Consider the following 144179-nt stretch of genomic DNA (forward strand, 5'->3'; position numbering starts at 1 on the left):
TTACAGGTCCCAAGTTTATTGACTCTGATGGTAATCCTCACCTGACATAACCACAGCATGCCAGGAAATGCCTTTCAGAGGCAGACGTCCCAGAGTCGTCCACTGATTGGTGAGGGGATAAAAGCTCTCGACTGTGTGAATGAACCCGGCGCCCATCGTCTCAGCGCCCATCATCACGATCACTTCAGCAAGCAGAGGTGATGGAGCAGCCAGTGAGACAAGAGTAGAGAAGTAGAGGAAACCACATTTATTTAAAAAAAACAGAGAGCATCTCACAGGCATGCTGGATAGTTGGTCACGTTTTAACCACATTTTCCAAGTAGCCGATCCACAAGCTCACAACAAGTCACAATGCACAATTAATTCGCTATTCGTCGTACGATGAGGTATGTAGGGCTTAAGTGGATCCAGCCGTACACGCATCGATGTAGTCACATCATTATTGCTAAAATGAAATTCCGATTCATGTTTGCATATTGTGGGAATGTGTCTCGGCAAAAAAAAGAAAAAGCTTGATGTATTTTTTTGCACCATCATCAGCTGTAACATGCATCATGTGTGTGTTCAGCAGGGTACCTGTGGTCCTGCGTGGGCGTGCTGTGTTACGGTAGGGCCGCTCCTTGGCCTCAGAGATGAACCTCTGGCAGCCCTGGTGTTCTTTCACCACCTCCAGAGACTCAATCACAGTATCGATGTAAGAGGGGCTGATGAGAGGCAGACGGATTTGCTCCAGCACCTTGAAGAACACATATAACACTCATTATTTTACAGTCCAACTGGATGTTGGGCGAACAACATTATATAACAATCATGCATAGTACTAGCTAGTACCATATCGTCTCTGTCGGGTGGAAACCTCATTATGTCCAACACTGTTAGTTTTCAGGATTAAAATTCAAAAACGGTAAAAGTAGCATATCGACAAGCTCAAAACGAGCTTGTGGATCTGCTACTTTTGATGCTTTTGTGTGATGCTGTAGTATGATCAAGTAGGGCGTTAATATAGGTACGATATATAGATACCAAGCATGTACTGGACAGAAGGCGACGTTCTAGCGACTACCTTGCATTTAGATGTCCCCAGACCTATTGATAGTCAGAGAGACCATCAATCTTCTGGCAAGGTGACTGACCTTTTCAAAGTTCTGCTTGCGGGTAGGACACTTGGCCAACCACAACATGGCAGCCTCAAACGCCATGTCCTCCTTGGGCACATTGAGGTGGTCACTGGCAAGAATGTCTGCCAGTCTTTCCACAGAGAGCGAGAGGAACTCTTCCTAGAAGGTAGAGAAATAAAGAGTACAGTAGATTAGCTGATATAAGCCCTGAAGTAACCTTTTCTCCTTTCAAAGTGCTCACTGGTGATGGTTGGTTTGTTTAATGAAATGATTCAAAATAATAAAAGTTCAGACAACATCATTGCTCCTAAATGTTGTACCACCTGTACCATTTCTCTGTGTTTTAAAGTACAAAAAACACTTTTAGGAGCAATGATGTTGTGCAGACTTTTATTCTTTTGAACGGTTACTCGGTGTCCAGCACCAGCAATGAACTGGATGTGCACATCAGAACACCTACTTCTGTTCTGAACGTGTTTAATGAAATGGACGTGTGACTGTAGTGTAGATTATTAAAATATGCAATCACTGAACAATGTCTAATTGAAAGTTTCTACCAAAGTTTGTGTCAGTTGTGGTGGTGAAAGGTTGAGTAATACCAAATACAACTAAGTTATAGGCAGGTGAGGTGGGTAGATAGATAGATATATGGTACAGGGCAGGCATTCCTAAGGAGCAGTGATTGTGTGTTCAAGTTCAATATGTCCCAAACTGGGCAATTTATGTTACAGCAGATAATAATGAGAAACTCCAAAACACAGTAAACATGCATACACAAGACATAAACATAGACATGTGTTCTTTGTGACCTGGGAGTTGTGGAGGATGAGTTGCATTTTGTTTTTCACTGTCCCCTGTACAATGATGTAATTAATTCTTTATTTGAAAAAAATCCAGGAAATCAAGAATCCAGATTAGTTTTGGATGTCTGAATGTTGCGTGTGAAGTTGGCCGTTCACTAAGGCAGTTTTTGTTTTAACACTAGCATGACTGAGGTTTCATTACCCCCTACACAGCCTGAAATACGATCATTTTGATCCCCAAATAAGGCTATCCTATTGGCTACTGTCTCACCTCTGTGCTCCAGACTAGCTCACAGCTTCTCCCCCAAACCGTGGGGGGTTCCATTGTCTTCTAAATAGCCATTAACATCTCAATTGCACTCTGCTCAGTCAGTGAACCCACATAATGTTGTTGTTGTAGGCAGACACAAACATTATAAAATAGTAATGTAGTGTATATATATATAAAATAGTATTATAAAATGTAATGGTAACTGCAGATTCTGTATGTAAAATCTTTATTTTAAAAAAGCGTATAAAACAGTGCAATCTGTAGCGTCACATTAAACTCTTCAGTGAAACATGGAGCCTATATGAACGCTGAAGCCACTGTCTAATTACGTGACTATCTCCATTGTCCAAAACACATGGATATCTCTTGACAAACCAATATTATATTATATAATATTCACATTATTGTCTGAGCGTAAAGCTCTCATTCTATCAGCTGTCCACGCTGACAGAAACGTCTCCTCTCCTCCTGCCTGTCAGCGTAACAAGTGAACACATCGCTATGTTCCACAAATGTGCTCATTCCTGCTACTCCTGCGCTAAATATCTGATCTACAAACATAAAACAGTCGCTGGCTGACGAGCCCTCTGCTTGTAGATCGGATCTGTTGGCGCAGCATTGGGTTGCCAAATTTTGCGAGAGAAATAAGCAGTCAGGTCTATGAAAATGTTACTGCATGCGTTGTGCCCTGACAAAACAGTGAGACATGAAACCATTGTGGGGTTTATAGCCGAGGCTAATTTGCAACCCCAGTCCCTGGTTAGACCTTTCTATATAAATATTCACCTAATAAAAAAAAAATTACGAAAGGACATGGAGCTCTAATCTAAACAAGTATGAAAATATATTTATATCTGCAAAGTAACTAAAGTTTTCAAATAATTGTAGTGGAGTAAAAGTACAAGATTTGCCTCTGAGCTGTAGTGGAGCAGAAAATTATTACCATTATAATGTAATTATATATATCATTATAATAATAATAGAAAGACGTGGAAAAACAAGCCCAAAGTCGCTTAGAATAAGCAGACATGGCAACATGGCAACTTGCAGCCACAGCAGAGTCTGCTCTCTACGGCCACTCGGCGGGCTTCTCTGTGGGGGGTCTCAAGGTGTAAAGTGCTCTAGGGAGGGGGAGAGAGGGGGAGAGCGATCAATTTAGCCGAAATAAAACGGCTGGGATGGGATACATGGTATGTATTTCATATTTATAATGAGTTAAAAAAAACAAAAAAAAACGGAGATGGTTTGAAACATATATTTAGGAAATGTCATGAAAGGGGAACTTTCTCAGAGCTTCCTGAGAGAAGTTAAGCCACTTTCAATTCTCAAAATCGGTCCCATTGATTGCTTAGTCACGGAAGTGTTAAGAGGTGGTGCCATGGTTTTGCACTTTTTCTGTTTTTCATGTGTCTATGAGGTTGATAGAACTTCATTAAGCCCCCTGGTGGTGTTTTTATGGTGTTTTATGTCTTCTCTGACTATTTTGAGTTTCTACCTGGAGGCTGAAACCTTGAGGGTCAAACGTGCCAATAGAGAAACAGCGCTTTAGTGACATAGTAAAAACATACCCTCCCCCTCATTATCATAACACAACAGGTGTGGGCATGAGGAGGAGGGACTAGGACAGGTGGGTGGTGCTAAGGTGGTGGAGGAGGTGCTAAGGTGAGAACCAGGTATACTTAATGAACTGGAGGCGTGTCCACATAAAAACATAATTTTAACAGTTTCTGTACACTTTTTTGAAAAAAATCTTCCTCCTAGTATAACCATAATACCTGATGATTATGTTTTAGGGGGGGGGATCACTGAAAATCACGGCACCCCGTCTTTTAGGAAATATCATAGAGAAGGCTTCGAATTGTGTTGGAGAACGATGTATCCGTAACTCACAGCCTGGACAATCAATATGTTCATATATTCTATTTGTGGACATCTTGGTGTATGTTAATTTTGTGAGTGTCTTGTAAGTCTGTGCGGGCTGAGCATCTTGTGGTACAGGACACTATAATAAAACATTCTGTCTATCTATCTATCTATCTATCTATCTATCTATCTATCTATAGGAGAAAACAGGCCAACAACGGAACAAACAACTTGGTATATGTATGACCCCGCAACGACTGACTGACCTGCTGGTAGATGACACAGAAGTGTTGCAGAATGTGATCCATGCTGCGTTTCTCCATCGTTTTGCAGGAGTGAGCCTCGGCAAAGCAGTAAACCCCTATACAGTTATTCATGTCCATGTGACGCAGCATGTAGTCACAGCAGGCCTGACGAACAGCCGTGACGTCCATCAAGTTGCATGCTGCTAGCAGGGCCTACACCAAATGAACAAAATATCTTTACTTAGCACCGATAGGACAAACATGACAATGAATAATGTTTATGATAATTAGGATGGCATTGGGTATTGTTTGGGTTTGATCCAATACCGGTGCTAAACTGGTATTTTTAAAACAGTGCCAGAACAGATACATTTCAATACAAAAAGTTTTTCTTTTTTTTTTTGCCAAGGCCAATTTGAAACAATGTTGCACTAAACCGCTGCTGTTATTTGTTGTAAAAAAGGTGCCTAAACGGTGCCGGAACTGATACTTTCCCATACAAAAAAAACAAAAAAACAGTCAATGACATTAATAGTATTGTTTCTTTTCTTACACTTTTTTTGTTGTACTACAGGGGGACACTTTGTTTCATTCTGAGAGCATGCTGCAACATTGCTGCATTACTTTGTACTGACTCTAAATCATCACACAAGTTACACAGCACTACAAAATGCTACCTATTATGTACAATACTGCTATACGGTAGTATAGGATGTGATGGTACTGGTTCTCAGTACTCAATCTTAATGATAACACATTACCTGCACATTTGCAGAGCAGATGGACACCTTAGATGTGTAGGCATAGTTCACCAACAAAGCAATCGTCTGAGGTTCCACTCCGCTAATGGTCACCCTTTCCTGTGTGGACTCCCTCATGCCTGATGTAAACATTGCCTGTGCAGGTTGAAATAAGGTGAAGGTTGGCTTGGAGTGTTCATGGTTTTTAGGCCCTTCTTATTTACATTGTGTCAACCAATGAATTGATTGGATATAGCATGATGTTCGGTTCACAAGTGAGCCAAGACTATAGTGTCATTCCTTTAACCCCAGAGTTTAGCTCTATATATATCTATATCTATATATATATAGCACATTGGTTGGCGATTCAAAAATAGCAGATATACAAGCTCATAGAGTGTCACTTCGTGCCGCACTATGAGCTTTTAGATCTGCTAATTTTGAAAGATTGTGAAAATTTGTGGCACAAAGCTTTGAATATATATATATTTATTTTTTTAAAGCAAACATTTTAACTAAAATCTTTGCTTCTGGAGGTTCCTGCCTGGCACAAAATATTTTGCGATTGGGGGTCCTTGACACTGATCAGCAACACTGATATAGCAACATACGTTTTTCAGAAAACTGTTTTAGAAGACATTTTTTCAATCGACCTCAGGTCTTAATGGGTTTAACTGCAGGTCAATAAAAGTGTGGTATTTTACCTCAAAGTAAGGGCTGAAGGAGGCCAGTACGTAACGATGGCAGGGGAACTCCTGTCCCTCACTGCACAGAATCACATCACACAAGGTAGTGTTGAGCCGCAGCCTGTTGAGGCCCTCTAACACCTTGTTAGGATGGCTGGAATCCACAAACATCCATTCTCTATCATCCACTGAGGATAGAGATACGCTGGTGCCGTCCTCCTGAAGTGCAACAGACAACATCCAGAAGGAGATTTATATAAATCAGACAAATAAACAACTATACATCTGTGTGAGTAATGTTGCTGATCTTATGTCCTTGTGTACATTGTGAAATGTCATACCGTATTCGTCCTTGTATATCAGTCCCTCAGTGACAGTTTAATGAGTCAACACAACACATTATATATCCCGGCCGATCCGAGGGTGGCGCTATAGCCCCATTTCAGTGTGCAAATTGTCTGTCATTTCCGGCCTAGGAGAAGTCTCAGCAGCAGTGTTGCCAAGTCTACTTATTTACCTTGTTTTTTTGCGGTGAGATTTGGCTTATTTCTCTCGCAAGAGTTGGCTTGTTTTTACCATAGAGCGCTGCAGTCTGACATCACTGCCGCTAGAGGGCGCTATCCCCCTGGGTCACAGTTATTGTTTTACATCGGAGATCCCTTAAATCTTAGGTCGCATCATATAAGAACTGTGTTCCAAAAATAAACAAATCAGTCCGCCAAATGTATTCATATGGATATGAAGCATCAACTGACAATGAAAAATGACACATTTATCCAAATAATTCTCCAGACCTTATAAAATGTAACTCAATATTATAAACACCACATACCTGACAGAACCACCGGGCTGATCTGTTGATTTTTGAAAAGCAGTTCTATTACCGTATGGGAATTTCAATAGACAAAACACTTCTGTGACCCAGTGGTAGTGGGAGTGACATCAGGACTTCTCATCTACCCCTGTCCATCTTCCCCTTACCCTCCCATCAGCACCAATCTGCCCTAATCCCCCTCAATAAGCCCCTTACAATCTTCTGCATCAACCTTTACCAAAAAGCCCCAAACCCTCCTAATATGCAGTGAAAGAAGGTGACCACACCGACATGTGTCACTACAGGCGCAGACACTTCATAAATGCCTTGAAAAGCAGCCAGCCAGACAGACAGACAGTCAGACAGACAGACAGACAGACAGACAGACAACTCTCTCTCACATGGTCAGTGTCCAGTCTCAGTCTCTTGGCAGCCTGTGGTGATTCACTCTGGCAGGCAGCAGCCATGGCTGAGGTGAGGTGAGAGTCGCGTCTGCAGAGAGAACACACATTACTGTTACATCTGGTTACACAGTAAAAAAATATAATAATTATAATCAGCTGTTGATTATTACAGCGATTTAATTCAATTTAGGCCAGGCCTAGTGAAATGAAGTTGTATTGTGTTAAGATGTGATGGTGTTTAGTTAGTTACTCTCACCACATTTAAAATGCAAAGAAACAGCTTATTGACTTGTCAGCTAATTATGTTGTCAAACGATATACCTCAGCTTTATTAAATCAGGGGAGATTTGTTGAGCATATCAACTCCCTATGTTTCAGTAATTTTCTGCCTACACACGGTTCAGTTAGCAGGCATTTGTAACTGGGAGCTGCCCAGTACAACCAGTCTTCTATGGCTGGCAACTGGAGCAGTTTTAGTATTATTATATGATTCTTTCTCTTCCTTGAAATCTTTTTTTGGTTGTGTTGAAATTACCTTTATATTGTGTTGTTTTTTTTTAGTCCTACCTATATAGTTGTTTCCTATTAAACATGTAAGAGTTCAACTTTTACTGAATTCAAAAGTCCTGTTGATGTTTTTATTTTAGTAAAGCACATTGTATTGACTTGTTGAAATGAGCAACACATACATGTACTTGCCTGCTGTCTTTTTTGCAGTGGTGGAAAAAGAACTCAAATTCTTTACTTAAGTAAAAGCATCAATACTGCAATATAAAAATACTCCTTACAAGTAAAAGTCCAGAATTAAAAATGTACTTGAGTAAAAGTACAAAAGTATTGGCATCAAAATGTACTTAAAGTACCAAAAGTAAAAGTACAAAATATTTGAAAATAGCAGATCTACAAGCTCACAACACGTCGCGATGCGACGCGTTGTGAGCTTGTAGATCTGCTATTTTCAAATAGCCTAGGTATACAATAGGGTTAAAGTGCTTAATGTATGTTTCATTATATCATAATTTACATGTGAATAGTAACTAGTAACTAAAGTTTTCAAATAATTGTAGTGGAGTAAAAGTACAATATTTGCCTCTGAGATGTAGTGGAGTAGAAGTAAAAGTATTGGAAATTGGAAATACTCAAGTAAAGTACAAATACCTCAAAATTGTACTTAAGAACAGTAATTAAGTAAATGTACTTAGTTACTTTACACCACTGCTTTTTGTGAGTCTCTTCCGTTATATTATACCTCTATGGTCTCTTCAGAAGCAATCTGGGAACCCATAGTCAAAGAAAAGGAAAAACAGCGCCCTCTGCTGTTTTGTTTTTTTTACTTCAGAAGTAATAGTTTGAGTACAGCGTGGAAAAACCTAAATGTCATTTACAACTAAAACAGCTCAAATAAACATACCTCGTCGTCACAAGTGTGAATCACCACAGCAGCTCCAAACAAACTGCAATGAAATGCTGTTAATAGAAATGCTGTTAATTAAATAGACAACGCATTAGAGACGTTTACATTTCCAACAAAACAAACCAGCCGCTTGTCAACTTCAAAGGCAGGGGGTGCAACCACTAACTCCTCCTGACGACAACACACATAAAGCAGTGCCATGGTTCCAGGACACAAACCACCACGTGAATCAGTGGTTCTCAACCTGTGGGTCGGGACCCTCAGGGGGGTCCGGTCCTCACATGATTTTTTTGGGGGGTCCCCAGATGACAGTGAAGTGACAATTTAAGGACTTTTAAGACCTTTTTAATACCTTAAAAAAGAAAGAAAATTAATAAAAAACAAACAAACAAAGTGATCAACAAATGACTATAAAAACTAGTCAAACATTGGCCAAATTGTAAAATAATATAAGAAAGAGCCAAAATTGAGAAAATAGCCAATCTACAAGCTCACGACGCCTCGTAGATCGGCTATTTTCACAATATCTGTGGAACCGAGTCAAACTAAATGTAATGCCTCAAGTCCTACAATTCCAAGTGCTTGTCAGGGTGGGGGGCCCCCAGTTCAAATATGATTATTTTGGGGGGTCACGGCCTGTAAAGTTGCACTATAGATGACAAGTACTACAGGATACAAGATGGAAAATGAATAGCATCACCTGTAGGTAGGCTAGTCTTACATTGACAATCATTAAAATAATAATTCTGGGGAACTGAACAACTAGAAGCTAAGGCTGGTTACACTAGGGGGCGGTAGAGGTTAAGGAGTCGATGGGCAGAGGGTGAGTGACCACATTTGTGTCCACATCAACACAGGTGCTTTCAATGGTCAGTCATTTACTTGCTTGCTGTTTCAAGTGGAAGTAGGACTGAGATGCTGTGGAAAATGTTTATTGTGAACATTTTAGACCCTAGGTGGCTCGGGTGTAGACCATCTTCTATAAGATATGGAGAACGGTCCCAAAAATATGAAAAACATCAACATAAAAGAGTCTTATCTGTGTGTGGAGCAGTGTCGATGAAGCCAGTGTGTGTGTGTGTGTGTGTGTGTGTGTGTGTGTGTGTGTGTGTGTGTGTGTGTGTGTGTGTGTGTGTGTGTGTGTCCGACTTTTGCCCCCCTCCACTGTCTCCCCAGGCCTGTTTGTTACAGGATTCAGTTTAAGATTGTAAATTAATTTGTAAGTCTTTAAATGGGTTGGCACCAATGTACATATCAGAGCTTCTACTTCCCAATAATCCTACAAGGGTCTTGAGGTCTACTGACCAGTCATTTCTTCTGGTCCCACAAACAAGCCTGAAGACCTGGGGGACAGATCATTTTGAATGAATGACTAGGTTACTAGCCTATAGGGCAGGGCCGATCAAAATAAACTAGTGTTTATAGCACTACCTGAGGAAAAATCCACCAGCAGCCACTGCTGTTAACATCAGGGACAGGGATCACAATATGGGCATAAAAGGGACATGGACAGACATACAGATCTAGCCACAAAAAGGACACAGGCTGACAGACAGACAGATGGTTTCAACGGGTACTTGGACAACGGGTATAATGGGTATTGCATAACAGGGTGGGGCATGAATTCCCTATATATGCATCCTTTATTCCTTCCCAACTTGTACATACAATACAATACAAAACATATTGGAATAAAGTTCAGTAGAATCATATGGTATATTTACAGAGAAAGGAGGGGTGTGGGCGGGGGTCATCAAGTCTATCAAGATGTTCAAGGAGTTAAGCTAGGCCATGTTCACTTGTATTTTGAATACAAGTGAACAAGTGGAATACAAGTGCACATCCACAATGTGACGCATATTGAGCTTGCAGATCGTCTATTTTCACTATTTCAAAATGTTTTTAAAATAATAATTAAAAAAGACAGCAACGGCTTACTTCATAGTACACACACACACACACACACACACACACACACACACACACACACACACACACACACACACACACACACACACACACAGTACATAAGTATTAGGCTATTTATGAACTTTTAAAATAGTCAACATTAGACAAAAAAATAAAAATAATAGTAATAATAATAATTGTGAAATTTAGGCCATATCACCCAGCACTAGTGTCAAACCCAGCATTGTATATACAATAATGACTATGATGTTCCTGATGATTTGTGGTGTCATATACATTTTTAAAAAAAATCATAAAATATCAAATATATAATATAGCCAAAAATAAAATGAAATTACAAACATATTGCGATATTAAATTTAGGCCATACTAACACGAGAGATGATCAGAGGAGCAGAGTTGTACCAGAGTGTAGTACCAGGATAGAAGAATAGAAAGAGTTTCTCAGTGAAGGTGCAGCCAGTGAAAGAGTAGAGATGAACTCTGGTCTCCACATCATAAAAGGAGACCAGACCCTCCTCATAATCTACAAACACTCCCACTTTCTGGAGCTCCCCTCTTACAGGGAGGAGGACAGAAGGGTCAGCAAGAGCCTTGTACTCATTTCCATTCTCCAACCCTATAGTCCAGTAACCATTGCCAGGGCTCAGTGAGATAAACACGTTCCTGTCGATGGACTCTCTGACCACTCCTAAAAACCAGCTAGTCTTCCCTTTAACCTGAACCTCATAGTAAAACTTTCCTGAGGAGAAGCTTTGTTTTCCTAAGACACAGGCACATAGAGAGAATCTCCCTATGTTGTACGGGAGATTATTCTTTATGTTTCCTAAACTCACTTGTTTTCCATCCTCAGACAGGATGAGCAAGAGATGTGCTGTATCAGGGTCCAAAGTTACATCCACTGCATATTGCTGGATCCTCCTCAGCTCAGAATGACGCAGCTTCTCCATCTCTTGACTGAGTGACTTCTCCAGCGTCTTCCCCAGCTGAGTCACAGCTGTCCTCGCTGTCCCCACATATGAAGACTGATGGACATTGATGTTTGTCCAGTTCTTGGTGGGTGGAAGGGTGTAGATGGATGGGACGCTCTGGAGAAGGATGACTAGTTGGAGGTGGTCTTCAGTGTGTGAGAGCTGCTTCAGATCAGAAATGACCTCCTCTAACTGAGTGATTTCCTTTTGCAACTCTTTGATGAAGCCTTCAGCCTGTTTCTCTGTTGTGTTCTGCTTCTCTTCAATCACATCAATGAGCTCAGCCTGGCTTCTCTCAATACAGCTCATCAGAGCAGTGAAGACCTGCACACTGTCTGCTATCACTGTGTCTGCATCTTTCTTGCTGAGCTGTACTGAGTGTTTGACCTCCTGAATCTTCAGTTGTCTCTCCTGGATCATCTGCTGAAGCTCTGCCTTCTTTCCTTCATATTCCTTCATCAGAGATCTAAATTGATGTAACTTGTGATCCGACTGAGTGCTGAACGGATAGAGGGTTGAGGCTAGGATTATGGCTAGGATTACAGCTAGTACAGTTAGGATTTGGGTTAGGGTTAGGAAAGGTTTAGCAGGCTCTTGGTTTGTGTTAGCAGTTATTTCTTCATCTGGTTCAGCAGGTTCTTGGTTTGAAGTTGTTTTCTGCTGATTTGATTCTTTAACCTTGATGCAGGTGTTACAGTGTCCACATGGAGTGGTGGACATACCCAGACCACACGGACACAGGGACGTGAGACTGCTGGGGGGAGAGTCCATTTGTACACCCTGAGAATACAAGTAAAACAAATGTAGTTATTCAATGATACTTCACTTACACCAAAAACTTTCATTGCAACCCGTTCTCACTCCCAAAATGGCACATTTTGGCACATGACGGGTCGCCAGCGCGAAGTCACATGGTGACGAAATTATGCCTATCCCTAACCCTAACCATAACCTCACAAAAAATGATGCCTAAACCTAACGGTAATCAAAAACAGGCACTGGGTGAAAAAAAATGGGGTTACAAAATCGTGGGATAAAAATGTAACAGTAATCAAAAACAGCCATTTGTTGCAACGTGCTTTGGAGTGGGGAAGAAAAGGCACACCCACAGCAAGATTAAAACCCCATGAGGTTGGGGTTGCAGACCAAGCACTCTAACTGACTACGCCACAGAGCTTGCTGTACATCCCTATGTTCCCTGGGTTCTATGTTCCCCTAAGGTTAGGGTTAGGGTTAGGTTTAGGGTTATGCTAGCAGGGAACATAGTTTCACTCCCGTTCCAGCCATTGTTTTGGGTGTTATTTGAAGCTCTAGCCCATTCCCAATCATAGACTGTATAAATGAATGGACAATGCCACTCCCCTGCTTTCTACAGAACGAAAATGAAGCCGATAGTTCAGGAACATGCATTCCTCCATCGTTAATATATACAGTTGGCCACGCCGGAACTCAAACGCTATTGGTTGAGACCAGACACGTGACCAGCGAACCGGAAAACACCCCCAAAAATGCTATTGGTTGGGTAGCTTGTCAATCAAGAGCGGGGGCGGGGAATGAATGCTATTGGTTGTGTAGGTTGTCAATCAAATCATCCCGCCCCTCCTGGAGCATAGCCTACTTTATCGTCAATTTTAGAATAAATGGGACCATAATTTAGCAAAACGCAAATCATGATGATTGAAAGGAGACTTTAAACTAGCGACTGGAAGCATATAGAATTTATGACAATTTTTATTACGGTAAGAAAATCTAGTCTAAAGTTTGTCAAAAACCCATTCACTTGCGCTAAAATAAATTCTTTCTGACACTTCAGGTCGGCGCAGGGTAAAACAGTGCCTCACTCTGGCCATTCATAAGCTTCCGTGTTGGCCTCATCGTAAATATCCAAGCCTTGCCCCTTGTTCCCAATGCATCACTTTTGAAACCCAAATCAACAAATATTGCAGCTCTGTCATTTTCCCCCCCCCAATTCGTCGCTATAGGAGTGTGTGTTTTGTTTTCTGATTGGTTCATTGAACAAGTATTTTCTACAGAATCATACACATGCATTTTATTCTACCTGCTTGTCGTTCATGTCCATCTGAGCAGCGGTGGCTCCACCAGCCTCCTCCAGCCTCTCACTGATCTCCTCCTGCTCCCTGGAGAGGTCAGCTCTCTGCATCTCAACCTTGGCCTCCGTCTCTTCCTCCAGTTCTTCAATATGAGCCTTTAAAATCAATGATATTAGGTGTGATAATCATAATTTACTATTACTTATCACTCTTACTCAGTAATTCTCAACGTTGTGCATTTCAAGGACCCCCAGTTGGATATGCATTACACCAATGACCCCGATTTGATATGATTTCTTTAAATCTCTGGGACTTCAATCTACAATGTAAAATGCTCAGTGTTAATTTAACTGTACAAATGGACCCATAAGGGTCTATTTGGTTCCTTTTGGACACTCTCAGAGTTACAGAGCAGTAAGGATCCAATTGTAACCCAGGTGGTCCCCAGACCCAACGTTGGGAACCAGTGAATTACATAAACATATAAAAACATTTATTTACTCATACTTTTTGTCTCCACCAGGCCGAAGGCTTGGCCGAGACTATGTTTTCGCCCCTGTCCGTCCGTGTGTTAGTGTGTGTGTCCGTCCGTGTGTTAGTGTGTTTGGGTGTTAGTGTGTGTGTGTGTGTGCTGTGGAGTCTCGCTAGGCCGTCAGACAGGTGAGCACACCAGCAGGCCAGTGGAACAAGGGAAGAGTTCAGCACCAAGGACAGTGCCTCTGCCTAGAACTCCACTGTTCCTCCACATTAATCGTGTTTGGTGAAACACTTTACTGACATTGTGCCTTTCTTTTTGTTGTAGGCAACATGCTGTAGGACTTTAAACTGAAGCTTGAACGTTTGCGTATGGACATACCCTGGACCGGGAAGAATTTAAGTTGTTACTTACCTTTGTTTTGAATCCCCCCTCCCTCAACTCTGTGCATTAATCCCTTGAATAAATGCCACATTGGCTTTTCAAAAAGCTTGTGTGTTGGCTTGGTCAGTCGTCATTGTGCGTTTGTGTGTGTGTGACTGTGTGTCCGTCTGTGTACAGCTAATCTCCGGCACCTTTGGACCGATTGGCATGACACTTTTGCATGCACACTCCTTGGAGGCCTGTTATAGCACCACCAGGAGGCCAATTTTTTTCTAAACATTTTTTTTAATATTACTCCTACACATTTTGCCCAAACATCACATACATCGGTACACATCACCTCTATAGTCATGTGATCAAGACGGATCGGTCCGATTTTCCATATTCCATCCTAATTAGCTAAAATTGTCTGCAAAGTTGGAGTGGCCTGTTTTGAACAAAATGCCTCAAATCATGAACGCAGCGTCCGTTTGCCGTGAAACTTTGCTGGCTCACAACAACACACTGGCGGAGACCTGTGCTCCGAGGGGCACATTCGTCTAGTTATTCATTCATTTAGGGAAAATAAAAATACCTGCTGCTCTTTTATTTTCTTCTGTAGAAAGACAGATGACTGCTCATCCTCAATCTTATTCAGAAGCTGGATTATTTCAAAGTCCTTCCTGTGGAATACAGTGCATCATATGTTAGTGTCATTCTGCAGGAAGGTTTTTCTGCATGCCATTTATACTGTGGTCCACATTACTTCTTGATCTCATTCTCCAGATCCATGATGCATTCCTGGGCCCGTTTCAGATCCCCCTCCAGCGTTCTGTTGACACTCTCCAGGTCCATGCGGAGCTTCTTCTCTTGCTCCAGAAAACCCTTCAAATGCACATTACATTTATACGTAATTATTCAGTAGAACAATACACATGGGTGTTCAAAACATCAGATTTACTTCATATTTAGAATGACAATTTAGGCATTTAGCGGACATTCATCCAGAGCGACTTACAATAACCGTGTGTATGTCTGTTTGATGATCCTCATCAGACTGATCATTGAGGTCCTTCTTCTGGTGGTCTCTGTGGAGGGGACACACACACACACACACACACACACACACACACACACACACACACACACACACACACACACACACACACACACACACACACACACACACACACACACAGACAGACAGACAGACAGACAGACAGACAGACAGACAGACAGACAGACAGACAGACAGACAGACACACACACACACACACACACACACACACACACACACACACAGTAAGCCTACTGTATGTATGCTTTCTTTTGCAATTTGATTTGACACTGCTGCTATATGATAAGATATTGTACCTGCACATTTTTTACATGGCTGTAAATAGATAAGCCATTGTACCTATCTAAGACAAGACCCTAACTCTTATTTCTATTACATCCAGTATTTTGGTAATGTTTGTAAATGATAATTATTATTATTATTTTTTAATGGCATTATATTGCCACAGTTCTGCAGAACAAGTCCCACCAAAATGTTCGCTGCTTGTACTTATAAGTTAGTGACATATAAAATCTGTCTGTTTTACCCTCTGACCTCTGGTCAGTAGAGTGGTGTCCATCTTTGAAGACAATAGGTGCTTCCTTGGAGTGGTCACTCTTCATGGAGTTACAGCTGGGTTCAGGAGACAGGAGACTATCTATTAGTAGTCTATTATTTATTAGACTATATAGTTTATCAGGGTTAGGGTTACCATTTATAAATCCATTTGGTTTATCAGGGTTAGGGTTACCATTTATAAATCCATTTAGTTTATCAGGGTTAGGGTTACCATTTATAAATCCATTTAGTTTATCAGGGTTAGAGTTATCAATTATAAATCTCATGACCTCTGCTCTAGGGCTGGGCAATTAAACCAATATTTAGAACCAATTATAACCGAATAATCGAGAAGCACGGTTTAAATAATACATTTTTCTCACATATCACACAATCGACACCAAAACATTTAATAGATTTTTTATATCAACACAATTAGATTTAGTCTGATTAACCACTTATAGGTAGGGTAAGTGATATTCAGTTAAATGGCTCAATATTCTGTCATTCTACTCATTGATATAGAGCGTTTGCTCAGTAACAAGAGTCTCCATGTGTCTCCAGCTCTTTAGTAAATACAAAATGCATTTTCAGGTCAGGATACCAATTGTATCCAATCAGGAGAGAGAACTTGCACAGGATACAGATTGAACAAGTGGAATTGTAAGTGATGACACAAAGAAATGAGCAGACAACATTGGAACTGGAACACTATAAAATGTAATCTGATGAATGGGACTAATGGGTACCCGCCAGAAAATGTATTTTCTGTTGATTAAAGAGCTGGAGAGACTCCTGTTACTGAACAAACACTCCATAACAATGATTACTATCGCAATATAATGCTTTAACCTTTTGACAAAAACGTTTAGTTTTAACCAAAACATGATATCACTTACCCTACCTTTACGTATTATACTGTACAAATAGTGAAAATAACTGATCTACAAAGCTCACAAAAAACATTTATTTTCTTTTATTAATTCATTGATGGTAATCGAGACAAAAGTTTGAAATAATCGTGATGTTGAATTGTCCTCTTGCCCAGTCCTACTCTGATCAGTAGAGTTTAACAACTAAATAATGTGTTGTTTTCTGTTTTTTCATTCTGACCTCCGATCAGTAGTGTTGTCCAGCGTTGCACAGCCTCTCACCCTCAAGCACTTATTAGCTGACGTCATTTAAGTCAGTGAGGGTGCAGTGCTTGAGCTTTTAGGGCAGACATTGGAACTGGGCCGATCTTACCTCTCATGTTGTCCAGACAGGCTGGTTTCACAGGCCACGGCCTCCTCTCTCTCCACAGATTCACTCATAGCAGAGCAGAGACCTTTACACGCACACACACACACGCACAGACACAATGAAAGGGCTTATCTTCTACTAGGCAGGCTATCAAAACAAAATTCAGTGCAATGCAATAAACACACCTTGAACTGTAGCTCAACTAATAAAATGAACATGGCATGTAACATTAAGATACACCTGATCAACAGCAGAACAATATCTGGGCCAGACAATCTGGGGCTAAACTGAATTATAAGTTAATTGTACAACCAAAATGTCACATGGATTCTCACTCAGTGGTTGACAAGATATAGCCTATCCCCAAGAAGAAAACCTTAGATTGGCTAATAAATGCGGGAAGCTGAATTAGACAACCACCCTACCCAGCTGACACGCGACGTCAGTACAACGTTGTCCCAACGTTGTACTCCAACGTTGGATGACCGTTGGATTTTGGTTGTTAATGAAAGTTTGTCTGACGTCATAACCCAACGTTGGTTAGACGTCATAACCCAACGTTGTTTAGACGTCATAACCTGACGTTGGTTTGACATCCTAAACTAACATTGATGTAACGTCAATCTCTGATGTTATGTAGACGTTGATTAAAGGTTGGACTCCCAACGTTGGATACCAGTTGTATTTTTGTTGTAAATGAAAGTTTGTCTGACGTCATAACCTGACGTTGGTTTAACGTCAATCTCTGATGTTATGTAGACGTTGATTAAAGGTTAGACTCCCAACGTTGGATACAAGTTGTATTTTAGTTGTAAATGAAAGTTTGTCTGACGTCATAACCTAACGTTTGTCTGACGTCATAAACTGACGTTGGTTTGACATCTTAAACTAACGTTGATTTAACGTCAATCTCTGATGTTATGTAGACGTTGATTAAAGGTTAGACTCCCAACGTTGGATACAAGTTGTATTTTAGTTGCAAATGAAAGTTTGTCTGACGTCATAACCTAACGTTTGTCTGACGTCATAAACTGACGTTGGTTTGACATCTTAAACTAACGTTGATTTAACGTCAATCTCTGATGTTATGTAGACGTTGATTAAAGGTTAGACTCCCAACGTTGGATACAAGTTGTATTTTAGTTGTAAATGAAAGTTTGTCTGACGTCATAACCTAACGTTTGTCTGACGTCATGAACTGACAAGTTGTATTTTAGCTGAAAATTTATATCGGGTTGACGTCATAGTACAACATTGGCTCAACGTTAGAGTACAATCAAAATATGACATATTTCTAACGTTGTAATCACGTTGTATTTTAGTTGAGAATAAAATGTCAATCCAACATTAGCAGGACGTCAACCTCCAGAGTTACCTTGTCACGTAGATATCTTGTCACAACAAGATATCAACGTTAAAATAACGTCTCCTGTGCCCACTGAGTGGGCGGTGGGAACAGGACATCTTCCAGACGTCATTTTGACGTCGATATCTCATCATCACGACGTCAGACAAACAACAACAAATTACATCTTGTTTCAGTGTCAAGTTTTACCAAGGTGAAAATACAATATCAGACAATCACTGCAAGAAAAGAGGCATTAATGGGCATTTTTGGGCATTTACAGTTGCTCAGTAAACCTGCAGTTTGCTGGTGTTTTTGTACGTAATTGGAAATTTACAGTTGAAAATGTTTACTGTGAAATACGTCTATATACTTTGGAAATCAGTGATTTACCGTTCCTCTGCCAGACAAAGACCCAGCAGGAGACTGGCCATTTCCTTTGACATCCAAATTCACTCTTTGTTTAAAGAGGGGGTCTCTCTCTCCCTCTCCCCATTACCAAAGCAAAAATGGAACAAAACAAAACTATACTTTTCAATGTTTTTAAGGGCTTAAAAAAGGGCTTCATTTGTTAATCTTTTTTTTATATATAATCTAAGTGAATAAGAATATTTCCCATATCTGTTCACCGAATAGGTGACTGACTTAATGGTGTGTGTGTGTGTGTGTGTGTGTGTGTGTGTGTGTGTGTGTGTGTGTGTGTGTGTGTGTGTGCGTGCGTGCGTGCGTGCGTGCGTGCGTGTGTCCACCTTTGCCTGTGTGTCACGCTTGGGCCCTGGGCCAGACTTTGGACATGTCTGCTTTATGTGCTGCTGCGGGTATCTTACCTACTGTACACTGTTACGACCTGGCTCGTAGGCCATAACAAAAAGGAGGAAGACACACGGCTGGTTTAAAAGTGTATACAATAATATCATATATTTAACTTAAATATAACAAAGAATGGCATGGAGTGTGTTAGTCTGTAGAATCAGTAAGTGAGTGGATGTGTGCAAACCAAAGACTAAACTGAAGAAGACCAAATTAGTTGCTGCTATATCGCTGTTGTCGAAAAGAAACCTCTTATCTCCATATTCAAACTTATGTTTTTTATTAGATAAACGCCCTACTTCTTCATACTACAGCGTCACACAAAAGCATCAAATGCTTTTTTAAATGGAATCCTGAAAAGTAACTGTTTTGGACACAAGTTTTTCAGAAAACCCAATGCCCAGCCTGCAGGACCTGTGGGAAGACACTCAAAGACAGACAGGGGAGTAGCCTAAGCAAGCGAGCTTGCTTGAGGTGTGAAGGGGGATGGTGTGTGTGTGTGTGTGTGTGTGTGTGTGTGTGTGTGTGTGTGTGTGTGTGTGTGTGTGTGTGTGTGTGTGTGTGTGTGTGTGTGTGTGAGACAGAGAGAGAGAGAGAGAGAGAGAGAGAGAGAGACGGGTGTTCATTTACAGCAGCACATGTTATGTTGATAAAGGCTGGTGATGTTTGCTTTTATGCATTATTACACATTTACCTTAAGACAGGCAAGCCCATTGTATTTAGTATTCAGTTAGTATTTTATTGTTATTTATTTATTGTTTATTTGGTCAGGCATTTCTCAGGACAGCTAAAGGTCCTTATTTGGGCCCTTCCAGGACCCCATTGAGTCCCTTTGTTCACCAAATTCAAATCAGAAAAGGAGCCAAGCAGAGAGGAGTGAAAACTAAGAAAGTAAGTGGATTTACATGCTGTACAGATCTCTTTAAGTTATAGATTATTGTGTATTCCTTTGTTTGATTTTGATTGAATACTTTATTAGCAGTTTGCTAAAAAAAAAGAGCAAGTAACCTACAGTTCAATACAAGGTCTGCTAAGAGGATTTTAAACCCCAAAAAGCCTATGGCTTGTTTACATCAAGCTAAACACAAGCTAAACTTTATTTTCATGCTGTTTTATGCTGCTCAGTTTGGGTATTCTTCCTGCTTGTCTTGGTTGAATTATTATAGTATGCTAGCTAAGCTATTAGCTGAAACTTTTACATGTGCTACAACATATTTATTGATTTGTTTTATTTTATCTAAGTAGGTAATTGTGTTAGCCTTTCACATACAGTTCAAAAGCTTAAATGCTAGGTTTTGATGGAGGCTTTGAACAGGTCGGGGGTGGGGTGGAGGTGTCTACAGTCTGCAGTCTGCACTCTGAAACTGGCTTCTCTGGAATCAAGTCAACTAACATATACTGCTTTTTAGACTTTTACTGGGGCCAGTTAAACATTGCAGTCACATGTAGGTTCTCTTTTAGAGCAGTGTAGATGTGGAATTGTGTTGTTTGTGTAGATAAACAACTAAATAGATCCTAATTGTGTTTTCCTTGTATTTCAGCGGCTTGCAGGACTCTCTTTGAGTCTCTGAGAAGAAGCCATCGCCTGGACCAACCAGAGAATGCTGACCAGAAGAAAAAGATGAATGCCTCAATGAAGAGCCGACAGAGAAGATTGAGGGTAAGTTATATGGAACTGTTTGTAAGATGTTTTTTTGTTTTACATTCTGTGTTCCTGTAATAATGGTAATGTAATACATAATTTAATTGCTATTCTATGTTTTACAGTTGATGACCACCAGGACTGCATGTCTGGAGTCTGATGGAGAAAGGGCCGTGTGGGCGCAGAGGACGGCATCGTAGATGGACGGGCGGTGTGGATTGTTTCATCTCCACCCGAGAGAGATGAGGAGCTTTCTGCTTTATGCCAGGTGCTTCAGGAGAGGAAAGACAACCGAAGAGACCCGCGTTCCCTTCATCACCACCGCGTGCGGCGAGACACACTGGCACAGAACAGCTCATTTTTAGCTCTCTTACACAGTAACTAAGTTGTCCAGTTTGGTGGAGGGACTCCAAAGACAAGAGAGGCCGTTCAGCGAGACACTGCCTGAGAGACAGAACTACAATTTCTTTTTGTTATTATTGTCCCCTTTGTGGGAGTTTTGTACAACTTCTGGGGGTCCCTGGAAAAAAACATTTGGAGATGGGGATTTTTTTTTTTACTGTTTTAGAAGATATTTGTAGAATCCCCAGAAACAAAGATTTGAGTAACAAATGTTCGCTTTAAGAAAATATATATATTCAAAGATTTGCACAAATTTTCCACGATTTTGGAGCAGATTTGGTTCCATTTGTACACTCTCAGAGTTACAGACCCGTAAGGGTCCATTTGGTTCCATTTGTACACTCTCAGAGTTACAGACCCATAAGGGTCCATTTGGTTCCTATCCATCATTTAGCTGGGGACCCCCTGGAACCCCCTCAAGGACCCCTGGGGATTTTTTGTTTTTACTGTTTTAGAAGATATTTGTAGAATCCCCAGAAACAAAGATTTGAGTAACAAATGTTCGCTTTAAGAAAATATATATATTCAAAGATTTGCACACATTTTCCACGATTTTGGAGCAGATTTGGTTCCATTTGTACACTCTCAGAGTTACAGACCCGTAAGGGTCCATTTGGTTCCTATCCATCATTTAGCTGGGGACCCCCTGGAACCCCCTCAAGGACCCCTGGGGATTTTTTTTTACTGTTTTAGAAGATATTTGTAGAATCCCCAGAAACAAAGATTTGAGTAACAAATGTTCGCTTTAAGAAAATAAATATATATTCATATGTTTCTTTTTTTATCAATAAACACAATTTACCTGACTGAGATTGTTGCCTATTTGTTTTCAGAATCATGTGTGTGTGTGTGTGTGTGTGTGTGTGTGTATATAACTAAATAAATGCATACATAACATATAAATAAATATATATATATATATATATAAATATATATATATATATATATATAAATAAATAAAATAAGGGGGGGGGGCACCCCCCCCCCCCCCCAAGATCCCTAGGAGGGGGGGTCACCTTGTGAGCCCCCCCCCACCCCCACACACAATGTGACCCCCAAAATGAGGGCGGGATGCCCACCTACGTCACAGCCAATCATACGTGGCTTATTGCACATGCTCAGTAGCATTACTCGAGATAGGGAGGGGGGATCTCCCCCCTACCAAATTGTGGAAATCTAGGTCAGGGCTGAAGGTGTGATTTTCTGGCAGCAACCCCAGCAGGGGGTCACGCATACTTAATTTGGTACCATACAGGAGTTTACCGACCTACAAAACTTTGAGTTTTCCGAGTGGAAAACTCTTGTAAATTCTTGTAAATTCTCTGAGTTTACATCTCATATTCATCGGTTTTCATAGCCGGAAACCTTGTTTTTTTTGCAGTGAATATTATTTGACAAAGTTTAATAAAACAACATTATTATATATTTTTTAAACTTGTAATTGGCACATTTGAATAGGTAGTATAAACAAACAGAAATTACAAGTCATATTGTTGTCCAAACAGTTACAGGTTTGGTGAATAGGTTCAGAGCCCAAAGTGCCTTTGTAGGAAAATGATTCCATTTGTGAAACTTTAAAATAACTAAACAGTACAAATCAATAAAAACAATTAAGTGCATTCTTTGAGGCATGTCTATAACATATGCACCAAGGGAAAAAACGTTAAAAAGAGAGAGAAATAACACTGAGCTCCCGTAAATCACTTGGAGAGTCTTCTCTGCATCATTCTGTTTAATTTGTTGAGGGTTGCATTCTTCTTTAGTTCCCCTAAAGATAAATGACAGGAATAAGCTATTTTAATAACTCTAACTTGATTTTTACATTATGAAACATCTTTATTGACTGACAGATATCTGTTCAAAAGTTTGGAATCAGTGAGAAATTATGATTTTGAAATTAACTGAGTTTGCAGATATGAGTACTGTCTCTGATGGAAGGGCCATCACAATTGCTTGATCTAAATCCTATGTTGGGAACAGCTATACCGTAAGGTTCATGAGAAGTTTTATACAAACCAGTCTCAAAGTACGGCAAATTCTACTGAAAATATGGGGTGAAATTTGACCTGGATATCTAGAGAATATGACATCTAGAATGCCTAAGGTCTTTAAAGATATTGCTGCACTTGGTGGATTATTTAATGAACAGAAATGTTGAAGAATATAAGTTATTATTATTATTATTATTACCCTTATTATTATTACTATTACCATTATTATTATTATTATTATTATTATTATTATTATTATTATTACCCTTATTATTATTATTATTATTATTATTACATTTATCATTATCATCAGTGTCTTGGCTGTACTTACTTAATTTTCACAGTGATTCCAAACTCTTGAACTTAGGCATAACTGCCAACGTATATAAAAATAATCAACATTTTGTAGCACTCCTTTTTGAATTTGAAAGATAACGGAAAGGTCAAGTTACATCGGGCAATTAAAATGTTTAACTTACCATATGCAACGTCAAAAAGACACAGGCCCCGGGGACTTATTCTTGCCATGATGTCAACAAAGGTTGTACTGGAGTGTCAATTCATGTGACATGAGGAACGGCATCATTCTTCTGGGTGCATCATCCAATGAATTACCTCCTGTGTCTCCAACCATGACAACCTGAGAGTATGGTAAAAGTCACAGGAAGGAAAATGCCATATTAAGTGGACAGCTAAGATATTATTCTATCGTTACACCTCTTAAGGTCTTTAAACACCAGGGACATGACGAATAAATTATACAAATACTTCTTTAGAATATATTGATGCTATCGCATCAAAACTATTCATATACTGTATATGATGCCTCATTTTTATAGCCGTTAACCTGATGCCTTTAATAGCGGTGAAAAATCAAACTTGTTTTAAATCAAAATTATGTTGCTTTATTGTCAAATAATAGTGAAGTTCAGTGTGGAGGTACTTACCCGATGTATTCTACTTGAGAGGACCTTCCACCTCTTGATGTACCACATCTAGCATGAAAATAAGAAATACACAACACATTATGAATGAAAAATATACTTGACGCAAGATAGAGACTTCTCACAATGGCCTCATGCCGTGGCACAACTACTTCAGAGAAAACCCAAGAAGAAATTGTATTGTGAACCCAGTATGGTGAATTATATCGAATCGTTGGTTGAGTGAAACTTCACATCCCTACCCTTTCAATATTAACGCTATAAGACTGCTTTTACATTACACTGCTGACTGTAGACTAATGTTTACTAGTTTATCTGTGCCTGTTATGTTTAACTGTGTCAAAAAACTATCATCAGGGTGCCCAAAGCCCTGTGGGAATTTATAACTCAATTCAAAATGTTCCAGGAAAGTCACTACCGTGGGAAACCTGAATCATCTAATTCAATATATATTTTTAAATTACAACCAATTTAAAGCATATTACCCCTCAAATTAACGCCCTGATATTATACTTACTTCGGACTTGGTGGAGGCTCACCAAGTCTTGATCACAGGTGTTTGGAAGCTGAAGTAGCACACGCACACGCACACGCACACGCACACACACACACACACACACACACACGCACACGCACACGCACACGCACACGCACACGCACACGCACACGCACACACACACACACAAAAACAGATTAGATAGGCTACCTCTGCCTTCCGAAACATCTGTGGACATTTAAATTCAATATGGGCTGGAACAGCGTCGAAAACGACAGCTATCAAACCTACAGTACACCTACTTCATTATCAGCTACTGTATATCAAGTATCGGTTATGGCAAAATACTAACTGTTCTTCACTCTGTTTGGGCCATTCAACTGTACAGGACTTACTTCAATATTTCAACTTAAGATGGCTTACCAATAGATCTTCAATATAGTGTTTACATTCCTCAGAAATGAAAAAAACTTTGAGAAAACGTTGTATTATAGTTGCTTAACAGCACAAATTAAAACCAACAAAATATCAACGTCTAATGGCGTTAGAATTTAACGTTGTGTAGACGTTAACGTCATAACGTTAAGAAGACATTGGGCTTTGGTCTCAATACCCGACAACAGAATGTCGGTATTCTTTGTCAATTTGACGTTAGCATGATACGTTGAACAGATGTTGGGCATTGGTTACTTACCAACACAACTTAAAACCAACAAAAATCAACATTTAATGATGTTAGAACTTAACATTGTGTGGACGTTAGCATAACGACGTTAAGCAGATGTTGGGTTTTGGTTACAATACCCGACAACAGCATGTCAGTATTCTATGTTAATATGACGTTAGCATGATATGTTGAACAGACGTTGGGTATTGGTTACTTACCAACACAACTTAAATCCAACAAAAAAACAACGCTTAATGATGTTAGAATTTGACATTGTGTGAACGTCAGCATAATGACGTTAAGCAGACGTTGGTTTTTGGTTACAATACCTGACAACAGCATGTCAGTATTCTATGTCAATATGACGTCAGCATGATACATTGAACAGACGTTGGGGATTGGTTACTTACCAATCAATCTTCAACATAGTGTTTACATTCCTCTATTATGTTTATTTTTTTTAGGTGGGCTTTACTGTTAGGCTTGGCCAATATTAGACTGAAAATAATGTCTTACAAGCTAATATAATCAAAACTATGATAAAGGCTACACAAGGCTATTCAAATGCAACCAACCCTTATGCCTGATTTTTAGTTACACAGCACTGTCTCACACAAAAATCAGGCTGTGAGGCATGTGAGCTTTTACCCTTCAATAACACACATTCCCAACTGAAAACATGAATCATGCATGAACAACAGAACTTCACCTAAAATAAGACATTAGCTTTAAAAGCTGCAATTCAAATGTTTAACTCAGCAGCACCAAGCCACCAACACAAAGCAATGGGGATCAGTCCATCTAGTTAATGCAGTATAGCCTCTTTCTAGTTCCCACTGTTTTGCCACAAAAGGCAGGTACTGTAACCATTTTGCGCAAAGGATTTACTCAAACAATGCTGCCAGTTTCAAAAACATGCAAAGAAAAGGAAAAGAAAAAGAAAACAACAAAGCATGACTGATTTGCAATATGAAGAAATCACCTCACTCGGTCATAAACAGAATGTAGAACTTTATTTTAAAAACAAACAGTCAAATATTTCATTTCAAGTTAGAAGGAAATTAATTATGAACTCACCTGTGCAAAAGATTGTGATTCTAGAAGTCCTGGGATGGTCAAAAAAAACATCTCCATGCACAAACAAGTATCTCTTCCTGTCTTCTCTCCCTCCAAATTCAAACTGCAGGCTCCTGCAGCAGTTACTGTTGCCCCGCCCAGTCTGGTGTTATACAACTGTGGTCCCACCCACAAGTCCAATGATTCGTCCAATGAAAGAGCAGAACGTTGCTATACTGCTCAGTGATTTGAGGAGACATTTGACAATCCAGTTTGAAATGTATTATTATGACAACATCCATACAACGTTGCAGTCTAACATCATTAGACGTAGATATTTGGTTGGTTTTAGGTTGTGTTGGTAACTAATCAATAACCAACGTCTGTTCAACGTATTATCCCAACGTCAGGTTGACGTCAAATACTGACATGCTGTTGTCGGATATTTGACCAAACCTCAATGTCTGCCCAATGTTATTATGTTAAATGTCAGTTTACATTGTATGTGTCATATGGCATTATGCTGTAGGCCTAATGCAAAAAGTGAAATATTTCCCTCAATCATTTATTTGATTAGCAATTAATATAATGCAAAAATAAAGAACTGCAACAGCTATGAAACATGAACAATGGTGAAAATCAGTACATTTACTCAAGTACTGTACTTAGCATTGTATTTTTTAAATTCACTTGTGTGTTTCTATCTTTTGATACTTTATTATTTTACTCCACTACATATCAGGGCAAACAATTATTTTACTTTTTGTGATTGATTGATTACTTTATTAGTCAGAAATGTAAACAGCATGAGGTACAGTCATGCATTTAGGCTGAAAGGGTAACAAAAAAAGTGTCTGTCTGTCTGTCTGTCTGTCTGTCTGTCTGTCTGTCTGTCTGTCTGTCTGTCCATCTGTCCGCCCTTCCGTCCACCCAGTAGTACATACATAGTGGTGTGGATGATAAACGGTGTCACAGTCACACACTCTTGCTCCATATGTCACAACTAAGGAAGACCCTGGTTTTGAGGTAGGCCGGTGTCTATGCATTGTAATGTATTGATGCATTTCTTTTCATATGGGTTTATTATTTAGGGCAGCATAGGTTACTGGTTAGATAATCAGAAGGTCCCCGGTTTGCCTCAAAGGCCCTGGACGGGGCGAAGTGTCCTGAGCAAGACACTGTAGGGGTGGACCCTACAGTCCACCCACCCCAAGCGCTCAACATAAAACATTTGAGCAGCCATAAGCTGAAACTGAATTTGCCCTCTGGAACTAAGGAAGGTCTCCTGAAGCAAACTAAGGGCAAATTATTGACGATAAAGAGTTGACATGGCTGTCTACCTACCTCACTGTCGGTCGCATTCCTTTAAGATGCAGCTGGCTGATCACCGACAACTAACATCTGCTAAAGCGGAAGGGAAAAGGTATAACTGGCCTTAACCATGTTGCCTTGGCTCTAAATCCACACTGGCAAAGAAACCTGTAGCTAATCAGTCTCATATACAGCCACAGGTTCACTATAGGTGGGATGCTGGCATGTGCCCCAGGAGCAACTTGATGGTATTTGTCTGAAAGTCAAATTCAGTTATCTGGAAAAGGCTGAGGGTTATAGAACTGCACAAACACCTTTCTGGGCCATGGGGTGGCCCTGTAGCTCATCTGGAAGAATATAGTTGAACCACAGATGAAACAGCTACCAATTGCTCTGGTTGGACTATTGCAGGTTAAACAGATGCTAGATCATTACTCTATGTCAGAACCTTCAGTACTTATTGTCCATATTCTACAGCCAGACTATGTTGGATTTTGTTTAAGTAACAGCCACATTAACCCAGCAAAATATCTACATCTAATGAGGTTTGAATGTTGAGGAGATCTTTTCATTATGAAGTTTAGCAGACATTGGGTTTTGGTCACAATACCCGACAATAGCATGTCAGTATTCTACATCAACACGACGTTGGCATAATACGTTGAATAGACGTTGATTATTGGTCAGTTACCAACACAACCTAAAACCAACCAAATATCAACGTCTAATGATGTTAGACTGCAACGTTGTGTGGACGTTGTCATAATAACGTTGGGCAGACACTGAGGTTTGGTCAAAAATCTGACAAAAGCATGTCAGTATTCGACGTCAACCTGACGTTGGGATAATACGTTGAACAAACGTTAGTTAATGGTTAGTTACCAACACAACCTAAAACCAACCAAATATCTACGTCTGATGATGTTAGACTGCAACGTTGTGTGGATGTTATCATAATAACATTGGGCAGACATTGAGGTTTGGTCAAATATCCGACAACAGCATGTCAGTATTCAACGTCAAACTGACGTTGAGATAATACGTTGGACAGACGTTGGTTATTGGTTAGTTACCAACACAACCTAAAACCAACCAAATATCAACGTCTGATGATGTTAGACTGCAACGTTGTGTGGACGTTCTCATAATAACGTTGGGCAGACATTTAGGTTTGGTCAAGAATCCGACAACAGCATGTCAGTATTCGACGTCAACATGACGTTGGGATAATACGTTGAACAGACGTTGGTTATTGGTTAGTTACCAACACAACCTAAAAGCAACCAAATATCAACGTCTGATGATGTTAGACTGCAACGCTGTGTGGACGTTTGTCATAATAACGTTGGGCAGACATTGAGGTTTGGTCAAGAATCCGACAACAGCATGTCAGTATTCGACGTCAACATGACGTTGTGATATTACGTTGAAAAGACGTTGGTTATTGGTCAGTTACCAACACAACCTAAAACCAACCAAATATCAACGTCTGATGATGTTAGACTGCAACGTTGTGTGGACGTTGTCATAAAAACGTTGGGCAGACATTGAGGTTTGGTCAAGAATCCGACAACAGCATGTCAGTATTCGACGTCAACATGACGTTGGGATATTACGTTGAATAGACGTTGGTTATTGGTCAGTTACCAACACAACCTAAAACCAACCAAATATCAACGTCTGATGATGTTAGACTGCAACGTTGTGTGGACGTTGTCATAATAACGTTGGGCAGACATTGAGGTTTGGTCAAGAATCCGACAACAGCATGTCAGTATTCGACGTCAACATGACGTTGGGATATTACGTTGAATAGACGTTGGTTATTGGTCAGTTACCAACACAACCTAAAACCAACCAAATATCAACGTCTGATGATGTTAGACTGCAACGTTGTGTGGACGTTGTCATAATAACGTTGGGCAGACATTGAGGTTTGGTCAAGAATCCGACAACAGCATGTCAGTATTCGACGTCAACATGACGTTGGGATATTACGTTGAATAGACGTTGGTTATTGGTCAGTTACCAACACAACCTAAAACCAACCAAATATCAACGTCTAATGATGTTAGACTGCAACGTTGTGTGGACGTTGTCATAATAACGTTGGGCAGACACTGAGGTTTGGTCAAGAATCCGACAACAGCATGTCAGTATTCGACGTCAACATGACGTTGGGATATTACGTTGAATAGACGTTGGTTATTGGTCAGTTACCAACACAACCTAAAACCAACCAAATATCAACGTCTGATGATGTTAGACTGCAACGTTGTGTGGACGTTGTCATAATAACGTTGGGCAGACATTGAGGTTTGGTCAAGAATCCGACAACAGCATGTCAGTATTCGACGTCAACATGACGTTGGGATATTACGTTGAATAGACGTTGGTTATTGGTCAGTTACCAACACAACCTAAAACCAACCAAATATCAACGTCAATTGATGTCAAATTAATACGTTGATACAACGTTGGAAGTTGACGTTGGTCCAACGTTGGATTTTGGTTAGCTGACGTCACAACCTAAATCCAACCAAAAATCAACGTCAACGGACGTCGCGTGCCAGCTGGGTACTAGCTCTGGAAAAAGTAACAATATTAATAACACGCTTAACTAAAGCAAAACATTGTCCAATGTTGTACAAATCAAGAGCATACTGACATTACCAGTTAGCCAGAAATTATATTTCACTCCTGTCCACCCGATTGTCCGTCCGTCTGTGAGTCAACTCCATAGACACAAACACATACTGTAACAGAAACACCAAAATTGTGGTACTGCCTCTTTAAACGACCTTTGACTTCCTTGGCTGATGTATGATCTAAATGACTTAATTGCTTCTATTGTCAGCTGTTAACCTCATGCATTCTTTTTTTTTCACTAGCTAGTGTTCCCTTGGCCAGACTGTAACCCCAGGTGGAGGAAACAGTTTAAGGAAATCAGCAACAAGTTACATATTAACCACTTAGACCCTGTTTACTTGGTTCAGAATCAGCACTTTATTGTCACGTTGTAAAGAAGTGGGTTAAAGTATTAGTATTTTTTGTTCAAGCTCCAGAGTGTTTGGGATAGAGATGAAGGATAGAGATAAGAGGAAGAGCAAGGAGAAAAGCACAGGTCAAATAATCAACAGATTACGTGATATCTATATGTAGGAACATTTACCTGCATTCACTCAAAGATAATAGCATGTGTAGTTGTAGGGGGTTAGAGTAGTAACATTTGAAATGTGCACCCTATGGCCACATAAACTAATGTACTCTGTGTGTTTGGCTAGGGTTTGACTGGACTGCTGAATTACTACAATGACCACGATGCTTTGGTGCACTGCCCCTCCTTGTGGGGAGGGGGAGGCTGCGTGGGGGTGTGATCTACGTAACTTTCTCTTCCCAGTTCCCACCACAACAACATAGCATGCTGACCAGTGTTGCCATGTCTGATTATTATAAGCAACTTTGGACGCTTGTAAATATTGGTAGTTGCGGGTTGCGTTTTCTTGGCTTGTTTTTTAAAGTGTAGTTGCTTATTTGGGCTTGATTATTTATTTTTTGGATTATCGTTTAAACTAGTGGTTCTCAAACATTTTCATGTCAAGGACCCTCAAATAAATGAGCATTTGTCCACGGACCCCCATCTGAAATTATAATTTGTGCCAGGGACTCCATACCACATGTTGTGTTTCATTTTTGAAAAATGTTTCAAAAATATTCCATACATTTGGCACTTTTTTTTCCTCAAAGAGTTTAAGCTCACAGCGCATGGCGTTGTGAGCTTGTAGATCGTCTATTTCAAATAGCCGATGTCTATACAGTAGGTTTAAAGTGCAGTAGTGTTTAAAGACACCTAACCAAACCCCTAACTGCTCCGTGCCCCTCTGTGGGTAGAGATCAGCTGGGTTGAGCTGAAACAGAATTTCCCCTGTGGGAGCAAACGGTCAATATTATTATTACAGTATGTACATTATATAGTAAAGACTTCAGCACACAAACTCCTTGTCACACCACTGCTTTTAATGCCACTTAATATACACTTTATACTGTGTTAATAAATACATCTGCTTTTAATACTTTAAAACTGTACACATCTCAGCTTTCCCTTCTTTACATAGTCTAAATATACCTGAAGACAAAAGTTAAAAAGAAAGATATTTGTTTTTTTCTTCTCCTTTACACAAGCGAACCAAACTCCCCAGAGAGTTTCCCCATCATCCCTGGAACACTGACTGTGTTTTTCCCACCAACACATTTTGGTAAAACAGCAAGAATCCATTTTTGTTTTAGTACGACTCCAGATAAAACCAAGAAATCAGTCCAGGCATTACACCACAATTCGTGACCTATTGAATTCTGCGACTCCTGGGGGGTCTCTTGGGGTTTAATAATATTGCTCAATCAGTATAATATGGCCATGGCTGTAAAATACAATAAACATCCAACAACATGAACAACAGAGACCTGAGGAGTGACAGAATTTAATGGGTCACAATTTTCAGTAACACCCCATTATGTGTGGCTCAGAGCTGAAGGTGTGGACTGTACAGTAGTGTCTATCTACAAACCACGACACCAATCCCTTTACTATGGTTTCAAGTAAAACAAGAAAAATACCTCCATTAAAAAATAGATCTACCTGTATCTCACAAGGATTATTACCTCTTCACAACAACAAAGAAAATACATGAAAAGTAACCAAAAAAATAATCTAGTTGTTGCTCAAAAAAATAATAATTTCACAAAATACAATTTCTCTGCAAGTTATTTAAAGCGAATATAAACAATGAGAGGAGCTTTGTGTGCGACTGTTGAACGTTAGCTCTGCAGAATAAGGAGGGCTGTGTGATGTTTAGGGGTTTCACACACAGGAGGAGAACTAGTCACTGTGACAAAGCAGTCATTTTCTCTAGTCATGATAGGCTCTATGCACAGCAGCCATATTATCACTTCCTTCACAGGTGTTACCAATGATACTAATGAAGGCTCTGTTCCATTTAGTCTAGCACAGTGGTTTCAACGACCCCCATAACTCTGAGAGTGTACAAATGGAACCAGTTGTACACTCTCAGAGTTATAGACTAAATGGAACACACCTGTTACACACCTGTAAGGGGTCATTTGGAAGCCCATGAGGGTCCCTGGACCCCAATTGTAGACCCACTGGTGTTTCCAGTGGGCCAACATGCACAATATCAGCACCCTGACATTCTGTGACCAGAATGGAACAGAGCCTTCATTAGTTAGCCTGGGTGCCAGCCTGCTTCGCTGCGTTCGGCGGATTTTTTTTTCTCTCTGCGCTTCTCAGTCTGGAATGCCCCCGATTGACTCGTCTTGCTGAACTACACAGGAAGTACACAGGAACTACATATGTTACGTTAGGCAACGTCGTTGCTGATTGGATGTTGTTCAAACAAATGACGAATCAAAACGATCACACCGTTTTTTTTGTCCCGCCCCGCACCACAGACCAATCAGAAGCCACGGTAGGTTTGGAACCTTGGCTGCTGTGTCCCGCCTCCTGGAGATAGGAGGCATTCCAGACTGAGAAGCGCAGAGAGAAAAAAAAATCTGCCGAACGTAGCGAAGCAGGCTGGCACCCAGGCTATTCATTAGTATCATTGGTAACACCTGTGAATGTCTTCATAATATGGCTGCTGTGAATAGAGCCTATTGTGGGTGTTTTTGAAATCATCCAAGCCGTTCACATTTGGACTGGTGGTAGGGCTGTCACAATCATTACATTTTAGTTGACGATTAATTGGCATTAATTGTCAACAATTGGCAATTTGGCATTGAACACTGGAACACAAATACAAATGTAATTTCTGTTTGCCTTTTAGGCTTTGTCAACAAAACTTTCACTGGGCAGATGTCAAATAACTTAAAATATCGTTGCCGCTTCCATTTTCTAACCATTTGTGTTTTTTTGGCGCCAATTGACGCGTTTTGAGCTTGTGGATCTGCTACTTTTGACATTTTTGAATTTGAAACCTGAAAAGTTTTGGACATATGAGGTTTCCCAACAGACGATATACAAAGAAATGACTGACATTAGCCGGTACCAACAATCAAAATAAATAACGTAGTATGGCCACTTTCAAACGTAAAAGGCAAAAATAGCCAATCTACAAGACCACAACACATCGCGATACGATGCGTTGCGAGCGTGCAAATCTGATAATTTCACTATCGTGTCAAATGTACGAACATTTTGTCCAGAAAAGAAACAGATTTTGCCCTAAAAGCCTAACATAGGCATGGCAGATTTTAAGTGGTTAAAAGAGAGTGGGCGACAACGTGAAAATAATGATGAAAAGCTGTTTTCATATAGATGAATGGAAACAATTCTAACCATTATGCAAAAATAATTACAATTAGCTCAAATAATTGCATCCGGTCAATTATGTAATAATTGTGACAGGACTAGACGGCAGACAGGCTATCACATGTTGTTTGTGTTGTTATTGTAACAAGTTTAAAGTTCTGATGAGAAAATGACTACTGCTACGTTGAGACAACATTTGTTCCGCTATCTAAACGTAATTCAATCTAATTTCCCTGTACAACTGCCAGAATGATGTTGAACATGGAAGCAAGGAAGAGGACTCCACCCCGACGAAACTCAGTCGAGAAAAGTCAAGAGCACCGGCGACACGTTTTCCATCTAAAATGTGATTCGTTCTCTCTCCAGGCTGCCATAGACCCAAACTCCCTTTATTTTCCAATAAAGCAATGGTTCTCAAACGTTTTCATTTCAAAGACCCCCGGTTTACTATGCAATAGGCTCTATTCACAGCAGCCATATTATGAAGACATTCACAGGTGTTACCAATGATACTAATGAAGGCTCTGTTCCATTTGGTCTAGCACAGTGGTTTCCACGACCCCCATAACTCTGAGAGTGTACAAATGGAACCAAATGGACCCGTAAGGGTTCATTTGGTTCCATTTGTACACTCTCAGAGTTACACACCTGTAAGGGGCCATTTGGAAGCCCATGAGGGTCCCTGGACCCCAACTGTAGACCCACTGGTGTTTCCAGTGGGCCAGCATGCACAACATCAGCACAATGACTCTGTTTGACCAGAATGGAACAGAGCCTTCATTAGTATCATTGGTAACACCTGTGAATGTCTTCATAATATGGCTGCTGTGAATAGAGCCTATAGGGCCACGCAGAACCCCCATAACTCTGAGAGTGTGCAAATACATTTGGTTCCATTTGTACACTCTCAAGAGTTACCAGTCATTTGGCTGGGGACCCCCTGGAACCCCCTCAAGGACCGCACTTTGAGAACCACTGTTATGAAGTATCTAATAGTGTTAACAGCCAGATTTCCACTCAGAAACATCTTGGTCAGGTCCAGGAAAATATACTTGGTTGAATTCTTTTGGCTTGAATTACATTTCAAAAGCATTAATAAATACATGAAATAATAATAATAAAGAAAATAATTTAAAATAAGATACATCGGAAACACAAAGAAGCATCACTGCGCGTCTCAATGCAGTTTGTCCGTTTTGTTCAACTATAAATTCACCATTTGAAAACAGCAGCACGTTTTTTTTTTTGTTCAAAACACCTAATGGACCTCGCAGGAGGAGAGGAGCAGTATGTTCTACGATCTACTGCTAGCAAAGAGTCACGTCATGGCCACTCTGCGTTTTACAGGATAGTATATATTACAGAGTACATCAATCAGTATAATATGACAACTGTCGTCTCATATAGCTTTAAAAACAAAACAAAATCAGAACATCCTCAACACTTCCTAGTTTTGGAATATAGCATCACTAGATATATTTAACGACGACACTCTGACCTGTAACCTTTGTGATGTCGATGTTGGAGCAGTATAAGGCAGAAAAACATACGATTCAATTCCAACCTCATTCAAAAAAAGACCTCATAAACCATTATTACCAAGAAAGAAAGACAAAAAAAAAAAACATAACTGCTTCGTGCTGTACATACTGTAATCTGTCACATATACGACCAAAATTGACGTAAGTAATTTCTCTTCAGAGACGATTAGAGTTCAAAGTTTGAATTTTAAGCCTAAATTATTACTCCGTAGTACATGTCGCTTGCTGACAAGATCGGTTCTTGTCGGCAAGCCGCGCTGTTGTGTGATGGAGTAGGAATTAAGATTTGGCCTCTGAGTAATGATCAGGAGGAAATGTTTTCCATTTAGAGTTCAAATCCTAGCATGGGCTGAAACCTCACTGGAGGCAGCTGTACAGTGAAATCTAAACTGAACCAAGTATCAGACTGCTGTGAATATCTAGTAAATAATATAGAGGAAATACAGTTCAAACATGTACTATGAATGGGATTCCACTTGAAATGAGTTTGAATGTTAACTGAAGTTAAATCATCTACAGCAGTGTTTCTCAAACATGTTCATGTCAAGGACCCCCAAATGAATATGTATACTTTGGCTGCGCGGACCCCCATCTGAAAATATATCCTGCCAGGGACCCCCCATACAAGATTTATGTTGTTAAAATGTTTCATAAATATTCCACATTCTTGTCAAGAGTTTTAATAATTTTTTTAATAGCTGATCCACAAGCTCACAGCGTGTCATGGTGCGACGTGTTGTGAGCTTGTAGATCTGCTATTTTCAAATAGCCGAATAGCCGTATATCAGGTTAAAGTTGTTAAATTGATTTTGATGCTATATTAACTAATTTTGCTAGGGACCCCCCTGGAACCGCCTCAAGGACCCCTGGTTCAACGGTTTAGGCTGAAAGATTTGGAGAAAAAACATCCAACAGGCTAATATTGTGACCGCGATTCAAATTCGAATTTAAATTAAACTAAACTCAAGCTTCAATTATGTTTAACAGTATAACTACCATAAAATGTGGTCCTTTAAATATCCATTTATGTAGTATCTTACTGGTGTCAGTGCATGTTTAGCCCATTGAATATAGTTAGCATACAGTACCATGCTGAAATGAATGGAAACCAATGGCTTCTTGGAATGTCAAGAAAACTGGCGTTAGGCTGTGTGCATGGTAATTAGTCCCGGGTGTCCAGAAGGTGGCGCCCGCTTTGTGTTCCATTTCACTTTCCACTAGCTCCCTTTGATTGGCTCAGCAGATTTGAACCGGAAACAAATCTGTTTTTTAAATATTTATTATTATTAGTATGCAAAGTATTGCCCTACTACTGAGAGCTAAATCGAGGTCAAAGGTTTTGATCTAATAATAAATGCGATTTATAATAATAATAATATATATATTTATTTTTAACGTGAGCTGGGTTTAGACCGTCGTGAGAGGTTAGTTTTACCCTACTGATGATGTGTTGTTGCAATAGTAATCCTGCTCAGTACGAGAAGAACAGCAGGTTCAGACAAAATTCTTCATCTTATTATTATTAGGCAGCAAATATCAACACATCTCTAATGACTCTGAGAAAATGCATCACCGCTCTGTGAGAAAGATGAAGCAGACCATGGAAAACACTGATGATGATGAAGATCATCGTCAACAAATATGAATGTGAGGCTGTTGGACCGTCTTCAGAAGCTGAAGGAGCTGAAGAACGAGGGGACAAACTTCACTTTGAGGCTCAGATCCTAGGAGTGACGTGATTCACCACATGCATAATCATTTAAACTAAAATGTTTTTTATCCTAAATATATGTAATAAATAATGGTTTGTTTTTGTAACATAGGGACAAGTGTTTCAGATGTTATGTATATTTGTGATAATTTTTAAACAACATTATCATTATTATTATTACTATTATTATTACTACTATTATTACCATTACTATTGATATTTTATTACTATTATTGTTGGAAGTGTTGAAGCCATTCACGTGGTAGATTTGAAGGACATGAGTTTGGCGTTCAGCGTTTTACAGAAGTCACAGCAGTGGAGCCTCTCCCTCCCTGGAGGGGAAGAGAACTCTTGACGGTCTACCTTCGTATCTGACCTTTGACCTCCACTGAGGCTGAACACGTCCGAGGAGAAGAGCACTTTGACCCCGTCGCCAGACCGCAAAGGGAACTCCTTCGTCAAAGACCTGCATTGCGACCAGGTGAACGGCACCGATGAAGCATTTAAGGTGCTCAAGATATAATAAGGGAAGAGGAACCAGAGTTTCTCCTCAAATAAACTCTTTTTGCAGAAAGACGTATCACAGAAGTAGTAAAGGAAACGAAACGGTCGTTAAAGTAATCAATCAAGAAAGTGTGAGGCACAGATGAGGTGCTCAAGATAGGGGAAGAGGAACCAGAGTTTCTCCTCAAATAAACTGAACCAGCTGTCCAGTGTGAGGCACAGATGAGGCCGTTCACCGTGTCAACAGCATCAGCGAGTTGTCTTTGTGTGATCCGGTTGGCTCAGAGCGCGGTGCTAAAACCCACAACAGAGGAGTAGCGTCTGAAAGAGGCAAGCAAACGTCAACACGTCTCTACTGACTCTGGGGAAAACGGACCGGTGCTTTGAGACACAACCAACAGGCCAAGTTTGTCGAACCCCGTTCCGTTCAGGTAGTTTAAACACACTCATTCCCCTGCAGAGTTATTTTTAGCGGACGCCTTAAGAGTGTCACTTAGAGATACCTCTATGATGATACTGTATGCATTAGTGTCAATAAATATATTCATTTAAAATCTACACCCATGCCTCACTCCCACCCAACTGTTGTGAGTGACCGGAAGGAACAACCGCAGAGTTAAACACCTGCTGCCTCAATGATTCCTGGTGGCAATTCAAAGAAACACACAGGCCTACCTATGATGAGGAGGGCCCAGGCTGACGGACAAAGGAAGAACTGCTGCTCTCCCCAAAAAAGGCCACGGGAATCCCCAGGTCAAGTTGTCACCGAGGCCAAAGGAATCCCCAAGGCCATGGTCACGCGTAGCGCCGATACAGTTGGACCTGCTGTAGGAGCTGTGTGCTACCTGGTGATGGTTTAAGGAAACGTCAGGGCAGTGGTCTACCTTTAGCCACTCAGAGCCATGCCAGCTGTCAGACCCCCTTTGACAAGAACCATGGCAGGATTGGCAGCAAAAGCTGCACACATCCGTTTTTTAATGTTTATTATTATTAGCAAATTATTGCCCTACTATTGAGAGCTAAATCGAGGTCAAAGGTTTCGATCTAATAATAAATGTGAATTATAATAATACTAATTATTATTTTTAACGTGAGCTGGGTTTAGACCGTTGTGACACAGGTTTGTTTTACCCTACTGATGACGTGTTGTTGCAATAGTAATCCTGCTCAGTACGAGAAGAATCGCAGGTTCAGTCAAAATTATTATTAGGCAGCAAATATCAACACATCTCTTAATGACTCTGAGAAAATGCATCACCGCTCTGTGAGAAGGATGAAGCAGACCATGGAAAACACTGATGATGGTGATGATGATGAAGATCATAGCATCATCGTCAACAAATATGAGAGGCTTTTGGACCGTCTTCAGGAGAAGCTGAAGAAGAACGAGAGGACAAACCTCACTTTGAGGCTCAGATCCTAGAAGGAGTGACGTGATCACATGCACAATCATTTCAATTATTCATTTCATCCTAAATATACATAATAAATATTTTTTTGTAACATGGGGACAAGTGCTTCAGATTTTATATATATTTATGATCATATTTTAAACAATGTGATTTATTATTATTACCATTATTATTATTACTATTATTACCATTACTCAATACGTCAATCTGCTGCAGAGGCAATCACACGCAGCTATGGGAAAATTTACCGGAACAGGAAATGGGTATGCCAGCTTCTAGGAACCCTGGACTACAGCTATGCACAGCAGTAGTGTAAAGTATAGACCAATTATGTGTTTACTAACATTGAGACTGGACGCACAGGTGATTGTTTCACGCAATCAATTCCCAACCTGTTGTTTCGGGGTGCGCTGGTTTCAGCACACCCCAACCCCCTCTTCTGTGTTGGCTAGTGAGGCGCGTCCTAGCGATACCTGATAGAATGGGTTTCATTGCACGCATACTGGTTGCACGCATACTGGTTCTTATCAGTGTGACGTCGTCTGTTAAGGGGTGTCACTTTAGATGTCTTTGGCTATTCAAAAATAGCAGATATACAAGCTCATAGCGCGGCACCGAGTGCCGCGCTATGAGCTTGTAGATCTGCTATTTTTGAAAAATCGTGAACATTTTTTTTAAATATTTTTTTCCTAACAATTGTTAGGATTTAGATTTTTTTAGACGTGGCCTCAGGTCTCAATGGGTTAAGGGGTCTATACAGTATGACTTCAAGACATTGAGCTAAGCATGAAAAAGATGCCCCTTTAGTTGACATTTCAGAGTGAAATTATGGATTCATGGACCAAATATTACCTAAAACACTAGAATACCTAGTTTAGAAGGGTGTCTTCGACCCCCTCTTTTTTATATATAATTAACTGCAGCCTCTGCCATTTGGAAATTGCAGTAGTTCATGTGTGATTTGGATTATTATTATTATCATTATTATTTTTGATTAAACTACGGTCCTAACCACAGGACTTGTAAAGTCTTGTAAAACTCTGGTAGGAGTTGAGCTCAGATCTCAGAGAGAAAGCCTGGGGGGATTGTGAAGTGAAAACTGGATAGAATGGGGCGGGGCCATCGGCAGTATGGGCGGGGCCTTGGCAGAGCTATTCCCTAGAGGGTGAGGGGCCAAACCAAGTGAAAAGTAACGTTACGCCAACAAAAGCTGTCGACGTGTGTCATCTTGCGGATCTGCTACTTATGCATTTGAATCCTGAAAAGTAACAGTTTTGGAGGTTGAGGTTTCCAACAGACATTTTGATTGAAATCGCCTGTCAAAGTGTCCATCTGTGACTAGAGTCTGCGTTGGGTCCCGCGGGGATCGCAAATGTTGCGGGATCGGGCGGCTCTATACGTCGCCACTCAATCGGAGTTTAGCCACGACTAAAAGATCCCTCCAGTCTCAGGGCTGAGATAAGATGGTTACAATGAAAAGCTGTAAAAAAAAATAAAAAATAAACCGCCTGGTTCACGTGATTTCACCGTCATCTGTACTGTCTGTCTCTGTAGAAACATCTCTGACCTCCCTTCCTCTTCCACAAACATTAAAAATGACTTTGTTGACCTAACGGAACCTGACTCTGTTCTGACCAAAAAAAAAAAAGGCACATTCACATTAAATATTTTCAAAACAATAAGAAAGACACAGGCAGTAACGTGTGTGTGTGTGTGTGTGTGTGTAACCAACACAAACATAAGCTTCCTTATAATTTGGTGTGAAAAGGTGATGAGGGGAATCAGCCGAACGGCTCGTGCTGCTTGTTTCATCCACACCTCGTCCAACTTTTCTCAGGCCAGCCTTTCCTCCAGGTCCACCCAGGCCAGCCTGGGTCTTCCTGGATCAGCCTGGGTTCTCCTGGGTCTTCCTAGATCCCCCCCTGGGGTCCAGGACTCCAGGGTGAAGGATTCAACATATTTTTGTACAGTTATGAAGTAACGCTGTGATTCTTTTCCCATTTCAAGGTCCCCCCCCCAGTCTGATATGCATTAGGCCACGGGACCCCCCCCCCCCCCGGATCTGCAATTTGATACCATCTTGTTTTTAATCTCTGGGACCCCCCCCCCCCCCCCGATCTGCACGGCAAACTCCTCAGTGTTTAACACTGCGATGCGACGCGAGAGTGCGGACTAGCCCACACCGACCCGGGACTGCAGTGCCATTTAGATGGAGGTTTAACTCTGAGAGAGTGCAAATAGGCTCTACGCACAGCAGCCATATTATCACTTCCTTCACAGGTGTTACCAATGATACTAATGAAGGGTCTGTTCCATTTAGTGTAGCACAGTGGTTTCCACGACCCCCATAGCTCTGAGAGTGTACAAATGGAACCAAATGGACCCTTACGGGTCCATTTGGTTCCATTTGTACACTCTCAGAGTTACACACCCGCAAGGGGCCATTTGGAAGCCCATGAGGGTCCCTGGACCCCAACTTTAGACCCAGTTCAGTTGGCTCCTGTGAGCCAACATACACAAAATCAGCACCCCCCTGACTCTGTTTGACCAAGAATGGAACAGAGCCTTCATTAGTATCATTGCAACACCTGTGAATGTCTTCACAATATGGCTGCTGTGCATAGAGCCTATTCTGCACGCTCCCAGAGTTACAGACCCGTAAGGGTCCAATAGGTTAAATTATTTTGTACACACTCAAGAGCTACAGACCTGTTAAAAGTCTCCGTTTGGATCCCATTTGCGCCCTCTCAAGAGTTACAGACCCCGAACAGGTCCATCATTTGGACCCCCCCCCCCCTTGGCGGTCCCCCGCATCCAACGTCGAAAACCACTGAAGTTAACGGTTGGTTTTCCGCTCTAACAAAAAACCCTGGTGGTCTTCTTCTTCTTCTTCATCATGCAGTCAAGTCAGTCAGTCAGCTGTGGATGGGGGGTGGGTTTGTTTTTTTTGGGGGGGCGGGCGGGCGGGGGGGGGGTCAGGTCGGCCTGGGTAGGTGGGGTGTGGGCGGGGTCATACGAAGACCTTGGCGAGCGCGTCGGCCCCGGCACTGCCGATGTAGCACTTGGTGGGGTGGAACGCCACGTCGTGGATGGACTCCTCGAACTTCTTCCGGTGGGCCGTGAACTCCTGGATGCACGTCTTGCTCTCCATGTTCCACAGACGGATGGAGCAGTCATGACCTGGAGGAGGAGGAGGAGGAGGAGGAGGAGGAGGAGGAGGAGGAGGAGGAGGAGGAGGAGAACGGCACCAGGGTTGTGAGCTTTTCGGTTGTCGGCTATTTTCGAAAGATTTTGACCAAAACATATGTTTAATGAATAAAATAAAATTGTGTCCAATCTGTATGGTCGAGTATGTCAACACAGTTACACGGCTTGGTTGAATGGTTGTTGTGTGTTATTCGGGATAATGACCGCTGAGCTCAATAACATATTTGCCGTACCAGACAGCCATGTAAACAAACAAACAATGTCATTTACAGCAAAACATTGCTCTCAAAAATGTATAGTATATTTTGATGCCAAGACTTTTGAATTTGTTACTCAAGTAATTTCTTTAATATTGGCTTGTCTGCCTTTATTGATAGCTTTCAGTGAAGATGGACAGGAAAGACGGAGAGAGAGAGAGACGGGGAGAGACACGCAACGCAGCAAAGGTCGGCGGGAACGGGATTCGAACCGACGACGCGCTTGACTAGTTCTTTTAAACAGAGTATTATTAGTTATAAGTTCTTTCTTATTTAACCCAAAGATCTGAGTACGTCTTCCATCACCGAGTAGTTTAGAAACCATAGAGATAAGTGAATACTTACTCCCAGACATCAGATAGAGTCCGTTTGGATCCACAGCTAGACACGTGACCGCATCCAGATGGGCCACCATGGAATGAATCAGTTTGCCTTTCAAAGTGGGAAAAAAAGGTACAAAATCACAATCGTTCATTCATTTGTATCACAATATTTACTCGTTATCTCTAGCCTCCCCCCAACAATAATAACACTGTTGTTTCTATTTTATTCAATCATTTTTAATAATGCTCTCATAGACAGACACTTATACTTCAAAACACGGCTGGTGTCACACACCGGAAGGCTCTATGCACAGCAGCCATATTGGAAGGAGATTGGGCCTCTCTTACGGGTCCATTTGGTTCCATTTGTACACTCTCAGAGTTACACACCCGCAAGGGGCCATTTGGAACCCTCTCAAGTATAGAGGATATGCGTGTGACATCATCATCAAACCCGGAAGTTATGCAGGAATGCCTACTGAGTGTCAAAAAAATACTTTCTGGTCTTGACAGCCGATGCATCCAAACAGAAAAGTCATATCTGATTGTATTAAACAACATTAAACAATGTTAAACTCACTTTGCATGTTGCTTTGCCACTCGATGTGCCATTCACTTTAAGCATACGCATATCCTCTATTTCCAGTGAGCCAACATGCACACTATCAGCACCCTGAACAGAGCCTTAATTAGTATCATTGGTAACACCTGTGAAGGAAGTAGGGAAGGGGCCCAATTTCTTTCCAATATGGCTGCTGTGCATAGAGCCTATTAGTATGGAATCTCTGTGTGAAACCTGCATTTCCAAGGGGCGGATTAAAAAAAGCCTCTGGTGATAAACCCGCCCCATATTTGCATACTGATTCCTGATTGCTGCCCCACAACTTCCGGGGCCAGACTAATCTGTCTGTTTGTTTGTTGGACTGGCAGATTTGTCTGGTTTCCAGGCTAATCGTAGTTATCACTGACTAGAAGATTACACTCCTGTGACTTTCAAAAAGCAAAAAGAATAAAGTAGTATGAACTATGAACCGGTAGCTGGTTACCTGTGTTGTTGTCGAAGAACTGGATGTGTCGGTCCTCTTGGGCTGTGATGGTTATCGGCAGGGTGGGGTGACTCAACACCCGGTTGATCTTACAGAGGGCGTCTGTGTGTGTGTGTGTGTGTGTGTGTGTGTGTGTGTGGGGTGGTGGGGGCATTAGAAGCATGTGAGTATTTTACATTCATCAGTACCAAAAACAACCAGCAATGACAAAGTGCAAAGCATTTTTCTGAGAACCAACAACCTTATAGGTAGATGGATGAAGCAGGGACCCCCCCACTACATGTGAATATTTTCATATTCAACTTTTTCCATTGATTTCATAGATAGAAAATGGTGTTGTGTAAATTAATCTGATAAAATGAATATCAAATGTCTAAATATTGAATCAATCAAGAGTCTGGGGTGCTTACAAAAGTAGTGGACGTTAAAATGTCCCCAAACATGTTTGAAAGTGAAATTAGAAAATTAAAAAATAAAACCTCAATACTTGGTCTGCTCCATTCCCAAAAATATCTTCGCTGAAAATAGCCAATCTAAAAGTGCTCAACGCGTCGCAGTGTGACGCGTTGAGAGCTTGAAGATCGACAATTTTCGGTGACTGTTCACACCAGAATACAGATGTTAGGGTTCAAGTGGTTAATGTAAAACAAATATTTGGCGCGCCCCCCCCCCCCTGTAGACCTGTTGAAGACCCATGTCCTACAAAACCAGAGTCAGGAGTTACACACCTGCTGGACCGGCTGAGTCCAGTTTGAGGACGAGTTGCTGGGTCTCCATGTTGAAGAGTCCAATATGGCCGCTGTTGAATGAAGTGACCATGTGTGCCGGCTCACTGCGCACCAGGTCCACTGATGTGGGCACACCCAGCTCTGAGACACACACACACACACACACACACACACACACACACACGCACATCAGGGACCAGATTACTCACAAGTGAAGACTAAACCAGTGTTTCTCAAACTTTTTCGTGCCAAGGACCCCCAAATTGATATGTATTTGACCCCCCATCTCAAAATGGGACCTCCAGAAGAGAATTATAACAACAAAAAAAAACATTTACAAGCTCACATTGCAGATGCGCTGTGAGCTTGTATATCTAATATTTTTGAATAGCCAAAGTATGATAAAGAGGTTAAAATGATTGTGACACTGTATTAACACATTTTGCAACGTACTGCGTGATGACATAGATAGACTCTTATGACTAGTATAAATTAATCTTGATTTCATTCACCTGTGTGATTCCCATGGCTGCATGTTCCTCCAAAACACACCTGATTTTAATTACAGGGCTACTCCGTTATGAATCTCATTCAAGATGACGTCCAGACGGTGTATTACGCATTTTAAACTGAATCAGCTCACTAAAATAAGTGATCTGAAAACATCTTAGGTTAGAAATAAGCAACGTAGTAACACACATGCTTCACACTGTCCGTCTTTCTCTTCCCCTTGGGCAGTGTGAGCCTGCGGGCTACAAACATTAGCCCTCTGCTGCACACAGCTGCAGTGAGTGAGATTCCACCGTTCCATAGCCTGAAGGGATGGGACCTTCTGATTGGTTGAGACCAGTGGTGGAAAGTAACTAAGTACATTTACTCAAGTACTGTACTTAAGTACAATTTCTAGGTATTTGTACTTTACTTGAGTATTTCCAATTTCCAATACTTTTACTTCTACCACACTACATCTCAGAGGCAATCCTTTTTACTTTTACTCCACAACCATTATTTGAAGTCTTTGGTTACTAGTTACTTTGTAGATTTTGATTATTATTACAAAACATACATTAACCACTTCATTAACAGTACATTGCGGGCATTTGAAAATAGCCGATCTACAAGCTCACAATGCGTCGCATCTTGTAGATCTGATATTTTCAAAAGATGTTTATACATTTGAAAACTTGAAATGGGACATTCTGCATAATGACTACTTTTACTTTTGGTACTTATGTACATTTTGATGCCAATACTTTTGTACTTTTATTCAAATACATTTCTATATTGCAGTATTGATACTTTTACTTAAGTAAAAAAACGTGAGTACATTTTCCACCACTGGTCGAGACAGCCTTTCAGACTGAAACTTCAAAATAAAATGACCAAAAAAGCCATTTCACCACAACTTTAAGACAAAAAAACAACTGCGTTGCAGAACCAATCCAAAATATTTAGGGGTGGTCCTTCATATTGAGGCAGTCATATGGTTGGTCTCCAAAGCAGAGGACACAGGTTTGATAGAGGCCGTTATCACTGCCGTTCTATATAGCAACTATACCTTGCATTTAGAAGTCCCCAGACATATCGATCAATAGGTGGAGATAGGTCTGATCTGGCAACATGAGGCTAAGATGACAGAGATACAGACATGTCCCCTATACAGCAGTGGTTCTCAAAGTGGGGTCTGGGGGTCCCTGACTCCCTGGCACAAAACATTTTCAGATGGGGGTCCACGGTCAAATATGTATATCAATTAGGGGGTCCTCAGCACGAAAAAGTTTGAGAACTACCGTTCTACACAGAGACACACGTATCTGGTCCCGTACCATCTAATGGGACTTCTACAGTCACTTTTTAAACACATGAGATCATTACAATGAAGCCTTTGAGGAGAGATCAAAGTGGCTGCACCACTCGCAAGCTTTCGTGCCACAAAAACAAAAACAACGTTGTTATTAAGGACGAGATGAGGAAGGAGACAATGTTTTTCCTGTTTTTCCTCGGGGAAGCCTTTGCCTTCATGTTTCAGCGTCCTAGAAACCTTATTTTTTTAGGGCATGGCTGCTCAGAGGTAAGCCGCCTAGAAGGTGGTCTGTCTGTCTGTCTGTCTGTCTGTCTGTCTGTCCGTCCGGAACCAATCTCTCAAACTCAAAAGATGTCTTGTGCACACTGCCAGGAGGTCACAGAAGCCTCCACCAATCATTTTTCCCCCACGTGTTGTATACTGAAATACTGGAATATTGAACTTCATATTTAATGTTATATTTAAGTCAATGGGACTCCGATCAGGTTTAAACCAGACTGAACCGAATGTATGAGTCACACGTCATAGATGACTGACATCACAGGCTGGACAAATAATTTATTTTTTGATGGTCCTTTTTTTTACCCATTTTTCTTCCCAATTTATGCCAATTGTTTCCTCTCCACACACATTTCTGTGTTGTCACTGCTGTTGTATAGACCAACATTAAGACTGGACGCACAGGTGATTGTTTCATGCAATCAATTCCCAACATGTTGTTTCAGGGTGAGCTGGTTTCAGTTCATTCAACCACCTCTTGTGTGTTGGCTAGTGAGGCGCGTCCTAGCGAGACATGACAGAATGGGTTTCATTTGGTGCCGGCCTGTGCGCGCATACTGGTTCTTATCAGTGTGACGTCGTCTGTTAAAGGGGAAATCCACCCATTTTCAATATTTAACTATGTCATTAATATAGCATAAAGGAGTTGTGTGGAAATAAGAAAAAAGTTCCCCCCTTTCTGTGTTGCCTTGAACTGGAGGATTGATTGTGGGTTTAACATTGCAAATTACAACATGATGAGTCATCACGTTGTCATTTGCAATGTTAAACTCACAATCAATCCTCCAGTTCAAGGCAAAAAGAAAAGGGGGGAACTTTTTTCTTATTTCCACACAACTCCTTTATGCTATATTAATGACATAGTTAAATATTGAAAATGGGTGGATTTCCCCTTTAAGGGGTCTATCCTACGGACTCACCTGCCAGGTGAGGAGCCCCCATCGGGAGGACGTATAGAGTCTCTGTTCTACTCCTCCCGCCCAACACTCCCTGCTGACAGGTGCCGCCCGTAGCAGTACGTGCAGTGACAATTATCACCCTCCCCGCGCGGCTTCCCTCCCCCGAACACAGGCCAATTTGTGTTCGCATAGACGTGCGGCAAAGCCGGATGCAACGCGCTGGATTCGAACGCACAGCCTCCGCGGTGGTGGGCAGGTGCTCTAGCACTGCGCCACCCGAGCGCCTGGACACACATGAAGTCTGAGGCCCCGTTTACACTGGCAGCCAAACCCAGCCTGAATCCAGCCTGAATCAGATCTGTGTCATATCCAGATTGGAATCCGATTTGTTTCATGTAGCCTGAACAGCGACAGGTCACATGGAATCTGATTTTTACAAATCCGACCTGAGCCACATTCAGAGGTGGTTTCAAAACTGATTCAAATCTGATTTCTAAAGATGCGTCTCAGTCTGAACGCAGTAACCTCTATCTAACCACCCAAGTCACATATCAAACTGTCCAAAACGTCACTTGTAGAGCGACCCGAGCGCTTTACGAGAGCGCAAGGGGTGTAATGAAAACAAAACAATAGTGCAGCATAAGTTTTACAGAAGAAATGCCGGGCAGCATTCAGTGGACAGACGGAGATATTCAATGTCTCCTAGCCCTTTGGGGGGGATGCCTCAGTACAAGCGAAACTTGTAGGAATGTATAGGAACAAGGCAATATGAAGACATATCTCACGGCATGGCAGAAAATGGGTTCACAAGGTCCTATCTGCAGTGTCAGAGGAAAATAAAGAATTTTAAGAACACATACAGTATAAAGAGTGCGGTCTAAACAGGGCCTGAGATCTACATTGAAGCCACACCGCTCCCATGTGGATCCTGAGATCCTCAGGATTCAATTTCATTCATTCATTCTTAACAGAGAGACAGGGAACCGAGGCAAGAGAGGAAGAACATGAAGTAGGCCTGTCACAATTATTACATAATCGTTAAACGTTGTAATCGTGACAGCCCTAACATGCAGCACAGGTCTCCAGCCGGGAATCGAACCGGTGACTGTTACAATAGTGTAGTCGCCACACTATGCGGTCAGCTCCCAGTGGAGGCCATCATCATTGTTGTGATCCTCACCTCCTGTCTGGTTGAAGACAGCCAGGGCCGGGGAGGAGTCTGCAGCGTTCCACAGCCTCACCGTGCCGTCTCCTGAGCAGGACAACAGACGATGGTGTGCTGAGCTGTAGACCACGCCCCACACCGCGTCTGTATGACCAGCCAGGGACCCCCGCAGGACCCCCGGCTCTGGAAGCACATGAGGACACACAGAATGAGACAAAGAGAGAGAGACACAGAGATAGAGAGAGAAAGAGAGAGACACAGAGATAGAGCGACAGAGAGACACACAGAGAGACACACAGAGAGACACACAGACAGACAGAGACAGAGAGACAGAGACAGACAGACAGACAGACAGACAGACAGACAGACAGACAGACAGAGACAGACAGAGACAGACAGAGAGAGACAGAGACAGAGAGAGACAGAGAGAGACAGACAGAGAGAGACAGAGAGAGACAGAGAGAGACAGACAGAGACAGACAGAGAGAGACAGAGACAGACAGAGAGAGACAGAGACAGACAGAGAGACAGACAGAAAGACAGAGAGAGAGAGAGAGACAGACAGACAGACAGACAGACAGACAGACAGACAGACAGACAGAGACACAGAGAGAGAGACACACACACACACACACACACACACACACACACACACACACACACACACACACACAGACAGACAGACAGACAGACAGACAGACAGACAGACAGACAGACAGACAGACAGACAGACAGACAGACAGACAGACAGACAGACAGACACACACACACACACACACACACAGAGAGACAGACAGAGACAGAGAGAGAGACAGAAAGAGAAACATTCTTGAAACGGTTTGAAAATGTGTCCAGAATAGGGACACCCTGCAGGGTTCATGTGATTAAACTCAACGTAGACAGAATATAAAGATGTGGAGCGTACCATACGAGTCGTAGGGGTCGACGTTGGGGTTGGGAGTGTTCCAGCACTGAATGGTACCGTCCACCCCCCCGCTGAAACACTGCTCTCCTGTAGAACTCATGGTCACACACAGCACCGCACCACTACACAACAAAACATATTATCTGTGTTATTTCACATTCACCACACACACAATCACATGTTCACACAATAACCAGCCAAAGAAATGAGACATTCAAATCGAAGACACAATATTAACCAAGTATAAGATATGTGATGTATATGCAGTTATACTAGATGTAGTATGGATGTAGTAAATGTATATCGTCGGTGTCCAGCCGGGAAAAACTAACTCCATTTTCAGGGTTTTTTTTTTTTTTTTCATAAATCGACGCTATTGAACACCCTTCACATCTGTGTAAAAAATCTAAACATTTGAACCAATGAAAAGTATTAAAAAGCGCCTCAGACGAAAACTCCCAACTCCATTGGATCCTCAAACTGTCCGTCAAAAACAAACAACTCCCCCCTCTCCTCTACACAGTGCTACAGCACAGCATTAGCAGTGCGCGGTGCGCAGTGAACGAGGAGGAACAACACGTAAACAGACTCCCCGTAGTCTGTTAAAACTATGCAGTGTACCTTTTTATCAAACAGCACTGATGCTAATGTTATGAAAACAAGTAATTATATTTCTAAAATCTATGAAGTGTTTAATGAGGAGAGCATTGTGATAAGAAGAAAGACGTTCATAGCATTTCTGTCGCGCTAGTGTTCTACTACCTCTTAGCAGAAGTTATTGTAATATTTAAAGTCCTGTTTATTGTTGTAGGCCTATATAATAAGTGAATGAAGCATCAGGGCATTCATTCACACGTTGTTGTGATGCATTGTGAGCTTGGAGATCCATTGTTAGCTTTTGGGAATCTGTACCCTTTTGAAACCTCTCTCAGCAGCGAGTGGAGCTACTGTTGTTTGGACACCTAACTCCATTTCAGCTTGATTTCTGCTCGTCTGAAACTTCTAACTCCACTCGCGCTGGGTAAAGTGTTGATTTACCCGCGATTTGAGTGTTGATAATATAATGACACATGCAAGTATCTCACAATATATACAGTCACTATACCAACTTTGACGAGGTAGTATTGCTTTGTTTTAAAAATATAAGGTTTTCTTCATTTTCTGAAAAACGTATATCTTGTTTTTTCGTTTCCTGAACAATGAGCGTTTTGGAGTTAGCAGTTTCGGGCTGGACAGCAGAGATATGTACATGCAGTGTAGTTATATATATACATGTAGTTGTATTATGTATATATAACTGCCTCTCACACATTGGTCTTCTCTGCCACAGCAGACGCAGTTTTTCGGAAAAAAAGTATAAAAAAAACATGTTCACGTTTTTTCAAAAATAGCAGATCTACAAGCTCACACTCGCACTCGGTGCCGCACTATGAGCTTGTAGATCTGCTATTTTTGAATAGTCAAGGAAATCTAAAATGACACAGATGCGTTCCCGGTCTTAATGGGTTAAAGCAGTTGTATGCACTGTTCATTTTGTTGACTAAGACGAAATCAGAATTTGCGATCAGAATTAACACTGGCAGTGTTCATTTAATTTGGTTGACAAAGACTAAAAGACTAAGATTTTTGATATTTAGTTGACTAAGACTAGACTACGGGTCGTTTCAGACGGGGAGCGGCCAACTCGGCCGCTCCCCGTCTGAAACGACGGGCCGACGCGCCTGTGTAATTCATTTTCATCGAGAGGCAGAGAGAGGTTGATTATTTGGGACGCGCAGAGAAGTTGAAGGGCGGTGAGGCGAGTGGGCGCAGTCCCGTGAAATGTTCGCGCTCGCGCTCGTTTGTGCACACACGCAGGGGCGGCAAGAGCTGGATTGTGGTCAGCCTTTTTTTTTACCCCGCTACGCGCAGGAGGACAAAACAACAATGATCGCGATACCCGCTGATCCAAGTGAGAACCACCCTGTCTGTAATGACCCTAAGACTAAACTGTTTCAGATGACTAAAAATACTAAAACTAAATGGTGTGTTATTCAAAAGATTAAGACTAAATCGGAATAGGCTCTATGCACAGCAGCCATATTGTAAAGAAATTGGGCCTCTTCTTACTTCCTTCACAGGTGTTACCAATGACACTAATTAAGGCTCTGTTCCATTTAGTGTGGCATAGCGGTTGTCTTATTTTCAACAGAGTTGCACACCCACCATAAGGGGCCATTTGGGAACCAAAATGGAGTGTTTCTAGTGAGCCAACATGCACAATATCAGCACCCTGACCAGAATGGAACAGAGCCTTCATTAGTATCATTGGTAACACCTGTGAAGGAAGTAAGAAGAGGCCCAATTTCTTTCCAATATGGTTTTATAGAGCTGTATATACACAGTCGTTCTATGTAGTTCCATGCAGGCACAACTCACCAGTGAGCTCTGAAGGTGTAGATAGGTTCTACGTCCAGAGCAGCACACCTGAACGAACCACAACACAGAACACAGAACGACAGGTCAGGTGGATCTGAACAAACCACCTAGCATCCACCTGTAGCCTCACCACCCCCTCCTCCGCCCTAGCATCCACCTGTAGCCTGATTCTAGAGTTCCTCCCTGCTGTCCCATTCGCTAAACTTTCCCTCAAACCCTGGACAAAAGGAAATAATACACATATAAATGATGAATTAAAATAGGTTAAACAAAGTTATCATTACATGTGACAATAACTATTTACCTATTTTTAAGGCGCATGCTTCCAGGGAGTGACAAGTTCAAAGCCTTGACCCTAAAATCAGCACCAAAACTCTTAAACTCGTAACGTGATGCATTTTGAGGAGGGCTGTGGACAGTTCAATGGCATCATCCAGTAGGCAGATTTTTTTTTAAATCAATGCAAGAACAATAGCTTCTATTTCAGCACGCCAACGTTCCAGGAACATAAAAGCTATAGTTTCTATTAGCTTGCATTCCCGATGAAGTCACTTGTAGGCAGATTGAAACTGTTCACAGCCCTCCTCTGAAACACAGAGTGAGTAGACAGAAATGGTGCCATAGTGAGGACCAATTATAAAGATTTGAAAATTTGAAAATTAGGTTGAAAATTGGTGCAAGGTCCCCAGTACCAAGCTACTCAGGACTAAAACCATGACGGAAACTGTTCGTCGACTACCTTTTTTCACAGATGAAAACTACATAAAAACGAAATAAAAACTAAGCTATGATGACTAAAACTATGACTAAATATACTGACAATTTCGTCAACAAATAAAAACTAGAAATGTTAGTGAGGGACTAGTGGAGAAGACATCCTGAAGAACTAAAAGACAAGTCATTTTATGCTTGGTTGTGTGCAGGCGTCATGCTCCGAAAATAGCAGATCTACAAGCTCACAACGCGCACAAGAGTGACGATCTACAGTGAAGATGTAGATCGGCTATTTTCGGCACTATAAATCAGGCATTATAACGCCCGCCAAGATACATTTTAGACAAAAACTTTTTCAGATGACTAAAATATGACTAAAACTAAAATGTAATTTAATTCTAAAGACTTTGACAAAAACTAAGTCAAAATTTTGCTGTGAAAATCGACACCGCAGTGGTTGAATGAGTGTCATTACTTCTTGGCAGGAGCCGTCTTGTGCAGGTTCCACAGCTTGAGCGTGCAGTCCTCCGAGGCAGTGACCAGCACGGGCTCCACAGGGTGGAAGGCCAGGCTGCGGATGGAGTCAAAGTGGCTCCGTAACGTGTACTTTGGGTTCCACGTTTTCCTCAGAGCGTCTTGGTTGCTGGCGATCTGCGCAGACGGAACAAATCAATCCATTAAGTCCATCCGTGTCGTTTTAAGATTTCTTTGGCTATTCAAAAATAGCAGTTATATAAGCCTCTGTGCCACGCTATGAGCTTGTAGATCTGCTATTTTATTATTATTATAATTTTTTCATTGATACAGTTACTGCATCGTTACATCCCAACTGTTCAGTATGTAAAGGGATGCACGATTAACCGCCATCATGTTGGTTTTTTGTTCAAGGTTTCTTTATTTTATATTTTCACATATAGGTCAATAATAAAAGGCATACAAAAACAGTATGCCAGGGTTCCCGCTCCGAAAAGAGCCACACAACCCTGGTATCTTATTGTACCATTAACACAAAGGACAATACAAACAAATAAGACACAATTGCAATGAAAAATGAAAACAAGTCAAAAAATAAAAAATAAAGTATACAAAGTAGAATATATATATTATTAGGGATGTTCGATATTATCGGCCGATATTAGCATAAAAATCGATATCGGAAAATATCGGTATCGGTTTTTTATTTATTTATTTATTTTTTTTATAATTTACAGTAGTTCTTACTGTATGGTGTGTGTGATATGAAATTTGAGCTTACCCTAATCACAATAATCCCTGCATATATCGGTATCGGTTGATATCGGTATCGGTAATTAAGAGTTTGACAATATCGGTATATCGGTTATCGGTAAAAAAGCCAATATCGGACAACCCTATATATTATTAAATAAAGATTTAAAATGAATTAAAAAAAATCACACCCAGTGTGAAGTGGGCGGTGTGTGGTCATCACAACATGACTCACTTTAAAAAAAGGTTAAAATTTAAAGTCAATACTGCTATTCATAGGGCTGCACATGTGTCATGTGTTTCGCTAGCCAATCACAGTCCTGAATTTGCAAAGTCAGCCAATCACATTACAGTTAGTGGTGATGACACTAGCTGTAATGTGATTGGCTGACTTTGCAAAAGTATCGATTTGCAAAAGTATCGATTTGCATTAACAATGGAAGGGTTAGGGGGTATACAAATTTTTTGGTCGGTGTCCAAAACTCACTTATAGGGGGCGGCTACACCGCCCCAAAAATACACAAAGAATATAATACAAAAACAAATTCAGTGGGGTCAATTTATGGGCCATTAATGTCAGCAGCATTCAGTCTCTCTATATATGTTAAAAAAGGTTGCCAGATGGTGTAAAATTTCAGAGCACACCCCCTTGTGGAGTAGCGAATTTTCTCCAAAGTCAAATGATGCATAACATCATTAACCCACGATTTGAAAGTTGGTGGGAGTTTTTCTTTCCATTTAAGCAGTATCAGACGCCTAGCCAAAAGGGATGCAAAGGCTATCGTATTCCTTTCTTGGCGACTAAGTTGTCTTTCTTGTGGAACAATTCCAAACACTGCAATAGAAGCAGAAGGTTCTATGGGCTGAAAAAAAGCCTTTTGTGATGATGAAGGCTGCAGATTCAAATCAGCGTTTTCTGGAGAAGCTTTCAAAATGGTCAACAACTTGAAAAGTGTTCAATAAAACTGGATACTTGTTACTTTTCAGAATTCAAATTCAAAAGTAGCAGATCTACAAGCTCGACGCGCCGCGTTTCGACCTTGTAGATCTGCTACATTTGATGCTTTTGTTTTGTGTGACACTGTAGTATGATCAAGTAGGGCGTTTATTTAACCCATTAAGACCTGGAACGCATCTGTGTCACTTTAGATTTCTTTGGGCTATTCAAAAATAGCAGATATACAAGCTCATAGCGCGGCACCGAGTGCCGCGCTACAAGCTTGTAGATCTGCTATTTATGAAAAATCGTGAACATTATTTTTTTATATTTTTTTCCGAAAAATTGTTAGGATTTAGATTTTTTTTAGACGCGGCCTCAGGTCTTAATGGGTTAAAAAAACGCAAAAAGTTAGAATATGGAGATGAGAGGTTTCTGCCCGGACAGCAACGATATGTGTGTACTGTGTACTCACGTCGTAGGCCAGGCCCTCTGACTCGTTGGCCACGGTGAGTCCAGCCAGCTCTCCCAGTCCCATCTCACTGGAATCTGCCTCGTCATGACCCAGGATGAAGGTCTTCCCTGATGAGGGCAGGAAGGTCATCACCTCTACACACACACACACACACACACACACAGTTGAAGATCTATTCTCCTCAGCGGGCGATGCCGTCGTGCGGCAGAGTACAGATTGAGATCAAGATGGAGCCGATGCTATAAATTCTATTAGCAGCAATGTGGAGATCATCATCTATGTCCAAAACTGTTACTTTTCAGGATTCAAATAAAAATAAATACAAAAATAGCAGATCTACAAGCTCAAAAAGTTAAAGTATGGAGATAAGAGGTTTCTGCCCGACAGCAACGATTATGTAAAAACATATGGGACCAGCCTCTGTTTATAACTGCATGATTATCTGCATCAGAAAGACCATCTAGGACAGTAGTTCTCAAACGTTTCCGTGCCAAAGACCCCCAAATGTATATATATTTGGCCGCGGACCCCCTGGAAATGTTTTGTGCCAGGGACCCCCCAGAAGAGAACATTTGTGTTAAAAAAAAACAGCACGGCGCCCACCGGACAGTTTTGTCAAGGGGGGGGGGGGGTTGCTGCGCGAGGAAAAAGGACGCTCTGCTTCCAAATTCCGCCGATTTTCGCCGTTTTTTTTCTCACACGCTGTTAGGAGAAGCCCCCAAGGTTGGTGCCCTGTGCTGCGCTGCTTTTATCCGCCAGATTTGGACGTTCACGGCATATTTTTGCACCGTGACGGTGCGTTCATCATCGGTGACGAGTGCCTCTAACAGCCGCTGCTGGCTGCGTGCACGCAGCGAGGCGATGTGAGGCGACGCGAGGCAACAATCACACAAGCGCGTGCAGCATGCGACCCCTTCCCCTGCGGCTAATGGCTGTACATGGGGCCGACGCGTGCTTTACCGTGAGTGTGTGAGTGTGGCTTCAGGAAGTAAATTCCTAGCCTCGATCTCCAGGCTTTTATTTTTTAGTTTTGCTAAAAAATAAAAGCTTGGAAATTCCTGTCCCAGCTGTTGGTACGCAAAAGCGCCTCGCGTCGTCTGATGTGGTGCGCATTATTTATTTTGGGTGCGCATTCCCACCTGCGCACCAGTTATGTGCACCCCTGCGTATAACCTTGTTTCTTTATGTCTAAAGGTCCAGTAACACACATGTCAGTCATATGTCCACAGTTGGCCCCAAAAAATAATAATAATTTATATAAAACAACGTATAGTCTGCTGAGGTGAGGTTGCTAAAAGACCAAACCACCATCAATACATGTCACTGTCTAATATATAACACAAACACACTATTTTCCTGTAATTTTAAAGGATTTAAGACATTACCAAACCTCAATTACTGAGTCAATCTCAGTGCCACTTAAACCACGTGTTGTGAGTTTATTATAGATGATATTTTTGCCAAACGTTCACCCCAGAATAGGGACGCTAGGGTTCATGTGGTTTAATAAGTCATGGATGAATTAACTCTTTTCATTCTTCTTCTACGCTCTCCCCGATTTAGCCGTTTCTCCAACTTTAGGGCTGCGTCTCAGATCCTTATTCTGATCTGTCCTATCTCCTACAGGAAGTAGAAATCCGTCCATGTTGCTCCTCGTGTCAATGCCTTATGCCTGCTCGAGGGACATAGGAAATAGGATTAGGAAGCATCAATGAGGAGGTAGGAAGTAGGAAACCCAAGTGCTTCCTACCAGGAAGTCTTTCCAAGCTGAACCAAAGATTGTTAATTTAGGAAGATACACCATCCCAATTGGAGCCAATAGAGGCAACATGGTACACAAATCCTACAAATTGTCTGCTAAGTGGGCGCCGGCGCCTGACGGCAAATCTCGCGAACGTCCAATGTTTCTCGGTTTACTGGTGCTAGATCCCGCGAGAGTATGTTGCTGGGACATAGAAAGATCGATAAAAAAGTAGATTTTCTCTTGATTTGTCTCTATGAAAAAAGCCATTTTAGTTTGAAAATCTTGTAAATATTGTGTGGCTTGTGACGATTGGGTCCAATATCTAGTTCAGTGACCATGGAGCTAAAGAATGGTTCACGTTCACTCTCCCACTGGAATGAGAAGACTCCAACCTGCTTCCTATCTCCTAAAAAGGCGTCCGACTACTTCACGCAGATACAGGAAGTAAACCGGAGATGGTGGGGCTTGCTATTTTGCTCTTGGGCCGAACAGCATGGCGTGTGATGATCCTGCCCCTCTAGCTGACAATATACAAGGGAGGGGGCCTGTCCCCTCTGTTGTAGTCATCAGAAATGTCGCACGACAAGGCACTTCAGAGGAATTTACGGCCCACTTATGGAAACACATTTTCCTCCTTTCCTTTCCTCTCTCCTCTTCTCCTTTCCAATACGTTTCCTCAGAGACTAGAGGGACTAACATGCAAGGAAAGGATGCAAGTGTAGGAAATGAGGATTTCATTCAGGACCTGAGACGCAGCAGAAACTCCAGCCGAGAGCAACAAGTGCAGGCGCCTCGGCCTACCAGTAGGAGTCACTAGTGTAATAAGATGGACACAGTCCTCTGCTGCCTTGTGAACACTGCTACTATAGGGTATAGACCAATTATTTGTTTACAAACATTGAGACTGGACGCACAGGTGACTGTTTCATGTAATCAATTCCCAACAGATCCCCAAACCTGCTGTTTTGGGGTGCGCTGGTTTCAGTTCATTCAACCTCCTCTTGTGTGTTGGCTTGTGAGGTGAGCCCTAGCGAGACATATGTAATTCACCGCACAACAGTATTGCGCACCGAGAACAGCTGCCATACAAGCTCACAACCGCGTCACGGATGAGACCGTTGTGAGCTTGGAGGTCTGCTATTCACAGCCGTTCTCTGTGCGCGACACCTTCGCGGGACGGAGCATAAATTAGGCTTGACGGGCTGCAGCTGCGCGAGCAAGAGCAGATTCTGGTGCCATGATCATAGAGCGCTCCCTCCGTTCTTATGACAGCCACTGGGGGTGGGGTTTGGGGGACAACTGCTTATTATTGTTTACACACAACAAAACCAAAAGATTATATATTTCAAGAGCGAGAGATCACAGTAAAAATCCTAAGCATTCTTCCTCCATACTGGGAGAAAAACAGCATCTGAAAGTTTGTTGGGATGCATTTTTACACGTTGTTCTGTTAAGCCATCTATGGGCCACCGCTGGGCCAACATTAAATCTCATGACTGAAAATGACATGCTGGCTTTTAGTGAAATCCAAATGACTTTAATCCTCTGGATGCTTCTGTTGTTGTTGTTATTATTGCAGAGGATCACATCACGTTGTGTCAGGGTCAATAGGATTTTCATCACATCTGACACTACAGCTTACCTTCTTCTGTCCGTCCCATGTCCTGTTCACTGAGCCTGGGTACGCTGGGTCGGGGAGAGGGAGGCGGCAGTGGAGGCTGCAGGGATGGGAGGTCCTCTGCTTCCCGGAGGTTAGCCAACATGTCCTGGAGTTTGGAACGGTTTGGTCCTGGTAGAGGAGAGGAGAGGAGAGGAGAGGAGGATGGAAATGGGAGAAGGGAGGTGGTGTCATGAGGAAGGAGAAGGAGGAAACGGAGGAGAACGGAGAAATACAAGGAGAACAGCACAGTGAATGACAGCAGAATGGAGGAGACACATCATCAGCTTTTGTATGGATGAGACGGCTGAGAAAAGAAGCTTCTTTAAATGACAGTTGGAGAGAGAGAGCAACAAACCAGAACCATAGTGGTTCCAGTACCATGTGCAGCAGAATGGACTAGCCTACTATAAACATGAGAGCAACGCCAACAGAAGCGGGTGTGGAAGTTAGGGCTGGATGTCGTTGCTCTCGGGCAGAAACCTCTCATCTCCATATTTTTCACTTTTTTGTGTTTTTCATAAATTAATGCCCTACTTGATCACACTACAGCGTCACACACAAACATCAAAAGTAGCAGATCTACAAGCTCAAATTTTGAGCTTGTAGATCTGCTACTTTTGCCATTTTTGAATTTGAATCCTGAAAAGTAACAGTTTTGGACGTATGAGGTTTCCACCCGACAGAGGCGACATAAACATCTCTCGGAGATGTGACACGCGTTTGTTCAAAATGATTTAAATCAAGCATCGAGCTTAAATAGCTGGGTGTCCCATTCAACTCTGTTGAGTTTCGTGGTCGTTGGAGAATTCACAACGGTTCCTCTGCATCGCCGTGTCTCAACCAATGGTCCACGGACCACTAGTGGTCCATGGCATAATAACAGGTGGTCTACGGGAACAGGTGGTCTATTCGCACATTGCTGCATCCACAGCCCATAGATGATAGTATTATTGGTGGTCTGACAGCACCACCGCATGTGTCTGAAGACATGAGAGGTCAGAATGACAGCAGAACCTAATGCCTACAACCACTGAAGAACCAACGTGAAACTGAAGCTACAGCCAGCACAGCTAGAGGGCGCTAGAGGTGCAGAAGGGGATGGAGAATTGGAGGTGAGGTGTTTAACATGGACGCCAGCTGGTGTTGTCACACACACACACACACACACACTTGTGCACACATGCGCGCGGACACACACAAAAAATGTGTGTCCGCGGACACACACAAAAAATTAGTTCACCCAAAAAATTACTTGTTTTCTATCGATAAGTCACCCCATGAAGACTTGAATTCGTGGATATTTTTTTTGTCTTATTCCTAAGCCAATAATTTGATGACCGGCAGCGGTTCCGGTAGGAGACACAAAGAGTCTCCTTTGTGTCTCCTACCGGAACCGATGCCGGTATATGTAGAGCAGGTGAAGGCAACCTTAGGCACGGGCGCCATCATTGGCATGGAGAAGGGTAATCACTGGCACACTGGTAAGTGTGAGAGGAAGGATAATTAGTTTTCTTTCAAGGATCAAGCAGACAAGACAGAGACAATACAATGTGATGTGTCCATGGTATGCAAACTCTGAACTCTGACTGATGAATAAGAAGGGGTCGGAGTCAGGGAGATAGGTGGGGGTTATTGTCTAATGATCAGTACAGTGTCCTGATGTGAAAGAAAATGCTTGTGTAAAGTATATGGACAGCCATAACCTGTTGGAATGTCTTTGTTTATGTGGTGTCATAATTAAACTTAATGTTGACATGGCACCCTGACTATCAAGAAAATAAAAACATGGCACTTCATGTCAAAAAGGTTGCCGACCCCTGATAGAAAGAATAGAAGAGACATGAGAGATTAAGATACTGTAGGGAGACAGTCGGAGAGCGTCAGGTAGACTCAGACAGACAGACAGTTAGACAGACATACAGACAGGGAGGGAGGGAGGCAGACAGACAGACAGACAGGTAAACTTACTCTTCACCCCTTTCTTGCCTTTGCGCTCCTTCCTGTACTCTTCCTTCAGCTGGGCTATGAGACCCTGGTCCACCTCCCACTGCGCCTCCTTATCTACACCCAGCAGGAGCAGGAGGTGAGGTGAGGGGAGGGTAGGAGAAACAGGGGCAACAACAGGAAGCAGAGGATGGGGAAGAAGAAGGAGGCGGAACAGGAAAAACGAGGAAGGAGGAGAAGGCGGTGAAGGTAAAGAAGGAACAGGAGAACAGAGAACAGGAGGTGAAGGAAGAGCAGGAAAAGGAGGTGAAGGAAAAGAACAAACAGGAAGTGAAGGAAAAGAAGGAACAGGAAAAGGAGGTGTCAGGGTGTTTCAGGGTAAACCTGTGCTATACTATTTGTTGCTATTAATACTACTACTAAGAGTAGTAAAACTAGTAAGAGTATTAATACTACTACTACAATACTACTAAGTTGTACTAGTAATTCTACTTTCACTGTAATAGTAGCACTGCTACAGTGAATAGTACTACTATTAACACATCGGGTGCCAGCATTTTTTCATAACAACTTACCGTGGGTGCCAGCATTCTCCCCATTGACTGCGCTTTGCTGTTTAAAGCTTCCGCGTGCGTTACAAGCAAATCCACGCCAAAAAAAGCCTCGATTCATGTTGTGCCATGAGTCTGGCTACAGCCTGGAACCATAACATTCCCCTCGCGAGTTACAGCGGAGGGGGATCGCGCATCGCGCATGACCGGTTTTCCCCACAGGAAACAGATTCGGAGATATAGGCGTTTCAAAGTAGGAAATAGACAGGAAGCGGAAGCGGAGGTGAGCGATCTGGCACTTCCTTCGCAGGATTACAATGGGAGGTCCCAGAGCTGCTCTAGCCCCGCCCGCGCGGAGAAAAACGAAAAAAACAAAAAGACTGAAATCACGGTTCAGACCGTGAACGGCACCGGAGCGCTACTATGTACAGTAAACACACGGTTCAGACCGTGATTGGCACCCGATGTGTTAAAAGTACAACTAAATAGTACTGCACTGTTAAATACTACTACTACTACTACTACTGAAGCTTTCATCACCTACTTTGATGATGATAAAAGCTTTTTCTCCCATCTTCCCATGAATCTATTGTCTTCACTCACATAATGCTAACCACAACTTGTCATTGTCTTCTCTTCTGCATCTCCAGATGAGCTCCTGGAAGTGGTGTCCTCCACTAGAACCAACCACCTGTCCTCTCTAGAGCAGTGGTTTTCAACCCTTTTCATATCAAGGTCCATTATTTATTCGGCATTTGAGCCACCAAACCACCGTTTGATGAGATTTAGCCTCTCAGACCCAAAGAATATCCTTAGAATATTTCGTTGTCGTTGGATACGATTTTTGTCCACAATTCCATGCTGTGTTGATGTTGGTACCATAGGAGAGATAACAGGCAAACGTTGATCAAAAATAACAATTCTTTAATTAAGTAATGCAGATGTTTAACAATAATTTAACTCTTGAGAGCGTAAAATGAAACCAAATGGACCCTTACGGGTCCATTTGGTTTCATTTAACGCTATCAAGAGTTAAAGATCTAGGCGATAAGGGTCCATTTGGTTTCATTTTACACTCTCAAGAGTTAAAGATCTAGGCGATAAGGGTCCATTTGGTTTCATTTTACACTCTCAAGAGTTAAAGATCTAGGCGATAAGGGTCCATTTGGTTACCGACTCTCCATTAATCATTTAGCTGGGGACCACCTGGAACCCCTCCCAAGGACCACTGGTGGTCCCCGGACCACTAGTTGAGAAGCACTGCTCTAGAGTCTCTGGACCCATTGCCCTCCTCCATCTTCCAGATCATTGCCTCCGATCTACTCTCAAAACTCATCAACACATCCATGACCTCAGGCTGCCTTCATGTCAAGTCAGTTTACTCCGCTCCTCAAGAAATCGATTCTGACCCATGATGAGACATCAAGAACCACCGATAACCTGTTCCCTTTCATTTCAATGCTTTTGAACAAAGTCGTTTCTCGCCAGCTTTCTCTCCATTCTGGATTCAAAGCAGCCCGTTCAACTGAAAAAAGCACTTTAGAGGCACTCCATGCTGCCCAGGCTTCATCAGTCCATATTTTTGTAGACGTATCAGCATCGTTTGACACAGTGAACCAGTTTAAAAAAAAAATATATATATATATATTCAAAGATTTGCACAAATGTTCCACGATTAAAAATAAAGCTCAGTGTGCCGTGCTATGAGCTTGAATGTCTGCTATTTATGAATAGCCAAAGAAATCTAAAAAATGACACAGATTTGTTCTCAGTCTTAATGGGTTAAGTATACATGAGCCTTCAGCCTTTCTTCCAGTCTCACCCACACCCTCGGTAATGGTTTACACATCCTGTACGCTGAGTGGAGTTCAGTGTGAGTGCAGATAGCTAGGCTCTATCAAAGATTGTTAATATAGAAGATACGCATTCTCCATTGGATCCACTAGAGGCGAAGTGGTACACAAATCCTACAAATGGTCTCCTAAGTAGGCATGGTTGTCTTCTCCCCCGAACACCCCACCACCCTCCCCCTCCCCTCTCCCTGGCTGACAACGTCATATGAATGTGTATTTGTGTATTTTCTTCGTAAAGAAAATAATTGCTTTGCATGTTTGAAAGCAAACTGTTATTGGCAAATATGCTTTTAAGAAACCTATGAAATTCCCACTACAAACACACATTATTCAGTCTTATGCTAGATGTGCTCCTGTTTCTGCTCAATGTTAACCATATATAGAGATATATAACTATAATTATAAATATATATATATATATAAAATATTACATATACCTTATAAATAAAAGGCCCTTATTTATAAGGTATATATTTTACCACTATAGACCATAGTATGTTTAGAAAATTAGCATGAATGTTATGTTTAGCAAAATGTTATGATTCCCAAATCATACCCCATCAACCAAGACAGTTAATAATGGAACATTATATTATTGAGCATTGGAACACACATTTTGATTTTCACGTACTATATTCACATATATAATCTCAGTTAATCAGTTTTTAGAACATTTTATAGGGACAGAGCATAGAGTTAAAAAAATAAGGGACAGAGCCCTCTATGTCTCGTCCGTCAGACTGCAGATGGACTCTTCAGATATCTCCCCAAATCTCGCGAGAGTGTGTTGATGGGATAGAGAAAGGTCAATAACAAAGTAGATTTTCTCCTAATTTGTGTCTCTAAAAAAAGCCATTTTAGTATGAAAATCTTGTACATATTGTGTGGCTTGTGATGATTGGGTCCAATATTTAGTTCAGTATCTATGGAGCTAAGGAATGGTTCAGAAGCTGTGTTCACGTTGACTCTTCCATTGGAATCAATAGACTCCAACTTGCTTCCTGTCTCCTAAAAAGGTGTCCACCTACGTCACGCAGAAACGGGAAGTAAACCGGAGATTGCGTATCTTTAAAATTAAAAATCTTTGGCTCTATGCACAGCAGCCATATTATCACTTCCTTCACAGGTGTTACCAATGATACTAATGAAGGCTCTGTTCCATTTAGTGTAGCACAGTGGTTTCCACGATCCCCATAACTCTGAGTGTAAAAATTGAACCAAATGGACCCTTACGGGTCCATTTGGTTCCATTTGTACACTCTCATAGTTATACACCTGTAACGGGCCATTTGGAAGCCCATGAGGGTCCCTGGACCCCAACTGTAGACCCACTGGTGTAACAGAGTGTTTCCAGTGAGCCAACATGCACAATATCAGCACCCTGAGGGTCGGTTGCACCAAGAAGGATTAAATAAAGCTTAGTTTAGGGTTAATCAAAGATTTGTTGATCTAGGATTTATTTTAATTCGAGTTGTGTTGCACCACTTAATTTTAAGCATTGCTTAACAAATCTGTGATTTAAATCCTTAACCTGTGATTAAAACTTTAAACAGTGATTAAAACGTTAAACAGTGATTATTTCATGGATTAAACTTTGTTGTGTGTCCGCCATCTTGGATTTGCGCTGTAAATAAAAAGGAATACTTCTTCTCTTGAGCCAAATATCATTAGAATTACTTTTTTATTCACTTTTGAGATAATGTGGGCAGGCGTGGCAGTCTCATTACAGTCTCTTTGCTGAATCTGTACCGCCTTTTAAATTCAGCATTATCATAACATTCGACTGGGTTTAGACGGTCCCTTATTTTTCTTTGAGCTACTCTTTCGTTTTCATGAAGCCATCTGATATATGCTGCCATGTTTACATTTAAACCACCTGTACTGCAAGTTTAGAATTAATCCCTTACTGACATTTAAATTGGAGTTTAAAGTAGTGGTGCAACAGGATTAACATTAATCCAGGTTTACTGTGAAAATAAAAAACAAGATTAAAGGATGGTTTAAAACTAAACCTGGTTAGTGGAAACTAGGTTTAAAGTTTGGTGCAACTGGATTAATAGATAAACCTTGATTTAAACCAGGTTAAAGCTTAATCCCTCTTGGTGCAACCGACCCTGACTCTGTTTGACCAGAATGGAACAGAGCCTTCATTAGTATCATTGGTAACACCTGTGAATTGCTTCATAATATGGCTGCCGTGGATAGAGCCTATTGTGTAAATAACCAACAGTCAAGTGTAACATTATTCTCACCCCAGTCTCCACTGTCCTCTCCGCTCTTAGACTCCATGGAGCCGTCCAGTTCGTCAGGACTGGACAGGAAGTCGAACCCTTTCAGAGCCTCCTCCGTGTCGGGGTCATCGCTGAGGTCAGAGGTCGTGCTGGACGGCGTCGACGATTGTTTCTTCCTCACCAACTGTGAGAAAAAAAATGTTAAATGTTTTTTAAAAAATGGTACGAGAACATGACCTCAAAAGCAAAAACTAAACACGGCACATACAGTACTGTACTATGACGACGTGGCAGCCCAAAACTCAGTTTATCTTGTCCACATGGCAACGCAAAAACAGCGTTTTTAATCATTTTCACTGTGGCCGGAGTTTTCCAAAAAGTCTGCTTTCAGGGGACGAAAAACATGTGTGCATGTGGACGAATGCAACGCATAGAAAAAGCTGCGTTTAAAAAACAGATACGTGTGGACAGGGCCTCTGCTGGAACTGTTACCTCCTAAACCCTAGACTCCTAGACGTTATTAGTGGTAACATGTCACATCAGAAAACATGTCAGTCCATCAGAAAAACACATCTAGCTCGGATTTCTTCTTTTTTGGGTGAAAACGAGCCATATTCAACTGCCGATAACAACAGAACGGACGATCGCGTTGAACATGTTTGCGCTTCGGTGGATAGACGAGACCCCCCCCCCACCCCCAGACAGCCTGTGTTTACATCCGCGTCCATAACATGGCTTCCGTGGCGCTCCGTGGATCGTCAAAATAAGGTAAACATGCTGGCAGAGGTGGATACGTTGATTAATTAAGACCTGGCAGAGAATGTGTTAACAGGAGTCCTATTCTTTTCATAAATGAATTATTATGAACTTTATTTAACCAGTAAAAACATGGAGGGATAGGTCTCTTTTACAAGAAAGATAGGTCACACAGATAAAAAAAAAAGGTCAAATAAAACTAAAGAACACAAGGAATAAATCTAAGACATCACAGAAGAGATGGTGAGAACAAAAAGGTGAAAGTTAAAAAGGGATCACACATCAATCGAAACAGGAGCGGCAACTGGAAAGGGCTTCAGTGGGTGAGCTTTATGAAACTCCTGAGGGAAATTAGTGATGACAGTTTGAGTCTAGACTGGAGGTTGTTCCATGACCAAAAGGGCCAAAGTAGGACGGGCACTGGATAACGCAACCGTGTGTTAGAAGGGAGGTCTCAAAAGTGTGTCAGATTAATCAATCTGGGAAGGCATCTCTGTCATTTTTTCTTTTCTTTGGCTATTCAAAATGTTGCAGATATACAAGCTCATAGCGTTGTAGATCTGCCATTTGTGAAGAATCATGAAGATTTGTGCAAATCTTTGAATACATATTTTTTAAAGCTAAACATTTGTAAAATATTTTTGTTCCAGGGACCCCACAGAAGCAAAGATGTGAGTTACAAATGTTCGCTTAAAAATATATATATATTCAAAGATTTGCACAAATGTTCTATGAGCTTGTATATCTGCTATTTTTTGAATAGCCAAAGAAATCTAAAATGACAGATGCGTTCCCGGTCTTAATGGGTTAAAAGATTTTTCAAAGCTCGAAACGCGGCGCAAAGCGACACGTTTTGAGCTTGTAGATCTGCTACTTTTGCCATTTTTGAATTTGAATCCTGAAAAGCTAACAGTTTTGGACATGTGAGGGTTTCCACCCGACAGTGACGATATAGCGTGTGTACCGTAGCTAGGTCCAGGATGGTCTTGTCTTTTCCTTCACTGTCATCATCCTCGTCTTCGTCGCTGAACTCTGCTGCCGTGCTCTCTATGAACTTAAACACCTCCAGAACACTGGCCGAGTCAGACATACCTGCTTTACTGGAGAGAGAGAGAGACAAGAGAGAGAGATAGAGAAAAACTGTTATTACTACAACAATGATAAACAAAAATGTATCCAACTATTTCAGATGCTTGGTATAGCAGAGTATACCGTTTTCAGAGCGAACCTGATCATGCACTAACTGGCTTGTTTGGTTGCTCCGAAGCTTCTGTCGCTCTGCCGTACTCTGTTAACACATTGAGTGCCAATCGCGTAGATCTACGCGAACCTACTTAATTGCGTGCCAGTCGCGTAAAGTGTTTTTTTTGTTTTTGTTTTTTACTTACAGGTTCACATTTCATTGTAGGCCTCGTTCGCCACGACACATTTCATTGTAGCACCACCGGAAACGGAATTATCCATATCCGGAAATTCCGGATCCCATCCGCCTCCACTCTAAAGCGGAAACTAAATGTCCATTCTCTCGGTTGTTGTTTTTCTCATCGCTGATCGCTGTTTAGCATAAACCGCTGTAGCTTCAAGATGGCGGATCGCAGATCGAAACGGTTTTCACTGGGCGTCTCACACAGATCCCCTGTGTGTTTACAAACAGTTGAACGCGCCATTTTAACGGATTTAGCGAGGTCTGTGGCGATGTGAAAAAAACAAAAAAACAACAATAAAACGCTGGCACTGGTGAGTACATTATGATATTAAACTCTGGCCTGGATTGTGTTAAAATGATTCTCTTTGCTACTAGTGTATCAAGCATAAGAGTAAGTTGGACAGAGTGGAAGACTTCCATTGTTCCTTGTTCCACTAGATGGCTTAATGAGTTTGTATCACTGATACATCTGGAGAGGTTTAACAACATTGGAATACATCTGGGGTCCTATCACGGGTCTTCTTGACTGTGTTGTGTGACTGCTCTGCTTTGTACAGGCCCAATTGTTAATGTGTCCAACTGTTGTATTGCGGTTGCCTATACCTCATCATGATAGGTTAATTACTCACGTTTATTATGCATTATAGTCTGGTGTTTGTTTGTTGATGTATCTGTCTGTTATGTCTTATAAAACCAATAAAAAACAACACATACAACAATGATACAAATAAATAATCTACTTTCTCTCTCAAAAAAGGAAAACACATAAATAATAGGGGTAGTGGAAACACTACCCTTCCTCTCTGCCTGGCCTACTTGTTGTTAACTAGTTGTACGAACACTTGTTTTATTGTTGTATTGTTTTGTTGGATCTTGTTTAGTCGATACACTTATTTGTTTTAGCTCCTGCTCATTTGATTTTGCTATTTTGAAAGTAGGTAGCTGATATATTGCACTTTTACCTTAGCGCTAGGTATACTCTTGGTTGCTTGTTTTTGCAGAAAATGCACTTTAGACTTCTGGTGATTAGTAGTTTCGTTCCCTACCTATGTTGAATACACTTATTGTAAGTCGCTTTGGATAAAAGCGTCTGCTAAATGACTTTAATGTAATGTAATGTAATGTAATGTAATGTAATGTAATGTAATGTAATAATATCACAGACAGAGTTATGAAGAATAAAACAGATAGGCTGTTAGGTTCCAAGTCGTTTCTAATAATATTTATCTTTAGCTTTGTAGCAACTCTCATCAAGTCATCTTTGAATCCCTTATGGATCATAGCAAAATTATCATAAGTGATCTACTTCTTTTTTAAGTTGTTGTTGTTAAGTTGAACAACATTATATCTGTTGTCTACCTGACCATGTTAATAAATGTTATTTTACTGAACCAAACCATGTTGATGTTTAGTTTACTAATAACAGCATATGTACAGCATTGTGTACCTAGCCGCGTTTCGAGCTTGTAGATCTGCTACTTTTGATGCTTGTGTGTGACGCTGTAGTATTATGATCGACGTTATTAGACTGTAAAGGAAGTGTTATGTGAACAACCTGACCACGCTGTGGTCTTTCAGTGAGGAGGGCTCCGTCCCGTTGACCATGGGCTCAGGCCTCCTGTCGCTGGCTTTGTCCGCCGCGTCCCCGGCAAGGCCTAACAACGCCCGCACCCGCTGAGACTTCACATCCAGGATGGTGTCTGTGTAGCCCACCTCCTGGAGGTACCTGAGAACGAACACACACACACAAACACACACACATGAGAACAAGAGTCTGGAGGAAAATACAACAGCGGACAAAGAAAAGTACCATGTCAGTTGTTCCATGCTACACTGAAAAATAATGGTTCTGAAATGATTCTTTAAAGACGGGGTGCCGTGATTTTCAGTGATTTTTTCCCCCCCTAAAACATAATCATCAGGTATTATGGTACTACTAGGAGCAGTATGGGTATTATGGTACTACCCGGGAGCAGTATGGGTTAGCGCCCCATGCTGTGTCTTCCGTGAGGAAGAAGCCCAACAAACCCACGGTGAGGCCTTTAGGAGGGCCATTCCATTCCAGCGTACCGCAAGCGGAGCTAATACCATTAGACGGCCCAATCTAGTGGTATCGGCCCAAGGAACCATCACGCCAGAAGGAAATGTTTGGATCGGGGCGGTGCATCTGATCTGGCGCAGCGCTCAGGTCCTGGACCTGGTGAGACGAAGGAGGAGCCCGGCCAGGAGACAACCCACAGTGCCTAGTCCCTCCACGTGCCAGAGCCTCCCCGAGTCCCGGCAGAGTACTTCCGGAGAAGCGGACTGAGTGGCCCTGTCTTTCCCTATAGGACTGACCGTGGGTGCTACTGGGACGTAAGTCGGGGCTTGATCAACCCTGGCTGGGTCACCTGGGCGAGGGTGTATGTTGTATGTTGCGAGACCCGAAACACCCTATGACCCCAGGCTACAACACTGATGATGCGTCCCAGTTGCATCCATGTGATGTATTTCTTTATTAGTTATTCTATTTATAGTGGCTCATAGGAATTTATAGACTACGTGACAACCAGGAATAGTTTGGTGACCACAGGAGAGACTGTTGACAGCCGGAATGTAGACGGCATCCCGGGAGCAGTATGGGTTAGCGCCCCATGCTGTGTCTTCCGTGAGGAAGAAGCCCAACAAACCCACGGTGAGGCCTTTAGGAGGGCCATTCCATTCCAGCGTACCGCAAGCGGAGCTAATACCATTAGACGGCCCAATCTAGTGGTATCGGCCCAAGGAACCATCACGCCAGAAGGAAATGTTTGGATCGGGGCGGTGCATCTGATCTGGCGCAGCGCTCAGGTCCTGGACCTGGTGAGACGAAGGAGGAGCCCGGCCAGGAGACAACCCACAGTGCCTAGTCCCTCCACGTGCCAGAGCCTCCCCGAGTCCCGGCAGAGTACTTCCGGAGAAGCGGACTGAGTGGCCCTGTCTTTCCCTATAGGACTGACCGTGGGTGCTACTGGGACGTAAGTCGGGGCTTGATCAACCCTGGCTGGGTCACCTGGGCGAGGGTGTATGTTGTATGTTGCGAGACCCGAAACACCCTATGACCCCAGGCTACAACACTGATGATGCGTCCCAGTTGCATCCATGTGATGTATTTCTTTATTAGTTATTCTATTTATAGTGGCTCATAGGAATTTATAGACTACGTGACAACCAGGAATAGTTTGGTGACCACAGGAGAGACTGTTGACAGCCGGAATGTAGACGGCATCCCGGGAGCAGTATGGGTTAGCGCCCCATGCTGTGTCTTCCGTGAGGAAGAAGCCCAACAAACCCACGGTGAGGCCTTTAGGAGGGCCATTCCATTCCAGCGTACCGCAAGCGGAGCTAATACCATTAGACGGCCCAATCTAGTGGTATCGGCCCAAGGAACCATCACGCCAGAAGGAAATGTTTGGATCGGGGCGGTGCATCTGATCTGGCGCAGCGCTCAGGTCCTGGACCTGGTGAGACGAAGGAGGAGCCCGGCCAGGAGACAACCCACAGTGCCTAGTCCCTCCACGTGCCAGAGCCTCCCCGAGTCCCGGCAGAGTACTTCCGGAGAAGCGGACTGAGTGGCCCTGTCTTTCCCTATAGGACTGACCGTGGGTGCTACTGGGACGTAAGTCGGGGCTTGATCAACCCTGGCTGGGTCACCTGGGCGAGGGTGTATGTTGTATGTTGCGAGACCCGAAACACCCTATGACCCCAGGCTACAACACTGATGATGCGTCCCAGTTGCATCCATGTGATGTATTTCTTTATTAGTTATTCTATTTATAGTGGCTCATAGGAATTTATAGACTACGTGACAACCAGGAATAGTTTGGTGACCACAGGAGAGACTGTTGACAGCCGGAATGTAGACGGCATCCCGGGAGCAGTATGGGTTAGCGCCCCATGCTGTGTCTTCCGTGAGGAAGAAGCCCAACAAACCCACGGTGAGGCCTTTAGGAGGGCCATTCCATTCCAGCGTACCGCAAGCGGAGCTAATACCATTAGACGGCCCAATCTAGTGGTATCGGCCCAAGGAACCATCACGCCAGAAGGAAATGTTTGGATCGGGGCGGTGCATCTGATCTGGCGCAGCGCTCAGGTCCTGGACCTGGTGAGACGAAGGAGGAGCCCGGCCAGGAGACAACCCACAGTGCCTAGTCCCTCCACGTGCCAGAGCCTCCCCGAGTCCCGGCAGAGTACTTCCGGAGAAGCGGACTGAGTGGCCCTGTCTTTCCCTATAGGACTGACCGTGGGTGCTACTGGGACGTAAGTCGGGGCTTGATCAACCCTGGCTGGGTCACCTGGGCGAGGGTGTATGTTGTATGTTGCGAGACCCGAAACACCCTATGACCCCAGGCTACAACACTGATGATGCGTCCCAGTTGCATCCATGTGATGTATTTCTTTATTTATTAGGAGGAAGATTTTTTTCAAAAAAGTGTACAGAAATTGTTAAAATTATGTTTTTATGTGGACATGCCTCCAGTTCATTAAGTATACCTGGTTCTCACCTTAGCCCCTCCTCCACCACCTTAGCACCACCCACCTGTCCTAGTCCCTCCTCCTCCTCATGCCCACACCTGTTGTGTTATGATAATGAGGGGGAGGGTATGTTTTTACTATGTCACTAAAGGGCTGTTTTTCTATTGGCACATTTGACCCTCAAGGTTTCAGCCTCCAGGTAGAAACTCAAAATAGTCAGAGAAGACATAAAACACCATAAAAACACCACCAGGGGGCTTAATGAGGTTCTATCAACCTCATAGACACATGAAAAACAGAAAAAGTGCAAAACCATGGCACCACCTCTTTAAAAAGACTATATGGTTCCACAAAGAACCATCAACTACTAGAGAAGCATTTGATCCAGTGAATGGTTCTTCATGTTCCTCATCTAGTTCTAGAGAACCTTTCTTTCTTCAAAGTTCTTTGAGGAACCTTTGAACTCTTAAACCACGTCTTAACACATCCACTGCCAGGCCCGTAGTCCTACGGGCCGTTAAATCCAACCGTTAACTGCCGTTCCCGTAGTCCTACGGGGCGGGTGTTTTCCCATGTTAAATCGTGCAGGTGCAGATTCCGGATTTTTTTTGCACTTCCGGTTTCGAAGGGGGCGGACCGGAAACGAAATAATACTGTTTCCGGTTTTTCTCCCGCCTCCGTTTCCTGTCTAGCGATCAACTTTGGACGCCATTATCTTGGCTTGTTGTTTTTCTCACCGCATCCACCATTTTAGCGTTTTCCTCTCGTTCTCCAGAATGCAGTGTCGGATCGTGGCACGGTTTTCAGCGTTTTGTTCGGTCGCGTCCCGTGTTTGTGTCGAACCAAATGAACGCGGATTTTAAACGGATTTAGCGGGGCCTATGACGGAATCAACAAAACAAAAAAGGTAAGAAATAGCGTGGCACTACGATGGACGTTCTGAGATTAGCCGATGGCAGTCAATGTGTTAACGGGCAGACATTATTCGAAAACAGCAGATCTACAAGCTCACAACGTGTCGCGGTGCGACACGTTGTGAGCTTGTATATCTGCTATTTTCGACAAACATCTCAGCCGGTTGATGAAGTTCATGCGGTTTAAGGGGTTTGGGTTCTTTATAGAACCATTCAAATCAATGGTCTGAAAGGTTCTTTCTGGAACCAAAAATGGTTCTTCTGTGGCATCACTCTGAAGAACCAGTTTTGGTTCCAGTAGGCCCCTTTATTTTTATGTGTGTATTGTACCAGGTTATATAGACTGGTATACATTGATCTACACTACTGCACCAGGTTATAGACTAGTATATCTTTTCCCACGCTATTGCACCAGGTTATAGACACATGCTGTATATATTGTGTGCACCAGACTATAGACAGATTTGACTATTTGTCTTTTCTATTCAACAAACAATTTAGCTCTTGTCTCAACAGCATCAAATTAGGTTTAAATGCAACTGGATTTCCAGTTGGTAGACTTCAAAATCATTCACAGCTCACGAATTAGGCAACATTTCAAATGGGACTCGACTTGATTCCAGGTTTGCTGACTGGAATAGGAGACGTCTTGGTCATTTTAAAGATTTATTTATCAACTGTAATTTCACAAGTTCTCATGAACTATGTGATAATTACAACCTACCCCAATCAGACCAATTCAGGTATTTCCAAATGTGAAACTTTAGTTTATACAGTCTCTTACTCCGACATTTCCAAAGATCCCACCCCCTTCTTTAATTGATCACCTTCTCCAAGTAAGTGACACTCCAAACGGACATGTCTCATATTTTTACAGTCTTATCTCACCAGACAATGATCCGGGAACTGCACAAAATCAAATCCGACTGGGAATCAGAACTTGCAATCACTCTTTCAGACCAATATCTGGCAGAGGCACCCAAATCCAGTACTACATCAGGCTCATTACAGCAAAGCTAGGCTCGCTAGAAGTGTCACCAGGGACATTGTCCCACAGGTTTTTTTGGGGAACACTTTTTCGCTACAATCTCTGAGGTATTACATATCAATGTAACGCCATCTGCCCAGATTTTTAGCCATCTTAGCCATTACCTCAAAGCAAGCTAGTGTGATCTCATTCTACTCTCTCATTGCCCCTCGCCACATTCTGTTCTATTGGAAAGGTAGCAAACCACCACCATTACATACTCATCTTGGCTACAAGATAAATGGTGCATTTATATATCGCTTTTATCCAAAGCGCTTTACAGTGATTTTGCCATTCACACACACATTCATACACCGATGGAGGAGGAAACCATGCAAGGCACCAACCTGCTCATCGGGAGCAATTAGGGGTTCAGCGTCTTGCTCAAGGACACTTCGACACTAACTCTGGGGGAGCGCCCCAGCCCGGGATCAAACTGGGAAGGAACCTTGCGGTTTCCGGTTCACTCTACCCGGCCACTCAACCCCTGAGCCACTGCCGCCCCAAGATGTCATGCTCTTTTTGAAACCGGAAATAAATTACAATCAGGGGCTCAACACACACATTTTTTAGTACTGGCAGCCACTCATTACTGTCTCACTTTAACAATTCAGACTCAATCTGACCATGGTCCACTAGAACAACCTATCACAAGTTAAGTTTCCATCTTCATTTACAAATTTCCTCTCATGCTTCTCATCCTTTCCCTTTTATGGAGGCATTGGGGGTGGTTGTCCAACAAGCTGGGGGCGCTCTACATTTATGTCAAACAGTTAGAGGCCAGGCCATACAGGGTAGTAAAGGCTCTATGCACAGCAGCCATATTGGAAACAAATTGGGCCTCTTTTTACTTCCTTAACAGGTGTTACCATAATACTAATTAAGGCTCTGTTCCATTCTGGTCTCAAAGTGTGGTCCAGGGTTCCTTGAGGGGGTTCCAAATGGCCCCTTATGGGTGTACAACTCTGAGTGTGTACAAATGGAACCAAATGGACCCGTAAGGGTCCATTTGGTTCCATTTGTACACTCTCAGAGTTATGGGAGTCCTTGAAATTAAAAAGTTTCAGAACCACTGTGCTACACTAAATGGAACAGAGCCTTCATTAGTATCATTGGTAACACCTGTGAAGGCCCAATTTCCTTCCAATATGGCTGCTGCGCATATAGCCTATTGAACTCCACAAAACTTCTGTCCTAGATTTATCTTGTTTGCATTTTATTTTATTTTATTTTATATTTACGACATTGGGTTGCTTTTTGTTGATTTTTTTCTTGTTTGTTTGTTATCTGTAATAATGTGCATGTGTGTAACCTATGTGTATTGGTGGGTTACTTTGAGTAGTATGTACGGTTCGTCATGCAAGGAAAAAAAAATACATTGACACCTCTTTGTAAAGCATGCCATGTACATTGATACTTACAGTATCTGTCAATAAAATGTCATTATAAAAAAAGGAATCTCACAGCTACTCTTGCTAAAATCTGCCTAGTTTTTAGAGGAAATCATCAATCAAATTTAATTTCTATTAAAGCTCACTTGACCCTTGTGGGACACAAACAAAACATGAACAGCTGCTTCAAAACAATATTTTTTGCTAAAATTCATTTTTACTCTATGAAAACCATGCGGTTCTGACCTACACAACGTACACAGGGTGGAAGTGTGTTCTCTTTTGCAGTTCTAGTGAGCAGTGGTGGAAAAAGTACTCAAATATTTTACTTAAGTAAAAGTATCAATACTGCAATGTAGAAGTGCAATGTAGATGTCAGAATTTATTTGAGTAAGTTACTTGAGTAAAAGTATTGGTATCAAAATGTACTTAAAGTACCAAAAGTAAAAGTACTAAAATGTTTGAAAATAGCAGATCTACAAGCTCACAACGCGTCGCATCGCGACGCGTTGTGAGCTTGTAGATCGGCTATTTTCAAATAGCCTAGGGTATAAAACAGGGCTAAAGTGGTTAATGCATGTTTTATAATATAAGAATTTATATCTGCAAAGTAACTAAAGTTTTCAAATAATTGTAGTGGAGTAAAAGTACAATATTTGCCTCTGAGGTGTAGTGGAGCATAGACAATTGGAAAATACTCCAGTAAAGTAAGAGTACCTCAAAATTAAAAAGTAAATGTACTTAGTTACTTTACACCACTGCGAGTACCCAAATTAGGTTCTGAGAACCTTACATGGAACCCCAGACACAATGTATGGAAACAAATCCAGAACCTTTGCCGTACTGGTTTTATCTCATGCTGACACCAGTAGAGTAATGCTAAAGAATTGTACTACACACAATCTGCACGCAGTCTAAATGCATTGTTGGCAGTTCAAATAAGCTGCCTGCCATCATATTGTCGATGTCGGGCAGAAACCTCTCATCTCCATAATCTAACTTTGAGTTTTTTTGGGTAAATTAGTGCCCTATTTGATCATACTACAGTGTCGCACTAAAAGCATCAAAAGTAGCAGATCTACAAGCAACACGTTTCGAGCTTGTAGATCTGCTACTTTTGTCATTTTTGAATTTTAATCCTGAAAAGTTTTGGACATACCGCATGAGGTTTCCACCCGACAGAGACGATATGTAGTTGTCTTAATGGAGTTATTGGTTTTAAATGCTGAACATTTTCCATATGACTCTTGACTATGTTAATCTGGTCTAAATCGGCACTGAAATGATTGCAAATGTTTGTCAGAAAGTCTTAATGAATAGTCCAACAGTCAGATTAAAATCCCCGAACCTGATTCAACCAATTAAAGATGCAGCGTGAGTTTCTTTAAGTGTTAAGTGTTATCCTGAAATACATTTGGAAAACGTGTAACGTTTCACTCCTGATACAAATTGAAAACAAAACTTTTCGATGAGAATACGCAAAGCCTATAATTAAACTTCTAAAACATCTAACTTTAATTAGACAATGAACAAGCAAATATAAAATACACATAAACTGAAGCTCCTTTTATTTAGCCACTTTCCTTATTCAAAAAGTTTTAAAAAATTGCTGATTTACAAGCTAAAACAATTAAAATGTAAAACATTTAGGATACAACAGCGGCATATTAGCCAATACCTAGCATGTCTGCAAATAAGTGGAATCTGTCAGGCTCTACCTATAAACACATCAACCTACATCCAGTCTTACATCACAGAGAAGAGAGAGATGTTCCATACTGTACCTCCCTATGGAGTTAAAACCAAAGCACAAAACTGTAGAAGACTCCAGAAGTTTTAATGTAACAGCTCCACACACACACACACACACACACACACACCGCAGGAGAGGAGAAGAGACAGAGGAGTAAAGATGTCCTCTCTCCGTCTCTCTCTCTCTCTCTCTGTACCAGTCTCTGCAGTCGCAGGAGGGCTGCCCGCCTCGACACAATCCTCCATTCACTGTCCCCTGTCCGCCACAAACGCATGCACACAGTCCCTACACAAAAAAGGAAACGCACACACACACACACGCACTCACAAACACGGTCCCTTCACAAAACATGAAAACGCGCGCACGCACGCACGCACACGCACACACACACACACACACACACACACACACACACACACAATACACCAGTGGTCTTCAACGTTTTTCAGGCCAAGGACCCCCTAGCTGAGAGAGAGAGAGAGATGAAGCAGGGACAGTTTAACCCCTACTGTTCTAGACTGAACCAAAGCATCTCTCATTCCTTCTTTTCTCCCTCTCCGTCCGTCCGTCTGTCTCTCTATCCGTCTGTCTGTCTGTCTGTCTGTCTCTCTCTCTATCCGTCTGTCTGTCTCTCTATCCGTCTGTCTCTCTATCCGTCTGTCTGTCTGTCTCTCTATCCGTCTGTCTGTCTGTCTGTCTGTCTCTCTCCAGTCAGTTCGTGACCCAGGTTCAAAGGTCACACGAACCCAGTGGTGGAAAGTAACTAAGTACAAGTACTATACTTAGGTAAAATGTTGAGGTATTTTTTACTTAAATGGAGTATTTCCAATGTTCAGTACTTTTACTTCTACTCCACTACATCTCAGAGGCAAATATTGTACTTTTACTCCACTACAATTATTTGAAAACTTTAGTTACTAGATACTTTGCAGATACAAATTATTGTATTATAAAACATACATTAACCACTTCAGCCCTACATGTATTGTATACATATGCTGTTTGAAAATAGCAGATCTACAAGCTCACAGCGCGCCGCGGTGCGCCGCGTTGTAAGCTTGTAGATCTGCTATTTTCAAACATTTTAGTACTTTTACTTTTGGTTTAGTACGTTTATTTTGATGCCAATACTTTCGTACTTTTACTCATGTAACATTTTGAACACAGGCCTTTTACTTGAAACAAGAGTATTTTTATATTGTGGCATTGGTACTTTTAACACTTAACCTGCCTGAGTTATTTCAGATTTTTTGCAGTTGTCTGCCAGAGATTTTTCATTGAAATTAAAAAAGTACTCAGGAGCCGAGATACAGAATTTGTAAGTTTTAAGTTAACAAGGAAGTGGATAGGAGTCTAGATCTTCGAAAAATCATATCTCCTTGGTCTTTGGGTCAAATAAAAAATAAAAAAACGCATATATGCGTTATTGGCAGGCAAGTGATGGATTCTAAAGAAGGCATATATGCGTTATTGGCAGAAAATGAGTTAAAGTAAAATATCCGAGTACTTCATTCACCACTGCACAAACCCAGGGACTCTGTGGTGTAGGCCAGTGCCTGCCTCATCCCTCCACACGCCCGCACGACGACAATACAGTCTTTGTGTGGGAGTTGTGGAACTACTGTATACAGGCATTTCGGGATCCAGGGGACATTTTGTCAGTGACACACACACACACACATCCACAGAGCTAGCAATTTTCACATGAGGGCTTCTCAAAAGTGGGTGCTCTCTCTAGTGCCACCCTAGGGTGGGCGTGAGGCCAGACCAGGGGCGCCGTGGAAAACCTTCATAATATTTGCAATAGGCTCTATGCACAGCAGCCATATTGGAAGGAAATTGGGCCTCTTCTGACTTCCTTCACAGGTGTTACCAATGATACTAATGAAGGCTCTGTTCCATTAAGTGTAGCACAGTTGTTCTCAAACCTATTAATTGCAAGGACCCCCATAACTCTGAGAGTGTACAAATGGGGTTCCATTTGTACACTCTCAGAGTTACACACCCGCAAGGGGCCATTTGGAGGAACCCTCTCAAGTATTTCCAGATGCACACTATCAGCACCCTGACTCTGTTTGACCAGAATGGAACAGAGCCTTCATTAGTATCATTGGTAACACCTGTGAAGGAAGTAGGGAAGGGGCCCAATTTCTTTCCAATATGGCTGCTGTGCATAGAGCCTATTCACCCACTTATTGTTTTATATATCGGTATAACATCAAGTATGAAATCTGTTCTAACCGAAATGGATATATATATATCGAGAGAGAACAAAAGAGAGAGAGAGAGAGCTAGAGAGAGCAAGAGAGAGCAAGAGAGAGAGCGAGACAGAGAGACAGAGACACAGAGACACAGAGAGACACAAGGCTTTAGATCCGTTTTCCCACATCATCAAAGGGTCAGGAAGAGCTTGCAGAGCAGCGAATGGACCGCACACTTAATAGTCCACGCACACTAACCTTTCACAACAAAGTAATTGTAACGGAACACACCATACATCATTTCTATGAGGTGTCCAGAACAACATACTAAAAGTCCTGTGATGCATTGTGAGCTCTAATATGTAGTGGGGCGGGGGGTCCCTGCTTCATCTCTCTCTCTCAGCTAAGGGGTCCTTGGCCTGAAAAATGACAAAGACCCCTGGTCTAGAGGCTATACTTGGTGTATAGCCTCTAGGCAAAACAATAAAAGGAAACTCCGCAGGAGAGTATGCACGCTCTAAGGCAACGCCACGCATACGGTGCCCTCCCTCCGTCGCTGTACTACATTTGCTGCATGGATAACAATGTGTGTGTGTGTGTGTGTGTGTGTGTGTGTGTGTGTGTGTGTGTGTGTGTGTGTGTGTGTGTGTGTGTGTGTGTGTGTGTGTTTGTGTCTGTGTCTGTGTGTGTGTGTGTGTGTGTGTGTGCGTGCGCACACACGTGTGTGTACTAACTGTCTAAGTAGTTGTCGTCCTTGTTTCCAGCTGAGTTGATGAGAGCTGTTGAGGGGACTGGGTTCATCACTGTCATTCCCTTCATCTGAGAGAGAGAGAGAGAGAGATAGAAGGAGAGAGAGAAAGACAATGAGAGACAGAGAGAACACTATAAGTCAGTTAATTAACCCATTAAGACCGGGAACGCATACTGTGTCATTTTAGTTTTTTTTTTTCTATAACCATTACTTTTATACTTTGGGCTATTCAAAAATAGCAGATCTACAAGCTTGTATATCTGCTATTTTGAAAAGTTTGTGCAAATCTTTGAATACATATAATTGTTTTGAAACAAATCAAATCTTTGCTTCTGGAGGTCCCTGGAACAACATATTTTACAAATGTTCGCTTAAAAATATATATATATACAGTTTATTAAAAGATTTGCACACATTTTCACGATTATTCAAAAAATAGCAAATCTATAAGCTCATAGACTATGAGCTTGTAGATCTGCTATTTTTTGAATTTTCTGAAATCTTAAAATTACACAGATGCGTTCCTGGTCAAAATTGGATAACTAATGTCGTTTTGTTTATGTTTTCCCCCGTGTCGTTTGTATTACTTGTTCTAATTCTGAATATGTATTGTTATTTTGTATCCTACCGTGTGCAGTGGTGGAAAAAGTACTCAAGTTCTTTACTTAAGTAAAAGTACCAATACTGCAATATAGAAATACTCTGTTACAAGTAAAAGTCCAGAATTCAAAACTGACTTGAGTAAAAGTACAAAAGTATTGGCATCAAAATAATAAGTAAAAGTACTAAACTAGCTCACAACAAGCTCACAACGCGTCGCGATGCGACGCGTTGTGAGCTTGTAGATCGGCTATTTTCAAATAGTTTAGGTATGAAATAGGTCTAAAGTGTTTAATGTATGTTTTATAATATCATAATTTATATCTGAAAAGTAACTAGTAACTCAAGTTTTCAAATAATTGTAGTGAAGTAAAAGTACAACATTTGCCTCTGAGATGTAGTGGAGTAGAAGTAAAAGTATTGGAAAATTAGAAATGCTCAAGTAAAGTACAAATACCTAATTTTTTTACTTAAGTACAGTACTTAAGTAAATGTACTTTCCACCACTGACCGTGTGTCATTAATGCTTGGGCAATAGAGGAATGCGTGTCATGCCGATAAAGCAGATTTGAACGGAGAGAGAGAGGGAGAGAATATGCAGAGCTACAGCGTCATGCGGTGTTATATCTCCAGGCTCGCTGATATGTGTTTGAACTCGGGGGATACAGTAACTAGGCTGACTTCATATCGATGCTGTGTTTGAACTCGGCGTACGGCGACTAGGCCGACTTCACAGCGTGTTACATCACTGTTGCTTCTGTTTATGACTCATTATTCACCACGTCAATCACTCTGAATCGTCAAACGTGAAACGCCAACAGCATGTTCCATCACAATATACATCTGCACGTCTTACCCGAGCTCATTATCTATGCGTTTAACCCATTGAGGCCTGAGGTTCCGATTCTGCAAAATGTCGGTTTTCTGAAAAATGTATGTTTCTATATCAGTGGGTTTCAAACTTTTTCATGTCAAGGACCCCCCAAAATGACATGAATTTGGCCGCGGACCCCCATCTCAAAATATTTTGTTCCAGGGACCCCCCCAGAAGCAAAGATTTTAGTTAATGTTTGCTTTAAAAGAATATATATATATATATATATATATATATACGTATATATATATATATATATTCAAAGACATGCACACATTTTCACGATTTTTCAAAAATAGCAGATCTACAAGCTCATAGTGTGGCACTCGGTGCCGCGATATGAACAAAAAGAACATCAGCTATGGTGTGTTTGTGTGTGTCTAAGACAAGACATGAGTTGCAGTAAAAAAAGAATGTAAAGAGTATATTTCATTTGCATTTATTAATGATTAAATCTCTTGCATTTATCCATCAAAACGTGTATTTTTATTTGTATGTATTTCCTTGTTTTTTGTTTAAATGTTTAAAACGTTTTTTTCCCAAATTGATTTGGAAACTTTCTGACAATGTATTGGTCAAAACATTGGAAATTGGTGGTCTAGGACTCTGCAAAAGTAAATTTAGTAGGACACGGTCATTATTCAAAATCAACACGTATCGCCATACACATCATATCGTGGCCTTTGTATCGCGATACGCATCTATCGTGAGGTTGTAAACAATACCCAGCCCTATTGGGTACATGTTGTTGAGGTTAACCCACTTCAAGGCTGTATTGTATTGTATTCATTTGTCTCTGTCAGGTTGAAACCACGCATAACGTTACTTTTCAGGATTCAAATTCGAAAGCATCAAAGGTAGCAGATCTACAAGCTCGAAACGCGTCGCGAAAGCGCCGCGTTTCGAGCTTGTAGATCTGCTACCTTTGATGCTTTTGTGTGACGCTGTAGTGTGGTCAAGTAGAGCGTTCATTTATGAAAAAAAACTAAAAAGAAGAGATATGGAGGTTTCTGCCCGAAAGCAACGGTTTATTGTATTAATTGCTAGTTCAGTGAATTGATCAACGACTGTTTTAATCGGCCCCACCCCCCATTGCATGACTAAAGACCAAACAAAAACGATGGCGGTTTTGAAATTGTTGAAAAATTGGCTTCTGTAGATTCTATGGGCGTAACGTTGTCCATACTTTTCTTTTACGGTCTATGGTTGCAACGTGCTGTCAGCTTGTCCATCTGCTATTTTCAGCGAAAGCTTTCCCCCACAATACGGATGTTGTGGGGTTTAAGTGAGAGTGATGATGAGACATTATGCATTCCTGGAACTTTCGCCAACAACAATGCATCGAATAGAATTCTACAACGACATAAAACACGTCCAGCCCTGTTATTACCATGTTAACAATGCCAATTATTCTGATGAAAGAGACCGACAGACAGACAGACAGACAGACAGACAGACAGACAGACAGACAGACAGACAGACAGACAGACAGACAGGCAGACATACCAGAGTCATAAGTAGGAGGTTTCATGTCTCCCTGGTTGAGTTCCGTCCCATATTTCAGCTTGTGGTATTTGGCCCTGAGGACACACACACACACACACACACACACACACACACTTATTATTCTATTACAGCTTCACCACACGTCATCATGAACAGAGGAATTACTGCATGATAAAGAAATAAAAAACTGGCCTAAAAATAGACATAAAATGTAACTTTTGCACAGCTCTCTTATTCTCTGTCGCGATAAAGAAACTAACACAAAGGGAACCCGTCTTTATTTGAGTGTGTGTGTGTGTGTGTGTGTGTGTGTGTGTGTGTGTGTGTGTGTGTGTGTGTGTGTGTGTGTGTGTGTGTGTGTGTGTGTGTGTGTGTCTATTAGCCCCTGCTTTGAGGAGGTTGATCTGTTCCGCATGAAGTCTAATCTCATGAATATAATCTGATGAATAATCTGATTATGGGTCAATGAGGGGTTAAACTAAATGAGATAATTGGATTAGTATTAGTCAAAGAGGTGAGAATGAAATAATCCCTCCCTTGCGGCTGTTGACACAATGTCCTTAGTGATGGAAAGTTAGCTTATGTAAGGACATTATATCAGTCATTTACACACATTCAAAACCTTTTATCTAACTTTTTGTGAATACATTAACGCCTTACTTGATTATACTACAGCGTAGTAGAGAAGAAATTATGTTATATTGTGATATTCTTATATTATGTGTTTAGTGTTTGTGTTTTGAAATCAAATGGCATGTATATAATTAATAAATATAAAAATGACTGAAACAGCTCCAGTTTGAGACGATGGATTTCAAAGGCAGCTAACACCATGATGAGTCACTGACTGAGTAGGAGGTAGAGAGAGAGAGACAGAGAGAGAGAGAGAGAGTGTGTGTGAGTGAGTGAGTGTGAGTGAGATTGGGAGTGAGAGAGTGTGAAATGTGCTGCTATAAGGATTTATACCAAGTGAAGGCAAAACATTGAAATATTGCTACCATTTGTTTCAAGACTTTATCCCAAGCTAATCTTTCCTACTGTACGTGGATTTATAACCATTTCTGACAGGAAATGCATAATTCTTATGGTTTTGTAAGACAGATTTCTCCAAGTATCAATGTAACACAGCTCTGTTTACACATTTCTTTATTCCATTTCAATTGTACATGCATTGCTTCGTTTTGATTGTGTTGTTCCACTTTTTTTCTTTGGCAATGTAAGCGTATGTTTTCTCATGCCAATAAAGCTACCTTTGAATTGAAATTGAGAGAGTGTGTATGTGTGTGTGTGGGGGGGAGGTGTACTGGTTTGGGTCCATTCCACCCCATTTCTCTTGACTACATGTGTCAGGGTCATGAACCCGTGTCAGCTTAGACACGCTTTTGTTTGAACGTGTGTCATTCACTACATTTCCCACGATGCTTTGTGTGCAGTCGCGTATAATGTGTGCGTTTGTATGAGTTTGTGTGTGTGTGCGTGTGCGTGTGCGTGTGCGTGTGTGTGTGTGTGTGTGTGTGCGTCACAACTGAGGGCCAAAGGTCAATGGGTCAACCCATTCCAATTTGTGCCAGGGACAACGTTCAACCACTAGAGGTCGCACTGCACTCCTGCACAAACCTGACAGAATTAAATCATGTCTATAAAGGCAGCAATCATGCTTCTAAAGGTGGGGTTCGGGGACCCCTAGGGGGTCCTTGGGGGAGGGGGGGTCCAGGGGGTCCCCAGCACAATCATTTAACCACTTTAACCATGTATTCTATTCTACAAGCTCACAGAGCAAGCTTTTTCTATTTAAATCTTGAAAGTATGATGTTTTTTGTTTTTTTTACACAAATCCTCTCTTCTGGGGGTCCCTGGCACAAAAAAAATTCAGACGGGGGTCACATACATACACATTTGGGGGGTCCTTGACATGAGAAGGTTTGAGAAGCAGTGCGTTAAATGATGTGCTGCTGTGTATGTGTGTTGCGTATACCTCTCTTGTTTCAGAGCGTACTCCAGCATCTTAATTCTCCTGACCAGGTCTTTCTTCAGATTCTCCTGACCTCTCCTCTCTCCCTGCAGGAAGGCTATCTGAGCCTGTGAACACACACACACACACACACACACACACACACACACACACACACACACACACACACACACACACACACACACACACACACACACACACACACACACACACACACACACACACACACACACACACACACACACACACACACACACACACACACACACACGTTATAGTATAGATGTACAGGTGTGTTTGGACATGATGAATAACAGCAAAAATAACAAGCAAGAATAACATGAAAAGGTTGGAGCACCAACCTTTTCATGTTATTCTTGGGGATTAAGTGTTGCATCCATGGTGAGTTTATAATTCATTAAAAGCTCGCTCCTCAGTTCTTCACTTGATTTCTGAACAAACCTGACCACTGAATGTAGCGCTGTTGTTGAAGGCTGCTATCTTTTTGTGACTGTCTACAGGCCATTTACATTTTACTCTGCATGTAATCACGGGTAAACGGGCGGACAACGGGTCCATTATTTTTGAAATAATCACGGGTGACGGGTCGGTCTACGGAACTGATTATTGACGGGCGGGGCGGGCGTGGGTTCTCAAAATTGGACCGTGCAGGACCTGACCTGAACTCTATCTCACCCAACTCCTGTCTGTCTGTCTCAATTCAAGTCAAATCAAGTGTATTTAAAAAGCACATTTAAAAGCAACCAACGTCAACCACAGTTTCCTGTACAATATCAATCAGAGAGACAGTAAAAAGACAGAAACAAAGCAGAGACTACAGTACATAGAACTAACAGACAGCATCTTCAGTTAGTCTGAAAAGCGAGGGAATACAGACAGGCTTTCAATAGAGAGAGAGAGAGAGAAAGATTTGCTCCACAGCCTCGGAGCGGCGATGATGACAAAAGCACAACAATCCCTCTTATGATGTAAGAGAGAGAGTGAGGAACAGACGGCTGCGTTTGTCCCGGAGGATGTGAGTGGCCTAGATGCCATGAGTAGGCGCTTTTTTTGACTGTGGTGACCCAAGTGGGGCACTGGGGTCACATCGTTTGATTGATTGATCGAATACTTTATTAACTCATTGAGTGCCAGCACTGCCAGAATTATTTCAGAATGATGTTGTCCCAGTGCCAGCGTTTTTTTCGAACTAAACAAAAAGTGCTTTAGCGAGATACAGCCTTTTTCAGTTCTAAGTTAAACAAGGAGTGGATGGAGCTGCAAATCTTCAGATGATGATATCTTGGGTTCTGAACGTGTTTAAAAAATAAAAAGAAATTTACTAATTTTTCAAAAACACGTGAAACACGTGATTGGCACATTGAGCCATAGCGGTAAAAACACGTGAAACACGTTAATGGCACTCAGTGAGTTAAAAGGGATATTTCACTTCAAAAAAAAAATTTGGTCATTTTATCATCTACTCAAGCTTTTGTGAACACCCAAGACAGTTTTTAAGTTTCTCGATTCAATATTTAGATATCTGATATTCATTTTATCAGACACGCCCCCTTCCTATACAAACCCATTGTAACTTAAGGTTAATATGAGCATCAAAACGATATTTTAAAATACGTTTTTTATTAGCGTCTTAAGCCATTAAGACCGGGAACGCATCTGTGTGTCATTTTTAAGATTTCTTTGGCTGTTCAAAAACAGCAGATCTACAAGCTCATAGCGCGGCACCGAGTGCCGCGCTATGAGCTTGTAGATCTGCTATTTTTGAAAAATCGTGAACATTTGTGAAAATCTACAAATATCTTCTAGATCTAAAACAGTTTTTTTTGTTTAAACTTATGTTGCTATAATATCAGTGGTTCTCAAACTTTTTCATGTCAATGATGATATGATGTTCCAGGGACCACCCAGTTTGAGTAAAAAAGGTTAATTTAAAAAAAGATTTGCACAAATTTTCACAATTTAAAAAACAAATTGCAGATCTACAAGCTCATAAGTGCGGCACTCGGTGCATATCTGCTATTTTTTGTATAGCCAAAGAAATATAAAAATTACACAGTATGCGATTCCCGGTCTTAATGGGTTAATGTCCCACATTGCCGCAGAGACACAGTGCCAGGACGTTAAGTCCTTTTTTTAAAGGCTGTCTTCGTTCACGCTCTGGAAGCCACAGGACGGACGTTAAGTCTTCTAAGGCGTCGTGGGAACCAAACGACAAACCATCTGAGCTATGGAGGAGGTCAGCGACGCCGGTCAAGCGGAAGCTATGGCTGATGGACGTGATTTAAGGGTTAACACAATATTTGGACTAAAGTAACCGGCGGTTCTCAACCTGTGGTCCGTAAGGATAGTGCAAGTGGGGCCCCTCAGATATAGTTGGCAAAACACGGGTCCATTGATCCAAACACAATTGATCTATTGATCGTTAAAATAAACATGCTCTAAATGCATGTGCGAACGCTTTCATGATTATCAAGTGGTAGCTTGATAGCTAGGCTATAACCATTATTTCATACTTTGGGCTATTCAAAAATAGCAGATATACAAGCTCATAGTGCCGCGCTACGAGCTTGTAGATCTGCTATTTTGTTTTTAAATTGTGAAAATCTTTACAGCAAACATTTTTAACTCAAATCTTTGCATCTGGGGATTCTACAAATGTCTTCTAAATCCTAACAGGTTTTTTTTGGAGAAAAGAAATGTATGTTGCTATAATCAGTGGTTCTCAAACTTTTTTCATGTCAAGGACCCCCAAAATGATATGTATTTGTCCACGGACCCCCATCTCAAAATATTTAGTTTCAGGGACCCCCAGAAGCAAAGATTTGAGTTGAAAATGTATATAGATATATTCAAAGATTTGCACACATTTTCACGATTTTGTTTCAGATCTACAAGCAGATCTACAAGCAGATCTACAAGCTTACAGCGCAGCACTCGGTGCTGCACTGTAAGCTTGTAGAAGCGTTCGCTGAAAATAGCCGATCGACAAGCTCACAACCCCCCAGCTTGTCGTTCGGCTATTTTAACCGAAAGCTTTTCGCCACAATAACAGAAAATACACTAGCATAGAGCCCTGAGGGACTCCGGTCAACCATACAGGGTTTAAGTGGCTTGTTTTCATAGACCTGGTGGCTTGTTTCTGTCGTAGAATCATGGCAACGCTGAAGAGAGAGAAGTCGTCAGAGAGTCATTGTGTGAGTGTGAGTCAGAACTGCAATGCCCCCGTTTCTACTAATCTGATATGGAACATCTTAACCCATTAAGACCCGTTGTACAAAAACGCCTTCGAAATTAGTCGTTTTCACACTTTCAAGATTTTTCTAAAATGTTCAAAAATAGCAGCGTGGCACAAAGCGACGTGCCGCGAGCTTGCAGATCTGCTATTTTTGAATAGCCAACGCAAAAATCTAAAATGACACTCTATGCTTTCCCGGTTTTAATGGGTTAATCCCTCGCACGGAACACTTTTAACATGTGGGTTACCCACTTTACACTGCATGTGGGTTACACACACACACACACACACACACACACATTTGTATTACTACTATACAGTATGTGAGGCCATCAACCTTTTATGACGACAATTTTATGCATGGCAACACTTTTCTTTTTTACATAACCGTAGAGCCGAATAGTAGCAGATCTACAAGGGCATGTACTAGATCAGCTGTTTTCCGGCATACACACACACACACACACACACACACACACACACATAGGGCATAACTCTACATCTAATCCCTAAACAGAAGTTCTAAATGTATAATCCTAACTCCAACCTGAATCTTGTACTAATTGTAAATCTTCAAAAATATGTTGTAGCCATAAAACAACCATTTCTCTTGTGAAGACCAGGAAATGTCGCAATGACCATTTCTTGTATACGTGTGGGGACAGTTCTCACTCTCACACACACACACACACACACACACACACACACACACACACACACACACACACACACACACACACACACACACACACACACACACACACACACACACACACACACACACACACACACACACACACACACACACACCTCAGCTGACGATTACTTACAAATAATTGGGATTAACAATTCAACAGCGTTGTTTGGCATTGGAACATATGAATACAAACTAAATTTTTTGTCTGCCATTTAGACCGTGTAAACAAAAAGATATGACAAATAACAAACACAAAGAAATGACTGGCATATTTAATAATCTTATACTTCAAAATGCATATTTAGAAAAAGACGATTTACAAGCTCACAAAGCTCACGCATCGCGCCGCGTTAATAAAGTAGAAACCTTTAAATAAAACACTGGACTTCTAAACACACCCCACTGCAAACGGGTGAGTCAAGATGCTGGGTAACTATGGCAACAATGGCAGAGAGTTGAGAGAGTACAGTTTGATGCAAGACATCGGCTACCTTGGAAACTCAAGACATCTGGTGAGAGACAGACAGACAGAGAGACAGACAGACAGACAGACAGACAGACAGGTTGCTGAGATTACAGATGTTACACAGTGTTTGCAAGTTTAGCTTTTTTGTAACCCATTAAGACCTGAGGCGATTCTTAAAAATGTTTTCAAAATCCTAAAAAAAAAATGTTTTCAAGATTTTTCAAAATAGCAGATCTACAAGCTCATAGCGCGGCACTCGGTGCCGCGCTATGAGCTTGTATATCTGCTATTTTTGAATAGCCAAAGAAACCTAAAGTGACACAGATGCGTTCCAGGTCTGAATGGGTTAAATAGAAATAAAACCAGTATTAGTGGCCAGACTCAAACTTTTGTCAATGACTCATTTCAACGAGAACAAAGTGACGTCATTGCAGAGCTAACGGGCAAACGCAGTGCCAGTGCCTTCATGCCAAAGTTCCTTTGGACAGTTATTACACCTCCTAGATTTATTATAACTAGATTGCGTTCAGGAGAACTTTCCGGAAGCTAGAAGAGAGCGGCTGCGGTGACAGAACCCACTGAGAATTTTTCGGGCTATTAGACGTCTAAAATACGTCCAAGGGCTAGGCTAAAACGGGGTTATAATTGGTTTAAAAGTGAACGTTTTTTCAACATCTATTCTTAGCATAGGCATTGATTATCTGTTTTTTAAGCATCTATATATAGACCGTCTATATCAGCGGTGGGCAACTTTGATGATGGAGAGGGCCACTATATTTCCACACTCACTCCAGAGGGCCACATTGCATATACTGTCAGGCCTGTCACACAAAAATGGCAAAAATAGCCGATCTACAAGCTCAAAACGCGTCTTGAGCTTGTAGATCGGCTATTTTTGCTATTTTTGAGTTGGAATTCAGATTTATTTGTTGCTATTTTTTTATTGGAATCCTGAAAAGTAACATTTTTATTTAATTTCAAATGCATTTAGTTATACTTATGTTAACTTTATGAACTTAAATACAAATACATTGGACATAAAAAAGACAATCATTTTAATACTAGTCATTTAAGCTACTACTAATATAGTAGTAGTAATTAAAGCGGGTCATGTTTGCAATTGTAACAGCTGAAATCAATAATATATCAGTATTCCGATATTAACCTGCGGGCCGTATTAAGTGAAGGTGTGGGCCGCATGTGGCCCCCGGGCCGCCAGTTGCCCATGTATGGTCTATATCATAGCCGTTGAAATGACATCTATAATATAAACGGTCTAAATATAGACGCTTAAAAAACAGCTAATCAATGTCTAGGCTAAGAATAGACGTTGAAAAAACGTTCACTTTAAGACCAATTATAACCCAGTTTTAGACGGAGGTCTAAGACGACTATGGCTCACTGGGAAGTGGTATTTTAGAAAATAATGTATTGTCATAGCATGTTTTCCAATTACGATAAATAAATAGTTTAAACAAGCGTTTCCCCTACATGCATTTACCATGGTGCGCCACCACTGCTTAAATTTGAGCACCACAGTAAAAATGTTCTGTAATTTTCTTTTCTTCTTCTTATTATTATTGTTATTTGATTTTTATAAAACAATACTTTTCCTAAATCTTGAGACAATTCATATTTAAACTAGACAGATATTCCTCCTGCTCATTAATGTGCACAAAAGTACTGTATCTACGTAAGCCTCAGTGTGTTTGAGTGCAAAACACATGAGCAGATTGAGCACCAATTTCCGCTCCTTTGTTTGTTCACCACCACCGATTAGTATTTAGTAAACCATTAGTAGGGGCAGCATGGGTTAATAGACTAGTCCACTAGCTACAGAAGATGCAGACCAAATATCTTGTTAGCCACAGGTCACGACTAGGACGGTCAGAGCACGCACACACACACACACACACACACACACACACACACACACACACACACACACACACACACACACACACACACACACACACACACACACACACACACCAAGCTCAGCTGGCATTCCATACAATCCTCCTCGCTCTGCAAACACCCAAAAGCCACACAAAAGCCAAATGATGGAGGGAGGGATGGATGGATGGATGGATGGAAGTGCAAATGAGATGGAGGAGGAGGAGCAGGAGGAGGAAGTGTGGGTGTTGTGATCCTCCTCCCCCCCAGGGGGAGCTGGTTGACGTGTGCTCTTCCTCATAGGCTGCTGTCTAGACTTTAATTAGAACTAACTTATGTCTAGAATGCACTGAGGAGAGGAGAGGAGAGGAGGGGAGGGGAGGGAAATACTATCTATACTAGGCCAACTGCAAAAAGATCTATGTACGCTCTCAAGCTTGTAGATCAGCTATTATCACTGAACATTGTCCCCAGAATAGAGACTCTATTAGAGACATTGGTTCTCAAAGTGGGGTCCGGGGCCCCCCAGGGGTCCTTGAGGGGGTACCGAGGGTCCCCAGCAAAATGAGTTAATATAGCGTCACAATCATTTTAACCGTATTCTATACTTTGGCTATTCAAAAATAGCAGATCTACAAGCTTTTTTTGAAAAATCCCTGGCACAACATTTTTTTTAGATGGGGGGGGGGGGGGTCGTCAGCCAAATAGATATCAATTTGCGGGTCCTTGACATGAAAAGGTTTGAGAAACACTGCTCTAATAATAATAATAAACTTTATTTGTATAGCACCTTTCATGACATGAAATGCAGCGCAAAGTGCTTTACAGAGCAAGAATACAGTTACAGTTACAACCAATTTAACAATAAAGCAAACATAAAATAAAATACAATAAAAGCAAAAGCATAAAACATTAAAATAGGCAATACAGTGAGGAAAAATCAACCAAACCCTAGTCCCCTAGTCTAGGGTTCATGTGGTTTCTTGTTTCTTATGAAACAACACAGAGGCTGAGGTTCATCATGTGATGGGATCATGTGATGATGTCATCACAGAAGGACTTTTACATCAACTGATCTCAGTGTCAACAGTTCATCAAATTAATCTTTCACCATGATGGACGTACGTAAACATGTGGTGTAAAAACATTTAGACCTGCTAACTTTCATTTTGGTTTTAGCGTTGACTATTCAAATATAGCAGATATACAAGCTCATAGGGCGTCACTTAGTGCCGCGCTGCGAGCTTGTATATCTGCATTTTTTTTTTTTATCTTAAAGTGAATCATTTTGAATTATGAAAAAGTTTGAGAACTACGGATTTAGAAGGCATTTGTAGAATCGGCCTCAGGTCTTAACCCTTTAAGACCTGAAGCCGATTCTACATGTCTCCTAAATCTCAACAGTATTCTGAAAAACGCATGTTTCTATATCAGTGGTGCTCAATATTTTTCATGTCAAGGACCCCCAAAATGATATGTATTTGGCCGCGGACCCCCATCAAAATATTTTGCTCCAGGGACCCCCCAGAAGCAAAGATTTGAGTTAAAAATGTTCGCTTTAAAAATATACATATTCAAAGATTTGCACACATTTTCACGAATTTTCAAAAACAGCAGATCTACAAGCTCGTAGCGCGGCACTCGGTGCCGCGCTATGAGCTTGTAGATCTGCTATTTTTGAATAGCCCAAAGTGTAAAATAATGCTTTTTTTAGCTCAAATCTAAAAATGACACAGTTCCAGGTCTTAATGGGTTAATACGATCCCCACAGCCCTTTCACTATGAGATCAAACCGACGTGAATCGGTTGTTCCTGCCGTTCTAAAAGCAACACTCATCTTTCCTCCCACGCTGTTCAGGTTACCACCGAGTGACTTCCCCACAACGTATCACCTCCAAGAGACAACAACGTTCCTGTGATGTTACGTAACGCGATAGCCTGAGACGTGATGTATTGACAAAGTACAGTAAACACATGAAATCAGCGTCTATCTGAGCATAACACACCGTACTGGACTTCAACTTCAATCATTTCACCCCCTGTTTTCAACAATTGGTCGTATACAAGAAAGTGAAAAGCTTTTTTGGACACGCAATTTCGACGCCATTTCTACCTCTCTTTTGCCATTTTCAAACCTAACACCTGAAGCCTGAATTATTACACTTAATCATACTTCATTAAAATGTGCCGGTGTTGCACACCGATAATAGCAGATATAGAATGTGTCATATTGTGACTAATTGTAAGCCTAACTAAAAAAAAATCTCTTTAACTATAAAACAACCAGGAAAAATGTCTTTTTTTTCTCAAATTATTATATATTTGTGAGGACATTTGGCCCAGATATAGCAATATTAGCACGCACACACACACACACACACACACACACACACAGAAGATGTCTATTGTAAGAGATATATGTTATGTGCGGTTAGTCACTAATAGTCAGCGCATACTGTATGTAGCCTGGAGACCTGACCATTCTTCCAGCACTAATTTCATTTTTGCACATTCACACTCAGTCACACACACACACACACAAACACACACAAAATGAAAGACTGTGTTAACCGATTCAATCCTGGAATGCATCCGTGTCATTTTAGATTTTAGCTATAACCATTCATTTATACTTAAGCTATTCAAAAATAGCAGATATACAAGCTCATAGCACGGCACTCGGTGCCGCGCTATGAGCTTGTATATCTGCTATTTCTGAAAAATCTTGAACATGTGCAAATCTTTGAATATATATATTTTTAAGGCGAACATTTTTAACTCAAATCTTTGCTTCTGGGGGTCCCTGATTTTATTTATTTTTTACAAACGTTCGCTTTAAAAATATATATTCACAGATTTGCACACATTTTCACGATTTTTTCAAAAAGCGCAGAGTGCCGCGCTATGAGCTTGTAGATCTGCTATTTTTGAATAGCCAAAGAAATCTAAAATGACACACAGAAGCGTTCCCGGATTGATTGGGTTAAAGTCGTTGGTTAAAGCATTAAAGTTAAGTAGGTGGGAGTATTCTATTGTGTTAAGTTAGATGAGCAGCATAGAATATACACCCACAGGGTTTAACCAGGCTATTGAGAGAACCATGTAAACACTGTGGTTCAACTGGAACACTTCCACACTGATTGAAAAAACTAAAAGAGAATCCAAAACAGAGCAGAGGGTTCATTTTTGGGTCCGATCCCAATTTTGGAGAATTCTGGAGTTTTTACCGATGATTTGACTCAACAAAACATGTACGAAAGGTCTTCTAAATCCTAACTAGTTTCTGAAAAACGTATGTTGCTATATCAGTGGTGCTCAAACTTTTTTTCTGTCAAAGGCCCCCAGCATTATGTATTTGGCCGCGGACCCCCCATCTCAAAATATCTTGTTCCAGGGACCCCCCCACAGAAGCAAAGATTTGAGTTACAAATGTTCATTTGTAAAACATTTGCACACATTTTCACGATTTTCCAAACAAATAGCAGATGCAGATCTGCTAGACATCTAAAATGACAAATATGCGTTCCCGTATTGAATGGGTTAAACCAATCCATTACAGTTATAACTACGGTGCTCCATATTTTATATGATGGCTATTAAAAAATAGCAGATGTACAAGCCCGCAGCGAGGCACAAAGTGCTGTTTTTAAACATTTTCGAAGTGTTTGAAAAATGTTGAATATTTTTTTTTAAGTGTTAACAGAAATCTTCTCGTCTGCGGGGTCCCTGGCTCAAAACATTTTCAGATGGGGGGGATTTCCACAGCCAAATACATATCAATTTTGCGGGGTCCTTGACACAAAACAGTTTGAGAGCTACTGTATACAGCATTGGTACTCAAAGTTGGGTCCGGGGACCCCCAGGGGTCCTTGGCGGGGTGCCAGGGGGTCCCCAGCTTAATAAGTTAATATAGCGTCACAATCATTTGGACCATTATTGCATACTTTGGATATTCAAAAATAGCAGATCTACAAGCTCGCCGCGCTATGAGCTTGTAGATCTGCTATTTTTGAAAAATTGTGAAAATGTGTGCAAATCTTTGAATATATATATATATATATATATATATATATATATATATATATATATATATATATATATATATATTAAAGGCAACATGTATAACTCAAATCTTTGCTTCTGGGGGTCCCTGGAACAACATATTTTGAGATGGGGGGGTCCGCGGCCAAATACATATCATTTTGGAGGTTCCTCGACATGAAACGGTTTGAGAACCTACTGCTATACGGCATTACAGTGTTCCAGAGTCCCACTAGGTCAGTAGGACAGGACGTGTGTCTACAGTGTGACAGTGAGTGTGAGTGACCACCATGGATCATGGATGTCTGCAGTCAGTCAGTCCAGTAGCCATGCCGGGCAGACAGTGGAAACCAGGTCATGGGGCCTACTGTGTCACTGTGGTCTGGTGGTGCACTGCTGATTTCGTCGACTAAAACTATGACGAGAAATGTTCGTCGACTACCTTTTTTTCACTGACGAAAACTAAATAAAAACCAAGCTACAGTATGATGACTAAGACCAAATATATTGTCAATTTCGTCAACAACAAAAAACTAAAATGTTAGTGAGGGACGAGTGGAGACGAGATCCAGCAGAACTAAAAGACAAGTCGTTTTAAGTTTGGTTGCGCTTCGGGGAGTTGCGCTCTGAAAATAGCCGATCTACAAGCTCCCAACGCGTCGCAGCGTTTTTGATTTGATTCTAATGATTATGCTAAATAACTGTGATTAGCTCACTTAATTGCGATCATATGATTATGTAATCTAATAACCGTGACAGGCCTAGTAGTGATGTCTGCTGGAGGAGAAGGAAGTCTCTCATATCCCCACTGATACACACTGTTCATTTGAAATTATCCTTATATGGCCTAATACAGGGTTCTTCTTCGACAGGGGGTCCGTGACCCCTAGGGGGTCCTCAGAGATACAACAGGGGGTCCGCCAGATCGTGTGATGGGGAACATTAGCCGAAAATATCAGATCTACAAGCTCACAACGCCTCGCGCTGCGAGGCGTTGTGAGCTTGTAGATCTGATATTTTCGGAAAAGAGGAATGGGTGCAGAGGGGAAAAAAAGAGCAGACCAAGTAAACAAAAAAAGTTGAATCTAAAACACAATTTTATACATCTCTCTCTCTCAGCTAGGGGGTCCTTGGCCTTAAAACATTGAAGACCCCTGACCTGGCCCGTGTTCGGGGGAGGGTAGCCGGGCGGGAAAGGTGATATAATTTGTCACCGCACGTACTCCTACAGGCTGGGGCGGAGCCTGTCAGCGGGGAATGTTCAGCGGGAGGACTAGGACGGAGGCGCTGCGTCCGCCCGGTGGGGGCTCCTCACTGCAGGCGAGCCACAGCAGCTGTGGCAAGCAGTCAGTGGGAGGAATTCATTTGCGTATAGACTAAATTGGGTGAAAATAAATACTACTCTAAGATGTGAGGGGGGGAAAAAAGAAAGGAGTCAATATTTCCAACTGCCTTGTGGTTTCCTAGTTGTGTCTTTATCAGCTACGGTTTCAGAGCAATGCCTTTTTCATTCATTTACAAAAGACATGCCCTTCTAAACTAAAGTGACATTTAACTGTGGTTCATACTGTATAGCAGTGGTGGTGGTTCGACAATCTTTTTTGCTCGACAAATTCACTGTCTCCCCGGGACCCAAACTAGTGAAAATAGCCGATCTACAAGCTCAGAACACGTCACAACACGTTATGAGCTTGTAGATCTGCTATTTTCACTACTTCTTACGCTTGAAAAATGATTTATGAATGGAATTTTGTAAATGTATGAAATACTGTTCAATGAATATCTGAAATGTCTTTTTAATTTCTTAAAATGTTTTTTGGTACTTTTTGGAAAAATGTGTAAGGAAAAAAGGGGGTATTTACCTGTGAGAAACAATAAAACTGGCACATCCACAAGGACGGCAGGTGCAGGACCAACAGTGGTTAATATAAGAAATAATAAAGTCCGCAAACTGAACATTTTTAAAAGAAGCTCCCAGGTTTTATTCAACGTTTCGACAGAATAAGGTCTTCTTCAGGAAAAAAAGAAATTCTGAAGACGACCTTATTGTGTCGAAACGTTAAATAAAACCTGGGAGCTTCTTTTAAAGATTTTCAGTGTGCGGACATTATTATTTCCGGTATTTACTCATGACCCATACAAATGGGTCTGTGAGAAACACTGATATATAGAATAGTAAGTCATCCATTTGATGCATACGCTGGACAACTCCCAACAGCAGAATATTGAACCGTCTTAGTGACAAGTTCTCTTTGTAGGAGCTGAAGATAAGCAGTACAAATAAAAGAGATGGAATCACAGTATGATGTTTTATCATGACCGCACAGCAGTGCCTCTGCTTGCATCCAGGTATGTAGGATACCACACACACGCGCACGCACACGCACAACCACACACAACCACACACACGCACCATCTGTCCAAGTAAACATAATTTAATTAGAGATGAAAATGTCCTTGGAGAAAACCCTGCTCTATATCCTCTATACAGTCATGACGATAAGCAGCAGTCATGTTCTGTCAGCGGATAGGCCAATGTTGAAACGTACTGCACACTTCAGTTGGATCACTTTAACCCATTGAGGCCTGAGGTTCCGATTCTGCAAAATGTCGGAAAAGAAACGGTTTTCTGAGAAACGTATGTTTCTATATCAGTGGTTTTCAAACTTTTTCATGTCAAGGACCCCCAAAATGATATGAATTTGGCCGCGGACCCCCCCATCTCAAAATGTTGTTCCAGGGACCCCCCAGAAGCGAAGATTTGAGTTAATGTTTGCTTTAAAAGAATATATATATATATATATATATATATATATATATATATATATATATATATATATATATTCAAAGATTTGCACACATTTTCATATAGCAGATCTACAAGCTCATAGCGCGGCACTCGGTGCCGCGCTATGAGCTTGTAGATCTGCTATTTTTGAATAGCCAGAGTGTAAAATAATGCTTTTTAGCTCAAATGTTTAATGTTTACGATAGCAATTAATCATAATGAACCATTAAGTCAAAAAGTGAAACTAGCTGATCTACAAGCTCACAATGCATAGCAATACGTGTTGTGAGCTTATAGATCGGCTATTTTCGCGACCACTGTACACCGTTGTACGTATAGCAAAGTGTAAGACGGGGTTAACCCATTAAGACCGGGAACGCATCCGTGTCATTTTAAGATGTCTTTGGCTATTCAAAAATAGCAGATCTACAAGCTATTTTTGAAAAATCGGGAAAATGGGTGCAAATCTTTGAATATATATTTTTAAAGCGAACATTTTTAACTCTAATCTTTGCTTCTGGGGGGTCCCTGGAACAAAATATTTGAGATGGGGGGTCCGCGGCCAAATACATTATCATTTTGGGGGGGGCCTTGACATGAAAAAGTTTGAGAACCACTGATGTAGCAACATAGGCTTTTTTTTCAAAAAAAAACTGTTAGGATTTAGAAGACAATTTGTAGAATCGGCCTCAGGTCTTAATGGGTTAAGTGGCTAATCAGAATGATCAATTTAGTCGATAATAAAAAAGAATTTAGAGTTTTTTCTGACCGATTCAATGATATATACTGTTAGAGGGGGAAAAACTATAAAAACCTTGTTTCTTGATTATTCGGTTATAAGTAGCCTACATTTTGGTTTGGATATATTTTCGCCCTGTGCTATCGTCACGGCGTCCCTTGAGCAAAAAGGCAGAAGAAGCCTATAGTCTTCCGGGCAGCTCTCGTCTCGTCGTGCGTAGATGTTTGCTGGATGAGAGCGAACCAGATTAGGGAAGAGGAAGCGCAAGTCTTTTCTTCTCTGACCTGCTTTTTACAAGACAACCCTCCCTGCTGTGGGAATTCCAGCAGACAAACCAGGCGAGTCGAGGGAGATTCCCCCCCCATTCCGCTCCGCTACGAGAGCCACGCTCTGAATGGGGGGGGGGGGGGGGTAAAGCAAGCGTAGGAGCAAGCATCTTCTCAAACGCCTACACCGAAGACTGAAATAGCGTTCTCAACGCTTTTCTGGAACGGGGCCCACTCGAGCGGAAAAAGCGTTTTGCGGAACGGCTGCCCGCGTTAAGTGGTCGGATGAATGGGACCGCGTGCATTTTTCAGAGCATATTTATTTTAATGATCAGTTCCGGCTTGGATAAATGGAACAAACGTGTAGTATGTATACTTTAAAGGGCAAGACCACTTTGGTAGAGGTTTGGGTTGTGTAGTTACCTCGCCATGATGTAACTCCAAAGGTGGGCAAGAAATAAAAAATAATTGCTCCATTGATTAGAAATTGATAATTCAAAATATGCTCCTCATTGACTTACATTGTACAGTAAAACTGCTCTCAAAGTCACTCTTTTAGCACAAAAACGAACGCAAACAAAGTTGATTCAGACAATATAGAACATCACCAAACCCAGTACTGTTTTTTTTTTATAAAAATGTCAACTTCCTGTTGATTTTGCCATTTTTAATAAGTAGAAAACCCGGACTGGATCGGCGGATCCGGATCCAGATCTTCAAATAGTAAAATCAACAGGAAGTTGACATTTTTATTAAAAAAACAAACAGTACTGGGTTTGGTGATGTTCTATATTGTCTGAATCAGCTATGTTTGGGTTCATTTATGTGCTAAAAGAGTGACTTTAAGAGCTGTTTTACCGTAAAATGTAAGTCAATGAGGAGCATATTTTGAATTATCAATTTCTAATCAATGGAGCAATTATTTTTGATTTCTTGCCCACCTTTGGAGTTACATCATGGCAAGGTAAATACACAACCCAAACCTCTACCAAAGTGGTCTTACCCTTTAAGGCTTATATTTAACGGATTCACAATGACAATGCATTTTTCAACGTTTTAAAGAAAAAAGTTTAAACAGTTTCCGTCAATTATTTGGGGGCCCACTTGACATGTCCTCCTGGCCCACAGGTTGAGAACCACTGTTCTAACTCACACATACTGAGCTGCTTTCCACAGACGCTGTAGTTCAGCTAGACCAATATACTGTATTGATCTCTGGACCATACATCGGCCATAACTTGACGTTTTGGGCTGATTCATCAGTGTTGGCATTATGCAGCCGAGGTGTTTTATTAGAAAATTTAGACCTGAGGCCGATTCTACAAATGTCTTCTAAAACCTAACAGTTTTCTGAAACACTTGTGTTGCTATGATATCAGTGGTTCTCAAACTTTTTCATGTCAAGGACCCCTAAAATGATATGCATTTGGCGCATATATATATATATATATATATAGATACATAGATATATAGATATAGAGAGAGAGAGAGAGAGAGAGAGAGAGAGAGAGAGAGAGAGAGAGAGAGAGAAAAGATTTGAGTTTAAAATGTTCGCTTAACAAATATATACTCAAAGATTTGGAACAAATTTTCACGATTTAAAAAAAATAGCAGATCTACAAGCTCAATGAGCTTGTATATCTGCTAATTTTGAATAGCCAAAGTATAAAGTAATGGTTAAAGTGGTTAAAATCTAAAATGACAGATGCTTTTCCCGGTCTTAATGGGTTAAACCACTTTCAACCTGGCGTCTCTATTTTGAGGCTAAAGAGCTGGCTGTGTAGCAGCTGGACCCAACCGTCAATTAGTTGAGGTTACATATACAGTAGCCATGTTTATTGCTATTCGACTTGTCTAGTATGTTTTCATTGTATATCAGTGATTTAATTTTTCTCTATGTCTCTGCTAAGCCCAAATACAATTTTTCAATCATCATCATAACCTTTATTTCAACTCTGAGTACAGAGTACAGTCAGTGAATCATCATCGATCGGGCTTCCAAGCCAATAGAAACTACTTTCTCTTCCTGGAAGGTTAGCATGCTGATACGGAAGCCATTGTTCTCGCCTCCTCGCGTCAATAGAAAATAAAAACGGGCGATAAGTTTGAAATCTTGTTTGAAACGACCAAACCTGCCTACCGAATCCGATGAGGTCACTGGTAGGCAGGATTCTGAACTGCCCACATAACAGCCCTCCTCTTGAGACACAGAGCGAGTAGACAGAAAAAGGTACCATCTCATAATGAACATTAGTGAGGACCAATTATATGAAGATAAAAGTTGAAAATAGGCGAAGCGCTCCTACAAATATAAATAACATAACAGGAGAGCTCTTTAAAAAACGTCACTCGTTCTGCGTTCAATTGCGAGCGGTCCTCCAAGCCATGTATTTATAGCCCAGGCCCAGGGAGAGGGAGAGGAAACCGAGTGGTGATGCCAAACATCCGCTCAGGGCAGAGGAGGAGGAGGAGGGGAGGAGGAGAAAGGAGGAACAGGGAGAGGAGGGGAGATTAGAGGAGAGGGGAAGGGAGAGGAGAGGAGGAACAGAGTAGGAGTTCCATCCCACTCACAAAGCACACACACACACACACATATTACTTCCACCCAACACCACGCTTCAGCAACCCTCCAGAGACTAGAAAACACTGTTTTTTTTTTTTACACATCGTTGTTGTCGGGCAGAAACCTCTTATCTCCATATTCTGACTTTTTGTGTTTTTTCATAAATTAACCCCCTATTTGATCATACCACAGCGGCACACAAAAGCATCAAAAACAGCAGATCTACAAGCTCGAAACGCGTCGCTTTGCGACGCGTTTCGAGCTTGTAGATCTGCTGCTTTTGACCGTTTTTGAATTTGAATCGTGAAAAGTAACACGTTTAGGACGTATGAGGTTTCCGCCCCGACAGAGACGCTATATTTTTCTCGGGGTGTAATTGAGCGACAGTAAATGCTCAAAAAGGTGCCTATTTAAAGGCTGGCCAGGCTGGGAGATGCACTAAGGGTTGCATGGAGTTATTACGTAACCCAGCATGCTGAGTGTTGTTGGCAGGCGGATGTATTAAAGAGTATATATTTAAACCATGTTTCCATAGAGCTTCCACGCAGCCACAATAGTATGTCTAACATGTAAGGCTTATTAAGGCTGTATCGAAATCATGTGATGAGATATGGGAGGACTAGATATCGTAATATAGTGGTATATGGGGGTAAATGCTGTCTTTACCTGGTTTTAAACACTTAAAACCAGCGCTTCTCAACCTGTGGGGCCGAGGCCCACAGGTGGGCCGTGAGGATATTTCAAGTGGGCCCCCGAAGATTTTAATGATAATTTCATAAGATTGGTATTACAAAGAAATCTATGGGGGAAAAAAACATGGTCCTTTTTTCTTTCAAAAACTGTGAAGCGCAGATTTCTCGTCTGATTCTGCTAAGGCCCACTGACGAGTTTGACGAGATTTTGAGTTTTCATAGGATTTATAAAAGTACATTTTTTTCTCTGCTTTCTGTTGTTTTTGGCTTAAACAAGCCACATAATGGATTACCGCGACCGGACAATCCCCCCCCCCCCCAATTCTACGAGACCCCCGTGCGTGTAATGAGGCGATCGCCATGAGGACGGTGATCACGGAAAATATTCCATGATTTTTTCAAAAGGTTAGTAAAAATCGCTTGTTTTCGCTGGCAGTGACACTATTACACTATTACTCAGAATGTTAAAGAGTTAAAGATTAAAGTATACAACGTTGGTTCCACTGATCCAAGCCGGAACACTATCGATTGATTGATCATTAACCCTTTAAGACCTGAGGCGATTCTTAAAAAAAATCTAAATCCTAATAGTTTTTTGAAAAAAAATCTAAAAATAATAATAATAAAAAATAAAAAATAGCAGATCTACAAGCTCATAGCGCGGCACTCGGTGCCGCGCTATGAGCTTGTATATCTGCTATTTTTGAATAGCCAAAGAAATCTAACGTGACACAGATGCGTTCCAGGTATTAATGGGTTAAAATACAAATGCTCTCAAAATGCACACAGCCCACCCCACCTGACCACTTGCTTTTAAAGATTCTCAAGTGGGCCTTTATCCGCAGAAAAAGGTTTGAGAACCACCGACTTAAACCCTTATGCCTAGTTGATCCCACAGGGCTCTATACTAGGCCCCCCTCCTGTTTTCGCGCTACACTAAGAATATCTTCCAAATGGCAGATCATCTACAAGCCATCGCACCAAATAGGGACGCTGGGGTTCATGCGGTTTAAATGCATTGCTCCATCCACTGAGCTACATGACATTCCATCTGTCATTAATGCTTCAGTCAGTGTCACAGCGGCCAAATTCCAAAAATCACACTTCTGGCTTCCTCGCCTCCTCCAGCATTGCGATGTAGCGGTGAAATTGGTGACCTGTTGAAATGTGTGACTATCTCTTCTCGTAGCGTCAGTGTCCGGGACGTTACTCGCTGCGGTTTGTTTATTAGCAAGAGTTAAACACAGTGGTACCATTTAGCCCAGAGGTTCTCAACCTGTGGGTCGTGACCCCCCAGGGGGGTCCCCACATGATTTTTGGGAAGGTCCCCAGATGACAGTGAAGTGACAATTTAAGGACTTTAAATCCTTTTTTTTAATACCTCGACAAAAAAGAAAGAAAGAAAAGGAAAAAAAGACCATTGCTGCATCAAAAGTAGTCAACCAAACTATACTATAAAACATTGGCCAAATAAAGAGGCCAACATTGTGAAAATAGCCGATCTACAAGCTCACAACGCCTCGCAACGCGAGGCGTTGTGAGCTTGTAGATCAGCTGTTTTCACAATATTTATCTGTGGAACGAATTCAAACTAAATGGGGGGTCCCCAGTTCAAATAAGATTATTTTGGGGGGGTCGCGGCCTGAAAAAGTTTGAGAACCACTGATTTAGGCCACGAATTTCAAAACCTCAATGTAAGTTATGTGAAGTCTACGAGATGGGTCAAATATTTCGGGGGCAGGTCGGTCACCAATTTCGCCGGAACACCGGCGTGCTGGAGGGCAGAGGGGACGGAGGAGGCGAGAAGGCAGGAATTTGAGTGTTGGAATTTGGCTAGCGGGTTTGTTCGTTCATCTCCTGTACGCTCTCCTCTCCTCTCCTGGCTTGCCGATTATGTGCGTCCATTTCCCGTTTCCTGCAGACAGATACCTTGAAAAAGGAAGAGGCCGACAGACACTATCTCCCCTCCGTCTCTCTCTCTGGCGCTTGACAGACTTTGGACTTTTGAAATGGAATGCGGAGCTGTCTAGTCTAGTGCACCATCGGAGGAACACAGAGAAGCAGAACAAATCCATTAACACTTCAAATTGGTTTTCTCCCCCTTCCCCCCACCTCTCCTCTCCTCTCCACTGCCGGCGGAACGATCGCATCCCGAAGACCCTGACATTCATGGGTCCCCCCTCTCCTCGACCGCCCCTGATAAGCTCGGAGGTAAATGGGAAGGAAAATTAACCCATTGAGACCTGGAACGCATCTATGTCACTTTTTAGATTTGAGCTAAAAAGCATCATTTTACACTTTGGGCTATTCAAAAATAGCAGATATACAAGCTCGTAGCGCGGCATCTGCTATTTTAGAAAAATTATGAAAACGTGTGTAAATCTTTGAATATATATATTGTTTTAAAGCGAACATTTGTAACTCAAATCTTTGCTTCTGGGGGGTCCCTGGAACAACATATTTTGAGATGGGGGTCCGCAGCCAAATACATACCATTTTGGGGGTCCTTGACATGAAAATGTTTGAGCACCGCTGATATAGAAACATACGTTTTTCAAAAAACTGTTTTTGTAGAATCAGAACCTCAGGCCTTAATGGGTTAAAACCCAAATCCTTTCTGCAAGGCTCACAGGAGGAGAGGGGGGGGGGGGGGGCTCTGTCTGCGAAACAGACATCAACTTCAACACCGTCTCCAATATCCTGCACAACAATCCATTCCACCGTGACTCCATTACTAAACCAGGAAGACGGATTGTAATTGGTTTAGATAGAAGGGTTTTGTAAAAGGTAAATGGTGCATAAATGCCACCACGTACCGTTACGCTCGTTGATTCGGCTTCTCGGAAAAAAGGCCCTTCCCCTGGCTTCTTCGTACGAGAGAAAGATTACGGAACACAGCTTGTACACGACACGACAACACATTCAGCTTGTCACACTTGAGATTGCGCCGTCCAAGTATGTGACCATTAATAAATCACGTCAGAAATAGGACATGAGGGTGATGTGTTCCAAAGTGTACTGGCAGCTAAAAAGGTGTGACTTTATATTCACACTCCAGAGAATAAAATGGCAAATGGACTGCATTATATAGCGCCTTTATCCAAAGCGCTTTACACGGTCATGCATTTCACGTTCACCCACTCACTCACATTCACACACCGACGGCAGGGAGAAGCATGCAAGGAAGGCCCTGTAACTCTAACTTAACCCATTAAGACCTGAGGCGATTCTTAAAAATGTTTTCTAAATCTTAACAGTTTTTTGAAAAAAAAAAAAACGATTTTTCAAAAATAGCCAAAGAAATCTAAAGTGACACAGATGCGTTCCAGGTCTTAATGGGTTAAACTGCTGTGCTGCCTTTAGCGACTGAATTTCCATAGCGGGATCATCTTGTCCCAGTGCTCACTGGGAGCGGGTAGGGGTTCAGTGTCTTGCTCAAGGACACTTCGACGAGCAGCCAGGAGGAGCATGACGGAATCGAACCGGGAACCAACCGATTCCAAGACGGTCGCTCTACCTCCGGAGCCACCCCCCCCCCCCCACCCAGAATAACCTGGCTGATCAACCACATGAACCCTACTGTTCCAATTCCGGGGACGAACATTCAACCAAAAATAGTCGGTCTACAATGTGTTGTGAGCTTCTGCCATTTGTGGTTTTGTGTAGAGGGGGAAAAGGATGGGGACTAGTGTAGACCCCTGGGGGACTCCGGTCACCTGAGTACATAGGCTTTTAAGTGATACAAACCAATGCATGGACATATGTAGGACGCATTGAGGGTATTCAGACAAGAGAACAAGCGAGGATGTGCCGATTACAGAAGTGGCTCTGAATCATTCTGAGAGTGTGGTTCGTGTTTGATAGTGGTCGTGTACTGTACTACTACTACTACACACAGTTCATACAAACACGACTGTCTGCAGTGTGTGTTGCAGTAGAACATGATCACGACACCAGAGCAAAAGGTATTGCCTACTACTACTACACAGCAGCATTGCGCGCGCACACACACACACACACACACACACACACACACACACACACAGACAGACAGATGGAGTATACAGCCTTACGCACAAGAATGTCTCCTGGCATCCCCGTGGTGTTGCATGGAGATTGGTGACCCGTGGAGTTATGTGACTCCAGGGGTTGCTATTTGTTGCGTTGTTGTCGATGATAACAACAAAGTGCAACTTACAATAAGAATAAACAACCCCCAAATGTTTTTTTAGTACACACTGACGACATTATTAGACGTGGGGTTAACAGAAGTATTAGAGGTCACCATTTTTCTATTTTCTCAACAACATAAAATAATAACCTATACCACCAACTGAATCTTTTCAGGGCCACCTCTTGCCATCTTCTTCGCCTGTCTTTTACTTTAACAAGAGGGCACCAAGTTTTCCGAAAAACAGTGACACTAATTGAGTCACCGACTTCGCTAGCTCACCAATATTAGAGTAACACCGGTGAGGGGACTCGAAGAAGCAGTCAGTCAGTCCGTCACTCACTCACCACAACTGAACATTAACATAAAAAAGAATTGTAGTAAATAATAATAGAATAATAATTATAAAAATAAATATAATTTAAAAAAGTAAATAATAATAATAAAAATATAATTTAAAAAAATAAATAATAATAATATAGAATAATAATACAAATAGTATTTTAATAAATAAATAATAGAATAATACAAATATTATTTAAAAAAAGCAAATAATAATAATAATAATAAATATGACTTTAAAAAGTAAATAATAATAATAGTATAATAATAAAAAAATAAAAAAAAACATTATTCCCACACCAGCCGCATTACGACAGCACCTTCTCGCCGGCCGGGGGGGGGGGTTTATATAGTTACCGGGGGGGGGGGGGGGGGGGGGTTATATAGTTACCTGCAGCTCGGCTCTCTCCACCTCCCACTGGGCCCTGTCCACCTCGAACCGGGCCCACTCGTGCTGTAGAAAGTGCAATATCCCCGGGACGTTGTAGTGAGCGCGGACCGCCTCTCCTCCTCCTCCTCCTCCACCGTCGGCGGCGGAAGAGGAGGAGGAGGGCTGCAGCAGCGCCGGCGGGGGGACTCTGGTGGTGCTGCCGCCGGACAGGGTACCGCCGCTGGGCTGCTGCTGCGAGGAGCCCGAGTTGTTGTTGTTATTGTTGAAAAACACACCGGGACCCGCCTGCTCGTCCATGGTGGTGGTGGTGGTGGTGATGATGGCCGGGGGGGCCCGGGAGGGGGGTCGTCCGTCCGTCCGACGGTCGTCGGTTCGGTTCGAACAGCGGCGCTCTCCTCTCTCTCCTCTCCTCTCACTCCGAGACGTGATTCACGCCGCCGCCGCACGGTGCTCCGCTGCCGTTCCTTCCTGTGATGGGTAAAAAAAAAAAGCAACAATGTCAGTGTTGCCAGGTTTTGTGAGGGAAACAAGCAACCTGGCTGGGGCCAGTTGCACCACCTGTCCACCTCACACTATAAGTTCAAACTTAGCCTAGTTATAGCTTCAAAACATGCAATCCGGGAAAGTATCTCTGTCATTTTAGATTTCTTTGGCTATTCAAAAATAGCAGATCTACAAGCTCATAGAGTGCCGCGCGCTATGAGCTTGTAGATCTGCTATTTTTTGAAAAATTGTGAAAGTGAGTGCAAATCTTTGAATATATATTTAATATATATATATATATATATATATATATATATATATATATATATATATATATATATATATATATATATATTTAAAGATTTGCACACATTCCCGGCTAAATGGGTTAAATGGCTATTTAAAAGCCGTTTAAAGGAGAAATCCGGTCATTTTAAGTGTTATGTTTGATGTGTGTCAAATCACTTACCAACGTATAAATGAAAATCGCGTAAATCCACAGAGCCCCCTATCGACCCCCACCGTTGTCATTGTAGGAGGATATAGAATAGCCCAAATTCGCCTATTTTAACCAATGCAAAGTCTGTTTTTTTGCTTCTAGTACTCATTGTTGAGTCCCATGATAATGTAACAGGCGCTAAAACTCCCGACAAGCTAACGGCTAATAACAAACGAGCTAACGCTGGGGCTGCTTATCTCTCTGAATGGCAGCCCCAGGTTGCCAGGTCGGGAGAGAAACCAGCAACCAGCATTAGCTCGTTCTGTTATTAGCCGTTAGCTTGTCGGGAGTTTTAGCGCCTGTTACATTATCATGGGACTCAACAATGAGTACTAGAAGCAAAAAAACAGACTTTGCATTGGTGAATTTGGGCTATTCTATATCCTCCTACAATGACAACGGTGGGGGTCGATAGGGGGCTCTGTGGATTTACGCGATTTTCATTTATACGTTGGTAAGTGATTTGACACACATCAAACATAACACTTAAAATGACCGGATTTCTCCTTTAAGCTATAACTAGGCTCAGTTTGAACTTAGTGTGAGGTGGTGCAACCGGCCCCTGGTCCATGAAAACGAGCCCAAAAGAAGCAACTATAGGCAGAGGTTCTCAACCTGTGCGTCAACCAGGGAGGTCCCCACATGATTGTTTTAGGGGGGTCTCCAGATGACAGATAACTGAGTAAAGTGACAATTTAAAGACAATGTAATGCCTTTTTAATATCTCAAAAAGGAAAGGAAAAGAAAAAAGTACACTACTGCATCAAAAGTAATCAACAAACTATACTATAGTCAAACTTGGCCGATCGCTTGTAGATCGGCTATTTTCACCATGTTTATCTGTAGAACCGAATCAAATCAAATGTAATACCCCAACTCCGGAGCAATTGCAATTCCAAGTGCTTGTCAGGGGTCCATGATATGAAAATGTTTGAGAACCATGGTTAACATAATGTAAACATTGTGAAATAAGCCCAAATAAGCAACTACACTTTAGAAACAAGGCCAAAAAAACGCAACCCGCAACTGCCAACGCTTATAATAAGCGGACATGGCAACACTGTCTGTGACACTACAGCCCTCCCTCCTCTCTCTCTGCTACTGGGCACGCACCACGCACGCTCGCTCGTCTATCGGTCACACCGAAATTGGTGACTCGTTGAATTGCGCCATGTTTTGGGCATTTAAGCGCGACCTCACAAGATTGAGACAATTTTGACAGGTCACCGGTGTCGGTGCAGCACCAGTTCCAGCGGTCTCTCAACCAGCTGATAGTTGATGACGTTCCAAGCTATAAGCTCCCGCCCCCCGCGGAAGGAGATTCTCTCACAGGACTGGCTGCAGTGGTTGAGTGGCATGGAGGTTAGCCAATTGGCGGAGAGTGCGCGTTGTTTCCAAACACTGGTGTACCATGAGACAAGTTGAAGTCTGTGACTGACAAAAAAATGTTTTTACTTCATCAGTACTTTGTGTACACTCATTTCCAGTGGTGGTAATAGTAAAAGTAGGCTACCAGTACCACAATAGAGAAATACTTTGTTACAAATAAAACTAAGTCTGGTATTTAAAATTGATTTGAGTAAAAGTACAAAAGTATTCACATTAAAATATACTTAAGAACTGAAAGTTAAAGTACTCGTTTTGCAGAAGGTCCCATTTGACACATTTTCAAATGTATAAAAATGCTTTTAAAATAGCAGATCTACAAGTCTTCGAATAGCCTTAGTATGCATATAGGGCTGAAGTGGTTAATGCATGTTTTGTAATAATAATCACAATCTACAAAGCAACTAGTACCTAAAGTTGTCAAATAATTGTAGTGGAGTAAAACGTACAATATTTGCCTCTGATATAGTGGAGTAGAAGTAAAAAGTATTGAACATTGGAAATACTCCACACTAAAGTAAAAAAAAAATTACTTAAGTACAGTAAGTCACTTGAGTAAATATACTTAGTTGCTCTACACCATTGCTCATTTCCTAATACCAAGGCAAAATAAATGATATACCGTACCGGTGGCGGTCTATTATAGGCTATTTTGCCTCTGTAGTCTGTAACACACCTGTATTATATGCGTACAGATGTGTCATGAGGTATTGACTTGCCCTTTGTCGTGCCTGGCCGGCACAAAAATGTTGAAAACCACTGTTTAAAGTGATTTAAAGTAGGGGAGGCACAACCCATCCCCGTTTTATATATTTTAACACATGAACACTATAATCCCTATTCTGGAGCGAATATTAGGCTATTTTCTGCAAATAGATTTGGTGTAGAGGGGATAAAAGGAATAGGCCAAGTATAGAGCCCTGGGGAACCCCGGCCCGGTCAACTAGTAGTATTGGATAGAAATTAGAATATACACAGTATAGAGTTGTCCAATGGTTAAAGCAAGACATGATAATGTACTGTGTATACATAGGCCTAAATAGGCTAGATGTGTGTGATGTTCTCTAGTTATGGACCGTAGTGGATAAACCAGCCTTGAATCACGTGTAAGTCATCTAAATAGGCCTATAATGTAAGACTTAACGGTACAAAGATGACATTAGTGTTGCCGTGTCCATTCGCTCATAAAATCTACTGTACATCAAAGACACATTATCAAGAGATTTCACTGAACTGTATGGGATACTTCACTTTAAAACACTTCCGGGAATCATTTTTGGCTATTCAAAAATAGCAGATATAGTGCGGCACCGAGTACCACACTATGAGCTTGTAGATCTGCTATTTGAAAAATCGTGAACAAATATATTTTTCAAAACACGATTTAGAAAACATTTTTAGAATCAGCCTCAGGTCTTAATGGGTTAAGTAAGAATTTTCCACCAACAAGTGGAGTAGAAGTATAAACTATTGAAAAAGAGAAATACTCATGTACAGTAAACAAGTAAATCATCTGTCGGATGGAAACCTTTCAGGATGCAAAATTAGCAAATCTACAAGCTTCGCGCCTCCGCGTTTTGAGATTGTGGATCGGCTACTTTTGTGTGACACTGTATGATCAAGAAGGGCATTCATTTACGAAAAAAAAAAAGTTTCGATATGTTGACATAGGTTTCTTTCTGCCCGACAACAAAATGCACTTTGTTACTTTTCACCACTGCAAGCAGACTGATGGGTTGGTTCTGTAGAACAGTGGCTCTCAAAATGGGGTCCAAAGCCCCCGCCCCCCCACGGAACCAAATGGGGCCGTAAGGACATGTTCTACAGGCCGACAACTGAACAGGACCAAGTCAAAACATCCAAAAACATAATTAATTCAAACTACACCGCAGTAGATGTATAGTTAAAGACTTCAGGTTTATTTCACACAGCATATTTAAAAAAAAATTGTACAACCAATGAAAACTTTACAAAGCAAATATTAAAATATTGTATACAATAATCTTTTCTATTTACAACTGAAATGGCTTTTTGGTCCAGATGAGCCAGTAATTAAGTACTTCACCCTCAAAATGACTGTTTTTCCATAATTTCCTCACCCCGCAAAGCCTCAAATTCATTCCTGAATGAAGAAATGGAGAATATTGACATGAAAATGGGGGTGCAACTCAACCAACACTGTGGGAGCCAACCCAAGGCACAGCAGCATATTTTCAAAATCTCCATAAATGCAAGGTTTCATGGGGTGAGTAATTGATAGGGGGGGGGGGAACAAGTCATTTTAGGGGGCTGAAGTACCCCTTTAAAATTAAAACGAGTCCGGTTCCTCCTCCTGGTCAGAACCGAACATCTCCTGGGAGGCGTAGGTCATGTAGAGGAAGCCATCCTCGTCCTTGTGGTCCTTGTACACTTCGGCCATGCTGAGGGACATGCTGGCCAGACCGCTGTTGTTGATGAGCAGATAGAACGCCTGGCTCTGCTTCAAGTCCATGCGATTTCTGGGAATGACAGAGTAAAAAAACATTCACAATCACACATCCACTAAACAAAGCATCAAGTCTGCTTCAGGTTTCGTGCCGTTTCTGGAATGCAGAGGAGTCATGTCAGGAAAAAAGAACTAGTGTGGCAAAACAAAGTCATCACTTTGGGGCTCAGCAAGCCCCATTGCAAAAAGAAATGTGTCGTGAGCTGTTGTGATCTGGATTAATAAAGTGTGTGTGTGTATGTATATATATATATATATATATATATATATATATATATATATATATATATATATATATATATATATATATATATGTGTGTGTATGTATGTATGTGTGTATATATATATGTGTATATATATATATATATATATATATATATATATATATATATATATATATATATATATATATATATATATATATATATATATATATATCTCGTAGATCAATCGATTAATTAAAAATAAATGATATTTTTGGGGAAAATGTTTGCTACACAATTACATGCCCACAAATAGGGTCGCCATGTTGAAAGTGGTTAATGAATGCATGTAACAGACAAGAAAACACGTGTCTATAACATGTGTCACATGTAAAGATGGAAGGGCGTGTAATTCTGACACAATAAGAAAAATCTGTGTCAGATAAATAGAGTAAAATCTAATCTGCAAAAAAACTCCAGATTTGCAGAAATTGACCGAATTTGTCGTTAAATGCGAATGCAAGGGGTGGCAATTGCCATTCAGCCGAATCCCCAAATGACACTCCTGCTGGAATGACAAGCAAAACAGTCACAATCACACAGCCAGCCACACAACAAGCATCAAGTCATGAGTCACAGGTCGTGCAGAATGGCCCTTCTGCACCGTCAAGTATGCAGTGTTCACTTAACTCTGTCTAGAGACTGGTCTACTTTACTGACAGTTTCTCTCAATGTGCACACATGGAGGGGTCTATTCTCAAGTTATACATGGATAAACACTGAGAATTTTACTTTGTGCTCACTGGATTAATTTACTTATGATATTAAAAGGTGCTGTGAAGTTTTATGCTAGAAAAAGTGTAACATGTCTACTATATTCCCATAATCATTGCTATAGACAGGGTCTCCCTGTCTCTCCAGCTCTTTAATAAACAGAATACATTTTCAGTTCAGGATACCAATTTTAACCAATCAGGAGAGGGAACAAAATTGGAACACAAGCTGATACACTCTTTGTGGGTTTCTTTCTTGATTGGATACTTATGTAACCTGAAAATGTTTTTTTTTTTTGTATTTACTAAAGACTATGCATTAACGACTATAAAGAAAAGAACTTTAACAATTAATAGTCTTAACAAATGATATCACAGCACCTTTAAACCATTTGTGGGGGGAATTTCTTGCACAACATTAGCAGTTAAATCTTCAGACACCACTGTGCGTATACTTAAACATTTATTTAGTAAAACCCATAGAAAAAGTTTAGACACGGACCTGATAATGGTAACAAACTGAGTCATGGTGAGTTCTTGGGGCACCAGGAATTTGGTCTTATCCAGAGGCGGCAGGTACTTCTCCCTCTGGTACCGTTCAATGATGACCTGCAACCAACAATCAGCTTTATTCCTCACATTTCTATCATTTAGGTCAATTGTACACAGCACAGTGGTGGAAAGTAACTCAGTACATTTACTTAAGTACTGTACTTAAGTACAATTTTGAGGTATTTGTACTTTACTTGAGTATTTCCAATACCTTTACTTCTACTCCACTACATCACTGAGGCAGATATTGTACTTTCACTCCACTACAATTACTTGAAAACTTTAGTTACTAGTTACTTTTCAGATATAAACTATGATATAATGAAACATACATTAACCACTTTAGCCCCGTTTTATACCAAGGCTATTTGAAAATAGCCGATCTACAAGCTCACAACACGCGTTGTGAGCTTGTAGATCTGCTATTTTCAAATATTTAGTACTTTTACTTTTGGTACTTTAAGTACATTTTGATGCCAATACTTTTGTACTTTTACTGAAGTAACATTTTAATTCTGGACTTTTACTTGTAACAGAATATTTTTATATTGAAGTATTGGTACTTTAAAGTAAAGAATTTGAGTACTTTTTCCACCACTGACACAGCCTGTCAATACATAAGGCTGCTACGATATATCAATAAGGCAGCATCAAGTGGCCTAAACAGCCCACAAATATCCATTTTAAAGCCACTTACCGGGATTTTGTTTGGGAATTTAGACCGTATGCCCGAAACCTCTTGTTTTCTTGTTGCTGCAGGGAAGAAAATTAAGTCACAATTCATAGTGTTTCGGTCAAATAGTTTAAAACAATCAAAAACAGGCATAATTCGGCATAATTACTTAAAAGGATTAGTTTTCTTGTTTGTTTTTTTTACCCAGGCTTTTCCTCTGTTTGAAGGCCTTTGGTGTGTGTGATTTATCAAACGGAGGCATTCTGATGTTTAAGTGCGTTGCTGCTCTCCGGCTGTATGAATGTACTGTGAGGAATAAGAGAAGCAGCTGTCTCTAATAAAGCCTGATTTATATACCTCCTGGTACGACGGTGTCGCTGGCATAAAAAAAAGAACAGACCTACAAGCCCACAACGCGTCGCGACGCGACGCGTTGTGGGCTTGTAGGTCTGTTCTTTTTTCTCTACAAGAAGCGACAAACCTCGCGGTCCGCGCAGTGTTGCCAGATTCTGTGAGCGAAATAAGCAACCAGGTCTATGAAAACCAGCCAAAAAGAAGAACTAGGCCACATGAACACTTTAAAAAGTTTAAACCTATATGCATTGGCTTTTTGAAAGTAGCCGATCTACAAGCTCACAACGCGTTACTTGTGAGCTTGTAGATCTGCTATTTAAAAAATAAATCTTGAAAAAAAAGTTTTTGAAACATTTTAACTACACAAATCTGGTACTGGGGTCCCTAGCACAAAAAAAAAAGAGCGGCGGGGGATCTGCGACTCTGCGCACAAATACATGACATGAAAATGTTAAAGAGAACCACTGGTGTCAACAATATTAGGAAACAATCCCAAATAAGCAACTACACTTTAGAAACAAGCCCAAAATACGGCAACCCACAACTGCCAATATTTACTACAAGCCACTTTACAGAAAAACAAGCCCAAAGTCGCTTAGAATAAGCAGACATGGCAACGCTGACTCCGCGTCCACTGTGGCCGGAGGAGTGACGAATCAGCTGATTGCCACATGGGCCCCTCCCTCCCCCTACATGTCCAATGAATCTGTCTCAACCAATCAATATGGATATTCTTAATCCCATAGCCCGGGAGGAATGCCTGGACTGGCTGGCCCCGGTTGTCATGGTAACCTAATACTAATTGTTGGGAGCCCGTTCACATGCTCATTGACAAACATAAACAATTCAGAAACATAAAGTGTGTCCATGTTTTTATTTCATGTAGCTGACAGGAAACAAACTTGGACATATTGCCTAACATGGTCTATAAATGGTAAAATAGGAATACATTAATACAGGGGTTTTCAACCAGTGGTCTGGGGACCACCAGTGGTCCTTGAGGGGGTTCCAGGGGGTCCCCAGCCAAATTAATAGTTAGGAACCAACATTTTTTTTTTACCAAAATTGGAACCAAATTGACCTCTGAGAGTGTACAAATGGAACCAAATGGAACATGGATGATGATGATGATACAGTGTAGATTGGGACCCCCAATAAACCTAAATGTTTGAGTCCCATGGCATATCTTTTCCAATGGGGGTCCCTGGGCTAATATGTGTCAATTTGGGGGTCCTTGACGCAAAAAAGGTTGAAAACCACTGCATTAATACATTCATAAATTAACACAGCAGAAGAAGAAGAAAAATAATAATAATAATAAGAAGAAGAAGCAGAAGAAGAAGAAGAAGAAGAAGAAGAAGAAGAAGAAGAAAAAGAAGAAGAAGAAGAAGAAGAATGTAAACAGCAAAAATAAATTGTGATATTTGGTGGGAAGTGACTAGCCTGCAATGACATTCTGCCAAGACATTTTGAGGCAATTTCTATGAGGTTATTCAAGACTTTTTCTTTTGTCACTCACTCGTATAATAAGTATGTGCACTGTGCAGTGACCTGGCTGAAATTCAAGTTAAAAACAGGGTTTTATGATATGATGGAAGAATAATTTAGCAGCTATACAGATATTCAGTATGCTCTGCTGTGAGCAAAGACTTATTTACAGCAGTGGTGGATCTTAAAGTCGGGTCCATGGACCCCCAGGGGTCCTTGAGGGGGTCCCCATGCAGCTGAATGATTGATAGTTAACTTAAAGGACGACTTCACCACTTTTCAACCTATCTTCATATAATTGGTCCTCACTAATGCTCATGATAAAATGGTACCATTTTCTTGTACTCGGTCTGTGTCTCACTCTCAGAGGAGGGCTGTGGACATTTCAGAAACCGTCTACCAGTGACATCATCGATGAGGAATCCAAGCGAATAGAAACTGCAGGCTTTCTATTCCTGGAAAGTTGCAATGCAATAATAGAAGCCATTGTTCTCGCGTTAATAAAAATCTAAATAATAAACTTGAAATCTTGTTGGAAAAAAAAAATCCTGCCTAATGATGATGTCACTGGTAGACGGTTTCTGGACTGTCCACAGCCCTCCTACGAGACACAGACCAAGTAGAAAAAAATGGTACCATTTTATCATTAGTATTGATTGAACATTTTGAACACAGGTCTTTTACTTGTAACAGAATATTTTTGTGGTATTGCTACTTTTACTTAAAGGGATATTTCACTTTCAAAAAAACTTTTGGTCATTTTATGGTCTACTCAGGCTTTAGTGAGCCCTCCAGACCGTTTTTAAGTTGCTTTATTCAGTATTTAGATATTTGATATTCATTTTACCAGCCACGCCCCCTTCCTATACAAACCCATTATAACTTAAAACTCAATTTTTAACCTGTTTAACCATCAAAAACACCCGTCCTTGGTTCTGGTGACTCACCCTGCCCTCCTAATGCGTGAGGGGGCCGTGTTTTTTTGATTACTTTTTTCATTTATTTTTAATATTTTTTTTTGGAAAATGAAAAAATTAAATACAAAAAATATATATTAAAAATAAATGAAAAAAGTAATCAAAAAAACACGGCCCCCTCACGCATTAGGAGGGCAGGGTGAGTCACCAGAACCAAGGACGGGTGTTTTTGATGGTTAAACAGGTTAAAAATTGAGTTTTAAGTTATAATGGGTTTGTATAGGAAGGGGGCGTGGCTGGTAAAATGAATATCAAATATCTAAATACTGAATAAAGCAACTTAAAAACGGTCTGGAGGGCTCACTAAAGCCTGAGTAGACCATAAAATGACCAAAAGTTTTTTTTAAAGTGAAATATCCCTTTAAGTAAAATATCGGAGTACTTCTTCCACCACTGGTGAAAGTGGACCCTATAGGTCCAGGATAGAGTAGTAGTAAATGTACTTAGTTACTTTCCACCACTGTGTAGAGTAGATTGACATTGAGAAAAAGTGTGTACACAGCATCACAGGCACAGCCCATCCTAGTGGTTGACCAGTAGATGGCAGCACTAATCCACCAGACCAGACTGTCAAACACCCCATGACTCCAGTCCAGTCAGTTCCCTTCATTGCTCAGCAGCATTTGGCTACATCATGTTTGGGGTTTTCAGTTGAGTTGGTGCTGATGTTTTAACACAATGACCTGGACCGTGTGCACGTTATGGTTCATGTGGTTTCATTGGGTTTGATTTGCTCACTCGTAGTATTTGATCTATCAGTTAGGGTTGACCTACAGAAGACAAATCTGTCTGTCTGTCTGTCTGTCTGTCTGTCTGTCTGTCTGTCTGTCCGTCCGTCCGTCCGTCCGTCCGTCCGTCCGTCCGTCCGTCCGTCTGTCTGTATGTCTGATCCACCCGTCCATCTATCTATATCTATCTATCTATCTAATAATCCATCCATCTTATCATCCATCCATGTCTGTCTGTCTGTCTGTCTGTCTGTCTAATTTACATTAAAATATGTTTTCGATGTTTATAAAGATCTTTACAGTATGTATTAATGTGTGCCTTCTGTGCAAACTGTTATTAAAGTATTCAATCAATCAATCAATCAATCAATCAATCAATCAATCAATCAATAAATCAATCAAGCAAGCAATCAAGCAATCAAGCAATTAAGCAATCAATCAATCAATCAAAACAATATAGTATTTTATATTTTGCAAAAATAGCAAAATCAAATGAGCATGAGCGAAAACAAATAAATGTTTCGACTAAACAAGATCCAATAAAACAATACAACAATAAAACAAGAGTTCGTACAACTAGTTAACAACAAGTAGGCCAGGCAAAGAGGAAGGGTAGTGTTTCCTGAAGAGGTATCTGCCCTCTTCAGGAAACACTACCCTGCCCTCCGTCACTGCCAGGAGGGCAGTATCGGTCAAGTGACCCACTTTGAACCATACTGGTTGGAGTCCAGGAGGTAAATGTCCCAGAGTGGTCGTTGACCAGGCCTGGAATTTTGTAATTTTAGGGGCAACACCAAAGGCCACTTGCCTTTGGTGTTGTCAGCATTTGGCACAAAGGCCAAATGCCATTAATTGAATTTAAGGCTTAAGGATGATTTTAAATTCAATATGTAGACTATCTGCAGTGAAAAATGGTATTTACAATCTGATCCATGCTCAGCCCTCCACCAATCAAAGTCACTGGTTTAAAGATGAGGACTCAGGGGAGTTAATAATTCAGAATCTCAACAAAAGACGCTATAGTCAGTGTCTACATGACAAGAAAGAGACACTGATGTCTATGTATTGACAAGAAAGAAACAGGAGAACAGCCACCTGAGGCATTAAGGCCACTGTGGCCTCAGGACCTGCCATTTTATTTAGGGGCACAAGGCCAAACTAAGGGGCTACGACGGCCATGGCCTCATGGCCTCCCTGAAAATCCCTGAAAATAGGAGTGTGTTTATATGGAATTAAAGTAATTCGATGGAGCGAGATAGTATTTCGAGGCCACGAGTTATATTGTTTTTCTGTCAATGGCCACTCCTCCGTATAAACACACTCCTAAAAGCATTCCTTTATAGTTCTTGTGATACTGAAGTCATTAGAAAGTTGGCATAAGTAGTTCAGTGAGTCGACATTCCATTTCTACTCAGGACATCAGAGAGAGAGTAGCGACATTAATTAACAGTTTCCAGTCCATTAAACCGTAATGGAATGAACAGAATTGATTACGTCCACAGTTTATCAAGCAGAATGAAAACTGAGCATCAGGCTGTTTGCGTCTTTGCCTCGTCACGGCCTCTGCAGCTCAATGGCTTTCTGTTGCCACATTAAATGCTGCAAATGATGTAGTTAGATGCTGCTGCAGCCACAGACAGCAGAGAGAGACAATTAAAGAGAGAGAGGGGGAGGGTTCTACATGCTGCGCTGTAGAAAGACTCTGTTAGAAGTAAAAGTGCAATCAAAATTTACTTGAGTAAAAGTTCAAAAGTATAGGCATCAAAATAAAGCCTACGTAGAGTACCAAAAGTAAAAGTACTCATTATGCAGAATGTCCCCTTTTACAAGTTATTATTTGTCTAAAATGTATAAAAACATCTTTTGAAAATAGCCGATCTACAAGCTCAAACGCGTCGCATCACGACATGCTGTGAGCTTGTAGATCGGCTTGTAGTTTTCTAATAATTGTATTGGAGTAAAAGTACAATATTTGCCTCTGAAGTACAGAAAATTGGAAATACTCCAGTTAAGTAAAAAAATACTTCAAAAGTGTTCTTAAGTACAGTACTTGAGTAAATGTATTAAAGTAATTTCCACCACTGGGTCAGTGTTTTTACTAGTGTTGCCAGATTTCTCAAGAGAAACAAGCAACAAGCTGTCTATGAAAACAAGCCCAAAAGAAGCGATCACTACTACATGAGATACACATGTATCGGCTATTTGAAAATAGTCGATCTGGTGAGCTTGTAGATCTGCTATTTTAACAACACAAATCTGGCACAAAACATTTTCTGATGGGGGTTATAGGGACGAATACATATGGGGTCCTTGATATGAAAATATTTGAGAACCATTGGTTTAAATAATAATTTAAAACTTTGGCCAAGCCCAAAATAAGCAACTACACTTTAGAAAGCCCAAAAAAATCAAGCAACATAACAGAAAAAGAAGCCCAAAGTCGCTTATAATAAGCAGACATGGCAACACTGCAGCAGAGAGAGAGACAATTTAAAGAGAGGCAGTGTATCTTCTAGTATTTTAGCTGTGACCGTCTTTAACCCTTTTGTCAACATTTCTTTAATATAATAGCGAAAATAGCTGAGTGTGTAGATTTGCTATTTTTGCTTCTCTCTTTTTTTCTTTTCTTTTTTTAATTATCTATTTTTTAGCTGTGCCAATTTTAAGCCCTGTTGTGGAAGATTATCAAAAAATATTCAGAAATTTTGAAATTAGCCTATTTACAAACTCACAGAGCGTTCCCTGATGTCATTTTGATGACATCAGAGATCTCCATGCAGTTTATGGGCATAAAAGGAACACAGACAGACAGACACACAGACAGACACACAGACAGACTGGACAACCGCTGATTTGACTCATTCGGCATGTCACTCCCTCTAGTCTTCGATGACACACACGGCAAGTTTGAAGTCAATCGGTAGGCCGGTTCTTAGGATTTGTGGAGGGACACACGATACACAGATTCCACATATTTATAGATAGAAGATAGATGAACAGGCGTCCATGCTTTGTGAGACATTTGTGCAACTGAACCAATATAAGTAAGCAACCCACAGCAATAGGGGTTAATTCCTTTATAGACCAGTTGATGATTTGTCTACTATTACCAACAAGGTGCTGTGTTGGGCTATCGGCTCAATTCAAAACAAAAAATCACAACAAAGACGTAAGCTGGCCGCGGGTGGTGCGTGTGACTCGGAGAGGGCTTCACACTCCGGGGGGGCAGCGATGGCGGTGTCCGTGTACAGCGGGTCCCGTACCCTGAGCAAAGACGACGTCAACTACAAGATGCATTTCAGAATGGTGAACGAGCAGGAGGTGGAGAACATCACGCTGGACTTCTTCTACAAGCCTCACACCATCTCGCTGCTCGTATGCACCGTGCTCGGCCTGATGTACTTTGCGTTCGCGCGGGACGACGCCAACCCCGACGCCAACCTGCGGGTGTGCCTCGCCGTGTTCGTCTCCTTCTTCCTGGTCATAAGCGTCCTGGCGTTTCCCAACGGCCCGTTCACCAGGCCTCACCCGGCGATATGGCGGATGGTCTTCGGGCTGAGCGTCCTCTACTTCCTCTTCTTGGTATCCGTCATCTTCCTGAACTTGATGCAGGTCAAGCACGTCCTGTACTGGCTGGACCCTGGCCTGCGCTACGCCAAGCGGGAGGTGGACGTCATGGACTACGCCCTCAACTGCAACCTGATCACCTGGGAGAGAATCTGGAGCCACTTTGACATCTTTGCCTTCAGCCACTTCTGGGGCTGGGTGCTGAAGGCCCTGCTCATCCGCAGCTACGGCCTCTGCTGGACCATCAGCATCACCTGGGAGGTCACCGAGCTCTTCTTCATGCACCTGCTGCCCAACTTCGCCGAGTGCTGGTGGGACCAGCTGATCCTGGACATCCTGCTGTGCAACGGAGTGGGCATCTGGCTGGGCATGACCCTCTGCCGCTCCCTGGAGATGAGGACCTACCACTGGGCGGGCATCCTGGACATCCACACCACCACGGGGAGGATCAAGCGGGCGGCGCTGCAGTTCACCCCGGCCAGCTGGACGTACGTGCGCTGGTTCGACCCCAAGTCGTCCCCCCGCCGCTTCATGGGCGTCTACGTGCTGATGATCATCTGGCAGCTCACCGAGCTGAACACGTTCTTCCTGAAGCACATCTTCGTGTTCCCCGCGAAGCACCCGCTCAGCTGGTGTCGCATTCTGCTGCTGTTGGCCATCACGGCGCCCACGGTGAGGCAGTACTACGCGTACCTCACGGACGCCCAGTGCAAGAGAGTCGGAACACAGTGCTGGGTGTTCGGGGCCATCGCTTTCCTGGAGGCCCTGGTGTGCGTGAAGTTTGCTCAGGAGCTCTTCTCTAAGACCCAGATCCTCATGGTGGTCCTGTGGCTCCTGTGCGTGGCGCTCATCACGTGCCTGTGCCTGGTTGGGATGGTGTGGTACGGAGAGCGCTACAGTCCAAGCAGAGAGGAGAAGAGACTCTTGGAATGCGAGGACAGCGGCCACACGGAGTCCAGTGACTGTGCGGCGGAGGGTTTTAAAGGCGAGCTGGAGGCAGACGACAATGGCCTGGTGGTCAGATTCAATATTCTGTATTCTTTACTTGGATCGCCGTTGGCTTCCACAAAGTGGTCACTCGTCTTCCTGACGGCGAGAGATCGATTCAGTGAAGAGTAGAGGTCCTTACAAAATGGGAGCGTGACGAATAATCAATGTTTTTTATTTTTTTTAATTTAATTATTTAAAAACTAGAACCAGGAGACCTGGTACTGCCAGACCCCTAGTGGTTGGAATCTGAATGGCCGGACTTCGCATGACGTGCACATGATGTGCAGAGGAAAAGAGGGAAAGAGGGACGGACCGACAAAGCCTCATGTAGGCCGACCCCCTGGGTCTGGCAAAAAATTATAAATATTATATAAATTTAATTTAATTATTATGGGGTGGAGCATACAGGGCCCTAAGCTAGGGCCCTACGGGAACCTTTAATTATTTAATTTAATATATAGATCCTATATTAAAATTGGGTAATGGGTGGGAGGGCCAGCCAGCAGACCACCGTGGCCCATCACTATTGCGCAGACAAAACCATGCCCATATATAGGCATATAGTGATGACATCAGGGACAAGGACTGACAGATACAGCGAACACACGTAGAGTCTTCTAGTTTAAAAACATAAATGAAAAAAATAAAAGAAAAAGATGTTAAAATGACCCCAGAAATGTTTTTAACATCTTAAGCACCGGCATCTGAATTCAGGGGAACCTGAGAAAATGTCCTTAGTTTTAGTCTTTGTCAATATTTCATAAACAAGACTAGTATTTTGGGTGGCTATGCCAGTTTTAAGCCCGTTTGTCAAGATTTCTTCAATTTAATAGCAAAAATATGAGCTTGTAGATCTGCAATTTTTTCCTATTTTTCGGATTTATTTTAAATCTCACCCCTACTATCCTCATAACCTACCATAAATCATCCCTCCGTCTGTAGTTCACGTATCTTGAGAACCTTCCGACCGACTCGACCTATGGTAAGGGAGTGCTGTGCTCTGCGTCATATAGGCGGTTGTCCAGAACCGCCGATCCGACCGATACGCCTACATATATGGGACTGACTGACTTCAAACTCGGCGTGCTCATCGACGAGGACCCGAGGGAGTGATGCGCCATGTGGAAAGACGCGAAGTAAGTTGATGTCATCAATATGACATCATAGACTGACCTAGACTCCATATATGGGCATGCCTGACACGCAACTCTATATATGGGCATAAAAGGGACACACACAGACAGACAGACGGGTGTAACGGGTACTCAGATAACGGGTACAACGGGTATTGCATAACTGGGGTGGAGCATACAGGGTCCTAAGCTAGGGCCCTACGGGCACCTTTCTAGTCACAATAAAAACTCAAACTAATAAAAATAAACTAAGCCTTTTCAAAAACAAAACTACCAAAACTACTTTAAATTAAAAACAAATTGAAAAAAAAAAGAGAGCTAAGGGACAGGTCGATTTTTAAAGAAGGGTACTCCTGGAGAAGATGTATGTGCCCTGATCTAAAATGCCATGACCCTCCCTTTGACAAAAAACAAAACAATGACCCAAGTGATTAAAAAAAAAAGATTAACCCTCCCCGCCTATAGGAGTGTCACGATATATTGTCCCATGATATAGCCTATCGTGGTATTAAAATGAGACGATAGGTATGTCAAGATGTCATACTGTATCGTAATATTTAACGTTTCGAGGCCTATCACTATCAGGCTTGAAGCCTTATTAAAACTGTGCTCTTTCTTCCGCCGTTTTTGCAGTTCTGGCCCAACCGTGCATACGCTTTTTACGAAAATCGGCAATATGGTAGAGGAGGGCTATGCCAAACGGCGAAGACCCGAAACTCACAACCATTGGCCAAAGGGTGGCGCTGTAGCACTCAATTGAAAATGCCAACATTGAACAGGTACAACTCATGCCCTGTTTGACCTACAGCCATGAAACTTCAATACACACATGTGTCTCCTCATGCCTAACAACTTTCATACTCTGACTTTTGACCTCTGACCTTTAGATCTCCCACCATTTTGAATTATATGAAAAGCAGTTGAAATCAAACTCCTCCTGGGATTTTTGAGCAATCTGCACGAAACTGTCTACACATGTACTTTGGACCTATGCCGACAAAAACATGGTTTCTAAGTGAAAACATTAAGCTTTTATGAGCCAATTAATTTTGCAGTTTTATGACAATTATTCGTCTGCCCCTAACACGTTCATGCAGACTCACATTTGTTTGAAACTTTGCAATAATGTAGAGGGTCATTCCAAGTATCACTGAAACCAATCTTACTCCAATTGGTCAAAGGGGGGCGCTGTAGCAACTTTTTGAAAATGCAAACTTTAAACTTTAAACAGGCAAAAGTCATGCCTCGTTTGGCCGACAGCCGTGAAATTTGCTTACACATGTGCCTTGACTCATGAGGAACACATCTATCACTTTGACCAGTAAGCTCCGCCCTTAGATTTTACGCCATATTGAGCAGTTTGAAAAACATTCTCTCTCTCTCACTGCCTCTCTCTCTCTCTGCCCTCTCTTTCTTTCTCTCTCTCTCTCTCTCTCTCTCTCTCTCTCTCTCTCTCTCTCTCTCTCTCTCTCTCTCTCTCTCTCTCTCTCTCTCTCTGAATAAATGTGCAATTGTTAAATATAACATGAAAAGCTTATTTGAGGGTAGTTATTTTCAATGTATGACGTACTTCATTCCCCCTTTTGTTTTGTTTTGTTGGATTGTCCTTTCTCACTGAATAAAGCTGTGGATTGAATAGCTCAATCAGTAAAATGTTAGCCTCAAGTTCCGAAGATCCCCGGTTCCAACCCCACTCATTCCAGTTTACATTTAAATTGCATTGTCCATTCCGAGAAGACAAAAAAAAAAAACTTTATTGGTAAATGTTTTGTGAACCAGTGATCTAGAGTAGTCTCTCTGCCTCTCTCTCTCTCTCTCTCTCTCTCTCTCTCTCTCTCTCTCTCTCTCTCTCTCTCTCTCTCTGCCTCTCTCTCTCTCTGCCCTTTCTCTCTCTCTGTCTCTCTCTCTCTCTCTGCCTCTCTCTCTCTCTGCCTCTCTCTCTGCCTCACTGCCTCTCTCTCACTACCACTCTCTCTCTCTCTCTCTCTCTCTCTCTGCCTCTCTCTCTCTCTCTCTCTCTGCCTCTCTCTCTCTCTCTCTCTCTCTCTCTCTCACTGCCCTTTCTCTCTCTCTCTCTCTCTCTCTCTCTCTCTCTCTCTCTCTCTCTCTCTGGCTTCCGCGTGCGGTTAGGGTTAGGGTTAGGGAATGGTTAGGGTCGGACTTCAGTGCTAAGCCTTTTTAGAAAGGTCATCCTTTCAGAAAAAGGCAGAGCAAGGAATTTTTGCTCTCGCCATCTTATTTTTGAAAGAAAGTCTTTTTGGGATCCTGCTACTCTTTAATTTTAAGGTCCATATAATTTCACATTCTGTTTAATTAAGTATTCCTTTAGACTACATTCTAAATCTTTGCCCTAAGCTCTTTTTGGCTGTTACCCCTTTCCTAGAGGGAGGGGGGGGAAACATTTTTTTCCAATTAGGGTTAACCATTTTACCTTTCTTTAAGGTTTAGGTTTTTGGGCATGTTTACAAACTATAACATGAAATAGAAATGCCAGTGAACTTTGTGAGAAATGTTCACTGGGGACTGTGCATGGCAGGTAAGTCCAGTCATCCTGAGTCCCACCTGGACCGCATACCAAAAAATCATCCATAATCTCATTATAAGAATGGTACAGGATTAGGACTCAATAAAAGATTTAAGAAAACAAATATAGTTTTGGACCATGACGGAGGCGCGCCGACTCAGCAGACCTTAAGGCTGAGGAGACGCGCCCGAGCGCCTCCAGGCGCGAGTGCCCGCGTCGACCAGCCGCTGGGCTGCTAGTCGACTCAGCGCCGTCCGAGTTATGTACCGATAGGCACAGAATAGTAAATGCTGTTTGTGGGGACTTCGTTTGCCCCAACTGACCTTCCCAGTGACTGCTGAGGGCAGGATTGTCCAGATTCCTGAGTCTTTTCTATATTAGACCGCATACCAAAAGGTCCTCTTTTAACTGGCTAAGTTTTCACATTTGCAAAAACATATTCCAACTCTCCTGTTGATCCTATTTTAAATGGCTAAGTTTTCACATTTGCAAAAACATTTTATTATTATTATTATCATCCTCTCACCTCTGGGTGTGGAGTTCCTGTTTACAGGGAGGGACTTTTGAAGTACTCTCTCCCCTCTGGGTGTGAAATTAAAGTTTTCAGTTGCTCTAATTTCTCACCCCCTTCCTCCCTTTGAAGGGCTGAGTGGGCTGTTTTTTAAGGAAGGGAGTGCCTTCACACCTCACACCTGTGGGTGTGAAGTTCTGTTTTACAAGCAATGACCCTTTAGGTTCAGGGAGGGGTTGAGGGGTGTGAGAATTGAGTTCACCTAGTAATCACACCCCCCTGCTTACACTAAGTGGTCCCCACTCATTGATAACACCTAATGGTCCTAAAATGTAAGAGTCTCCACTGATTTCACATTCCTAGTCACCCTCTACTACGGTTAAGGTCAGGGTGAAGGTTTGGGTATTCTTTCCTATTTTAACTGGCTAAGTTAAGGCTTTTAAAATCTACAATCCACAAGCCAAGAGGAGAGGTGGTGCTGCTCACTGTGTTCAGTACTCACTGCTTAGGACTCACTGTTCAGTACTCACTACGCAGTACAATATATTGAAAAAATACAATATTTTTTCATTGTTCAGTACACACTGTTTTCCAGTATTCCCTGTGCCCAGTATTACATCCCTTTGCAGGGCTGCACTGTGCTCCGTACTAACTGTCAGTACTCACTGCTCAGTACTTTTTGCATAGTACTCACTGCTAAGTTCTCACTGTTCTGTACTCCCTGTCAGTACTCACCGCTTAGTCACTGTGCTCAGTACTCACTGCTCAGGACTCACTGTTCAGTACTCACTACGCAGTACAATATATTGAAAAAATACAATATTTTTTCATTGTTCAGTACAGACTGTTTTCCAGTATTCCCTGTGCCCAGTATTACATCCCTTTGCAGGGCTGCACTGTGCTCCGTACTAACTGTCAGTGCTCACTGATCAGTACTTTTTGCATAGTACTCACTGCTAAGTTCTCACCGTTCAGTACTCCCTGTCAGTACTCCCTGCTTAGTACTTACTGCGGTTCCCTAGGCCCCAATGGTTGTGGTGATCTCTTCCGTGGTTCCAACTCTCATGTTGATCCTATTTTAACTGGCTAAGTTTTCATATTCGCTAGTCACTGTGCTCAGTACTCACTGCTCAGGACTCACTGTTCAGTACTCACTACGCAGTACAATATATTGAAAAAATACAATATTTTTTCATTGTTCAGTACAGACTGTTTTCCAGTATTCCCTGTGCCCAGTATTACATCCCTTTGCAGGGCTGCACTGTGCTCCGTACTAACTGTCAGTGCTCACTGATCAGTACTTTTTGCATAGTACTCACTGCTAAGTTCTCACCGTTCAGTACTCCCTGTCAGTACTCCCTGCTTAGTACTCACTGCGGTTCCCTAGGCCCCAATGGTTGTGTTAGGTATAGGGTTCGTTAACATCGGAAAGGCGACATGCACCCGGACACACGGACACACGGACACACACACGGACGGACGGAGGGTAAAACATACTCTCTCGCCTTCGGCCTGGCGGAGACAATAATGTATCATATCGATATCATATGCCCAACATCATGTATGTCTCGTGAAATTAGTGTTATCTTGACACCCCTAACCCTCCCCATCAAATACAACAACATGACATTTAAAACTGATAATATGTCCGATGTTTTGCTTTCCACATTGATTAGAACATTAATGTAGTCAGTCTTGCTAAATGCACAGTGTAGTGTCTGTAGTGGGAGCAGAATGGACAGTGTTCTAAACTTACATGTGGGAAACTGCATTGAATCCCATAATTATTAACTACGGTGACCAGTGGTGTTCCCAGAAATTACATTTAGGGTAGGCGAGATTTTTTTCTCTACCATGACAGTTTTACACGCACACAGCGCAAAGTAATTAAGGGAGGCTTTAGTACATCAAGGTAAATACAGGCTTTTATTTGGACATCCGACTCCGAGTCAGACATCCGACTTCCAAGTAACTGACAATATTGATGCGTCATCATACATCAAATAAAAGCCTGTATTTACCTTGATGTACTAAAACCTCCCTTAAATACTTCCACAGAAATGGGAGTTAGAATCTCAAGGGAAACTGTACCGGTTTACCTGGTTGAGTCATCATTAGTAGTAGCAAATGTGTATCATTTGAAATAGAGAGGGGTCATTGACCACCGTTCTGCTGTACTAAAAATGTATATAAAAAACAGACTATTTTATTAATTCAAAATTGCATGACCCTCCCTTGGATTCAAAGTAAAATTAGCTGACCCAGCTCCCTTGTACTAAAATTAGAAAGGCATGACCCTCCCCTATTTTCCTCAAAGCTATGCCAGTCTGCACTCTCAAATAGGCCTACACCTGATCTAAGATTATTTACATGGTATTATACTGTATCTCATACATGGGCAACTGGCGGCCCGGGGGCCACATGCAGCCCCCACCTTCACTTAATGCGGCCCGCAAGTTAATATCGGAATACTAATATATTATTGATTTCAGCTGTTACAATTGCAAACATGACCCGCTTTAATTACTTCAGTCTATATTATAGTAGCTTAATGACTAGTATTGAAATTGTCTTTTTTAGGTCCAATGTATCTGTATTAAGTTCATAAAGTTAACATAAGTATAACTAAATGTATTGAAATTAAATACAAATTTTACTTTTCAGGATTAAAAAAAAAAAAAGCAAAAAAAAAACTGGATTCCAATTCAAGAGTAGCGAAAATAGCTGATCTACAAGCTCAAAACGCATCGTGGTGTGACACGTTTTGAGCTTGTAGATCGGCAATTTTTGCTACTTTTATGTGACATAGAATGGCCTGACAGTATGCATTGTGGCCCTCTGGAGTGAGTGTGGAAATATAGTGGTCCTCTACATCATCAAAGTTGCCGTATCTGGTATTTGGTATCTGGTATTATAGATTTTTTTTAGCTGTTGGAAATAACTAGGCTGCACTTGGTTGGTAAAGTCCAGATGAGAAAAATATGAGGTTTGTGGAATTTATAGTTACACAGTGTTATATTATATTATATTAGTGTCTATCTGTCCTCTGAAACAATGGGTTTATATTTAGTGAGAACTTCAATTCTCCCTTAAAGTTGTACAGTGCAAATTTCAAAAAAACGATTTTTAGCAGCCTCTGCTGGTCATTACCGTCACTGCAGGCCGCTCGTTTATTACTGCGTTACCCAGAATTCCATTCGTTTTCACCGGAAGACGGAAGCGTTTCAAAAAGCGTTCTTTTAATTGTTTTCTACGATCTGTGGATCGTTTCTCTTAGCCAGTGGAGCTTTAGTTACCGTGAGCTGTGTTTTCTTTTGCTGTTGTTTTTCGTTCTTCAAATCATACAATCTCTTAAAATTTTCGCGGGAAAGTCCACCCTGACAGCGTTCAATAGAAAATATATCAATAAAAGGCTTTCGGGGGTGAAATTCATGGAGTGGGTGTTGTGAAACATTTGCCACTCACAAAAGATATACAATTTAACTTTAGTTTTATTGAAAAAGTTACCTAGTATTACTTTAAGCTTGCACAAATGTATTTATTTGTGTGTACAAAGCACTTTGTAATTGTTTTTTAAAGTGCTTTATAATTGTTATTTTAAACTAAAGATGATGGTCAGTGTTGATGATACATGAGAGAAAAGAACATTAATAATGTATCATATCGATATCATATGCCCAACATCATGTATGTCTCGTGAAATTAGTGTTATCTTGACACCCCTAACCCTCCCCATCAAATACAACAACATGACATTTAAAACTGATAATATGTCCGATGTTTTGCTTTCCACATTGATTAGAACATTAATGTAGTCAGTCTTGCTAAATGCACAGTGTAGTGTCTGTAGTGGTAGCAGAATGGACAGTGTTCTAAACTTACATGTGGAAACCCATTGAATAACTGCGGTGACCAGTGGTGTTCCCAGAAATAGGGTAGAATTAGGGTAGGCGAGATTTTTTTCTCTACCATGACAGTTTTACACGCACACAGCGCAAATTATTTAAGGGAGGTTTTAGTACATCAAGGTAAATACAGGCTTTTATTTGGACATCCGACTCCGAGTCAGACATCCGACTTCCAAGTAACTGACAACATTGATGCGTCATCATACATCAAATAAAAGCCTGTATTTACCTTGATGTACTCCGACTTCCATGTAACTGACAACATTGATGCGTCATCATCATACATCAAATAAAAGCCTGTATTTACCTTACCGTACTAAAACCTCCCTTAAATACTTCCACAGAAATGGGAGTTAGAATTTCAAGGGAAACTGTACCGGTTTACCTGGTTGAGTCATCATTAGTAGGAAATGTGTATCATTTGAAATAGAGAGGGGTCATTGACCACTGTTTTGCTGTACTAAAAATGTATATAAAAAACCAGACTATTTTATTAATTCAAAATTGCATGACCCTCCCTTGATTGCATGACCCTCCCTCAAAGCAAAATTAGCTGACCCAGCTCCCTTGTACTAAAATTAGAAAGGCATGACCCTCCCCTATTTTCCTCCAGGGACCCCCTTCTGTAAATTTCGACTGGTCCCTAACTAGAAAAGTGTGCTCCTCCCGCCAGACCGGGTTGCCCAGCAGGGCCCGCAAACTTTGGAAGGCAGTTATAGCCACTTGGAATGATATCTGAAATATCAAACTGTGTGTGACTTTTGGACAAAATCTGTAGGAATAGTATCAAAATCAAGGAATTAATTTGTACGAGCTACGGTTCAAGCAGGTTGGAGTTATTGGACAAAACATCTAGTGGGCTGTTGTAGCCAAAATCTCTAATTAATTCAAAACAACTAGGAGTTTTAGCAGAACTACAGTTTTCTGGGAGTTTAATGTGGTGCCTATGCTGAACGTTGTTTCTTCGTGTGTAAGCAGACCTTATTTTCTCATTCATTAAATGGTTCTTTAAAAGGCTATATGGCTCCACAAAGAACCTTCACCTGTGAGCTTGTAGACCTATTTTCAATAAAGAGATTTGGTCTAGTAGCGTACCAACTATAGAGCTCTGCGGAACATTGGTCAAGCAAATGTACCTTGATGTACTGTCCACCACAGACACCACACCCCACATTTCATTATGTTTTATTTATTTATGTACAGTATACATACAGTGGAGCCATATACCCTCTCCAGATGCAACGATACCAGTAAAGGTTTACACATATTTGAATTGTTTTCACAGTTCCCAGCAGTCATCATCAACTAGACCGAGACTTGAGTGTTTCTCAAAAGTACTTTGATACTGCATGTCCACCACAGACACCACACCCCCTTCACAGAGGTATTAAAAGCTGTAACTGTGTCCAGGGTGTCACTTGGAACTCTCTGTCCAACACAATGCATCTCATCATCATACTCATCCTGGGGCTCACACTTTCACCAAAAGGTAAGTCTGTTTTACATTCATGTTTTTAGGGTTTAATGTTTTTTTTTCCAGTTTATTCATTCATTCCACTGAGATTTGTTACCTTTAATATAAACAACAACAACAACAACAACAACAACAACAACAACAACAACAACAACAACAACAACAGCAGCAGCAGCAGCAATAATAATAATGACAATGAAGATTAAAATAAGTGTTAAATAGCTCTATATTCAGACTCTTCTCATTGATAGAGTGTTTGTTCAGTAACAGGAGTCTCCATGTCTCTCCAGCTCTTTATTAAACATAAAATGCATTTTAAGGTCAGGATACTAATTTCATACAATCAGGAGAGAGAACTCAGACAGGATACAGGATACAGACTAAATAAGTGAAATTGGAAGTGATGACACAAAGAAATGAACAGACAACATTGGAACTGGAACACTATAAAAAAAAAATGAAGCTGATAAATGGATACTCTCTCCTGATTGGCTGATATTTTGCAACCTACCTGAAAATGGATTTTTCGTTTATTAAAGAGCTGGAGAGACATGGAGACCCCTGTTACTGAACAAACACAAGCAATTATTACTATCACAATATAGAGCCTTTAACATTTTAACCAAAAAACTTTACCCTACCTATACTATACATGTGAATGCCTCAATGTTACGGTCATTTCCGTGTGACATTGAAATTGTGGTTGTCATATAATAGTAATAATAATAATAATAATAATATTACTACTAATAATCATAATCATAATCATAATAATACTACAATATACTAATATTTGTGTGAGTTATATAAAAAAAACTATCTTGTAGCATTATTTCAAGTCAAATGGATATGAAATGATTCAAATGCTTGATGTACAAACTGTGAACAGAACAGAATGTCAACACATTGATGTTTTAATGAATCACAATGTAAACATTGTGGTAATGTTGTCACTCGTGCCTAAGGTTTCCTACCCCTGCAGTAGAATGCTAGTCCCCTGATAACCCTGTATACGTGTGTGTGTGTGTGTGTGTGTGTGTGTGTGTGTGTGTGTGTGTGTGTGTGTGTGTGTGTGTGTGTGTGTGTGTGTGTGTGTGTGATGATTTCTAACTAAAACCGATTGTTTGAGTTTGTTTAAAAGGAGGCTCTCACATTTACGCTGTTCAGTATTATTTTCACCACGGGATACGTAATCGCAGTCCCATATTTGGATGAATAACAACAGTGTTTCTGTTTACAGTAGCTGGTGAAAGTGAACCAGTACCATGTAAGTATATGTTTTAGGATTTCCTTATTGTGTTAATTTAGTTAGTGTTGCTTTCAAACAGTTGATTTCAGGTTTCTCTTGTCTTTTCAGCAGTCGCCAAGGGATGTGCAAAATGTCCAGATGGATGGAATGAATTGTTTGGTAACTGCTACAAATTTGAAGCGGCTAAGGTGGCTTGGGGTGATGCAGAGGTAATTAGAACGAACTAAAACATGAAATACACAACTGTCTGTCTGTCTGTCTGTCTGTCTGTCTGTCTGTCTGTCTGTCTGTCTGTCTGTCTGTCTGTCTGTCTGTCTGTCTATCTATTCATTTGAATAATATTATTTCTTGTCCTCTGTTTGTATTGTTCTGTAGAAAAAGTGTTTGTCTCAGGGTGGAAACCTAGCGTCCATGCACAGCAAAACAGAGCACACCTTTCTTCTGGATCTGATACTTACCAAAACTGGTGCAAAGACTGTAACATGGGTCGGTGGCAACGATGCAGCACAGGTACTGTACATGAACCTTTAATACACTGTTTGATTACGTTTTACCTCATACTATACTGATACTGTACCTGATCTGATACGCAACATCTGTTAATATAGCGTCACAATCATTTTAACCACTTTAACCATGTTTTATACTGTTACGGCCCGGGCCTAGGGGAACCGAGACGCAACATACAGTATGCATATTGCAATTTGCATAACTTTCCAGAATCAACATTGGAACATTGGACAAAGCCAGAGTCAACATTCTCATTTCATTTTGTTAAGATATTGGAGTCAAAGGTTTTTAACGAGGGAATATTCAATATCTGGCTCAATTTTGTGGCTCTGGCTCATGGACTAAATGCCTAATTTGCATATTTAAATATACAATTTCAGAAAACTTGTAATACGATAAATCATTGTCTTCATGTAAGAAATCAACTCAGGAAGTGTCATTGTGATAACTAATTTTAAAATGTTGTCATTTTTTCACCTGTCATACGTATGGGGAAAATAACAAAATGTGTGATAACCATGAAAAAGCTGCTCCTGTGGAGAGGTTATCATATATTTATTTACCTGTATTGACCCTATGAACAATTTAATATAGGTATGGTTCTGCCCACTCTTTCGATAATCATTGCTCAATTTTGGGGCTCTGGCTCATGGACTATATCACACAAAGATTTGGCGGCCCACCTGTAGTAACTCTGAGGTTCCCTTAGGGGTCCTGGACCCCCCGTTGAAGACCCCTGATTTAAACAATAGCTCAGACCATATTAAGTAACTCAGTAGTTGAGTATACCTTTCACTACACTAGTCTTTTTCTTACTCAATACAATTCTTATGTTCTGTTTGTCTTAACGTCTCAATAATGTGTTTCATGTAAAAGTTATGATCTACAAAATGCTGTTCTTTTTCCTCCACCTTCATTTAGCCTGGCAGACAATAACAAATTCTTATTTACAAGTATTATTCTCCCCTACACTTTCCTTCTAGATGGAGAGGGGGTTAGGGGCAAAAATGAATGAATGCATGAAGCTTTGTCAGTTGTTAAATAGTGACATACTGTAGGCCTATTGTATTAAATGATGTGATGTGATACTGTCCTCTAGGAAGGTGTTTGGTTGTGGAGCGACGGCAGCCCAATGATCTTCACTGACTGGAACCAGGCACAACCTGATAACGGTAACAGAATCCAGCACTGCATGATTCTGAACTTTAGAGGTAAGTCACAACACCCTGAATTCAATTCAAATGACCCACTTAAACCCTCTAGAGTAGACTTAGTAAACTGGACCTGGATCTGTACTTGGACCACTTTTTTCTGTATCATGTCTTTGCCCAAAGTAGCTGATCTACAAGCTTGCGTTGTGAGCTTGTTGATCTGCTATTTTTGGCTATTGTTCCGCTCAAATAAAAAAATACATACATAGATACATAAATACATAGATATAATCATTGCTATAGAGTGTTCAGTAACAGGGGTCTCCTCATCTCTCCAGCTCTTTAGTAAACAGAAAATATATTGGGATACCAATTTTATCCAATCAGGAGAGAGAACTCAGGGGTTGTCATATAGCTTAGCCTTAGACAGAGAGGCCGTCTGGTAATCAGAATCATATCTATGTGTTTATAAGTGAGCAACACAACCCCTAGTCACCCATGAGCATCCATCCATGAGCAGCCATCAGCTGGGTGAAGCTGAAACTGTATATCTTTTCATTAATTAAAAAGGTGAACAACCACATACAGGATAACAGGATAAACAAGTGAAATGGAAACAGATGAAACAAATAAATGAGCAGACCAAACTGGAACTGGACCACAATGAATGAATAGTTTTTGTGGTGTTCTCTCTCTCTCCTGATTGGATGAAATGTGTAACCCACCTGGAGATTTAAATTCTGCTTTACTAAAGAGCTGGAGAGACAGGGAGACTCCTGTTAACTGAACAAACACTGTAGCGAAGATTACTATAACAATATATAGCTTTAATATTTTAACACAATGTTATATCACTAATAGCACCTTTAAGTAAAAAGTTTAACAACTGAATAATAATACTTAATGTGGTCTGTAAACGATTTTAAAGCTCAACTTTTCTTCAAATTTTTATACTTTCTATTCAGGTACACAGGGATCGAACCTTTGGGACGATATTCGTTGCGCTGATAGATTTCCCTCTATCTGCAAGCTGAAGCCCAAAGAATAACACGGAGATTACACACATGCACGAACAATTACACACTATTACGCGTTATTACTTGACACATACGTAATATAAAATCATCCTCTGTGTGTGTGTATGCCAGGCTCATTGCCAAGCATTCATGCATTCATTCTATTGGCTGCTATTCATATGTGTGTGTGTGTGTGTGTGTGTGTGTGTGTGTGTGTGTGTGTGTGTGTGTGTGTGTGTGTGTGTGTGTGTGTGTGTGTGTGTGTGTGACTCCTATATCTATGAAAAATGCTCATATCCACTATACTGCTTTGCTATCGCTGTAACGCTACTGAAGGATTGAAGAGACAAGTGACAAGTTAACATCAGATGGACAGTGACTCTCAGGTGACATTAACAGTGACATTAGGGTCCCGTCCGAAATCACATACTAACATATTATTTACTAGTGTGCCAAATGACGTCTTAGCCTGTCCGAAAGCTTAGTAGCTACCAAATGGTATGTGAGACACTGTAAATGTCCCACAATGCAATGCGGTAGGTAGCTGCCCGGCTTCTTTTCAAAACAGCAATGGTGGACTCCAGAGAACAGTCGTCAGTAATAACCTCTCCAATATGTCCAATTTAAGTGTACATTTTAAGTGATATGGATACGTTTCACTTTGCTGTTAGATAATCAAGGTTTAACAACGTAATAAAGCGGGGACAGGACAGGTTGGCTGATGTTGGCGAGGGTGTAGTACCTCTGCTTTGCCAACAGATGGGGTGTTTTCCTAAGCTCCAGTATGTCTGAAGTGAATTCCTAATGCTTGGATACTAAACAGTAGGCTGAACATAGGTACAGTAGCAATAGCATACTGTGTATTAAGTGCTAAGTTAGTATGAAGTGCTAAGTTAGTATGTGGTTTTGGACGCGACCCAGGTCTTGTGTTGATAATGAGAGGAACATGGATGGAACAGATGGTTTGATTTAAGCTGCTCATAACTTGCTTCAATGTTTTTACTTGCATCAATAAACAAATAAATACAACTTCATCGAAATAATTCAGTCTCTCAGTCATTCTGAGCACATTGTTCATGCACATTGTTGTACTGTATTCTGGTAATGGTATTCAAACCTTTTAATTTTATTTCAAGGACCCCTAGTTTATATGCATTGGGCCACCGACCCCCATGACTCTACTGGTCCATTTGGTTCTATTTGTACACTCTCGGAGTTACAGGCCCACAGTCCATTTGGTTCTGGACTGGGAGCCCCCTGGAAAATCTGTCTGTCTGTTAATACCTTGAGAACATAAGGACAGACTTTCAGAATCAGAAACTTTATTGTCACATCACAGGTTTACAGGTGTAAAGACCTAGGTCTTTATGCAAAGCTCCATCCTTTGTTGTTGTGTTGAGGAAGAAAAATAATAATTCTGGACAGGGAGAGCAATGGGGGAAAAATCAAAAAGTAAAGAAAAACATTTAAAGGAGAGAAAAAAATAACATATCTTCATATATTTATGAATACTTTATTAGACAGAACTACATACACCAGCAGGTACAAAGCCTGGAAACCAGACAAATCTGCCAGTGCAAATCCGCCCCTTGGAAATGCAGGTTCCACACAGAGATTCCAGATATTAGTCTGGCTATGTCAGGCTAGCAGGTACAGTAAGTACATGAGGTTAGACATGAGTTGCCAGGTTGTAACACTTGGGTATAGGTCCACATTAACAGCAGCCGGTCTGTACATGAGATTAGACATTACGGCACAAAAGTGTTCATAACACATTGTCCGGGTCACATAGTATGGTAATCTGCATCGGGCGGTAACTTTCACAGGTAAAATCCACACGCTAGATCCACAAGGAAAAGTAAAGTGCATTGTCAGCCTAGTGACAGGCAGTGATCAGGCTTTGATCAACAGTCAGCAGCCGGGTGGAAGCTGTTCAGAATCCTGGTGGTCTTGGCCTTGATACTACGGCTTCCTTGCCTGGCTGCAATAATAATACGTTTTATTTATAACGCAATTTCCGTTTTTGTAAATTACAAAGTGCTACAGGGTTTAAAAACAATGGCAAAAAAATTAAAAGGCAAGACAAAAACAAAAAAGAAACGAAGAAAGACCGAAGAAAAAACTAAAAAGACAAAGCACTCTCATACCTTTATAACAAAGCAAAAGCTTTGTTATAAAGGTATGTTTTGAATCCATTTTAAAAGCATCGGTAGACTGTGGGGCTCTCAAATGGTCGGGGAGGACATTCCACAGGTACATAGCCTGCAAACCAGACGAATAGGCCAGTGCAAATCCGCCCCTTGGAAATGCAGATTCCACACAGAGATTCCAGATATTAGTCTGGCTATGACGGACTCCAGTCACTTTCAAATTAGAGCACTGCAGAGGGCAGGTGTGTGTGTCGGTGTCCCAGCTGACGCTTGTTGACGCTCGTTAATGTTATAGGCATCAAAGCAATTATGCTTCTGCACTGTCAAATATGCCAACATCTAATCTAAGATTAGTGGGACTCATTCAAATGACCACCAGTGAGTCCCAGGAATCACTTTATTGACAGTTTATTGATTGACTTTATTAACAACATCACTGTATTATATTATATTGAATAGATATAATATTGATATTATAGCTATTTTGTTTTATTATTATGTGATGTTGTTACCTGACAATTAGTTGACTTTTGGTAAAAAAGTCAATATCGAACATCCCTAGTTTTGTCCCCAGGTTCTAACAGGTTTTAAAGGTTTAATGTTCTAAATGTTTTAAAGTTGTTAAAGGTTTTAATGGTTTTGAAGGTGTTAAAGTAGTGTTACAAATTTTGATAGTGTTGACAGTGTTGAGTAGATTTATACGTCCTTTTCTTTTTTGTAAAACAGTGGTTGGGTCTAATAGGTGGTTTCTAGGGTATAATAGGCGGTTGCTAGGGTATAATAGGCGGTTGCTAGGGTCTATTGGTTGTTAGTATAGGGATGTCACGGTACCCGGTGTTACCGGTGTGCGGGCACACCACTGAGTACGTTACTTGCACAACGAAGACAAACAAATATTGTCTTCCTTTAAAAAAAAATACATTTTAGATTTTTTTGTGTGTCTTTAAAATGACTAAGCTTGTTATCAATATTTATTGGACAGTACAAATTGTCTCCGCCTGCTCTTTGCCTCAACGAGTTAGAGAGTGCAGGCAGGCAGGTCACATGCAGGGCACAGAGCCACAGAAGCGTATCACGTGACGAGAGTGGGACGAGGAGGGAGAAAGAAGGCCGCTCTAAACAAACTGCAGTTTACACAAGACGACAAACAATGGCGGAGGCGGGGGATTTGGTGGCAAAACCCAGGTCAAAGGCACCTGTTTGGCGATATTTTGGTTTTAAACCCAATGCTGATAGGGAACCTGAGAATGTCAATGAGGTCATCTGTAAACTGTGTCAGGGTAAGGTGCAAGCATCTGGAGGCAACACCTCTAATTTACAGACTCACCTGCTATCAAAACACAAGAGTGAGGCTGCAAAGTTGGGTCATGCTGGAAAATCTAGGTCAAATGATTCACACACACGCACGCACGCACGCACCCACGCACGCACGCACGCACGCACGCACGCACGCACACACACACACACACACACACACACACACACACACACACACACACACACACACACACACACACACACACACACACACACACACACACACACACACACACACACACACACACACACACACACACACACACACACGCCAGCTCGGGAGGCATGCGTTAATCCGACAGACCTTTTCTCCGACTATGTGGCATCCGCGTGCGGTTAGGGTTAGGGTGCGGGTTCGGCCATTTGAAGATAGCAGATCTAAAAGCTCAAAATGCGTCACAACGCGACGCATTGTGATCTTGTAGCTATACTTTAAAAATATTTGTATACATTTGAAAACTCTTGAAACTCTGCATAATGAGTACTTTCTACTTTTGGCACTTTAAGTACATTTTGATACCAATACTTTTGTAGTTTTACTCAAGTCAATTTAGAATTCCAGACTTTTAGTTGAACAAGAGTATTTTTCTATATTGCAGTATTGATACTTTTACTTAAGCAAAACATTTGAATACTTTTTACACCACTGCAAAAATGTAATAAAGACAAAAATAAGAATAAAACCGCTAGGTAGTTAGTTGAAGCAGTACATCTTTTAAAGCAAAAGAAAATAATGATAATAATATGGTCCACACTAGGGTTTAAGATTTTCCAGGGAATTCGCTCATTTTAAATCCCGGGAATTTTCAGACCTTCTTCCCGGCTTCCCGGGAATTCCTGTTAAAAAAAAGTGCCCACTAAAAACATTTATATGTAGATACTTAAAATAGCCAATTTTAATTATAATAGTAATAATTCCTCCGCGCTGTAGATAGGCCTTTCTGCTAATTAGTAGTAATTTCTAACAAGAAAAAAACAACCTTCGGGATCCCGGGAACCAAAGCCAATTCGTGGGAGGGTAAATACCCCCGGGATTTCCGGGATTCCGGGATCCCGGGAATTCAAGGGCGCTGATACTGTGGGTGCCTCGGGGCTAAAGCCCCCAGGAAAAATGACGAGCACCCATCACAAACTCATCACAAAAAAGAAAAAAACAACGACATCTACACTTCATGGAGTACATTTTTTTGTACCAAATTAACCGAATTAAGCGCATTAAAGTAACAAAAGTAACAAAACCCCCCCAAAAAAGTAACAAACTGGCCGTGCATGTCCGTGCGTTGCGCCCCCAGTAGTGCGCACATAAATCGCCCCTGCCGGCATTAAACCCTAGTCCACACTCCCTTGTGGTATTTGTCACTGTATATTTGCATATACAGTAACATATATAATATATATATATATATATATATATATATATATATATATATATATATATATATATATATATATATATATATATATTATAACAGTTATATGTTCTCTGCATTTAACCCATCCTAAGTAACAGTAGCAGTGGGCGCTACTTAGGCAGAGCCTCAGGGAGCAGTTAGGGGTCAAGTGTCTTGCTCAAGGACACTTTGACACATGGCTGAGGCCTGGACTCAAACCTGGGACCTCTGGCTTCCCAGGCAGGCTCTCTAACCAGGGAACATGGAATAGATTTATGTATATACTTATTTATGAACGAGTACTGTACATGCTGTTTTTCTACAACTGTTATCCTGTACCTCCATCAAATCAAATCAAATCAAATCAAATAAACTGGTGTTATATAGCTGGTGGAAAAGAGAAGCAAACTGGCACTGATAAATACATCACAGTTTGAGGTGAAGAAATGGTGAACTTATGAGGAAGAGAATCAAACTGATGGAGGTTGAATGAACTCAAGTTGAATAGCCAGTTTGTCAAGAGAGAGAACTCCCTGTCAGGTGACAAGAAGGTCAGTTGGCTCTCATGCACTGAAGGAAGCATGAGCTCGGCCCTGGCCTCCCTGGCTGTGGGGGACTGGTGTAGTGCTGGTGTAGGGCTGGTGTAGGGCTGGTGTAGCGCCCAGGATCACTTAGGAAATTGGCACCGGGTGAAAAAAATGGGTTACAAAAATCGCGGGATAAAAATTATTTAAAAAAAAAAAAAGAGAGAGAACTCTGTGTGAACCGTGATTGACAGTAGAATATCAATGTTGCATGTGTGAAGTGTGTGAAAAAAACAATGATCCATGGTCTGCACTGTGAAAGTGATGAGTATGAGGAAGAAAACCAATGGTGGAGGTTGCGTGACAAGGAAACAAATACATTTGCCCTCTCTGTATCTTGTTCCATCTGTGAACAGATAGAGGCACTCGGCCCACGGCCTATCAGGAATGGAGAGACATTCAAACGTTCCAAAATTCTAAAATATCTCGAATTCCGAACATTGCTGGCCCACAATAACCTACCTGACCTGGCAGAGACCTGTGCTCCGATGAGCACTTTTTCTAGTTCATAATTATGTCCTTCTTTGTGCAGTCATATATATTTGCACAATATTTGTATTGAAAGTCATAAGTATCCAACAATACACATACTCAAGTAAAGTACAGAATTTAAAAAAAAAAGTACTTAAGTACAGCACTCAAGTAAATGTACTTAGCACCGCTGTGGTTCATGCAGATGTAGGATAAGCAGCCTAAACCACCCCTTGTTTTTTTCACACAGAAAAAGATTCCAGATTTGATTAGATTAAAGTACCTCTTCCTCTTCTGCATTCTGTCTGAATTCTGATCTGTATCTCATTCACATAAAGTGTATATAAGAGCTGCTGCTGTTTCTGTTATTCAACACTTCAACACATCATTCGACTTCAGGTTTGAGATGACTCCTATCCTCTCCTCTCCTCTCCTCTCCTCTCCTCTCCTCTCCTCTCCTCTCCTCTCCTCTCCTCTTCCTCTCCTCTCCTCTCCTCTCCTCTCCTCTCCTCTCCTCTCTAACATGTCTGTTTCTTTCTACTGAAGGAAATCATCTTCTTCATCATGATGACCATGAGGATGCTGAGTGTGTCTCTACTTCTCTGTGCTGGGATGGCTCTGACTGCTGCTGCTCCTGCAGGTGTGTGTGTGTGTGTGTGTGTGTGTGTGTGTGTGTGTGTGTGTGTGTGTGTGTGTGTGTGTGCGTGCGTGCGTGCGTGCGTGCGTGCGTGCGTGCGTGCGTGTGCGCGTGCACGTGCGTGTGTTACTGATTTCGAACTAAACTCAATTTGTTTTGAGTTTGTCTAAAAGGAAGTTCTCATATTTATGCTGTTTAGTATCATTCTCACTGTAATTGCGGTCCCATATTTGGATGAATAACAACAGTGTTGCTTTCAAACAATTGACTTCAGGTTTCTCTTGTCTTTTCAGCAGTTGCCAAGGGATGTGCAAAATGTCCAGATGGATGGAATAAATTGTTTGGTAACTGCTACAAATATGAAGGGGCCAAGACGGCCTGGGGTGATGCAGAGGTAATTAGAACAAACTAAAACATGAAATACACAACACATTTTGTCTTTCTTTCGATCTATATATCTATCTGAATAATATTATTTCTTGTCCTCTGTTTATATTGTTCTGTAGAAAAAGTGTTTGTCTCAGGGTGGAAACCTAGCCTCCATGCACAGCAAAACAGAGCACTCCTTTCTTCTGGATCTGATACCTGGTGCAAAGACTGTAACGTGGGTCGGTGGCTACGATGCAGCACAGGTACTGTACATGAACCTTTAATACACTGTTTGATGAAACTTTACCTCATATTACACTGATACTGTACCTGTACTGTATGTCAATCTGATATACTACACAATGTACCTGTACAGTATGTCAACATACACCTACTATACAACATGGGGTCTGTTGTCATGACATTGTCAAAGCAATTTATTTTTAGTTATGTTTGCTCTGTATTTTCTGAAGTATTGGAGTACTGGAGCATATTTCTTAAGCATTATTTTATTCTTCTTTTGTTTTTTTTTGTTCTCCTTAGTATATTTCGGGATGAATAATTTGGACTTGTGCTGTTTACATTTAGGTCAAATGTAAAGGAGTAAAAGTAATAGTTTTCAAGAATATTTTTTCGGCTTGAAATTTTAACCCATTTTGAAAAAGAATGCATGTTATATGTGTTTAATTTGCTCAGAGAGACATCAGTCGATTTTGTCTATTTCAATTGGACAAGCACTTAATTTTTATATTTTTTGTTGATTTTTTTCAATTATGTTCTGATTATTTAAACAATAACTCAGACTATCTAACTATATAAATGGCGAGCGACTTCCGCACCCTAGGTGCGACACCCCACAGCTCTGTTATCGAATAAACAACGCACCGCCAGACCACATGTCGCCAACTGACTCGCCACGGCGGCCGCGCTGAATTTACGCCTCGCGTAGGGGACATCTCACTGTTCACTACACCTTTTCCACCGCGCAACATAATTAATTCTACTCACCAAATGTCGGACAAAACGGAAGGGGAGGCAGCTTCGTACCGTTTACCGTGCGCACGACCTCATCACCACAACAGCAGGCAGCCGCTGCGGGGGTTTT

At 41.4% G+C, this 144179-nt stretch overlaps 4 protein-coding genes and 2 long non-coding RNA genes across 7 annotated transcripts in view; 4 read left to right on the plus strand and 2 right to left on the minus strand.

Annotated features, from left to right (window-relative positions):
- The first annotated feature begins 31695 nt into the window (after positions 1-31695).
- Positions 31696-37341, plus strand: LOC311063633. The gene is made up of 3 exons (XR_014602623.1): positions 31696-32577; positions 33333-34228; positions 34838-37341. It is a non-coding gene; the product is annotated as an uncharacterized lncRNA (long non-coding RNA).
- Positions 37342-42145: 4804 nt separating this feature from the next.
- LOC311061222 (striatin-like) lies at positions 42146-107931 on the minus strand. Of its 2 annotated transcripts, XM_084079776.1 has the most exons (18): positions 107522-107931; positions 85217-85320; positions 83242-83315; positions 80245-80329; positions 69286-69456; positions 67269-67404; positions 65570-65732; positions 60938-61030; positions 58952-59098; positions 55566-55699; positions 53402-53577; positions 52213-52260; positions 49795-49916; positions 48885-49052; positions 44723-44863; positions 43995-44096; positions 42971-43057; positions 42146-42341 (listed from the first exon to the last, which is right to left on the minus strand). In XM_084079776.1, exons 1-18 carry the CDS (start codon positions 107816-107818, stop codon positions 42172-42174), a joined length of 2418 nt encoding a protein of 805 aa, XP_083935902.1. In that variant the 5' UTR covers positions 107819-107931; the 3' UTR covers positions 42146-42171. The 2 variants fall into 2 exon arrangements, with proteins under 2 accessions (XP_083935902.1, XP_083935903.1); XM_084079777.1 differs by lacking the exon at positions 60938-61030.
- A 4161-nt stretch (positions 107932-112092) lies between these two features.
- map1lc3c (microtubule-associated protein 1 light chain 3 gamma) lies at positions 112093-114843 on the minus strand. Its single transcript, XM_084077236.1, has 4 exons — positions 114780-114843; positions 114600-114655; positions 113853-113959; positions 112093-112387 (listed from the first exon to the last, which is right to left on the minus strand). The coding sequence occupies exons 1-4, from the start codon at positions 114835-114837 to the stop codon at positions 112198-112200; spliced, it is 411 nt and encodes a 136-aa protein (XP_083933362.1). The 5' UTR covers positions 114838-114843; the 3' UTR covers positions 112093-112197.
- Positions 114844-121353: 6510 nt separating this feature from the next.
- Positions 121354-123792, plus strand: LOC311053597 (phosphatidylserine synthase 1-like; the record flags this gene model as incomplete). The annotated part of the gene is made up of 2 exons (XM_084069209.1): positions 121354-122706; positions 123622-123792. The coding sequence occupies 2 exons, from the start codon at positions 121354-121356 to the stop codon at positions 123790-123792; spliced, it is 1524 nt and encodes a 507-aa protein (XP_083925335.1).
- A 9791-nt stretch (positions 123793-133583) lies between these two features.
- On the plus strand, positions 133584-135203 carry LOC311056645. Its single transcript, XR_014601896.1, has 3 exons — positions 133584-133687; positions 133854-133988; positions 135088-135203. It is a non-coding gene; the product is annotated as an uncharacterized lncRNA (long non-coding RNA).
- Positions 135204-142404: 7201 nt separating this feature from the next.
- The window catches only part of LOC311056630 (ladderlectin-like), a 6508-nt gene continuing 4733 nt past the window's right edge, over positions 142405-144179 (plus strand). Inside the window, exons 1-4 of the mRNA XM_084073401.1 lie at positions 142405-142467; positions 142615-142708; positions 142999-143099; positions 143212-143337. Coding sequence (XP_083929527.1) covers positions 142633-142708; positions 142999-143099; positions 143212-143337 — 303 coding nt within the window. The 5' untranslated portion in view covers positions 142405-142467; positions 142615-142632. The remainder of the gene's footprint in view (positions 142468-142614; positions 142709-142998; positions 143100-143211; positions 143338-144179) is intronic.

Source organism: Gymnoscopelus microlampas (genome assembly GCF_963454915.1).
Source record: "Gymnoscopelus microlampas genome assembly, chromosome: 2".
Classification (NCBI taxonomy): domain Eukaryota; kingdom Metazoa; phylum Chordata; class Actinopteri; order Myctophiformes; family Myctophidae; genus Gymnoscopelus; species Gymnoscopelus microlampas.

Excerpts from the sequence above, each read along its gene's own strand:
- LOC311061222 (XM_084079776.1), bottom strand. The coding sequence starts at position 107,818 with ATGGACGAGCAGGCGGGTCCCGGTGTGTTTTTCAACAATAACAACAAC. Across the intron at positions 80,330-83,241 it reads ACCTCCTACTTATGACTCTG|ATGAAGGGAATGACAGTGAT; the intron begins GTATGTCTGCCT and ends TCTCTCTCTCAG. Across the intron at positions 43,058-43,994 it reads GTTCTTCGACAACAACACAG|GCAAACTGATTCATTCCATG; the intron begins GTAACCAGCTAC and ends CCACTTTGAAAG.
- map1lc3c (XM_084077236.1), bottom strand. The coding sequence starts at position 114,837 with ATGCCTCCGTTTGATAAATCACACACACCAAAGGCCTTCAAACAGAGG. Across the intron at positions 114,656-114,779 it reads CAAACAGAGGAAAAGCCTGG|CAACAAGAAAACAAGAGGTT; the intron begins GTAAAAAAAACA and ends TCTTCCCTGCAG. Across the intron at positions 113,960-114,599 it reads AATTCCCAAACAAAATCCCG|GTCATCATTGAACGGTACCA; the intron begins GTAAGTGGCTTT and ends TGTTGGTTGCAG.